Raw genomic sequence first — 144179 nt, forward strand, 5'->3', positions numbered from 1 at the left:
ACACTGCTCATCTATTATAACCTAACGTCCTACTGGCAAGCCACCGACGAGATCAGCGCATACATCAACCAAATTGACACCTTGTGCCAAAGGGTCTCACACGAGTATCCGGCCTGCGAAACAATCGTCAACCATTTGCGTCATGAACTGGAACACCTTGCAGAATACAATTCTATGCTATTGTCGCAACATTCCAGACAAAGACGTGGCTACTTTGATGGAATTGGCAAGTTATCAAGAGCACTATTTGATACTCTGAATGTGGACTTTGCAAACAAATACGAAAAGGATATACAAAATATGCAAATAAACGATAATATAATTATTTATTACAACTAATGGAGAATCAAATTTTGTTCATAGAAGCAGAAAACAATGTTGTTAAAAAGAACGCTGAGTTCATGGAAAAACAACTCCAAGCAATTAAAACATACATTGCAAATGTTGTTCACAATAAATGACATTAATTCGGCCGCGGTGACATCAACTTAAATATTTGAGGAGCTGAACAGGATTCTAGAAATGCTAATGAATGCCTTAAGTAACATCAACAAAGGTCATTTGGATACACATCTGTTTCCAGCATCCCAACTCATTGAACAACTTAATATTATATCGGGAAGATTACCCCAAGCACTGTCGTTGCCTGTGAAAGATATTCAAAGGGATTTCTAGACATTTACGATCTAATTCACGTCAAGGCTCGAATAACAAACAACTTTTTTCTATTTGAAATACATATTCCGTTATTGAGTGACGAAGATTACAAAATATATCGAGTCATTCCGATACCATTCTTACAACAAGGTCACTTAAGACTTCTACAACCTGGCTCCAACTTCATTGCTATCAACCTTGTGAAGAACTCCTACATAACCATGGAAGAGCAAGACATACGTCAATGCACTGCGTACGGAGAAGATGAATTTATCTGCATATCTCACCAACCAGTATACAGCTTGCACGATGAGGAGACGTCATTATCATGCATTATTAAGGACGTCACTTGCAAAGAAGCCTGGACAAAGTTGCATAAACCCAACTTGTGGCTGTTTACGTTGTGCGACAAACAGCTGATGCGCATAATATGTGACGATCAAGTTACGCCGGCGGTCATTGACGGAACGGGAATAATTTCATTGAAACCTAAGTGCATACTACAAAAAAGGGATGCCACGATAATTACCTACAATCACTTAGGTAGTAATGTTTTTATGAAACCGGATATTGAAGTACCAACGATAAACTCAACAATAAACCATATATTCGATTTCGGATGGAAGAATGCACAACTAAACATAATGGAACATGACACAGAGACAGCAAGTGAGGTGATAAGACTCAATCAACAGCTGGAAGACATAAAGCACCAGGAAGTATTACCGAAAGCATCTGACCTCTCGAGTCACGACATATATCACTATTCAATAATTTCTCTGCTGTTTGGAGGACTGATAGTACTTGGCCTATATTTTTTGTTGCGGAAACGATACCGTAAGGTAACTACGATCATAGAGAATACTGGAAAACCAAAAGGAAATGACAATATTGCCGTTGTAGAAGAAATCGAACTGAGATCGGCGACACAAGTGCGCAGCTGACAAGGACAGAAGAGGTTCAACTTCGAGGAATTTATTTAATAATTATACCTTTATTTACATTTTATTTTACTATGATTTGTTTGTATATTGCTTGATTTTGTGTTTAATTATTTTATATTTTGCTTTGTAAGGGGTGCTCATCGTACTCTTTTTCCCTCGGGAGCATGTACGGTTTAAGGTCTCAGCACACATATGGGATCGGAAAAGGATCGTCACCGTATCGCCTCGAGCCGTTCAGAATGGTTTGTATTAAAGTCCCTACTGCAACGCACACTAATCGGAATAATAACGTAATCGCCTCGCCTCGGAACAGGCTCCGAACTTGAAATCCCGCGCTTACGGCTCATCGTCCCCGCGCTTACGTTTCTCCGTCCCCGCGCTTACGTTTCTCCGTCCCCGCGCTTACGTCTCTCCGTACCCGAGCTCACATCTCTTCGTCCACCCTTTCCCCTTTCCTCTCCCGCGACGGGACGGCGAGGCGTAAGCGCGGTGTCGCCTAGCCGTAGCCGAGTTGACGTACAGGCGCTGCTGATACGCTTTCGTTACGTGCATACGGTAGGTTGACGCCTGGTTGACAGCGAGGCAAAAGGCGTTACGGTTACGATCCCTTTCCGATCCCATATGTGTGCTGAGACCTTTACGTACAGGCATTTATTTTGCTAACGTCGCGCGACTTACTTTCGCGAATCGATTTAATTAATATTGTATTTTGTGTGATCAGTTAATTACAACGATACCCACGATTAGCATCTCACTAACTAAACTAGTGTAACTTACACAATAAACTATTGAACGGGAAATCTGTGTGTCAACTCAAACTAAACTAACGGCGCCTGGGTCCATACAACAATAATATCGTAAAAATCTATGCACAACTTCCGATCTATTTTAAATTGTTTCAAAACTTTAGTATAATATTAAATTAGGACTTTTAAAAGAAGTACAATTAATTTTATGTCATTTTTTTAAAAAAAAACGTTGATAACGCGATCATTTCGTAGAATTATAAAAAAGATAATTATAGTCACATACTTATTACATACATACATACATAACCTCACGCCTGTCTCCCATGGGGGTAGGCAGAGACAATGGAACGTCAATTGCCACGGTTCTTACACACTTCTTTCGCTTCATCAACAGTCATCAGTCTTTTCAGGCATGCTCGTCGGAAACACCAGAGGCTTTACAAGTGCGTTACCGACTTTTTGGGACTTAGGAATTTAAGGGTTGTTGTTCGGGAATGGGGATGGGGAAGTTTGGGAAGGGGGGAATTGGGCCTCCGGTAACCTCACTCACACAACGAAACACAACGCAAGCGTTGTTTCACGTGGGTTTTCTGTGAGGCCGTGGTATCACTCCGGTCGAGCCGGCCCATTCGTGCCGAAGCATGGCTCTCCCACACTTGCTCACTTTTATTTCTTCCACTGCTTTAAAACATCCTTACTTTCACCAATCACACTCCCGTTTCTGTCTCTTATCATACCTACTTTCGAGTCTCCAACTTTATTCTGGCAGTTCTACCATACTTATTTGATTCTTAATTTTAAATTTAATCAGCAAAATAAATATAAAATCAGCAAAAGATACTGCAAATTCAATTTTCGCTTAAAAAAATTAGATATACGCACTTTCGGTATGAATTTAGCCTAGGGGCGAATTATTTCATCCGAATATCGTTAACACGACTGGTTGATATTTGTGAACCAGTGTCCAGTGCTCTGGACACTCGCTAAAAACATCCTCAAATGGAGCGTAAACAGACGTTCGCTAACTCGGTGTGGTAGCAGTGTTTGCAAATATTTATGTCCAACAAATACTATAAGTCCGCTTTTTGAAAATGTCAATTTTTTTTATATTTATTTTACCGTCTGGTAGCCAACATTTTTTTTTTATAAAAGGACGTATTGGTGCAGTTTATTTACATTTTAGGCAGTCTAAACAGTTTGCCTAGCACATAAACAAGCCGAGTTGTCGCAATATTTAAACAAGCTAGTGAATAATTGTGCAATATGTGAAACTGTAGATATTTGACAATGTCTATATTAGTGCAAAAAGAAAAGCTAGAACTACTGCAGCGATGGCCGCCTGGCTGGCAGTTTGGTAAACCGATTTCATATCCAACATTTTCGCCATGTTCCATATTACGTAGCGAATGGCGTTGAAATAATGATAGGCGAATGGAAAACCGAGTATCAATTTGATTACAACGGTGCTTATATAGCCAAGTCCAAGGCTTTGTATCATAGACACGTAAGATTCCACACCATTGGAGAAGAACAGAGCGCCGACAGCCAAACTGAATGCGTAAAATGTTAAGACGCAACCTGAAATAGAAACAAGATAAAAATTAATCAACACAATTCTATACTATCGATGGTAGTCTTATTTCTTACTAATATTATGAATGCGAAAGTTTGTGAGTTTATAATATTATGTTTGTTATGTGTTGTTTGTCATTTAATACGTCAAAACGGCTAAAGACATGGGAATAAAATTTGGAACATGGGTAGATTATGATCTGGAATAACACATAAGATACTTTTTCCCCATGGGAACACAGGCGAAGCTAGTCACATATCTATACATATAATAAATCTGTAGAAAAGTCATTTTTGTACATTGAAGAAATTGAAAAAAAAAATAGCCAGCGTGTGAAAAGATAAGTAACAGAACCCATATCCATCATTTTTTAAATATTTGTTTGTTTGTCGTGTTTGTCTGTTTGTCTGTTTGTCTGTTTGTCTGTTTGTTTGTGCGCACATCACGTAAAATCTACGAATTCAATGCTGAAAATGTTTATATTCAAAAATTATACGTAACTTGAGGTATAACTTAGTTTTTGTTTCATCGAAATCGGTTCACTCTATCAAAAGATATTATTAATTTTGTGAGTTCAAGAAGAAAAATATTACGTTACGCAATTCAGTATAGTACTTGCAACGACATCTTAAGTCTAAATATAGAACTAATGTTTATAGTTGGAATCCAAATCCGATAGATGGCGTTGTGCAAATGACGTTTTTTTGTTTTTTGTTTACAAGACAATTAAATTGGTTTCGTTAGGTGTCTTCAAAGTTCATGAGTGTGTCGTTAAAGTTCTTTGGTTGCTTGGAAAATTATTTTGGTTTCGTTTGGTAATTGGTTTGAAGTACGAAGTAAATATTGAATTTTATTTACTTCGTAGTTCGTAGTTGGTATCCAATAGTGCCAATCGTTTTACAGTAAGTTAGTGTTGTCAATTCGTTTCGTTGAATCACAACCACCAACAAACAATACGTTGTCGTACTAGACTTTTCGACGCACCGTTCTTTTAAGTGTGTAGGCTATTCAGTCATAAGTGTTGTTGGTTTTGTTTCTCTATCACGTGTTAGCAACCCAAACAACCTTTTTAGGGTTCCGTAACCAAATGGCAAAAAAGGGAACCCTTATAGATTCGTCATGTCTGTCTGTCTGTCCGTCCGTCCGTATGTCACAGCCGTGTATTTCCGAAACTGTTGGGTTTACATAGTTGAAACTTTGTAGGATGGTGTATTTCGATAACCGCTATTCGAATTTTGAATAAAAATGAATAAATTTAAAAATTAAAAGGGGGCACACCATACATGGAACTGATTCAAAAAATAATGTTTTTCGTCTAACATATCCGTGATGGGTGTATGGATAGGTCTTTAAAAAAGACATTCAGGTTCCTAAAACCATTTTTCGTCAAAATCAACCGTTTGAAAGTTAGATGCTTCCAAAAAAATGGAAACATGAGTGCCCCCACCCCCTCTAACTTTTAAAATAAGAGAGTGAGAAAACTTAAAAAAAATATATGCTGTAGATTTCAATAGAAACTAACAACGAAAATTGGTTTGAACCAGATATCATTATTGGTTTTTAAGAAATAAAACATTTTCAAAAACCGTAAATATAACTTTGTCGTTCATACAATCATACATTTTTGTTCTCGACAATCACGCGAGCGAAGTCGCGGGCACAGCTAGTACCTACATAAAAAAGATCGTCTTATCTGTTTCTAAGGCAAATATACAGGGTGACTTTGAATTCGACGTATTCCTCTCGGGAGGTGATAATACAACTATACCTTATGCGCTATAACAAGGTGCGGCTGACAGATTCAGCAACGTTTCGTATCACTCTTGAAAGTTGCTGCGATTTAAAAATTACGCCTTAATATTTTAGCTGCGGAATCATTCGGAAGTTAATTAAATTAAAACCAACCGGAATGTTCTAGTATTTAATTAAAATCTAATGAAATGAAAAATAAAGTAAAGTGTTATGCGTATAACGTAAAGCCATAGTCGTTTTTAGTGATGGGATGTACGGCTACGATGGAGAGGTAGTCGATGTTTTTTTTCAATAAAAAACGATAATTGTGCGTCGTTCAATTATCATTCTTAAAAAACCTTTAATTATGTGGGTAAATCTACTGTAGACGCGGTTCTCTCTGCCCAAACCACAGTGACATTATCTGAGCAGAAATATGTAGTAGGCATTTTTCTAGACATTTCCGGCGCCATTGATAATGCGTGGTGGTACTTAATCTAACATATACAAACTAATATACCCTTGTTTTCTTCACGGTTCTGTAAAACTGAAACTCTGAAACACCTCGGGGCTCGGTCATAAAATATTTATTTTAACAAGTATATACACGTAGTTAGACTGCGCAACTAAATAACACACACATTTAATAAAAAAATTAAAGAGAATTAAATGTATGCTGCGAGTATCGATAGCGATAAAAAAAGATTTTTCTAATGTCCATCCCTAAAGAGAGACGTCAACGTCATACTGGCATCTGTCAGCCGCACCTTGTTACAGCGCATTAGGTATAATTTCCTACAAAATTAGCCCTGAGGTCCTTGGGCGGAAAGTGGCTAGTTTCTGAGATATTCAACATTTTTGGTTTTGGTAAAAAAATCCCGAATTGATTACAAAAACATCAATAAATAAAAAAATACTGGATGGATTTTTGTAGTTTTAGTTTTAATCAGTTGCCAATACATCAGTTATCATTTGTAAATACTAATAATGGCAGAAATATCATTCGTTTTAAAATAGCAAGTAATTTCTTATCAAATTTTGTTTTGTGTCACTAATTTGGTCAATAGAAAATTGGATTTATTTCAAAAAAAATATATGACACTAAGCGTACAAACTATTAGAAAAACTTCCTTGGTTTATTAGCTACCCAGAAACGTAAAATTATTTACAAAATTCTCAAAAACAAATGAATTAATTGATGATAACTAGAGTGTAAAGAGAAAAGGGCAATTTCAAAAACATCTTAATTTGCAAAATTTTGACCAAAGTGACCTCCCCTATGCCGAATACATGCCCGAACACGCTTCCTTATGTCTATGACGGTCACTCTTGGACTGAATATGCGTCTTATTTCGTCATTATCTTCAAATATGTTTTGGAGAAGAATTTCGATGCACGGCCAATTCCCTCTGTATAAACAAGGAAATTCATGTAAAAATTAACAAGCGTTAGATTCTGGACACCGCGCTTGCCATGTAGTTGGACCGCCCTACTAATCTAATGCCTGAGAATCAATGTTTTCGACCATTGCCGCACAGTAGTTCGATAATGCACTTGACAATCGTCGTGTGGAATAAATTCGACAATCAAATTTATAAATTAATTCAATAAGTAAAATAAGTTAATTCATATTGTTTCTAAATTCAAATTTAAAACAATGACCCTAGCACATTCCTTAAAAATTCTTCATAATTCTCGCCATTTAAATTGTCGGATGAAAAGTAGGGTCCAATCAAATAATTATTTATGATACCCATGCAAACATTGAATTAAAACCGTATGCGCAAACGATGGTTTGCTTTTTTCGGATTTCGTTGACTTTTTTGGGGCTAATAATGGATATTGTGATAGTTTATCCAGCGCACTATCGAACTACTGTGGGGCACTGGCTGGATACATTGATTCTCAGGCATTAGATTAGTAGGGCGGTCCAACTACATGGCAAGCGCGGTGTCCAGAATCTAACGCTGGTTGATTTTTACATGAATTCCCTTGTTTATGCAGAGGGAATTGGCCGTGCATCGAAATTCTTCTCCAAAACATATTTGAAGATAATGACGAAATAAGACGCATATTCAGTCCAAGAGTGACCGTCATAGACATAAGGAAGCGTGTTCGGGCATGTATTCGGCATAGGGAGGTCACTTTGGTCAAAATTTTGCAAATTAAGATGTTTTTGAAATTGCCCTTTTCTCTTTACACTCTAGTTATCATCAATTAATTCATTTGTTTTTGAGAATTTTGTAAATAATTTTACGTTTCTGGGTAGCTAATAAACCAAGGAAGTTTTTCTAATAGTTTGTACGCTTAGTGTCATATATTTTTTTTGAAATAAATCCAGTTTTCTATTGACCAAATTAGTGACACAAAACAAAATTTGATAAGAAATTACTTGCTATTTTAAAACGAATGATATTTCTGCCATTATTAGTATTTACAAATGATAACTGATGTATTGGCAACTGATTAAAACTAAAACTACAAAAATCCAACCAGTATTTTTTTATTTATTGTTGTTTTTGTAATCAATTCGGGATTTTTTTACCAAAACCAAAAATGTTGAATATCTCAGAAACTAGCCACTTTCCGCCCAAGGACCTCAGGGCTAATTTTGTAGGAAGTTAGTTGTATTATCACCTCCCGAGAGGAATACGTCGAATTCAAAGTCACCCTGTATAACACAATATCCGTTCGTTTCTCATTTAAAACTACATTTAAAATTGTCCGTATAAGCCGACACAGCTGGTGTTTCAGTATCAACACATCAAGTAGTTGTCAGTATCAAGTAGGTGTTGCTACAAATACCACTAATGTTATTTTGTTGCAACACAGCGGCAGCACAACTTTGAGTACATTCTAATCAGCTTACGATTTCATTCTAATCAGATTTCGATCAGTAGACTAGTTCAATCCTCGTGTCTTTTTGTTGCATTTTTACTTAGTACCTGTCCTCTACAATGCAATGTGAAACGAATTGAAAATGTTGTCTGCAGTAAATGTAAAGGGGAAACTATGTTGTCTCATTACTAATGCTGTCCCGTAAGGAGATTGTTTTGTCATTGTGTTTACACATTTTCAACACCATATTATATTATGAATAAGTTTCTATTGTGAAGGTATTAACGTTCAGTTTTGTTGTGAAATTTGCACAGAGCAACAGGGTGGGTTTGATGTTTGAAAACTGTCGCATTCTAGTTCGGACAATTTTGCTTAAATTCGCTTTTAACAATAGTTTAAATGAGAAAGTGTGTGTGTGTCTATTTGCCCATCTTTTATGGCGAAACGGAGTGATGAATTGACATGATATTTTAAGTAGAGATAGTTGAAGCGATAAAGAGTGGCATAGGCTACTATTTGTCTCTTTCAAACACTTCCCTAAAATGGATGGTGGATGTTGTTGTATGAAGTATTCCACAATTATCTAGGTTCAAGAATACAAGTTGCATAAAACTCGGTGTATTAATTTTTATAATTTGGATTTTTAAGTTCTGGTGAAAAGCTACTCGTCGTAAGCGGCTTAATTTTACAATTTCTATAAATTAACCTCATCTCATCAAGTTCAAATAATATAACTTTCGTAAGACATACTAATTAATTATTATGTTATCGGCTTACTCACGTAACTGTTTGACGAGGAATTAGACAAGTTTCAGCAGACTGGTTGTAGCAGTTTGACCACGTCGTGTCGCGGAATGCTGTTCATGAATATGAGCCTCTAGCATGACCTGAAACTAGTCGACTTCCTCGTCAAACAGTTAAACGAATGAGCCGATAACATAATGATTAAGATTAAATATTTAAAAAAAGTATAGAATAATATACTTACATGTATACAGTCTTATGTTAGGAGTTTTATATTTTGTGTCGTTTGTTAGAAACTACTTCTTACGGGATTCCTCATCTGAGGGTAAAAAAAAAAACGAGTTATTGTATAAAACTCTTAACAAGATGACTTAAATAAATTAAACAACAGCCATAATTAGAGTCATTTAATAGTTACTTAACCTAATCCTTAGCAAAAGTTTTTGAAACAAAATCGTGACTAAGGAATAGTTTAGGTAATTATTAAATGTCTCCTATACGGGAGCAAAACGCAAAAACGTTCCGACAAGATTTTAGCACAAAAATAGCTTACATACTTTTAATATAAACTTTCGATAACACGATAGATCTCTAACGGTGAGGCGCGGCTCGAAAACAACAAATTGTCAAAATCTATTGACGTAGCCTATGGGATGCGGTGAGCGGTCAATTGGTTTGGTCACACAGTATCGCGTAGAATTCGCCTGTCACCGCACCGCTTCGCGTTCGCTTCTAGATCGCTCTTGCATTTTATTATGTGAAGCTGGTGAAAAATTTATTTTAGATATCTGTTACAACTAGTATCTTAACTATCTAACATAGTTAGGACTGGTAACTAATATAGTTACATCAATGTTCCGTCTCTTATTTCAATAAATATACCAACTCTTTGGTCACTTTCCGAGCCACCGAGTGTACTGCTATTTGCTACCATGTTATTTATATTACCATCTTATCTTTACATTGTGGATTTGCAATAAAGAATTATGAATTATGAATTACTTAATACAGAACGGTAGAAACAGAAACAAGAGAATGAGCGCGAATTCATTTACATGGAATTTTACCTTCAACAAACGAACGAACGTTTGTAAAGGAATATGAAAATTAACGTTTATACGAACAACATTATGAATGTTTGTTTTTAATCAAATCCCCTGAACGTAAGTAGGAACTGGCAAAATATTCTTTTTATGAAAAATTCTTACTGTAATCCTACGTTGGATATTTCAAAGGTAAAAATATATTCAAAGCATTAATTCATTTTACTTGGAAGCCAGTACAAATAGGTACTAAATTTTATCATACACCTCGCATATTTCCTTCAAAGTTAGAATTTGAACTCAATCCGCATCGTTTAGATGTTTGCCTAACTCTAACGTGGCTTTGAATATAATAATAATATAAGTGTGTCGTATGACGAAGCCAAGGCTCTTGCTTTGAGCTCAGAGAAGCAGAGAATGTGTACTTTCAGTCACAAATGGTCCCCAGTCTAGTAGTAGAATAACAAACTATTTATACAAGTTCCTAAAACCAGTCCCTCTGGGTGTATGACAGTTACCTAAACATTATTGCTAGAGATGTGTCGTCTATGAGTAAAGTTTGTTTTTACCTCATGATTATAATACTACACTATACTTTCTAAATATTCTAACAGAGGTTTAATACTCAAGTGAAAGAAGTTTCGGATCGAGTGTGAAACTATCCTTAATCCAACTTATTTAGAACTGATTTCCTTAGGCCACTGTGCTTGACCAAAGGAGTCCACATTCTCATCTTTTTACACAATGAACACCAATGATAGTTTTTACCCGCAAAATTGAATAATAGGCATATATGAGGGCGGTACTGAAAATTTCGGATATCAAGGAAGTGTCACATCATTACTATTGAAACAACCACTCCATTCGGGAGTTGTGGTCTCCATAATGACCGTTTTGTAGGAGTACAGCTTCTTCAGATGATAAAAATCTCTGACCACGCAATTTATTCTAATTATTATAATTAAATCGTATTCCAATCAACGGGCAACGTCTCAACTAAGTGTCAAATCTGATTGTAACATCCCAGATCCATTAACATGTCACCATCGCATCCCTTGGTATGAAAAAGTAAGGCACGTCCTTAATTTTTTTACACCTAATTACACATAATGAGGAAAAGTGTTTACCCTAGAAACCAGTGAGCCAGGTAAGGTTATTCTAGTCTTAAAAAGAAAAGTTGTTTTAACGATAATTTCATAATATAACGCATTAATCGCGTTCCGGGGTATTAGGGCGTACTAGAATTTTATTTTATGAGGAACATGGTTGATGCCCGCTCTATCTATCCTTCATAAATAAAATATTAAACAACAATCTTAAATTGTTAAGTCGGGAAGGCTAAACATCTCTCTCGCTTTTATTTTGGGTCAAACATTTATTCATTCACAAACTATCTTGAAAAATGGATCCGGAAAAGCGTAGCTTTTGACGTAAGTTCAGGACGCCATATGGATCGCGACAACCTTTTTCTTTATAAGCAAGTTACCGACTGTTTTTTGCCTGAGTTATTTATATTATTTAGATATTCGTACAATTTTTACTACCAAGTGAGTGATGAAGTGGGCGAATCACCCACTCACACAATCACTTTGCATGTAAAATATATCCGGAGCTACGGACTACCTAGAGCGGGTTTAGCGAAGCTCCGGCTCAAAAAGCAGGAGTTGGAACAGTTTTTACGGTGGTTTTTAGTCAGTAAGAGTCTATCACTTCATCTTGCTTCACAACAGGCGGGAAAAATCGTTGGATGATATTCCATCCTTAAAAAAAATGTCTCAAGATGTGACTTAACCCATAATGAAATAGGGGTCCTTAGAAAATAAAATCACTTTGTCTTAGTAGACGGCACGGCTTTTTTATGCAATAACAAGAAGTACAGTTGCAATTTGCAATCAATGTTACTTATTGCGGGATTTACTAGCGCTCTGCAGGCTTACAGTAATTATTGCAGTCACGTACTCTCAATTGACATAGCCAGTAAGAGTGAGTTACTTCTTTTTCTATTATTTTTATACAATTTATATAATAATATGAATTGTAAAGTAAGTATATATATTGTTTTGTGATAGGTATGTACGAATGTAACACACCATGTTAGATATTAAGCCGATTCCAACTAATTCCCCAACAACCCTTGAATTCTTAACCCGCAAAGGGTGATTGCTTACCATCAGGTGATTCGTACACTTATAGTTGACCGGCTTATACACTAAAAACTACAGCTTTTTATGGTATAGCTAGAAAAACCCTACATTTCCGATTTCCAATATAAGAACAATGTATTATGCAACTTCCAAAGGCAACAGTTAGGACCAAAATGTAAAATAACATAATACTTTTTATTCCTAATCGAGTAGAGATGCATTGGATAATATGAGAAAGCTAGACATCAAACGCTGTATAGTTACCTGTAGCCCTTTGGGCTATCGAAGTCATTGAGGGTACGGTGGGCGCGTACACCGTCAGGTGTGGTGACATCGGTCTCTTCACAGCCATATTTTTGTAATCATGATCCATTGGTGGTGGCCTCACGTAAGGCGTGAATTTGATCTGATTCCCTGTGTATCTGTAGCTGACGAAGTTTAGCAGACCAGGAGACATGCGGAGCAAACCGGACCTGAAACAAACATGCGTAACTTAGATTACTTATTTTTTTTATGTAAACTAACAAACGTATCACCTGATTGTAAGTAATCGCCGCCGCCCATGGAAACTTGAATAAGTCCGGGCTTTCATTAGTAGTGTGTATGGCGAGACCTGCCCGAATTGACAGAACTGAATCTCTACCGTGCAGTAGAGAGGTGAAGCAACCTCACAGAATATTGTGATAGTTTGCAACGCTAGTTTACTCCATGTTAGTAATTTAAAAGTAAAGTCCTCTCCACATATGTTTGAATTATCTTTTGCTGTGCCTGACAGGGTCCACTATTTTTACCTACCAAATGTTTACCACCTAAGCCTACCTTGTGGAATGCAATAAAGAATTGAGTAATGAGTATAATGATAGGCAATAATGGCTTCTACTTACCTATCAAGTTTAAATAACTGCCCCAATATACGATTTTGCCCGGCGCGAATCGTTTGAAAATACATAATTACACACAAAACTTCAAAATTCGTAAAGATTTACAAAAAATTCGGATTCCCAAATGACACCATAAAAATGTTACTGTCACTATGACACGGCAATAAAACGAAACTTGTAATTCGAATTGAAAAGTTAAGAATCTGCAAGGAGGTTAGGAATGATGAAATGTTAGCAATATCTACTTAGGCCCAGCACACACCGGCGGAGGCGCGGCTGAGCATAAATCAATTTAAAATTCACCTTAACTTCTAATAGCATACGGATGCAAACGGCATGCCAAGGAAGCCTTTTTTTTTGAGGGGGAAAATCATTCAATGACTTTTCTCGCCTTGGGCGAGGCGAGAGGGAGTGTCAGACTCTTACTGACTAAAAACCACCCCGTTCCTTCTCCTGCTTTTCGAGCCGGAGCCCCGGTAAACCCGCTAGGTAGTCCGCAGCTCCGGATCAGGCATCAGCCCTGCTGGGCCCCATCTGTGGTGGTCTGATGGCTCTTTGAGGCGCGCGCGGAACGCGACGCGCCGCACGCACGGGTCTGGTTCTGCTCGGGCGGTGAGCTACCCTTGCTCGCCGTCCGCAGGCCCGTACTTACGGTGGCCGGAGATCGTCCCGCGATCCCCGACGCCCGGAGTGTCTCTCGCGACGGCTGGGGCGTGAGGAGGTTTGTTCTCTCACGTGCCCCGCCTTAGCTAGCATGACTGCTTCGCAGAAAGAGGAGACAGCATCCCAGTCCCTCTCGCTCCGCATCATGGCCTGAACCAGTGCCGGGCGCGAGAGGTCGCCGTCGCCGACCACATCCCTGAGGACTTGGCGGTGCTCAGCCCATGCAGGGCACACCGCCACCGTATGTTCTACCGTGTCCTCCGGGCGGTCCTCACAGTGATGACACCCGGGCGTTTCCTCCCGCCCAATAAGGAACAGGAACCCACCGAAACTCCCATGTCCGGTAAGCACCTGCGTCAGGCGATAGGTGAGGACGCCGTGGCGCCTCTCTAGCCACTCTTCAAAGAGGGGACTTACCGCTGCGATGACAGCGAGCCCAGCCCTCGGTTGCGACAGTCGTTGCTGCCATTCCGCCATGAGATCGCGCTGGAACTCGTCCCGCCACGCACTAATCTGGCGCGGCAGTGGAGTTTCGCCCCGGCGACACGCGTCGTCGCGCAAACTGAAGACGCGCGCGAGCATCTTCGCCTCCAAATCCCACGGCGGTAATCCGGCAAGGAGGTTCGCCGCCTCCCCGGAGATCGTGCGATATCCACGGATCACCCGGATGGCCATGACCCTCTGAGACGTGAGCAGCGCCCGAGCTGGCCGCCGCATCAGGTTCGGCGCCCACACAGGGCGCTGTAGAGGGCCATGGACCGCATGATCCCCGCGTACAACCTCCGGCAGGGGAGGCATTTGGCCCCCCGAGGTTTGGCAGGAGCCGCTTAAGCGCAGCCCCCGTCCGTTCCAACTTAGGATAATTTCCGGGTGGGTCCCAAATAACGGCGGGAGGAGTTTCCATCGACTGTCGAGGACGAGTCCTAGATCCTTCATCGTCGTCTCGACGCCGATGGAAACTCCTCCCGCCGTTATTTGGGACCAACCCGGAGGAGGCGCGTTCCCGCGGCCATGAAAGCACATGGCCTCGGACTTGTGGAGCGCCACTTCGAGTCCCAATTGCCGGATCCGATCAACAACTGTCGCAACCGCTCTCGCCATTAAGTTGGCCGCCGCCTGGTGTGACCTCCCGTGCGCTAACACTAGCGTATCGTCGGCATAACAAATTACGCCGACGCCGTTCGGGATGTCGGTGCGCAGCACCCAGTCGTAACCGATATCCCACAGGAGCGGTCCCAAAACTGAACCCTGTGGAACACCGCGCGACATCTCTCGCCGTTTCCATTCGCCTACCTGTCTGTCAGGTAGGCCTCGATTATATGACGGAGGTAGGTAGGCACCCGGTGATACCGGAGTGCCTCCAGTATGCAGCTCCAGGGTAGGGAGTTGAAGGCGTTGGCGATGTCCAGAGACACCGCTACAACGACCTTACCCCTGGAGACTGCAGTCCCCGTCGTGAAGTCCCTTACGCGCATGATGGCGTCCACCGTGGAGCGCCCTCTGCGGAAGCCGTACTGGCCATCCGCGAGGTCCGGCCCAAATCCGGACAGGTGCGCGACGAGGCGGTTCGAAATTATCCTTTCGAAGACTTTTCCCACCTCGTCGAGCAGCACAATGGGCCGGTATGCGGATGGAGAGTCCGCAGGGCGCCCCGGCTTCTTCACGAGGACCAGTTTTCCCGTCTTCCACTGAAGTGGGAACTGGCCCCTCTCCAAGCATGCGCTGTAGAGACCTATTAATCGAGGCCCGAGAGCCTCCGACGCCAGGACCCACGCCTTGCCATGTAGGCCATCGGGTCCTGGGGCGGTGTTCTTGGCGCCCATCCGGCGCACCGCCGCTCTCAGTTCTGCCTCGGTCACCTCCGGAACGATGTCGTCGTCGTCGTCACTGTGGCTCGCATTGGGCACCGCAGGGAGCGGAGTCATGGACGGAGGGGTGAAACCCCTCCGTAGTCGGGGAAACAAGGTGCCGACTACTTCCTCTACGACCTCTGGCCGGAGACTCTGAGCCAGCGGGGGAGCCAGCGGGGGAGCCCACGTGCGGAGCTTATCACGCTTCGCTATCCAGGATGTCGACAAATTTGTGAGAACGATGAACCAATTAGGATAGAGCGTGGTATATTCCAGGGTGATAGTTTGAGTCCATTATGGTTTTGCTTAGCTCTGAATCCTCTAAGCACTTTGTTTGAGGATTCCGGGTTAGGTTACAGATTGAGAAGAGGGGGAGAAATTATATCCCACCTACTTTACATGGATGATTTAAAGCTATTTGCTCCAAACATCTAATGAAATTACTAAATGTCACTGAAACGTTCAGTAATGCCATTAGGATGGAATTTGGTGTGGACAAATGTGCAATCATGCATGTAAAGAGGGGGGAAATTGTGGAATCAGATGAAACACGAAACTCTGATACCACAAACTTTAGACTTCTCTCTTCAACCGAAACCTATAAATACTTGGGTATGTCAGAAGCGTTAGGCATTGATGTAGCTATCATGAAGCAATCGTTGCGGGAGCGCTTCTTTGGCCGCCTGAAGAAAGTTCTCAATAGTCTTTTATCAGGTGGTAACAAGGTGCGCGCTTACAACGGTTGGGTCATGCCAGTACTGATGTACTCTTTTGGCATACTCAAGTGGACTCAAATGGAACTGGACGCCCTGGACGGAAAAGTCCGTTTATTGTTGACTGAGCATCGGATGCATCACCCACGATCATCAGTAATGAGACTGTACATACCACGTAAATGTGGGAAGCGAGGCTTTTTAATGCCAAAACCCTACACAATAGTGAATTGTGCAGTCTCCGAAAATTTTTTTTCAAAATGGAGGTGGGGATACATCGAGATGTTGTCTCAGTGGACAAAGGACTTACTCCGCTCTCCTTGGCTAATAAGGACTGGAGAGAACCTATAATACTAAGCACTAAGGATCGCAAGAATGTATGGCAAAGTAAGGAGTTGCACGGACGCTACTATCGGGCCCTACATGGGCCAGATACAGATTTCTTAGCGTCCGTATCCTGGCTACGTTTTGGTAACTTATTTGGAGAAACGGAAGATTTTGTCTGTGCAATTATGGACGAAGTTACACAATTCTTAGATGACATTCTCCTAATTATTGAAGATTGTAAAAGTAGGATTACTAAAGGTGATATTGGTGATGACATTCCTGCCTTTCATAGCTAAACACCCTATGATAGTATTGTAATAATATAAAGCACTTAATTTAATTATTTCTACCATTACAACTGCAATTAACCTAAACTGGTACCTAACTTAAATGTAATATTTTGTTCTTAGATTTATATAGAAACCGCAAAGTCTAAAGGCTTTTAATCATGTTTTTAGTTATCACTAATAGAGCAGCAAGAGAATGCTACATTTGGCATGCCTGTACACTATATTTTTTGGTGGGGCAAAGCTCTATAGAGATTCTGGCATTGTCATTTGAGTCTGCGAACTGGTATAACTTCTACATACATCCTGGATCATCACTATACTATCGAAATAAACTATCGATACTATCGTATTAATTACTGAGCGGCAGTGGCTGTTACCTCGTTCTCAAGACATAGATAGAAGGATAGATAGAGCAGTCTAGTTCCATGGTTACACAGCGTCCAGACCTAATACCGCTTGATTTTTACGTGTGGTGCTACGTTGTTGCAACGCTAATTCTGTCTATAGGCAAGCGTCCACGGACCCGCATCGTACGCATCGCACGCATTCTGTATGACGTCTTGTCATTGTTGATGATGCGGTCCGTACGATGCGGATCAGTGAACGTGTTTCTAACTATATGTACAAGACAAATTAAAATCCGTTGCGTGCAATGCGGGCCTGTGGACGCGTACCTTAACGAAATCCTTTGCGCTAAAATTTTATTAAAGCGATTGAAGATATAATCACTTAAATGAGTTACTTTGGCATTAAAGACCTCAGGATTGATTCTTTAGGAAACTAGTTGTATTATCACATCCCAAGAAGAATACGTTGGGTTACTTGTCATTCTGTATACACATTAATTTATGTAGTTGATGCTACCAATGATGGATTGATGGAACCAATTTCATTTTTGCTACAAGGTCAGATTTTGACTTTGTAGCAAAAAAGGCTCTTTCAATATGATTATGTATGTATATAAAAAAATTAAGTACCTTCATGTTAAATATTAATATCTCAGCCTATACTCTTAGTGTATATGAGTATATTTTTGGAAGAAATTCTGGTAAATTAGTTGTAGTTTAGTTTTTATACGGTTTTAAAGTTGCTACGAAGATGAAAGCGAACCTGAAATTTGGCCATAGTTATCACAGTTTCTGTGGTGTAGTGGTTATCACATCTGCCTAACACGCAGAAGGTCCCCGGTTCAATCCCGGGCGGAAACATCCTATGTTTTTGCTATTTTGATATCTATTTTACAATTTTGCTAACATTTTGTTAATTTTTCACCACCTGTATACATCTTTAATGCATATTTTTTGAAAACTAAAACGTTACTTAGTGTTAACATAAAGAAAGAATATTTAATTTGATTAGCTTGGATACATATCAAAAATATTTCTGAAATAATGTATTAGAGCTTGGCTTCTAACTTTTACTGCTTATAAGGTAGATATAAAGTAGCTACTTATTGCAAAATTTAAAATGTAAAAATGCTTCATAGGTCATTTAGTATGAGAATTAATAACAGTTCCATCTATCAACAACAGTGGGTACTCACTACTGGAGTTAACAGAGGGTTGAAAGAGGGTGGAAATGTGAAGCTTTGAGAGGGTGGCAACGATTCCATTATTATGTTCCTAGATGGCTCTGTCAGTCATAGCTTCGCACTATAGTGTAATACACTTTATAAAATGTTAGGCTTGAAATATTATTTGCTACATATCCGTTTATTTCTGAAACCCATTTGGCACTTTTTAATGATAACCTTCAAAAGACGCTCAACTTTGTGTGATGAAAAACTTAATGGTTAGCATTCTTATCTCATTAAAACCACTCGGATGGCCACCTTTAACACCAATAAGGGAAACCGGGTCAGTGGACCTGTTTTAGAGCTCAGACTATGCAAAGGTTCTATAACCGTGCATGGGACCTACATGTGCGAATCCTTTGTAGTCTTTTACACCGACACGACAGTCCGATACCCGTGCGGGCTAAGGCGGGCTTATACAAAAGCGATCCGCGAATGTCATCCATCAGTTTTGAATCTGCATAATGATATTTTCAGTAGCAGTCATCGATATCTTGACTAGAGCAACTGTAGTTTTGATTTCATTGGCACTGGTTCCCATCGACGTTTGGTTTGGTTCGGTTTCTCAAACCGTTTTTACAGATATAGGAACCCCGCAGCGCGGGGCTTCATTTATCTGGTAATATCGACTTAATTTTAAGTGTCGGAAAGCCATGCTTCAGCACGACCGAAGTGGTATCACGGCTTCAAAAACCGACGAGAAACAACTTGCGTTGTGTTTCGTTGAATGACTGTGGTAACCAGAGGCTCAATTACCGATAACCGATAACAATGTTATTTCAAATTCTTAAAAATTTAGATAATATTATTTGTTTTGAACACGTCGTTTATTTATTCGAACTGGGGTTAAAATAGCGGTTGTGCCGTGAGGGAACAAAAATAAATCGAAACCTGTACGTTTCATTTGTTTATTCATTTTCAAATACAATAACATCTATACAATGGTCTTCTACGACTAAATGTTTTTCATTATTATTGACACATGCATTATAACGAAAAATATTTTAAAATTACCTTAAATATAAACAGAGCAAAATTTCAAAATATAAATAAATAAATAATATCAAAATCTAATGACTGAAATCCTTTTGCAAATCACTATAATACTTAGATAGGTAATTCTTATGATAACTAAAATTTATTAATCTAGACACATTTTAGTTTAAATAATTATGCTTGCTAATAAATATTTAGTTGCGGCTGCGACATTTAAATTGATTATTAAACATACATAATATAATACTAATTCTTATTTTCTCACTCAACGGGGTATCTCATGCTAGTTCGTACATTTTATCAAAATAAGCCCAAACATTTATAAATTGAGCTTAGTTTTTATTTTGATAAAGTATGTCCAGTCTTTGGAGACATGATGTGTTCGAAGGAACTTTAAAAAATTAATAATTAATGAATTACGGGTAATAAATTAAAGTTATTTGTGGAAACCTAGCATGAAGACACCCAATGCAAATCATGTTCAAATCGCAAAGACCAATTGAAACATCAAAACTAAAATTGAAAATAACTATGTATACATAATGTTTGGTGTATGAATAAACGAAATTATTTGAGGGATACAAAGGAGCTTTAGCTGCGTCTTAATTTTTGGTTAATGTAATTTTTAAACCATTATTTTAGTTCATAAAAAGTTATGTAGTTAATTATTATGTTATCGGCTAACGTAACTGTTTGACGAGAAACTCGGTTAGATTGCTGCTATTAATAGAATTAGTGGAATGTAGTTTGCTGCTCATGAAATATGAGCCTCTAGCATGGCTTGAAAATAGTCGAGTTCCTCGTCAAACAGTTACGTGAGTAAGTCGATAACATAATAATTAATTTAGTATGTCTCACGAAATTTATAAGTCAAGTTGTTTTGGCCTTCTACATCCTCAAACAATTGTGTCACACTCCAAACCAAACACTGTATAAAATAATAGAGTAGTTCTATTACAATAATATAAACAATAATTACACGAAGAGTTCCAATCTAAACTATTACTAATACGATTGCACTTTTTTAAAATAATCTAACATTATATACACGTCTATTACTTCACAGTATTTGGTATTATTAGGTACAGTAAACGGTAACATTGGTAACTAACAAATATTGTTATATTTTTGAAGATTATAATCAAAAATATAAGAAGGACTTTATAATAGTAGAACGAGTTTGGTTATTTTAAAGGGAAAATAAGAATTGGATTTGAATAGTACATAAAAACTACATTATTCGCAGTAGAAATAACGATAGATACTCAGTATATAGAATCACTTTCGATTAAACAGAAAAATCATTACATTTAAAAAAATATTTCCAGGTAATAATTTAATGATCATTTTAAAACTAATCTTTTATTTTATCAAGATGAATGTTTCTTGAGATAAAAGTAATAGTTATTTAAAATAGTTATCCCATTTGAATTTTCAGAAATTATCTGTAAAATAGGAATTTAAATGTGTATTCCTTCGACAAGCCATAGTACGTAATGATTCTTTGTCTGGCTTAAAATATCGAAATATAATAAATTATTGCTTCTAATATAATACTGATAATAATTATGTACAAAAGAGAATAGTCACTGTACTTATGTATTTAAACCGCGGCAATTCGATAAAATCAAGATGGACGATTTTTGTCCATGCATTAAATGGCACAGAAAATTTGAGCTTAGTTTTTGATTTTTCAAAACAAATTTTTGGATTTTAATAAAAATACTTACTTTAGGTACTTATACCTCATTATATCTTGGCTTAAAAGTTAATTATTTTACATGTTAATTAATACTGGTTACATTACCGCCAATCGTTTGACTATACGTGGCGAATGTGCTTAATTTTTTTGAGTACCGAATACTTTTCTGAGCTCATTTTGCAATAACTTCGGCAAATAATTCCAACACTTCTGATTATAGCTACCCGTCCACAGGCCCGCATCACACGCAACGCACGGATTTTAGTTTATCTTGTATAGAAACTCATACAACTGCTTACAATGTTCCGCATCGTACGGACCGCATCATCGGTAATGCTTACATGCGATGCGTACTGATGGCCTCATACGGAATGCGTGCGATGCGTACGATATTTTAAGTCACCTAACAGTGATGCAGTCGAATATAAAACGAGGTTTGAGTTTATACATATAATATTATGTAGATATATAAAACGAATGGAATGTTACATTAGACAAATCGTTAAACAGACATCTCAGAATGACTTGGCATTATAATAATGAATGTTTGTTATTGCAAAACATTGATCAGCTTATCAGCAAGAAGTATTGGTTGTTTTTACAATAATTTTCATACGACCAATAATTTTTTTCATTATTTTTTTTATTCTATATAAATAATTCTACTTAATAGTAAAGAGTATCTATTATTTACATAATTTTTTGATAAAAGACTAGTGTTGCGGTCCGCCTGACTCGTGTTATGAAAACAATATTGCATCGTATAACATAAATACAAAGGTCAGCGCCAAACTACCATAAACTGATCGATTGAGATCTTTTTAATAGTTTCTCGATAGTATTATTTATAGAAAGCAATAATAGGTATTATCATTACTCAAAAGTTGCCAGTTTACGGTAACTTGATGCTCATGAGGAATATGTCCATACCTTCGTTACATCATTCATAAAATATATTCTCTAAAAAACTTTGTCACAGGAATGTTAGGAAAATAAATAAATAAATAACTATCAGACAAAGTCGAAATAAATTATAGAGATATAGAACTTACAAAAAAATATCAAACAACTTATTTAAAAAATTACATAAAAAAAATTAACATAAACAAAAAATGTTCCAAAAATTAAAATTGCAAATCATTGTCGATTGTCGTAGTGTTGCTTTATCTTGGTCATGCGTAGTGCGGGTAGGAGCCGAGGTGTGACGTCACATGAGGTGGAGCCATAGAGTGTGGTGAGTACAGATTACTGCCCCCGCCGCCCCAGTTACCCCATGACGCAGATGGGAATATCGACGCTGAAACAAAAGTTTTCTTACCTCAGTTATTAAGTGCTGGAGGACGCGCACAAGAACGTACTAACCATGAGAAAATGGCGTTTGTTTCGCGATTCAGTTCAAGTCTTAGTATACTATGGAAAATTTGATAAAGAAAATACTTTATGAAAACTCTACTTAATGTATTCATATGGCTAAATACTTTCTTTTCTCACCAAATAACCGATTTTAACAAGTTTAGTACGTTCTCGAGAAATTTAACAAACTTAATAAAATACACAATTTTGCATAGATCGCATAAACATAATTTAGTATAGCATTAAAAATGGATTGTATCATGGTACTATTACATAAAAAAAACCAATCAACCCTAATTATTAGAACAAAGTAAAAAAAAAAATCTGCTGCTCCATTAAAATTTTATATTGGTGACGTCTTTTCGGTCGGTGACAAAACCTAATATGTATTAAGATATTAAATTAATAATTCGGGTCTAAGCAAATTAAGAACAGAATACAATTAATATACAATAATTTAATAATAACTTAAGTAGAATTTCTGAAATCTGTAATACTTTCAAGTTAGAAGATTTACGGGAAAAAATCTAGTCAAAAACAAAGTTGTAACACGTACGGTAAAGGAAAGTGTTATCAAAAATTCCAATACGTTACACTGCCGAGTTTAAATAGTATGTTGCATTAAGTCAAGTGTGCTCAGTCCGTGCCAATGACAACCCCTTTCGAGCGGTGTGCAAATATTTGTGCACGCGAGTGTACCCAAGCATTAGCAGAGAAATGTAGATTACCAGCACAACGGTGTCGGTTTGTTGGGGTCGTGAATTCTGTATACTTTTTAATATAGTCCCAGATTAAAAACTTCGTTGTAGGAAACAACTGGGATAAAGTGTAAGATATGAAAGTATTTAGTAGTTACAATAGATGGGGAACAGAGCTTAGCTACAATAGTATTCAATCACAATAAAACAAATCGCCAGAGCACATCGCTTGGAAACAAATATTACCTGTGGATGTAGGCATAGCCGCGTGCGGGGCCATGAAAGACGAGAGCTTAGCCGAGTGGTGGTATGAGCTCATGAACAGATCACTCTGGTACTTATAAGCTGGATCACTCGCCGCCGGCTGCGTGGCCGCCGCCAAGCCTTGGAAATCGAATTTGTAGGCGTACCTCTTGCCATGAACCTTTGTCATTATGTTTTTGTCGTAGTAATATCTGTGTAATTGAAAAACAATTATCAAATAAATGCGTCTGTTTCGAAGTCAACATAAAGTTGACTGTCGCAGGTCTGAGTAAAAATATACCATGATTAAATTAAACAAAATCGCATAGCATTGAAACATCGCCTTCGAGAATAAGGGTACCCTGTAAGTCGCTAGGGCTCGCTGCTTGTTGCTACCGGTGGTTTACCTCAGAGCTCGGCTCAGCTTGTCGTAATTCATATTTGGCTTGGACTTCCTCTCTCCCCACCGACGCGCCACCTCGTCAGGGTCCGTGAGCTTGAACTCTCCATTAGTCCCCTCCCATGTGATGCAGCCAGCATTACTCGAGTCACTCAGTAGCTCCAGAAGAAACTGCCAGAGCTGAATTTGTCCTGAGCCTAGAATAAGAGGTAATCTATTAATTAATTTACAAAGTAAGTGGTTATATGGAGACTAGCGATACCTAACAGACATGAAGTAAAAAGAAACAGATTTTGAATAAATAATCTGAAAAACACACAAAAAATCGTTGATAGGTTTGAAGTCGTTTGCCAATCCCATAACTATAAAAGTAAAAGAACTTTGAAACAGTTTGTGGCTATCGACGCCGTAACCAAGTTGTGGCTCCAAACCCACTAACTATTGTTAACAGATCTACCATGTGACGGTTTGTCCTAGTGAATACACCAAATTCAGACTCCGATGCTAGTCGTTTGATCGATAGTCGCAATTTTAGATACGCAGCCTAAACGAGAATACACAATTTTAACACATTATTAGTAATTAACTGAAAACATTTGAACGAGCTTAATTTTCCGCCACCCATGTATATTGTATGTGTATGACTTTCTTTGAGTTTAAGAATGAATAGAGTACAGGTTTATGTTGTCGTGGTCGTGTTACGTGATTACTGCGTACCGTCGTCTTGCACCGCAGCGTCCGCAGCGCATTCCACTGCAACCACAGTTCTCTAGCTTTCTTTCAGTAAGTAAGTGTCAGTGTTATAGTAACAGCCTGGTACAGTCCCTTGCACAGAATTTTTATTTTTTAATATCTGAACTATATTATATTTTAGTGACAATTTATAACTTTCATTCCGAAAGCAAACCACGTCTATAAGTTCCTTAGCAGTTCATAGAAATGTCAAAAATCAAAAAGACGCATACAATAAAATCGGCGCGTCCTACACCGGCGGATAGTTGGAGCTAATGGGCAGGGTCGGAGCTACTATATTGGGTGGTGTGTTACATCCGCGCACGACTGCCGCCGAGTGCACCCGTGTGGAACCGCCCTTGTAAGGGAAGCACAAATGATTTAGATACGGTTATTTTTGAAAGGCGCCTTAGGGGAGACTAGCGACCCTTAACCATTTTGTGGGATCACCGAGACTCTAGTATTAGTAATAAATTCGTATGAAATCAAACATTAGAAAATATGTTTTATGAAATCAATTACTATTAATCAAACTTTTAAATAAAAAAGGACACAAAACTTTAATATAAAACATTTTCAAACTCCTTCGTTTTACAACTCAGTCCTTATTGTCTCTAACTGATAACTTGAGAAGAAACATCCAGATATTTTCAGATTACCCCCTAAAAGCACATTTGTTATACGGACTGTACACTAAGGGTGGGTGCACACGAGCGTGGCTTCATGTGATTTATACGCGGATCGACTCTTACGTCACAACGTTTGTAGCGGCGCATCTCGCCTCGCTTGATCCATTGTTGGATGTATGGCTCATCGATTTTATGACTCGCAATTAATGCCTCGATCGGCAAAATATTGTGCTCCTAGCCTTACGATGGCTATAGGAGGTGGTCGCGTGGTGGGTAACATACGCTTTTTGTAATTTATATTTATGTATCTCTTTGCATTAAGGGTGGAGAACTTGCAATATTTAATTCATCAGTCATTTGGCAGTTTGGTCATGCCTGGAAGCTAAGTAAAAGTAATAATAATAAAAAGTACCTATGTATTTGTTAAGAAATGAAATGTACCTTAAAATATGTACGTTCTGTATACTCGAAGTAGCCTCAAAGCTTTCATTAGGCCATCTAATGGTAAACGATCACAATATACCTTTTTAAAGGCAGAAAATCATCAGGGGAGGCAAGAAAGAGTGTACTACTACTACCTACTCCTGCTTTTCAAGCCGGAGCCCCGGTAACCAGTGAAGTCTTAAGTGGTTCCTTGTAAACTACACTACGGTACAAACACTGTACCAAAAAAGATCAGTCAATAGTCAGTCAGCACCAAGCTAGGGTTACCACAATCGCGTGCACAGGTGAGGTGCGGTAGTAATTACGAGTCAGGGTTGGCACGTGGCTCTAATTGTTTTTCGTTCGACGGCGTGTGCGCATAGGGTAAGATTTACTGTCAGTAAATTATACGGGTTGATTTTTAAGGTGCGACCGTGTCGGGACCCTGTGTAATGTGTAATCGTTTTCTTGATCAATACGTTAACGTGTTTTCATTACGTTGGGTAAAGAAAATCATAGTAATTATCGTGGGTTAAGAACTAGAGTAGCGTAAGGGCAAAAACTCAAAAAATTTTTTTTTTCACCTTTCGCTTTTTCAATCCCCATATTTGTATGTGCCGAAAAACTGGAACGATGTAGTGTGTAGATTGCTTAGTACAATAATAACGCATAAAAATTAAACAAGTTTGTTTATTGCTAAAAGGAAGTATTTCTACTTACAATAATCTTGACATTATTTTGTCAATAAAGTTATGAGCACAACGATTGTAACTCGACTTACGAGCGAATAGGACACCGAATTATGATTTTGTAGCCTTAAATGTTTCGTGCCAAATAAACGTAAGGAGCCGTTACTGCTTATGGGTCCTTGTTTTGTACGCTTCTGTAATTTTTCTCCGTGCCAAAAAAACGTAAGGGTGGGTTACGCTACTATGGCACTAAATAATTAAAGTAATGCAGTCCGTTATTATGACGTATGTCAACCAGTTTTAGAAAAATATATGTATATATATTTTTTTAATTTAATTTTTTACCATAAATTTACAGTAATCTGTAGCCAATAAATAAAGCTTTATTTTAAGTAAAAACCAGATATACAGATACTATAGATTTTGCCACAAAAGACCTACAAGTTGACGGTAGGTAAATTTGAGTTGTTTTTCCGCTCTCCTGAAAAGTTGTCATTTTGCCCTTACGCTACTCTAGTTCTTAACCCACGTTATATACTACTAGTTTGCTAACCGCGTACCGAGGTATTGTTATTAAATTGAATACATTAACTTGATGTAATCCGTGATGTGAACATTGAATGTAGAGTAAAGGTAACTAAGTTTGACTCCTACCGGTGGGTACCTCCTATACTTGTGGATATTTGACTGTCACCATTTTTAACTCCTTTGAATGTCATGGTGGTCCGAAGGTTTAAGACGCCTCTCATGCATGAGGATTTGAAACCAACTAACGGTGTCTTGTATATAAACTCATATAACTGCGTCCACTAATCCGCATCGTACGGATCGCATCATCGGCAATGCCTACCGATGACGTCATACGGAATGCGTGTGATGCGTACGATGCCGGTCTGTGGACGCTTATCTTTATTCATTACTATCTTCTCTTATAAACATAAAATAAACAATAAAAGCAGCTGATACAAAAATAAAACAAATTAGATTAAATCAAAAACCGGCTGGAAATTATAAACCATGAGAAAAAACCACCCTAACCCCCCAACGATTTAATTCTACTTAACATTGATATCTAACATGTAGGGTTACCCTACATAAATAATTTCCCTTTCGATATTGCCATAATAACGTGTGATTTACATATATCTAAGTGTTGCAAGTTATGGGTCACGCATTTCATATTTCAACTCGTGGAGGGTTAATCGTGGAGATAATCGATGGTAATTTTTGTGAGAATTTTTCTTTATTTTAGTTCAATAATTGGGTAGTTTCTTAGCTCATAAATAAATTATTATGACAATATAATAAAATATCTCAAAATAATCGTACTTTCATTCATAAATTTGACAATATACTTATTTATTAAATTTTTCTAGCTAATTTTAGAAGTAAGTATGCTATTTGACGCAAAAAAAATATGACGTCATAAGTTGCGATTTCCTACAAAATTCATAGAAAAGTAACTTTTAGACATTTTTTGACTATATAGTAGGAAACTACCGTATTAAAAGGTCGATTTAAAGGTCTTTGGAGAAGAGGGCGTTCAATATTGTAGTGGCTGATACTATGAGATGAGGATAATGATGTCCACCATGAGGAGAAAAGCCAAAAAGAGGCCGAAAAAGTTGCCTATAATATTGGTAATCATACTTTTGTTCAGGACCTGGGTGTGATGTGCAGTGATTAACCTGAATGTGCAATGATATGTTTGTAAACGCACCCGTGATATAGGAACCCATTCAAGAGTGTAGCAATGTATAAGAAACTTTTTTTATGTTTTAATGAAGACTTCTTTAAGGGGGAAAAATCATCCAATGACTTCTCTCGCCTTGGGTGAGACAAGAGGAGTGTCAGACTCTTACTGACTAAAAAGCACCCCGTTTCTACTCCTGCTTTTTGAGCCAGAGCCCCGGTAAACTCGCTAGTCTGCAACTCCGAATCGTATTTTAACTTTAAAGGCATCGGCAATTCGTCACATTAATGATTCCCATGAATGGTATGAACACGAGCATGCTAATGTCGTGTATATCGTGACGTTGCCAGTGTTGCCACGCTTCACGGCGTTGTCAATCGCTTTGCGTGTCACATTCACAACTCTGAAGACTTGTACGGTATGGAAAATACATTGAGTTGACACACTAGCATAGGGACTTTTTGAAGTATTTTTGTTTGGGAGCCACTGGATGGAATTTGCTCGTAATAAGACCATTTTAAAGTCGTTAAGGGAGGCCTATATAGGCCTGTATAGCAGTAGATATTTTTTGGCTAGTGTGATGATTATGATTATGACGGATCACCTGATGTAAGCAATCGCTGTCGCCTATGGACACTCGAAACTGCAGAGGTATTATAAGTGCGTTGCCGGCCTTTTGGGGGTTAGGAATTTAAGGGTTGTTGGGCAGTCGGGATTGGGAAGATAAGGAAGGCAATGGGGCCTCCTATACCCTCACCCACATAACGAAACACATCGCAAACGTTGTCTCAGGTCGGTTGTCTGTGAGGCCGTATCACTCCGGTTGAGCTGGCCGAAGTAAGGCTCTCTCACACTTGAACTATATATGATACTTAGGAATGACAGTTTTTGTAAACGACGTTGTACTCTGTACGGGAGAAGATCACAATGATTACCAAAACTGCAACTACATTCAAGTGAGGTCGTGTCATTAGGACTACGCATTTAACTGAGACCTCTGATAATATTAAACTTAATTATTATGTTATCGGCTTACTCATGTAATGTTTTGACGAGGAGCTCGACTAGTTTCAAGCCATGCTAGAGGCTCATATTCATGAGCAGCATTACGCGACACACGACGCGGCGATTGTCGCACTGCTTGAAACTAGTCGAGTTCCTTGTCAAAACTATACGTGAGTAAGCCGATAACATAATAATTAATTTAGTATGTCTCACGAAAGTTACAATAAAATCATAATATTAAACTTGTTAAACTGCAGTATCAAACCCGGCTGCATGAACGTGAACACTTTTATGTATAGGTCAACAATCCAGCAATGAGGGGTGAAGGAGGGGAGGGGTAGGGAGCCACTGGTTATTCTGCTGATGATGATGATTTTTAGACATCGAATATTTATGATACCTACAAACCTTTTTATGCTAATAAATATAGTTTTATTTTTACTTAAGTTTACCTAACCCCTATGGTAACCGACGGTAATAAGTAACAGTTAATGACTCTTTGACCCCTACCAAAGTATTGGGGGCCCGTTATCGAGATCTCGCGTGATTTTCTTGCGAGTATTGGTCACCCCATTTTCTCACAGGTCACCTGACCCCTTTAACCACTGAAATCAAAGTTAATTTGCTACTAATATAGTATCAATCAGATTTTTATAATAGTGTTTTGATTGGTCATTTTATTGTTTACTACTGTAATGTAAAACTTATTAAAATGTAATAAAATATCACATATATTACATGAATGTACCTAGTACGCTTGTTCTAGTATCCTAAGGGACCCCCTGAAGACACTGCTACGTTTTCTGTGTACATGACATTATTTTCGGGGAGGCTTCCTCACTTCAAATGATGGTATAAAAAAACATACCGGCCGAATTGAGAACCTCCTCCTTTTTGAGAAGTCAGTTAATAAAATAATTTCGACGGAGACAGACCACGACACACTCGTGATACCTCTGGTCATGTTCATAAAGAGACCGGTTTTTTAAAGGCGGTAAATCATCCAATGACTTCTCTCGCCTTGTTCGAGGCGAGAAGGACTGTCAGACTCTTACTGACTAAAAACCACCCCGTTCCTACTCCTGCTTTTCGAGCCCGAGCCCCGGTAAACCCGCTAGGTAGTCCGCAGCTCCGGACACCTCCAGAGACCGTACACCGTTTTACCAATAGGCGCCTGTAATTCTGATGGTATCGAGAGTAAAAACATCAAGTTGTTCTAAACGTTCTCCCTCATAATTTAAGCCTCACCTGAGTTTGCTAGCCGACTGCTTGTAGGTCCAAACATTTGATATGGATCTGTAACAATCAAAATTAATCATTGTAATAAAATAATTAGGCCATAAAAATGCGTCAAATGACATCGGTCTACCAAACAGGATATATGCCTACAATTAACCCCAGCCTTTTACATGGGCACGTGCATTTTATTCAGAGAATTTACATAATAACGCGCGTTTCGTCGCATTAATATCCGAACATCTAAGCGCGTAAGCGCGCGTTGTCATAACGCTTCCCATGTGAACATAAGCTAACTCGTGAAAAGATAGGCACAGGTACCTACACATTTTCCCTGAACGGAGTTTTTTCTGTTATGGTATATCCCTGTTGCCCTAGGTATTAAAGGGTAGATCATAATCGATAAGACCCGGTAACTGACCATGATGATCACGAGTTTCTTTCGGTATTGATCCCTTAGGCTAAATGACTATAATATTTGTCACGAAGCGACGGCAACTTCACCCCCACCACTGAAGGTGACACCTAATCCTTATACAGCCAAACTTAATTCGAATTATAACGCAAAATAAGTGCGGTTATCTACACGCCATCGCGTCGTCCAAGGGACAACAATCTCAGCAATTCAGACAAGTCACGACAACGATAGTCACAATCGCGGCTCGATGTAGATCACCAAGCATCGTAAAAGATAACCGTTGCCCTGACAACTTAGGCGCCAACAATGCCGACCGAAAAAACCCAGATACATTGCATAGATTGCATTACAAGTAGGCATAATGAGTGGAGTGTGCAACTATCTCAATTTGCATAGATAGTCGGCCGTCCGCGTCGAGTAGACGTCGGCGTCGACAGTGTGTCGGTGGCCTTACACGCTTTGAATAATTTCGTGATATATCTTTGTTATATTTTACGTTATTGTTGTAGTTTGCTTGTTAGAGGATTACGAATATTATTATGTAGTACAAAGCATGGATTGGTGGTTAAATACTTAAGTTATTACTCTTAAAGATTTATTAAAACCCAACCAATTTAATACTTTTCCCAACTCAGATAAAGTGAATGTATCACCAGACTTTATTAATGCATGAAGAAAAATAACGTATAGATGATTTGTAGATATATAAAGTATAGATGATTTATAGATACATAATATTTAGATGATTTTCTTTTTTATTCTGTTTAACTGATTTAAATAAATAGACCCAACAAAGCAAAAATCATCAAAATCTGGCCAGTCGTTCTCGAGGTCTAATACAATTAGCGCCTTGTGCTTATGAAGCGTTGCATGAATAATGTTCCATGTATGTATACTAAACTTGACTAAAACTTCAGAGATCTACTGATTAATATCTAATAAAACTTTTATTTTTAACACACAACACGTCTACCATAACAACCATCCATTCAAATCAAAACCTAAACCAAAGTCAATACGCTTCCATTCTCCTTGCACTATATCGCCCTCAGTTCAGAATCGACCATAAAAAATCGCCCTCATAATTTCATATATACGAGCGTCGACTATGCAAATTATAGTAATAATTCGAATGGCACATTCAAATTGAAACAATGGCGCCCCCTAACGACAGTTTTCGCCTTTTGTTAATGCTTTAATGAAGTGGCGATAGTAATGACACTCGATCTGGACCGACTATAAAGCAACCTCGACGTAACGAATCGACCCTCGACGAACTATTTAAAACGCAATTAATAATGGAGACGCATTTCTGAGCTATTGTTTTCCACTAATATGGCTGTGGCTTTTGTTTTAGAGACAAGTCTGTGGTTTTTCATTCAATAATAATGTGTAGATTATAGTGACACACTTTAGTACATTGTTACATGTGCACATAAAAATACATTTATATGTCACATTCGGAAGTCCAAAGTTAAATAAAATTTAAGATATTAAAACAATAATAAAACTCCTTATAAATTTCGATCTTGGTAGCCAGTCTGTCTAACTAGACTAGTCTACTTCACAGGAGATGTTATAGTGCACAAGTGTGTACGCAAAATAGGTGCACTCTCTTTTATCTCACTCTCTGTCAGTCATGCACGCATGAAAAGACTGATGACTGTTGATGAAGCGAATGAGGTATGGAAGATTTGTAACAATTGGCGTTCCATAGAGATACTATGTATGTATGTATCATGATTCAATGATGATTGACTGAGAAGGGAAATCCAGTCTTAAAAGTTATTAAAAATCGGCAAATCCCAGTTAAAACCTGAATAAGCAATATCTCTTACAACATCAATTAGTTCAACTAATTATGTTATATTAAAATGTGTTTAAACAATAAGTAGTCAGTTTACGTGACATAACATAACAATGCTTTTTTATTTACACAAGTAGTCGTGTTACTAAATAAAGGTAGGAGTAAAGTAAAACATTTTAAACTGTACTAACATTTCCTGTACATTACGTTTTTTTTTAACCGAACGATTTGCATAATGCACTGAAAATAATTTCGTTCCATGTTAAAAGCTTGTAGTTGCATTAAACTAACAATAATTGTTTGGTTTGACAACTTCATAGAGCTGTTATAAAATTATTATAATGCATCGCAAACTATTTTGAGCTGTTAAACCTTGTCCTTACTAATAATAGGTTAGGGGACTAATTTATATTTTAATGTCCGTCTTGTAGATTATTTTAAAATATTAGACATGAGTTTTATATTCTCTTACAAATATTTTCAACGGTATATTGATTTGAAATATCACGTAACGTCACTTTTAGATACGTTTTATACGTAGAAATGACATTTTACTCCCACTCTTACACACAGATAAACTGTAGACAACATACGAATCTACTAAAATAAAATTAACTATTGAAACACATAAGAACAAAAGGAGCCGTCGCCGTCGGGCGGAATAACAATCTGTAGAACATTTGGATTTGGTGTAATCCCTACACAGCCAGGCAGCCTGGCGTAGGGACTAAGGAGTTGGTATATTTAGATGACACCATGTCTCCATAGAGGTATTCATAGTCATTTTAGGTAAGTCCCATATTTATTAGCCCTTTCCCCAAAAAAATCCATCCGTCATGAAAAACGTAGCCTTGCAATCCCAGGCACAACACAAGTTTTAATTTTTTTCCAACGTGTCACTATGCATTTAAATATGTTAGACTAAGTACCTAATATTTATCATAAAATAATAATCATTCACAAAGATTAAATGGATATGACTGAAACCATTCATGAGTCTGTTCATCATTATTATCATGCTAAGCACAAAACGTCTAATGCTGAACTTAGGATTCCCTTACTGGCTTTAGTAGTCGGAAGCAACTTGTATCCAGCGATCTCTAATAGGCCGTCCGTGGCCATAATCCACCTTGTGAATCATTCTCACCCACCAATAGATTGATGCTTGAAAGACCAGATAAACAAAATAGATATCCCCAGTTCTTAGCCGTTAATAATGAAATGTGAACAAGGGCATCTGCGGTAATTTGTCAACACATATTTCATTTAAATACTAACTAAGTACCTAATACTAATAAGAAGTCTAGTTTATTGTATTGCGATCATTTTCCCTAAATAACATTATCTAACACGCTCACGATACATAAAATGACACGAGTAAATAAAAGTGAGCCTAAATACAAGGTGATTTGCAATATGAATGCAGCGGAAGAAGAGCCTATTAAAGTCTGTCAAAGCACTATTAACGAAGATGAAAGACGTCGAATGTTGCAACTCACTGTTGCTGTCAAAAGGCAAGTTGAGCATAAAAAAATGTTCACAATAATAGTTAAATCGAGGGTGGGTAAATAGCCGCTCGCAGGGGCGAGGCGCGATCCAATCGAGATGATTATGATAAATGATCGGGGAACGGTTTCAAGCGTTTCGTTGCGTTCCGAAGCGTTGCGAACCGAAGCCCAAAGTGATGCGCATGGATGAGCTCAATGGTTATTGTTAGAAGTGCTGTAAGTAGGTACGTGTTTTTGATTTTGGGAGTTAAAGTTGTAATTTGCGTAGGATTTATAGTTGTTGGCATATTATACAGTTGTATCGATGGAATACTTAATTTAATATTACGTAACAAAGCGACGACGATAGCCAGTAAGCACGATGAGAATGATAAGCAGAAACCTTTTGTATAAGATTTCGTGGGCGTCAGCTTTACGCAGTATCGAACCTTAGCGTTAAGACATAGTAGTCTATACCTTGTCTTATGGGACAGGGTGTAACCATCCTTAGACACTTCTGGAAGAGTTCCAGTTCGAGGAGGCAATGCCTAACATTACTAATGCAGCTTTAAATAAAGACAGCGTAGACCTTCTAAGATTCGAATTCATTATTAAAACAAGACCCTTCCTACAATGGGATAAAAAGCAGCGAGGTTAGTGCGAAATGTCGATGCACTGGATCTGCTAAACTGTCTACTAACTACTTGTCTCGGTAGCTTCGCAGACTGTGAGTGGTATAGGCTTTTAAGCTGTATAGAAAAGATAATTTGGAACATTATTATTAATGATCATCAGTCTTTACGTAATCAAGTTATAATTCTCCCATCAAACTAATTTTCAAAGTTTTGTACCTCCCAACAATATTATTTGTTAGCAAATAAAAAACAAATCATAGCCGTATTAAAATTAAATCATTTTATTATGAACTCTAAAACGCCCCATAATTTCTGAATCACAATTTATATCTCGACACAAGTTAATAATCGCTACCCCTTCAAAATGCTTACCAATTTTTATTCGTTCGACGTTACGCCCGTTTTGATTCGCTTTTAGATGAGTGAGTGAAATGATTATATTTATAGAATGGAAATATCGTTGGTAAGTGAATAAGTGAGTGTTAATTTACTCATTATTAAAATTACGTTACCTAAAAACGATGATCAGAATCATCAAAACCGACCAGTAAGGTCAAAATAATCTTTATTTGTATACCAATAAAACATATTTTACACAACTTGAAGTCATAATGACAAGAAAAAGATGACTGATATAAAAAAGGGCCTGTTAATACAATCTAAATACAAAAAAACACGTCAATTACTTTTTCAAAAGTACATTCAATTCATTCCAGAGAACTTAATCTCAAGATACCTTTACAGATCAGAAATGAGAATACACAAAAACAATCAATGTACCAATAAGTGAAGATAGAAGTAGCTGTGGGGTGCACATCCATCAATTTTCATCCCAATTGGAAACCGTTATCTTCACAATTCTATTTCGCCCGTTCCAAATACACAAACTTCGTTTCTGCAGGTGATTTCAAATACTTGATTATTCCATAATTTAATATTGACGTCTTTTGGATTTCCCTATGATGAGTTCCAAAAAAAGATTGAACTAAGATTCATTTGTTTTTTTTTTGACAAAATACGTTTATTCTTGTCAGAAACTACTGTTTCTATAGGTAAATACCTACTACTGTATTATGATGATCTTATATTTCTAATAGATTCTGATGTAGATTATACTCGACTGCACGGTTGGTGCGGTGGCTGAGTTGCCGCGGGTAGCAGGTTCGACTCCCGCACGCAACAACTCTTTGTGTGATCGGCAAAGTGTGTCATGTGTATGTAAAATTATTTGTAATTCTTTTATAAGCGAGATATAACTTGTACGTGTTACAAACCCAAAATACTAGTATTCGTTTCTTTACTCTATATCTGATTTTCTTTTGCTTTCCATCCAGAACCATGTCCAAAACGATCAGCCTCTACAAAGACATTTATCCCATCTTTATTATCTTCTAAATGATAAACTAAGGCGAACATATTTCTGGTTTTTATTTTCGCCAGTGGACAATATGCCCCCTGCTGTTTACCGGGACGGTCTGTCGCTTCCCCCTCGACGCTCTGTCAACAATACATTCTTAGCAAACATGGCGAACTCCATATAAAATTTATTGTGCCAATGCCGAGAAAATTCTTGACAGAGATGTAGAATATTTGTTGAGGCTCCTTCGTCACTTAGGGGGTTATCTAGGTTTCGTGGAACCTCTGCTTTCTACCGATTTCGTAAGAAGATTTGTCATAATAGTCTAACCAGAAGATTATTCGTGTCCCGTCATTTCAATTACTATAATAGCAAGTAGATCTTTAAAATGTTTAGCATGATTAACATATACACTGAAAGTATCAAGTCTGGGAGAATGGAAAACAAAAATACGAAGTTTCTTCAACAACATCTTGATTTTATTTGTGGAACTCATTTGCCAATACCCAGGTCTGGTTGAAAAAACTAATAAGTGGTCGGAACAAGTGCCCTAAAGTGTTTGCTGTTAAGTGAATCAGTTGGTGCCCAGAACGGCACTCAAACCGAAACCCCTTCACATTACAACTGATTGGTGCTCACCAAATGAACCTTACGGTGTTAGTCTTTTCTACTGTAATTACGCGCCATTACCACTAATCTCTAGCAGTATTCATACTTGCATAAGCTAAATCAAACTCTATTTACAAGTTATAAGGTACCATATCCTTCCACAGGAAGCTTTGAGAGCCAATGATGTGCGTCATATGACAAAAGAGAAATAGTTCTTACTGCCTTAGCAGAAAATCGTAAATCGGTAAAATTGGGTTGTGTTTGAGCATTTTGTGCCTTGGTGCTTTAAGTTAAAGTTGTTTTTCGATTATAGAATGATAAAGTGTGGGGTGTAGCTCGAGGCCTGAAGGAGTTAATGCGTGCGGCACAAAGGGCCAAATCACTGCCCGACGTGCGGCCGTGGCGTCAAAGAGCGAATTTGTATTCCAATTATGACGCCAGCATAGACATCCGACGATCAATAAAAGCTGGTCATTTTAAGGCAGTTTTTCGATATTCGTTATGATTTTAATAGACTGGATAGTCATAGTTATATTACAGTTGTATACAAGCTTAATATTGCTGATTTATGTAAGTATCTATTTTTTTTTATTACTAATTATTTGAGAGCTATTATTAGCGGTTGTATCAGCGTCTTTATCTGAGAGCTACGCAAAAATATACTTGAATAACAACAGAATAGCAACAGATACTTGAGTCACATTACCAGAGTAACTTTAAATCCATACTAGACAACTAAACATCTAGACACCTATAAAGCATATCACATCACCAAGAAATAAAGAACTAAGATAGCAGTTAAGAAGTAACGAAAGGCCCATAAAATAATAATAAAAGGATAATTAATCGATTTGAGTACATTACTAGTCCCCCAGTGGGTCGTTAGTGCACGGCCCCTGTGTGTAGCATTAGCCGTTTGATTGCGATTTTGTACCCCCCATTCCGAGATTCAATAAATGCGCACCCCGACAGATTTATTTTGACGTTCCTATTTGCTAAGACGTATGATTATTGGTTGGTAATTGTTTTGTGAGATCAATCGCGAGATTTTATTTCAGACGTTTTTGGGCTATTGTCTTCGCTTCTTTTTGTTTCTTCTATCTTCGAAAGGTGTAGAAAGTTGCTGGTTGTCGACGTTTTATTCTGATTTCTTTTATTTTTCTTTGGTTTATTATGGATTTAAATTTTGTATCGTCTTCTCTACAATTTATAATGTAATAATATATATAAAAACTCAATTGCTGTTCGTTAGTCTCGCTAAAACTCGCTAAAACTCAAATTATTTGTGAAATTTCAGGGCAAGTCTAAAAAGTGAGAAAATAATGTTTGAGGTAATGTTGCTGGGTCAGCTAGTGTAATATAAAGAAATCCAATCCAATATTTGAGAAGACAATATCAAAACTAAAGTAGACATAAATACTATCGCTAATTATTTTGTTTATATTTTATTACAAAGCTCTTTTATAGTAAATAAGAAATTTTTAGATTCCTTAAATACACGTTTTATTAGGTCCGGTACCCGGCACTATCGTTGTATAGAATATAATGACTCAATTCAGACTGCGTTCAATCCGCACAATGCAACAATTGAATCTGAATCACCACTATAAGACTTGCTGCAACAATTCTATTTTTCTTTTGTATTATACTTATTTTGAAACGTGTTCGGTATTGTTAGAGTAAAAACCAGAATCAAAGGTAAATCACACTATAATATTTATTATCAAAATGAAAGTTTATTTGTTTTGATGTTTCGTTAATCAAGTTAAAACTACTGAACGGATTTTAATAAAATTTGGAGAGCAGACAGGGTTTTTTTTTGAGGGGGGAAAATCATCCTATGACTTCTCCCGCCTTGGGCGAGGCGAGAGGGAGTAATTAGACTCTTACTGACTAAAAACCACCCCGTTCCTTCTCCTGCTTTTCGAGCCGGAGCCCCGGTAAACCCGCTAGGTAGTCCGCAGCTCCGGGGTAGTCCGCAGCTCCGGATACAGACAGGGTATGAGCTGATTTGGATTAATACTTTTTTGGATACTTTTTATCCTACGGAGAAGAGGCTGGTATGTTTATGCTAGTATGACTTTTTGTGAATAAGAATTTTGGTAAATTAGAGAGGAAGATGAATGTTCAAATGTTTTGAAAAGATAAACAAACATAATTGTGATTTACCATTGACTCACTACAATACCCTTTTCAAAATCAAAAGGTTCTAGCTTATTTACGTTATATCAGTAGCTTCACATATCTACAAAAAACTTACACATAGCCAAATTCAGTTGAATAGCTTCAAAGGCGATAAGTTACGCATGAGATGGGCCCCTCACTTCAATCGACATAAAGACAATGTCGATCGTCACCACACGCACGACTGTGGAAACAACGTTTTGATTTCTTTGCCATTTTTACTTACCCCTGTTTGCGTGGCACTGGGTGCGACCGATCAAACGGTTGGTAAACATGTTATTTTAGCCAGGGCCAGTGATTTTATTGTAAAGATATAATGTTAGTTCAGTGGTGAGGTTAGTGTCAATATTCATTGCTTTGTTTTGTCCTAAAGGACGGGGCATAAACTAAAGCTTTTTTAGTTTATAAAGCTTAGGTTACGAGAGAAATTAAATGCACATGATTAACTTCTTTGCTTCAAATCGTAGACCTACTGTTCACATTGTGTTATTTGATAGAATTGAATGTGGATTCGATAAGAATGATCGGCGGATTTAACGTTGCCTCTTCGTAGACAGTTTTCATTGTTTCTGAACAAGATACAAGTATATGTCATTGGTAAGCATGGAATACGGAAACTAGTTTGTAAGCCGCTTATTATTTGTGAAGGATGCATGCATTCGTCAAATGACGCAACGTGCAACCCATAATGTAGTGGAATTACTAACCCAAATACGTATAACATCTGCCCTAATTTCCAAACACCTACTTTTATTACACCTTGAATCATTTCAAAACACGTACCTTGCATATTAATGAAAGAAAAATACGAGCACGATAAGGAGTCGCATGTTTAGAAGCAGTTGGTACAGTTGTTCCGATCATAAGAATGTAGGAAAGTGGCTGGGAACCGTTAGACAAGAAATTCCTAAGTGCTTTGGCTGCTTTACGAAAATATTTTGGACTAGCTTTTGCCCGCGACTTCGTTCGCATGGAATAGTGACTTCCGGCAAATTTTTGGTTTTAACCACATAGTTCCCGATCTCGCGGGATCTCTTCAAAAATGAGATGTGGAAGATATTCCAGGGAACTCTTCAAAAATCAACATAATGAGCTCTGCGTTTGAATTTAATAGATGTATACTCACTTAGGGCATTGAAAAAATAGTTTAAAAACGGACTTAAACTAACTTAAAACTAAAGAAAGCTACGAATTACGAATTTATAACAATTAAAAAAGAAACTACATTACAACCTATCCTCTATGCTATAATAACCAAGCTTAAACTAAATAATTTAAAAGAAACGACTTAAATCTAATCTAATTAAAAAAAATTAGACTTACAATTTTATTAAAAAAACTAACTACAGTAACTACTAATAATCGATATCAAACTAAACCTACGTTAAATAGTTTAACCAAAAAACCAGGAAAACCCAACAAATCAACTTATTAATTGACAAATACAACGAAACCAATTTAGAATATACGAAACAGCAGGACCACTACAGACAAATAATCATACGACTGATAATACACTTTTTCTACGATAGTACCGAAGCGCTCGGCCGATACCCAACCAAATGAATGTAACGAAACCATAGCGCGATCTATTTCGATCCGAAATCGAAAGACAACTTGGATTATTTATTTATACTCCGTTCGGGCATTTTCTTTGTACTAAAAGTTTAATTATATTGATATTATTTTTTTCATACCTTTTTACTATTTATTTACTTTTTTCGATGAATTAAAACAATAACATGAACCGAAGTCGTGTAACGATCGACATAGAATTATCTATACTCCGTTAGAGCATTTTCTTTGTACTAAATGTTTTATTATATTGATATTATTTTTTTCATACCTTTTTACTATTTATTTACTTTTTTCGATAAATTAAAACAATAACATGAACCGAAGTCGTGTAACGATCGACATAGAATTATTTATAAATAATTTATTTCTTATTTTTATTTTTTGATTTTTGAAATAAAAATATATCTATGTTCTTTCTAAGGTTCTAAAGTATATCTGTACCAAATTTCAACCAAATCCGTCAAATAGTTGCGGAGATTAATGGTATAAGCATAGAATGTTCGACGTGATTCTTTAATTTGACATAACTTTTTTATTTATGAACCGATTGACATGAAACAAACACTAAATGTAAATTTAAGCATCCCACAATATATTCGTGAAAACCACATCCAACTCGGATCAGCCGTTTCTGAGATTAGCGCGCACAGACGAACAGACAAACAGACAAACAGACAAACAGACAAACAGACAAAAAAAAAGTTAATTACATTTTTGGGTTCGACATCGACATAACAATAACCCCTGCTATTTTTTTTATTTTTATTTTCAATGTACAGACAGCACTTTTCTACGATTTTATTATATGTATAGATATATCAGCGCCATATTTGAACTGAAGCGGTTCAAATTCTGAACGTAGTTGACGATTAGTGTCGAGTTACGAATTCTTCTTTGTTTAGTTTTTGTTACTTTTTGTTGTTTGTTCCGTTTTTTGTTAAGATATTTGCAACTAGTTTGACTTCAGTATTAAATCGCTGATAACTATAATTTAACAACAAAATATAACTACGAAAGTTCATTAAATTACCCGTGGGAATGTTCTATAAGGTAAGGAACGGCAAACATTAGTCCGGGCAGGCCAAAATGAGTGACAGCACACGGGCGTGTCACTTCTCGATTTCATTAGAAAACATTGGGACCAATGTTTGCTGTTGGCGCGTGCTTACCGGTCTAGGGTCGTGTTACGGTGTTCGCTTGATCCACCAATATTGTGGTTTGAACAAACTTTGCTCTCAGACTTTTCTTTTCCATTCCTTCTTTATTATTATGTGGGAATAATGGTAGTGTGCCTATTTTTTGTTGAACAGTTATTACTTTGTCCGTAATAGCGTTAACGCTTTCATATTGAGATTAGTTTTATGTTTCGTTAAGACAATGCTTGTCCATGGTTACTTGATTTTAAATTGTTTTTTATTAATCTAACCATAGTAATACTTTGTTACAGTATACTGAAGCAAATTTAAATTCAAATTCTTTATTGCTGAAGTATCATCAAGCAACAAATATCGTGGGTAGATTCTGAATGATAAACCCTCGATCTTAATGATTCGAGGGTACATATTGTACAGTGAACAGCTTTAGTTTTAAAAGATTGTCTCACAAATGTTTAACAAAAATATCGTTCTTGTTACTATAATAGAATTTCCTTAAGGTCAAACATCACTATTAAATCACAAATCAAACTAACTAAACCAATCTCTATTAACGTATTTATAGCACATATTTAATCCGAATAAACCCGAATTTCGCAAATGGAGAATCGTGAATGGGACAAGATGGCGTTTGCTCACTGAAAGCTCGTATGTACCTTAGGTAACTGACCGTTCTATACAAACATTGACGCTTCTACTCAGAGGCGTTCGGTCGAAAACGGTATAGTTCGTTTAACTTCAATATTGGGTTTGATTTTTCAAAATATAGCAAGTATTTGAGAAGAAGTATGATGATGTAGCTTTGAAGTGTAACGAGATGTTAAAAATAGACAATCGTGTTGGTTTGGTTAGGTAGACGAGGCTTTGAACGTTGTATTTTAGGTTTTTTCTAGGTTTAGGTTATCTCTTTCCAAATATATACTGCATTAATTTCTTCAGATTAAAAAAAAAAACAACATCACGCCTTTTATCCCCGAAGGGGTAGGCAGAAGAGCACATTACGGCACGTAATGCTGCTGTGCAATGTATTAGTCCCATGTAATAGGGGGTGAGCCTAATGCCATACTAGGCAGAATTCCAGACTCCGTGCTACTACTGAGAAATTATTCGAAAGTCGAAAAAAGCCCGTAAGTACTTTGCTCAACCCTAGAATTGAACCCGAGATCCCTTCCGACGAGACAGTCTTCAGACTTAGTTATACCAAAAGTAGATTTCCATAGATAAAATATTAATGTTTCTACTGACCTGGTTGACGTAAATGTGTGTGCGCGTCAAGCGTCGACTTCGACATAGCCGATAACGAGTTGGTGCCATAGCCTGCAACAAAACATATCATTCATTAACAATACATACAATTTATGTTTTACAACCTAAAAAGTGTAGTATGGATTTCAAGTCCCCCTTCAGTTGAATCTCAGTATTTTATAGAAGCAACCGTGCTGCAACCACTATGGGTAACATAGTTAGTCATCTATATTTATGAGAGCCTCTAACCCAATGCCACTTTAGCATTTGTCTACAAAGAGAGTAGAAAACTCAATGGATGAGGATGACACTGACAAGTGTCAAAAATGTATGTCATTCCCATATAACTTAGTTTTCTTCTCTACAACAGGCTCTATCTAGTCAGTACTAGAGGAACCAACTGGCTTAAGGTATTCTCTGACTTCGATGAGACCATTAAAGAGAAAAACATCTATAATACTTTTTGCAACTGCGCGGGTTCGTTATGCGCTCAAAATTATTACATTAACCAAAAACTAATCAATACGATGAAAATGTCTAAAAATTTCGATACATAAGTAAAAATAGAATAGTAAATCAATAGTTTTGTTGTCTGTTTTCGATATGAAGCTAAACGATAATCCCTCAAATGGTGACAAGGATCATATTACAAGTGATCGATGTACCCCCGATTATGACCGGAGTCGTTTGGACGCTTCGGTGGATAACTTTCATGGATGTGAGGTTGGAACTGATGGCAAACTATAGTGTTACGTATTACTATAGACGTAAACTTAAATTATTATAGGATACGACTGAATTTTTATGTAAAAACTAGCTGACAGGGCAAACGTTTTTTTGCCTTTTAAAATATTTATAGAAAATAGATCGTAGCTATTCTCAGACCTACTGAATACGTATAAAAATTTGGTAAAAGTCGGTAAAACCGTTTCGATGGAGTACGGTAAATAACATTGTGACATGGAAATTTTAGAGGATAGAAGACTGTACTTTACATAATGACTTACACTTGAATTCTAACTTAATTCTTTTAGGTCATCATCATTAATATCATATCAGTCAAATACATCTACAGTTGAACATTTGGCCTCTCCCTCAATGACTTCCAGATAGGCTGGTTGAAAGAACCTGCATTCAGCGGCTGTCAGTGACCTCCGGTGGTTTGGAATTTTAGGTTTATTTAATTTTTATGGAATAGGTGGCAAACAAGCAGACAAATCACCAGACATGGTAAGCAATCAGCGCTGCCCACGGATACCCGCAACACCAGAGGAGTCACAGGTAATTAATCCCAATTTATGAGCCATGTTACAATAGTTCTATTTTTTTTAATATGAGCCTCATACCTGACATAAGAGTTGTTTTTGTCAAACAAAAACATTTTGTCAAAAAAACACAAAAACAAAGACACCGAAATCGTCTTTGTCCCGTTTAACTTTAACCCGAACCATTCCCCTAGAGGTGTTCAAATGCCGTGAAACATGGAATCAAAAATACACTCAGAATCAAAGAGCTTTCCACAATATAGCTCTAACACTAACTAACTATGCGTGAAATCCTATTGATATCATTATCATCAAAGAGAACCTAATACTTCAAAACTTTGCACTATAAAAACAACTCTATCTTGAGTAAACAGGGTTGAAAATAGAAAACTTGGTGATGCAGAAACGCCTCGGGCACTTTTCGCCCCTAAGAAACAAATGACTAACATTGTCATTGAAAATATCGTCGCGTTGCGTTGCGTCGCTTCGTCCGATCACAGACGAGTTAGTTATGAATCCGTTTAGTACAAAAAGAGTTTAATTATAACCTGTTGGATATATTTACTATAATAGTTTTTGTATTTTTGATTTCTTCTGATTAAAAGCAGTTGTTAGTGTTCTTTTAAGTCTTTGACTGCAAATAGAAAACTGTTGAAGGCAAATCCTCCGCTAACGTCGGTCACCGTTGACCACTGTAGCATTTATAGTGTTAATTACGATTGGTAAAATACGGGTATTTTTTCCCTAAAACAAACAAATATACTTTCAATCCATGCCACAATATGATACAAGTCATTGAGTTCATAAACGCTCATAAACGCTATTACTGTGTTAATAAGGTTCAAAATCGCATCGAATGTTTGGTTCATTGTTTTGCTGTACAATAATGTCGTTATGGCTCCGACTGGGTACGAAGATTGAAAAAAAAAAAACGGTAATTTGTCGTTCTTTTGTTGTTCATTTTGTATTGATTGGCGTTTTGTTTCTGCTGTGAAGCTTTTTTAAGATGTGATTTGAGAGTAATGGATGTTTAAGTACCATTGTTACCGAAAACGGACTTGTTTAGTTAATGTGTTTACAAAAGGCATCGATGGCGGAAAGTCCAGTTGGTAATTTGAAAATACTTAATACTTACGTTTTAAGTATTTTCATTTTCGCGGTGATAATAATATTGTATGTAAAATTTTTACTCTTGTGCTAATTATTTACTAAACCTTATATAATTCAATTTTGGTTATCTGATAACTAATAATGTGTGCCAATTAAACATAATCTAAGTAAAGTTATATACATAGTTTAGGTTTAGTTCACAATGTCAGATAGCCGCAATGGATCAGATTACTTTAAATTAAGAGCGTAATATGTATGCATTATTAATCACTTAATTTTATCGGCCACATATATGAAGGTGAGAAAACCGTCGCTTAGTCTACAAAAAAAAAACCACATCAACATTCTTTCCCAGACAACTCTATAAAAAACCACCCTGTAATCCTCGGCTCACCATACAAGTGAACCCAATAGAATCTAAATCAGACACTTTCGTCCCCTAATTTCGCACCAACGGATTACAAACACAGAGCTCCCTTTTGTCAAAGTTTACACCTAAAAACAATTTAAATAGCCCGATAGTACCCGACCGCAAATCAGATATCTATTTACACTACATCAAAGGCTCTTGTCAAAACTATTTTGTTTGAGAGGGTGTCTACGGAGTCTGGTACTGTCATTTTGGTATTATAGTCCGGGAGATTTAGTTGAAAACGTTTTGGGGGTTGCATAAATTAAATAGAGAAAAATTTTGAAGAGTTTGAAGTGATTTTTAAATGTTAAAATGTATGTTATTCCAACTTTGCGGACACTTTTTTTAATTTTTCGCTATTATGGTAAATTTTCGAACTTAACGAAATATTACTTTTAGCCTAGCATAGGTTAGGGATCGTTTTTACTGCCGAGAACAATTGAGCATAGATAAGTTTTTCCGAGAGTAACTATTTCTAAGGCGCACTACACAAAAAGTAGTAGACGGATATTAAAAAAATAGTCATCTACCCTTTTTTTATTTTTTTTCCATCTACCCTATTATATCTAAATCGGTAGAATGGTTTAGAAAAAACAAGGTCATAAAGAATATAACACTCATACACACACACACACATTCATACACGATACGCGCTAAAAACAATACCTCCCCCGGTGTACTAATGTCTCAAATGATTTCGATTAGGCACCAACAATACGAGTAGTGTCAATATCAACACAGACTAGACAACAATACGGGAGATTACAGCGCTCAATGCAGGTGCTCTGAGCACTCACTGGAATAATCTGACGAAACAGCAATTAAGCACTACCAACCAATCTAATATGTTTGTCTGTTTGCATGTATCCAAGACTATTTCCTGTTTCACTGTGGCCGTGTGTAGGCTGTGATGTGTTCATTTGAAACGAACTGAATTTCACCGGATATTAACAACAGAATTTTGTTAGCTTTATAGCATACAAACAAGCGTTTATTAAAAACATGGAATACAGAGATTAGAGTAGTGCATACAAACAAGCTTTTATTAAAAATGTAGTATACAGAGATTAGAGTAGTGCATACAAACAAAAGTTTATTAAAAACGTGGAATACAGAGATTGAAATAGAATCGTCAGCATCACTATATTACATCAGCCACTAAACGTCCACTGCTGAATATAGGCCTCCCCCAATGACTTCCAGATAGAAGTGACCTGCATCCAGCGGCTCCCTGTGACTTTAATCGGGTCATCTGTCCACCTTGTGGGTGGACGTCTTACACTGCGCTTGTCGGTACGCGGTCTACATTCAAGAGCCTTTTTGCTCCAGTGGCCGTCGGTTTTCCGCCGCTATGTGCCCTACTCATTGTCACTTCAGCTTGCGCTGGGCTATGTAGGCTACTTTTGTTCCTTTGCGGATCTCCTCGTTTTTTATTCAGCCTCGTAAGGAAACGCCGAGCAAAACCCTTTCCGTAAATAAGTTTAAAATAGTATAGGATGGTTTAAAAACTGGTACACACACAGATAGACATCGTGCAAAACAACGGAGATTTAGCTTTACTGACTATTCTGCAAGACGGTACAGTAGCTAAGCCATACATAGTACACATGCATAGCACGCACCTTTACATATAAAAACATAGTTTAGCTGAGTCCGTTTTTACAAGTGTCAACCTATGTGAACCAATGAATATGATTGGTAAAAGCCAAACGCATCCACAGCAACGTAGCATAGCACATCTCTGAAAAAGCACCCATAAAATGTATTCAGTTGACAGATTTTCCAACATTACCTCGTTCGTGTATTTAATAAGTTACATTAAAATTTAAAATGAATTGAAGTATGAAAGAAATGGTGTTGCTGCAGATGGTTCCAGAACGATGCACATTTCAATTTGCGAAGTTAATGAAATAAGATGAATACTTCATTAAAACCGTACAGTTGAAGGCTTCTTTAGTTTGAATAATATTCATTTAGCAAACAAGAAAATTGTGTACAAATGCGACGGTGTCTCTTAAATATATTTTTTGAAGAAGATTTTTGTATTCAGATAATGTATTTATTCAGATAGTAACATCTAGTTTGTGTCATTGTCATACTATAAATGTTTAACATTAAGATGAAGAAATATAAAACGTTTGCTAGAAATTCTCCTATATACATAAAATGACGTGTCGGTTATTCTAGATAAATTAAGAAGGAGGTCATATTTTAATAAACTGAGTTACCTGCATAAGAAGTATGTTCTGTAGATAATAGTCGATGATGGTCCTGACGTAATAACTCCATATATAAATCCAACAAGAAAACCAATTATAATCCTATTTATCAACGTTGACCGGGCTATATATTTATGCCAAAGTTCCTCAATATATAGACGCAAAATTTTCGTTCTAAATTACAATTCTCATACAACCGTATAACTACAAACGATCCGCGCTTCAGGGAGAACAAAACAATAGGGTGCTTACCGCTTCCCTTCTGATGCCTGAAGCGGTTTTTCCTACTTCACCCATCTCACTCACACCCATTGTTCGTTCGGTAAGTGCGACGAGTATGGATGACGGTGACGAAAGCCACTTTTAGCTAATTTTCGCCGGCGCTCCTCGTTTCTCGTTGACGTGCAAACTCCCGACTTAAAACATTGGTTCGTTTTTTGAACGGATTTTCTCTGCTTAGGACGGGATCGTTTGCGATTTTTATTCTGATTTTAAAATGTAGATTAGACTAATGAGAATTTCAAACTTGGACACTTTCTAAAGGGACGTTTTTATAGATGCGTACCGCGCTGATAAAAATTGGGTGCTGCTAACGTCCATAATGCAAATTTTGGTAGGTAATTAGTAAAAGATGAAGGTTGAAAGCAAAATATGGTTAAAGCGTAGACTGATGGTAATAGTTTATCTACTTAGTTCTCAATACCTAACAATACATGAAAAGTTCTTGAAAACATGGCTACTCGTGTTGATTTCGGTAAGTGATAGAGGTATAATTTACTGTTGATATTAACCCACCGCCTATTGTTACCAATTAGACGAAAAGTGATTAGATAGAGGAAGATAAAGAGGAAATTACATTGATTTGTGTACCTCTGTACAACAACTATTCCAACTGCACTTGCAACACCTGAGCTAGAATGCATAACTGAATATAGGAAAAGGAACCGAAAGTCTCTTAGCCACAATTATTTAGTTCAAATCTTTTCAACGAACGTCAACGTGCCAACAGCTTATGATAAATCTTCTTCGACATACAATGATAAGCTAGTAGCAGCAGTGCAGCATATCTGGTATTATTTACCTTCATGACATTTGTACGCATGACCATTACAGAAGCATTTCAATTCTTTAATGTTATGTTTGTTATTTACGTTATAAATATCAAGATAAATAAAAAGAAAGTGAGCCTATTAACACCCCATGTCAGCTCATATCGGATGCCTCTACAAAACTACATAAGCTTTTACTTAAGACAGACATCACGCTTGCCACGCGAATTGAAGACCATAATTCTAAAAGGACAGTCAGAGACCACGAGATATCAGAGAGAGCTGCTGCCCTTTTTCTGTTTAAATCTGTACTCATAGAAGATTATGGGGTAGAGTAATGACCAAAGTTCTTCTATTCTAGCGTTACCACACAGTACGCACACATTGTCAAACTCTGTACACAATACAAGACAATATTTTTCATAATTTTATTTGAGTTCCTACACTTTAAAACATACTTCCACCGAACCATAAAAATTAAATGTTAGCGAAACAAATCGAAAGCGTTGGTGATTAAATCCGGGGTCAGGGCAGGGCGTTAATTAATAACATTTAGGTAGTGACTGCTGGGTTAAAGTTTAGTCGTAGGGCAGCCCTGCAGACCGAGGGGGACCGAGGTAATAGTTAAATAATCGGCAATGTGCTAACGATGATGTTACAATTAGGGAACGTTACAGAATATGAATATATTTTTGTATTATTGATTCTGTTTTGTATTGTATTGTGTGTGTGTGTGTGTGTAGGTTATCGTTAGATTAATTTGGCTGTAATTTGTTTGAGTTAGAAAATTAAACCATACACATTTTTTTTGTGCCAAAATGCCAAAGTTGTAACTTACATAAATCTCTCTACGTCTATGCTTTTATGAGGGGGAAAAATCTTTCCATGACTTCTCCCGCCTTGGGTGAGGCGAGAAGGACTGTCAGACTCTTAGTGACTAAAAACCACCCCGTTCCTAGTCCAGGTTTTCAAGACGAAGCCCCGGTTATTAATAATTGTTATCAGCGTCAGCCGAAATATATCCATTGCTAACCAAAAGTTTCCCTATTAAAAGGGGGAATTGACAATAACCTCACGCTTGGACCTAAAAGTTTAGAATTTAGTATAAGTTTACTTATCCACAGTGGCTGGTCGTAGTTTTAGGACATTGTCCGTAGTTAGTTGTATATTTGTTTGTTATTTTACATAGGAAAAGTTTTTGTGGCGAGCACAGCGTGCAGGGTGCGAACAAATATTTTGTTCACGGCACGGCGGCTTGCAGCGGCACGGGTGGGGGAGCCTGGTGTTATAGCAGCGTGAAGGTATTTAGTTTGGTGTTTTGAATTTTGTAAACTGTATATGTATAATGTCGTAGTGGTAACTATGTCGTGGTGACGTGAAGGTTTAAGACTTCTAATACATGTGGGTACGGATTCGAAACCTACCAACGGTGTGTACCAATGTGACTTTTTCCAAGTTATATGTCATGTATACTTTCTAAAATTATTTAGAAACTACTGACAAACGGTGAAGGAAAGAATAGTACCGTATATAAATCTGGGCTTATAATTTCTAATTATTATAAGTCTGAAATCGCCAACCCGCATTGAGCAAGCGTGGTGGTTCTCTGAGTGAGAAGAGGCCTTTGGTCAGCAGTGGCCACTAATAGGCTGTTGATGTTGATATGAATTACTATTTAACTATTTTTGCTGTTATTATATTCGGTAGTACGAGGTACGAGATCGAGAGAGATATTTCTGAATTACTACTAAACAATCTGTTTAAATTAATGTAAGAGCGACCATCTTGATGATTGATTTTTATATAACTGTGTAATTTTTTGTAATAAATTTTGCGCGTTCAACTTCAGCTCAAAATTCAGACTAAGTACTTTACATTCAAAGAATTAAGCATTATATCAAAAGACGTGTTTTATAATCGATTACACAATAATAAACCGTCGCCGTTAAAATGGCGCCACACTATTTCCACTGAACATGTAAACAATACATTAAATTTTGCATTGAAAAGTCAATCAACGGGAACGAACCGTGCACGCGATAATACGGCGGGAGTGCTAAAGTGATAATCATCAAAATATTGCATCAGTTATCGAAATATTGTAAGTGTCAATCAAAGAATTAAGTCAGTATTGTTGAGGCACGTGCCAGTCACGCGCGGTTTCGCTCCGCTGAGCGCTCGCATGCAACATTTTAGGGGCCCTTTGTTTTGATTTTGCGCGTGAAATGACACGGATACGTCATATTGGCTAGATTCGCTGGCTAGGATGGCGGAAATAGCCACATGGACGTTTTGTGGTCAATTGGCCATCGCGTAATAAATTTTATTTGTAAAATCTGCTTAGATAGAATAAAATACGGTCTGATTTCAAACAAAATAATATAAATATATCAGGTCATCGTCAAGAAGGTACGGAAATGAAGATAGACAATTTCTCTTATACCTAGTCTTGTACGTGTTTTAGTAAAATGAAGATTATACAATAAAATATATTCTATTCTATATGAAGAGCTCCAAAGCTCTTTTTTGACGGCGAAACATCATCCAATGACTTCTCCCGCTTTGGGCGAGGCGAGAGGCAGTGTCAGATTCTTATTGATTAATAACCACCTCATTCCTACTCCTGCTTTTCGAGACGGCGCTCCGGTAACCCGCTAGGCAGTCCGCAGCTCTGGAATCTCCAAAGCCATATTGATAAGAAAAACCATGTCATGCTTATTAATAGGACAAAGTTATGTTTTATTATTTTCTGTTTGTAAATTATCATTATCATACTAATAAAATACTAGAAATGGACTACTGAAAACGATATTATCCCCCTTCCCATTCTTCCCAATCCATGATTCCACAACAATCTTACAATACCTAACCCTCAAAAGGCCGGCAACGCATTTTAAACGCCTCTGATGTTTCGGGTGTCCGGCGTTTGGTTATCCCGTGATTCGTCTGCTCATTTACAGGCTTAAAAAAAGATACGATTTCGTCAGATAGTCAAATGTAAAACACACAATCATACACAACTCTATAGTTCCATCGATGGGGTTCTAATTGTAATTGCATGTCAGGTAATGTCATTAAGGTCCCGTCAGTGCTGTACAGGTATGCCCTTGATGTGATTTCCTAATCAATTTTAATTAAGCAATATTAACAGTTGTTTTGAAGCAAATGTAGTCTAAACCACAGAACAGAACGATAGTAGACGATAACTCATTGTATGAGATTTGCATTGACGTAAATAGGCTGAAGGGAATTATATCTTGCAAATGCAAAAATTACATACATTTCTCTTTTTAGGTTTTTTTATGTTTAATGGGCCGACGTTTGGCCGCTATCTCGCCTGATGGTAAGTGATGATGCGGCCTACGATGGAGTACGTTTTCCCTTTTTAAGGGGGATTTTATCGAATGAGCCTGGGTAAGACTCTTACTGACCAAACAACCACCAGGTTCCAAGTCCTGCTCTTTACCGTGTCGCGGTATGTCATTACGCTTGACCTCCAACCTCGACCCGGCATCAGCCCCACAGCCCTAGTGGACTACGTCTTTGAAGCGTGGAACGCGATGTGCACCAATTTGGATATAGTTCTGTGCCTCTAGCCAAATGTCTCTTTAACGTTGGTCGACATCGAGAGTAGAAAACTCAATGTATGGGGATGACACTGACAAGTGTCAAAATTTATGTCAATCCTGTACAATTTAGTTTTCTATTCTACAAGTACACATGCGCTAAATGCCATTTGGCTAAAGGCTCTGGTCAGGCGGCGAGATGAGTCTATAAGAAGGGTTGAGCCCACTGCAAGTTATATAGAGTCAATTCGGAATACACGTGTGTGTTTGGGTACAATAAAATTATAACTGTGATATTTTCAAAAAAAGAAACCATAGAAGCTCTGCCACCGACTACACCATCAAGCCTAAAAATAAACAAAAAAATACTTAGTCTCTATTCACATTTTCAACAGACCGAGTTCTGGCGAATGATAGTGTTAAAAAAGTTAGGACGGTGTTCGTTACTCACAATAATATACTTAGGTACAGGCATTGGTATTGTGAGCAAAGCCGCGGGCGAAAGCCTGTATGTAGTATGGAAAAGTTTGATGGCATGTGACGTCCGTTGTCGACTAATTAGTTCCACAAGTTGCGAGTTGCGGCAATGTGTGGGCTATAGACAAGTTATTGGTCTCAAACTGTGAGTATTGTTTATAACTTGATGCCAGTACGTAATTGTGAAGGATAGAGGAGTTCCTATAATAGACAGAAGGACTTAATGACGTCACTCTTCCCACGAGTGACGTAAGAGGTCACCTCTTACGTCACTCATTACGTCAAGTACACATCTGACAAAAACTTTGGAACAAAGTTCCTGGTGAATAGAACCTTTAAAACTGCGACCTTCAGACTTGCCAGTCAAATGAGGAAATGGTAGAAAATCATAAAGCGTCCAGTAGTCCATTGTCATGACCTGGCTTATTCGTACATAGGTCAAATGTAAGCTTAATTTTCTCCACGATGCTATACATAGGTGTATAGAACACTGGGAATAGGGCGACATGGAGAGTTATTAAATACTTCATGGAGGTTATGAAGAACCTCAGTTATAAAGAACACGGCGCAAGGCGGAGTATAACAAGCTGTAAATTCTTCACGAACGATCCGGAACCGCGGATTGCCTAGCGGGTTTACCGGGGCTTCGGCTCCAAAATCAGGAGTAGGAACGGTGTGGTTTTTAGTTAGTAAGAGTCCGACATTCGCTCTCGCATCACCCAGGGCGGGAAAGAAGTCATTGGATGATATTCCCTCCTCAACAAAATCCTATGTACTTATAGTTTATTAATTTTACAGAAATAAATTAATGTAGAATAACTTACCTTGTGAACCCTGTGATGTGGCATGTGTAGACCAAGTACTCTTGTAGGAGGCATCTGAAAAGATAACGAAAAATAACATATTAATTACATTGATTAAAATATACAGAAACATTTTTAAACCCAAAAATACACAAGAGAGACACAGATATGGACTGATATATATAATAATTACATTGACATTTACATATTCAAGTAATAAACTTAAGTATAGATATTTTTTAACTATCATTGTAAAATATCATTCAACTACAAATAAATAAGACCTAAGCATAACTTTCCTAACCTCATGACCTAATTTCAGGTACTATGATTGCCAATCGATGACGTATTAGGCCTAAAGGATTACAATAACCGCATCGGAAGGTCATCAACATGGCTGCCAAGCGCAATCAGAACATAGTGAGGTGCTTCATATATTATATACGTACAAACGAGTAATCTACATGTAAGTACTAGGTAATATATATAAAGCTAAAGAGTTAGTTTTTGTTTGAACTAAATGTGTACTAATATTGGGAACTACTGAATCGATTTGTTTTTTTTTTGTATGTTGGATAGTCCTTTTATTGAAGTTTGTTGTAAGTTATAAAATGTCACGCTACGATAAAAAATATTTTAACTACTTCAAAAATAGAAAATATGTATCTTCTTGCGAGTGTGACAAGAATACATACATTAAAAATACGGTACACGTTTTGAAAGTGATCAGACAGCATCATTCCTTAATTACCTTATGTTATTCAACAGATTTGCATAAAAATCATATCATACTACAATTATATGGAAGTAACCAGTTCTTTTGAAATGTTTCATTGTGTTACTGTATGATTTGTAAAAAAAAACTATAATAAACATTAAAAAACAAAATAAACCACTGTTCGCTATAATTTCCAAAATATTTACAACTAAAAAAATATACTAAACTCTGTATCGACAGCATACAGCATATATTACATCATCATCACTTCACTGTAAAACAAAACGACATCTCCTCTCACCGAACTAAGCTACGTTTACCTTCTTAAAACTAGTAAATCCCAACAACTCGAGAGACAGTAGATACTGGCCATCTCCCTCTTCACTGGAAAGCTTTCAACCCCTTGAAACCGGGGAAACTACCCCTAAGAGCTTTCAATCCCTAAAAGGTGCCAAAATACCCTAAGTAGGCATTAAGTACCCAGGTGATGAGCCTCGTGGGTGTTATTATCGCGGAGACCGACGAACGAAAGAATAAACTGAATGGAACTATCTAGAGCTGATTGCGGAAGGTGTGTGGAAAATATAAGAAGGATAATACCTATGTATACTTTTTTGTTTGGATAGCTTCAGTATACGTTTATGTGTAAATTTGGACTACATACATCACATCAACAACCTATATGTGGCTACTGCTGATTAAAGGTATCTTCTAACAGAGAAGGTTTGAGCATTAATCGCCACGCTTGCTCAATGTGGATTTTGATTGTGATTTGATTGGGATTTTGAATGTGGATGGTGATTTAATTATATTTTTTTGCGTTGTTTTTTTTTCTATGATTCAAAGTATAAGTAGGTAAATGTGAGTGTACAGACAAGATGGAAATAATGGTATGTTGATTGATGTATTTGGTCTTAAAATATGGCTTTGGAGAAAACCCAGGTCAGGTCGCTTTTTCACCAGAGATGTACTTTGCAGCTATGCTACGAAGTTAAGAAGCTATTCTATAAAACTATGTCACCGTTTCCACTGATACTAAGCTATGTAGCTGTATGCGTAAGATGGGGTTTGAGGATGCGCCGCCGCAAAGTAACAGTACGAGGAAGATATGCAGCTCGAGTATGCGATGTGTCGATAGTAGAAGAGTTTCTTTATAAAAACATAGCTTAATGAGTCCGTCTTAACCAGTGCCAAGACATGTTTACTAATGAATATGATTTGTGGATGTCAAATGCATCCACAGCAACGTAGCACCTTTAGGGCGTCATTAAAATCTATGTTTTTCGAGGGTCTGCACATCGTCAGTCTTTTTGGAAGACACCTCAGTTTTATAACTAGACAAATCAGTCGCACCATAAAACATTGAGATTATTAAATACATTTATGCAACAATAGCTATTTATCTTAAGTGACCGACATTTCACATAATAGTACTCAATCGATATCAGAAGATGATCTGAATAGGAAAAATCTATACAGACGCGACCACCCGACGACGCAACAAAGACAACACAATTTAAAAAGAAAGCAGTTTTTGCATTAAATTGAACATTGAACATTGTAAAGTTAATTAATTCGTATAATAAAACTATAGTGAGATCGTGAGAAATACTAAATGTTCTACTAGTTTCAAGTCACAGCGTGCAGCGGGACTATCACCTCATAAGCGGCGTGCGCAGACGCGGCAACGCGGACGCGGTGTGTAAACATTTTTTTTATTATTGTTAATAATGGTGAACTTGTTTGACAAAGAAGAAACACAGTGATATTGTCTTGAAAATTATTATATATAGGTGTATTGAAACCCAAAAAAGCGTAACAGAGAGAGAGAGAAAGTTAAAGTTTAATGTTTTAACTAACAAGAAAAAATCCTTTTGTTCCAGACCCTGACAATACTAGCTATATCTGTTAACATTGCAGTTTTGTAAAGTCAAGTTAAAGGAAGTTATTAAATAAAAAAAAAAACATGAGCAAGTCAGGCTACACATGCTTGCTGACACTGCTACCGTTTCATACCAACATGCGTGTCAGTGTCAGTACTAATGACGTTTGTGGATTTGTCAAAACTTCTACGCTTGGCAGGTAGTGAGGTGCGTTTCCATTAGAAATGTGCTATATAGCTATGCTGCGATGGTATAATAGCTGTGAAACTATGTGATTGAGTAAAATGTGCAGGAAGATGCGCCGCCGCAAAGTAGCGGTGCGAGAAAGATCATATTGATAGTAACACATATGAAAGCCACACATAGCACGCATTGATAGCGTGCATCTTTCCAGATAAAAACATATCTTAGTTGAATCCGTTTCCACTAGTGCTAAGCTATGTCTACCAATGAATATTATTGGTGGAAACCAACAGCATCCACAGCAACGTAGTATAACGTAGTGGAAAAGCATCCTAAAATTTTAGTAATATTAGACTATTGTGTCTAGTTGATAAATTAAGAGTTTGGAAAAGAATTCCCTAAAAATCAAAATAGGAATCAAAAGGCATTTAGTACTCGAATATTTTTAGCTTTTGAATAAACGCGGTAAGTGAAAATGCTTTTAATCTAGATCGTATGTCCCTATAGTCTGTTCTTTCACAAAACATTTCAGAAAATACAGCCACAAAGTTCTATAGGCTCAATCTAGTGTTATACGCAACCGACAGCTGTCTCTCGCGAGAGCCCTATTTCCGTTTAAGCCCAAAACGTGTTTCACGGATTTTTAGTGTAGGCACGAGCTGTGGGGACGAGAATGTCAGAACTTTCGGACATTTCTCGTTTTATCCCATTTTCAACTGGACACAGGCTCAAATATTTTGTAACAGTATGATGATGGATTGTTACTCAAAAATATTGGTAAACTAATACCTAATAGGTACCAAATTAGAAGATCTATAATTTAAAATCTTGCAACCTAATATATCCACAATATCGGGCTCAGTAAACAACGTTTTTGTAATTTATTATAACACTTTGTATCTAGCAATTAAAATGAATACTATGGCTTTGAAAATAATTATTATAGGGTATAATTAGAACTTATCATATTACATTCAAAGAAAGAAAGAAGGTTGAAAGCTAAACTAGGTAAACAATGGCAGTCTTCTGCCATTGCTTCACAAACTATATTTTACGATTAAAATATAATAAGTTGTGGAATAAGTATGTTGCAATCGGGAATTTCTAAAAAGAGGGATTTCCAAAATATACCTCCACAAACTAAATAATTTAGGTTATTCTGTTCATGTTGAGTTAATTAGTCCATTTGCAAAACCTAGACATACGACTATAGCTGGAGTAATTGCTAACGGCTGATTTCAATAATCTATTTATCTGTAGACAGAGAGATATTTTTTTAAAGGTAAGCTCCATACAATAATTTGTTAAAGTTGTATCTCTAGTGAGCAAATCTACAGATAGTTAGAAATCGGTCGTAAGGCTACAAAATGATGTTGACAATCTTCTTTTTAGGTTTTTTGTTTCGTCACTCTTTAATATTTACTGGTTTTATTATTTATTATTAGGCCGTAAATTGAACATAGTTTTATTAATAATATTTAAGAATGGTAGGTTTTATTTAGTATATTAATTAGGTTATGTACAGTTGTAATTGGACGACACAGGTTCACTCACTTTTTATAATTTAGATTGTTGTATACGATTTCAATCTGTCGTCTGTATCTGTACTTATGAAAATACATGAGCTTAATCAAGATACATATTTAAAAATATATTCTGCATAACGTGAAAGAAAATTATGTATGTGATTCGCAAATTTTATTAGGTCTGGGTGTAATTATATATTGTTTGTTAGTGAAATTACTCATAATAATGAAGAATAACATAAATTGAGGTCACGTCAAAAGTTATGTTTTTATAATGTGCCGACTATGTATTTACTCATAATTCATTGAAGACGTGTAAATGGAGAGGAAATAAAATAACTTATTATGTAACTTATATAAGAATTGAGGGCAGCATGTACGGACACCACGAACCACTAGCACATTTTCTCTTAGTGTCACAAATTTTTAGAACAAGAATGCAATTGGTTATATATAATTTTAACCTATCCAAAGAAACACGCACGTAAAATTTGGTTCCAAAATTATTTATGACGTACGATGTGCTCGAAATTAATGATAAAAAATTAAGCGTCATAACAGCTGAAATTATTCCACAGCCAGAACACGTTCCTTAGTACTTACGACCTTTTACCAATTAGTGGCAATTAAAAAAACACAACACACTTCACGTGTCACTGCACAACACACAAGACAATAAAACTAAATACATTATATAATAATACAAGGTAATATTCACCCGCAAATAACATAGAGAAGTTGGTGAATGTGCCCGACCGACTCAGATAGTCGGCGGAGCTTTTAATATCGAGCATGATTCACGAGCAGGCCCACATCACGGTGCGTACGGCGCGCCCTACGACAAACTTTGTGACTCTTTTCGGTCGTTCAAAGGGGCGGCGACGTACCCTAACCACGCCTTAACACGCCCCCTCTCACCTCAACACACCACCCCGCCAATAGCAAAACACTCCGGCTAATCTTTATCTGAGAAAAATAAACACGGTGGGCGGTAGATAATGACGTGCAGAGCGGCGATAATCAGGCTTTGTGGTACCCGACGCCCCGCGCCGCCGTCACACAGTTTGGCGAAAATTGAACCGTTCGATCCTTTTTTACAAAGAGCATAGAACGTTTTTATTAAAATCCTATTGCCTATCGAAGTTGGCACTCGTTTCGGCTTGTTTGTCACTCGCATATTGTACTTTTTTTATTAATTCGGCCGCTCGAATTTCAGGCTCGAACAATGGCCGCCTTTCTACCCGCTTTTGTATTATTTTTATAAATTGCCTGCCTTTCCCTATCTCGATAATTGTCCATATAATTGGCTGGGTTTAGGCATATTTTGTTTTGAATTTGGTACAATGCAATTCAGGTGTTTTTGCGTACAAATGTTTGTTTTATCATTGTCCCTGATTTGGACAACAATATGTCATTTTAAACAAAGGCAGAATAATATGATTTATTGTAACACGAATACTGTAAATCTAATACAATACAATGACGTATGTTTTTAAATAAAGACCCAGTTAAGAATTATGTTAGTAGGTTTATATTTATGGCTTTATAGCTCTGACAAGCTTACAAAATGAGAAATTACAAGATATGCGTCCAGCAGACTTCATTCATTCTAGATTAAAAAAATATGAAACACTTGAATAATAACATGATTAATTACCCAAGTTATTTATCAAAACAATATTTATTCAATCAATATTCATACTCTGTACGGACGAAGCTCAGTGTTGGTATAGCGATGTCGTCTTCGTGGTCGATTTATTATAATTTATGTTCCACGCCGGGGTTACGGTCGCGACCCGTGGTCGACAAGCCGCGCCGCGAAACACCATAAAAACAACCTCCTATCACAAAAATCGAAACTGTTCCACGATAAAATATGATTAGAAATAATTTATCGTTTTTTCTTTGTAATATGGTGTATGTTGAAGGACAACATTAAGCAATTTATCAATATTTAAGTAAAATACAGTAGTCAAAAAACCATGCTTTCAAAATGATACTGTAAATAAAATATAGCTTTTACAGAATCACTGAAGCGTCTAGACGCTGCAGTACCGTATCGTCTCAGTGTCTGACAATGGAATGGTAACGTAGGCTCGCTACGTCGGTGCTACGAAGCGTAGCGAGATAGCTACGAAAAAGGTTACGCTTGCTACGACGTAGTGAACCTACTTTTCATATATTTCGCAGCTTATTTATATTGTTTGGTTATCATATTAATGTAAGGTGTATTTTCTGTCGATACCTAAAACCGGTATAAGATATGAAGTATGCATTGTTAAATTCATTTCTAACTAGAATGACAAAATCATGATTTGATCCCAACGTGACCACTAAAATATCGGGAATCAATCGAAATCCACAAACAGGTATATATAAGTCACATTTAAAAGATTTATTTATGTAGGATAGCAGGTTAATCAATTGGCTAAACTGATTAATTATTGCGAAAAGTTCCATTCTTCTCGTTAGAAAACCAGTACAATAGTTATGACCTACCTACTAGTCTTAATGACGTCACAGAAGCTCTATTGTATGTCCGTATTGTCCGTCCATCCAGTTGTTACAGCTAAATGGGGGCAGCACAGAAAATAAGAGAAAGGTTGACCGCATGCGCAGAATTCAAAACAGAAGCAATTGTGTTCTGTTCCAACCTTTGTAGAATGTGTTAATGTACCGTACGGTACTATTGTAAGCTTTATAAAATGAATCTTTTATTTTGGCTTAATCACACTAATATTGAAACTGTAAAAGTTTGTTCGTTTAGCTATTTGTCCAACAATCATGCTGAAACTACTGAAAGGATTTTGATGAAATTTTGAATACAGACGGGGTGTGAGCTGACTTGGGTGATAGGATACTTATTATCACACGAGAACGCAGGCGAAGTCGCTGGCAGAAGCCAGTTTTAAAGAAATTAAGACAGAAATAAGCGAGTAAAACGTTGGATGGTTGCACCACGGAAGTAGTAATTTACTCTGAAAGTGATTAGAAACCAGTTAACCCTTACATGTAGATATAAGGGTTCATAGGGATAGGGATATAAGGGTTAATCGTAGGATTAATCATTCATAAACAACTCTACAGTAAAACTATCCAATACATTATTCTACAAACATAATTAAAATACAAAAAAAAAAATCTAAAGAAGTTCAAGCTAAGACATTCTCTTCAACTATTCGAGTTTTTAATTACCATACTTTTGTTTTACTTTTTTTCTACGACAACCGTGAAGTTATGAAACTAATTGAGTGGGGTAATGTATTCGAGTGGCATTAATGAATGTTGCTCTCTACAAAGTACTATTATCTTCACCATAGATCACCCCTAGTTCCCTGCTCCCCTACTCCCCTACAACGCGTGCTGACTGACACCTATGACTGTACCTATTTTGTATTAAGTGTTGTTATATAAGCTTAAGTTGTATGTTAAGTTTGATTTAATTCAAAGATTAAAACTAATAGTAGCTGTATTTCTTTTTTGGAACCATGAGTACATTGTTCGTTAACCAACATGCTTCTCCTAATAATGGGACTAATATATTGGTAAAAATAATGATAAGACTAGTCTTAAGTGAACAAGTTTGCTTTTTGTTTTTATAAATTATTATGTTATCGGCTTACTGATGTAACTACGTAACTGTTTGACGAGGAACTCGACTAATTGCAAGCCATGCTAGAGGCTGAATTTCATTCATGAACAGCGTTCCGCGACACACGAACTATAAACCTGGTATGTTATATACGTATCCGTCAAAAAAAAACTAAGAAGAACAGTATTTTATATTTGTACATGACAAAGAAAATAAACATTTTAATTAAAAGCTAAATTCACACTATAACAGATTATATATTTGGCACTGAAAGTCAACGTTTACCTACCATCTGCCTAGTATTACCTAGTATCAACATTATGACTAAACCAATACATAATTACATAAACAATATAAGTCGGCATATTACTATGTATAACTGAATAAAAAAATTAAATAAGAATTCGAAGATAATAAGATTATTCGCTCACGCCTTGTTTCCATATCTGTTACACCCCATACCAGAATGAGGGTAAAAATATAATAATTTTAACAACAACCAAACACCTCAAGGCTCTGAGAGGATACGTCGTAGTGTGCGCACCCTGTATATGTGTGAGTGTGTGTGTGTGTGAGCAACAGCCATGATCGATGCCGGTGCGGCGTTGCCGCTCCGCGCACTTCCGGTTGCGACGCCGCCAGCCCTCACTAGGCTGCGTAAAACTGAAATTGTGGATTAAAGCCTACTTTTTTATTTATATGTATTTTGATTTTCATATTTCATTTTTATAGATAGATTAATAATGGTTTTGTGTTAGTTTTATGTGTAATTTATTGGAAAATGTGCTCATTTTCTTTAGTTACACCGTTTATTTACATTATTTAGAAATCAGTATATAATTGAATAGCACCATCTTCAACACACGATATTTAAAAAACCTCAGTAAGACGAGAAATACTTAACGTATCAAGAAATCACAAAAATCTTTGTTAATAGAAGACAAATAATTGTTAAACATAATCTAGTGCCTGGTTTAATAGAGAACTAAACTGATTAGTGTCTGAGTTGAGCTGGTAGCAATAATAAGTCATTAATTACATAAACACGACCTCCCAAGGGTAACGGCAATTCGATTATACATAAGCATATATAGACAAACGTACCTACATATATATAACGCTGTGTTTAAGGGTGCTTTTCCACCAGTGATGAGCTATGCTAAGTTGCTGTGGATGTGTTTGATTTCCACCAATTAATTGGTACACTTAGCTTAGCACTGGTGGAAACGGAGTCAGTTAAGCTATATTTTACATGGAAAGATACGTGCTTTGGATGTATTCTATGGATGGCTTATCTGCTATCAATACAAGGCATATTCGACCTACGCATCTTTCTCGCACAGCTACAAAGCTTACTATCACTGGAAACTGTCACATAGTTTCTCAGCTTAGCCTTTACATCTTCGTAGCATAGCTACATAGTACATATCCGCAGCTCGAACAATATAGCAAACATCCATAACACGGATCTAACCGAATCTTTCCATATAAAAACATACATTAGCTGAGTCTGTTTTTACCAGTGTTAAGTTATGTGTACCAATGGATATGATTGGTGAAAGCCAAACGCATCTATAGCAACATAGCATAGCACATCTCTGGTGGAAAAGCACTCTAATGGTTGTACATAATAATATCATTATCTAAACTCGCGTTAGTGTGCGTCTAATATAATCTAGACTAGTAATTACGCAATGAGATCTAAGACGTGTTTAACAATATATGATTAGGATACGGTTAGATTAAGTGAGCTTAAGTGAAACACAATTTAACATAATATTTCGAATCTTACTTATCTCATTATTATAAAATGAAACAGTTAATGAGTTTGTGTGTTTGAGTGTAGGTTTGTTACTCAATTACGTCAAAATGGCTGAAAGGATCGGGATGATATTTAAAGCAAGGATAGATTATAGTCTGGAGTAACATATCGGCTAGTATTTCGAGGAATGCGAGTGAACCTGCGGTCAGAAGCTAGAGTAAAATAAAATAAATAAATGAATGTTTTTAAATGTACTGAATTCTTTTGAAATACACATATGAAAAGGAGCTCAAAGGGGGTTTTGTCACTGTGAGTGAACTATTCAAATTGTCTACGATAGTTAAACATTAAATTATGCGATTTTCGCTCTTAGTGATTAGAATTGAAGGAAAATAATTACTTACCTTCAATCCGATACGGCAATCGATTAGCTATTCTTAAGTTTGCTTTGCTAAAAATGATTTAGCACAAATAATTGACTCCCAGTATATTACACAAACATACAAATATTTTTTTCAGTGCAACTTGTGCAATGTGCATCCACAGGAAATGGAATCTCCCGTGACTGATGAAACGTGAATCCTGTGAACGACTTTTCACAATGCTGTATTCAATTAAAACATAATATTAACCAACTTTTTAAAAATAAATCTGGACACGTGATGGATTTTGATATAGGTTTTAACCTATGTGATTGTTTAACATAGAGTATATTGACAAAATCTCGGTTACGACAGGCCTTAGTATGAGTTGACATTACGATTAAAGTAATCGAAACTAGAGCGTGAACGGCGCTCTGATTGGTTAGTTTATTCGAGCTGGCCAATCAGAGCGCTGAACGCGCTCTCGTATCGCTGCAAACAGTTCACGTAAATGTTTACAATAAAATAAGTTCCTTTTAGTGTTAAAATTCTATCTACTCGTTCATCGTACTGTACTAACTCAGCCAATCTTCGAAAAGTTTTGGCATACATATACTTTTCGCGTATACACAGGCGAAGTCACTGTTAAAAACGATATAGTTTAAAATATAAAGGAAATATAAGAGGAGGCACGGAAACAAAACTGTAACTTAAATAATCATCTTCACTTGACTTCACTTCCTATTACTTATTTGGGTCGATACTAAGGCTAAGACTGGACGATAGTTTTTGTTCTTTATTATTTAAACAATGCACTAATGCTGATAAATATTTCATTAAAAGTATATTAAAAGTAATCACAACAAATTTTGTTCGCAAGTTGTACGTAGTTGCAAGAAGGTTGCAGTTTGCAATTCAAAATTGCTGTCGCCTAATCTGTCTCAAACGTGTAACCCCTTAGTCGGCTCTTGTAACACCTAGTTTGCCCTACACACCTTACGATTTAATTGTACAGTCCAACTGTACAGGTATAATTGCACAGTTGAATTGTAAGGTGTGGCAGAGTGCATTACAGAGGTCTCTAGGTCACCACTCAGCATAAATACATCATTTGCTGTACATGTGGAGTAAGAAACATGATAGACTTGAGTTTCAGAAGAATATTTTTTTCTTTTTACGCCTACGTTGGCATATTTTGTACAGTGAACATGCAAACGAGTATTATTATAATTGATAAATACTTGTTCAGTGCTGTTTACTTAGTTGACTTGTGTACGTTTTTTAATATTCGTCTCACTAATAAAAAAGGTCGAAAAAACATCGATAGTCACATTTGTGCCGATCGTACTCAAAACCAATTAAAATCGCAAATATGCAATCTAAATCCAACGAGTTTCAGCTGTCTATAGCCACAGTGCATTTCGAAATTCTATTTTAATGCCTATTAGGCTGGTATTTGACGTGATATACGAAAGTAGATCAGACATAAATATATTTTGCGTTGATTGAAAAATTGAATGAAAAGGTTCTGTACGCATTGAACATTACTATAAGAATGGACTATCATTCTAAAATTAGCTAGCTATTTACAAATGATTCAGATTCCGATTAATCTATTTTTATTTTTGGGTTATAATAATGATATGCAATTAAACAACTTTGTCAATCAATGTGTCATTAGAAAGTTCAAAGTGTTTTTAGCTTCGCCCGGGCGTAGGCGGTAAAGGAAAATTCGATCAAATGCTACTTAATTTGGAAGCTTACATAATACCTATATAATATATGCAATTTAAGAATTTGTCAAAAAATGTGTCATTGGAGAGTTCTAAATGTTCAGGTCCCCTCGAACCGTAAAAAAGGAAAATGTCGATCAAACGGTACGGTAGTTAATTAAGAAATTGAAGCAGGATCAAACCTCCTCATTATCTCAAGCCATACTATCCCTCCATTATAACCCAAAAGAAAGACAAACAGACAAAAACACCTAAAATACCGGTAAACATAACATCACACAGTAATTTGATTTTCATATTCACCCCACCTGTTACATAGGTACATAGATTTTTGTTTACATCACCGGCACCGGATCGAAACGACGACTCGTAGCTCTATCTGAACTTAATTTAAAATTAATACAACCAGCCGGCACACAGGAAATGAGCTTAGAGTTGAAGGGGGACGTAGGGGGATAGAAGCGATGTGAAGGGGCGGGGGAGGGGTAGCCCGACCTCCAAATTAGACGGAGCCAACGCTATAATTTGATAACCATTGCTGCGTCGCACAGAATACACATGTTGAGTTGATTTTTTGAATATTGTGTGAATAATATGTCTATGTTTTTATGGTCGTAGCTTAATTTACTTAAGTACCTAATAGGTTTGGCAATTCTGATTTTAGAGACTACGATATAAGAATGATAACACCATAAATATGAAGTACCCAATATGAAAAAAAAAAAATAAGCCAATCTTCTAAGCATTCGTCTAGTGTCTAATCTAATTATACAGGACTTTAGTCACCACAAAGTGTTCGCTGCTGAACATAAGCCTCCTTGACGAGTCTCGGTTGAGGCGAGGCCGATTAGAAGCGACCTACATCTAGCGGCTCCGGTCTACTTGTGGTGATCCTTTTTTTTGAGGATAAAAATTATGCAATGACTTCTCTCGGCACTGACTGACTAAAAACCACCCCATTCCTACTTTTGCTTTTCGAGCCGGAGATCCGGTTACCTGCTAGGCAATCTGCAATTTCGGGTTGGCATCACACTACTGAGCTCCATATGTGGTGGTCTGATGACTTTTTGAAGCACGTGCGGTACATGACGCGCCGTACGCTCGGGTCTGGTTCTGGTCGGACGGCAAGCTACCCTTGCTCGCCGTCTACAGACCCACACTTACGAAAATCGAAGTGTCTCTCGCGACGGCTGTAACGTGAGGAGGTTCGTGAAGGATCACGTGCTCCGCCTCCTACTTAGCTAGTATGACTACTTCGCAGAAGGAGGAAACGGCATTCCATTCCTCAACATTTGAAAGTTGCGTGAACTCAAAATCTCCTTACGATTGTCATCCGAGTAGTTAAGTAGAGCCCTTGTACACTTCGATCACATTGCAAGAAAATATGACTGAACCGAGGTAATCCACACCACCCTAGATTCTACTTTCCACAATGCCCTCCATACAACCAGAAATAGAAATAGTTGCAGAAAGATAATGTGTGAGAAGTTAATGTAGAAGGACGGCATGACCCTCAACAATGAGGAAACCGAATCAAGAAAAACTAACACAATGATGAATGACGTCACCAAATATACGAATTCCTGCTATGTCCAGTTGTATGGTTATACATAATATTTACTTGTCTTATTCGTTAATTTCGATGAATTAATGGAGAGAAGCTATACTGTTAGTTACCTCTAGCCAACTGGAGTAGCCTGCACGACGTCACCGCATCTGCGCACGCTGCTCATGTTTCAAGAGTTTCTGTGACTCGAAACTAGTAGAGTTTTTCTCCATTAATTTACATGAGTAAAACGTGTTAATTAGTTGTTAGTTACTTTAGGATGTCTCACGATAGTTATTATTAAAAAACGATGAAGTTTTAATCTGTGCTAACTAAAAATTTTTTGAGAGTTTTTATCTTTCTAACATATTATGAAAAGAATAACATTTAGAGATTAGGTTTAGGTATTGTAATTTTTTCCTTAGAAGATTTAGTAGGAATCAATTTCCAATCAGGTGGCATTGGAAGACCCTTCATGAAACATATTGTCACTAAGCCAAAGCAGATAAAAATCATAACCAACGCGAATCTAATGGGGAAAAGATTAAAGTGCAAACCAAATGTGTGTCGGTGGTAACAAAGCAAGCATTCTGTTGTATAATGTGGCCAATGAGCTATGTCCAAACTGCGACATAATGAGCCTCCAGCGGACACAATAATTCCCAACATTAAGCTTTCACAACGAGAACTAAACCATATTTTATACCTTATTAACGATGACTCTAGCAGTACATTATGCTTCAAATAGTAATTTTAGGTAAGTTACACTACATAAGTAGGTTAGTTGATCTTAAGATCGTGTTTTGTGGAAAATGGACAAATTGGTACCGTATCGTGAAAAAAGAAAACTTTATCTACTCGTTGCTGAGTGTTGTAGCATCGTGATTAATTATAAAATATAATCATAATATGTGAGCTGTCAACAACTATGTAATTGTCAAGGAGCGTAAAAAGTGCATGGGATGGAGCAGCTGTGAGGGCATACCACCATTTACTAGCTATCACGTGCTAAGCTAGTGGTAAAAAACCCAATAGCCCCACTTCGAATATATCCCAACAATCCAAATCAACATACAATTTCCTGACTATTGATAGCATTTTATCGGAGAAATGTCATCGTCAGCCACTTGAAAGAAGCGAGACCTACATTTTACTAGAGCATTCCTTGACTTCTATTTAATAAAATCTGTGCCGTTCTTCCAATGAAGTTATGGACTTGCAATCTAAATAGATTGAAAACTTTTTATATTTAGATGCGGCGGCCCTCAATTTGTAAAACTTGAAACTAGGTTTTGAAATAAACTGTTTTTATGAAACAGGTTAAAATACGGACTATTTTTAAATGGACTGATTTTATTTGGTGTTAGTATCAAATACCAACACGATTTTATTTCAAGTAAAAATCACGAACCATTCAATACTGCCTAACTTTCTCACTATCCGATTATGTATCAGATAAGATATTATATTATATTATAATATATTATATTATCGGATTTGACACTGAAACGTTTAGGCGCTGGAGCCATGCTTCGGCACGAATGGGCTGGCTCGACCGCAGTGATACCCCGGCCTCACGGAAAAACGACGTGGAACAACGCTTGTGTTGTATGAGTGAGGTTACCGGAAGCCCAGTTACCCAGATTCCCAAACGACCCTTAGATTTTTAATCCCCAAAAGGCTGGCAACGCACTTGTAACACCTCTAATGTTTCGGGTGTAGAGGGGCGGCGGCGATAGCTTACCATCAGGTGACCCGTCAGCTCATTTACCGGCTTATACCATAAAACAACGTTAATAGCATTATCGAATGCGACGACACGAAACGAACTCGCCACAGACTGCGATTAAATGGTTCCTCTTTTAAATTCTTCAATCTTGCTACTTCTCAGGATGTGAGGTGGCGTTTGATTCTTGGGCGGACATCCCTATTAGCTATTGTATCCGAACAGTGCTCCATACTTCATCGTTTCCATAACTGCACCTTGCGATCCAATTTACGTGTCCATTATGATGATTCAACGAGACTTGTGGCTGAGCAGCATTTCAAGTCTGTTATTGTTAAAGAGTGGAAAGAATTGATTGTTTGTATCATATAGTATTCATGTAAATGGACAAAAGTAAATGATGTTATTTTACTGGAAGAATTAATTTTTAGATTTTTAGAGACCAATACAAGACAATTTTTATTTCAATTTTGATACAAGTTTAAGGTAAACCAGTTCTAATTGAGATTTTTTTTTCATTTCACGCGGGATAGTTGCTTCAAACTGCTAGATCATAATATATTCAAAGTACTATGTACGAGTATGTTTCCTTAAAACATAAAATATTATATGCGATGGGTATAATTAATATAAATTTAATCTGACTACCAAATCAACCGTTTTTACACAATGACAGACGAAAGACATCAACGATTCAAGGGACATTATTCGCTCTTCAAATATTGCCTTAATTAATGAAATACTTATTCATTTTTCAGGTGTAAACACAGACACAAGCAAAACGCCAGAGGGTTGCGAAAAGAACATGCCTATATTATAACAGTCTGCTGAATTTCAGACAAAGGCGAGTTTTCATTGAAAAAGTTTCAGCAGCGACAACTTAAATTAGTTTATACAGCGTTGAACCGGCTTCAGATGGGACAACTTGGTCCAATGCACCCCGCTCCAGGGCTACAAACTTTTATCAAAGCCATCTCAGATCAAACCTAAATTGCTTTCAGTTCGCCTTGAATTAAAGGTCCTAGAGTAAATACGAATGAAGTATGCAAGCTGTTTTGTATCTTAAAATGATATGGCAAAAATAAATGTAACATTCGTGCTAAATTAATTATTATGTTATCGGCTTACTCACGTAACTGTTTGACGAGTAACTCGACTAAGCTCATATTCATGAGCAGCATTCTACATTAAAAATAAACACTACATTCTTTTCATACACAGAAGACAAGTCGAGTTCCTCTTCAAACAGTTATGTGAGTAAGCCGATTACATAATAACTAAAAATAAATGTGTTTAAAAACACCTTATTTTGTTCTTAATTTGCAATGGTATAGAGGACTTCATGATCAGTGTACCCTACCATGATCTTGACCCAAGTAATTTGTATCTGTCAGTTTGTCTGGCTTAGGTCTAGCATTGTTCATTTGTAACCCACATTTGCGGTGAACATACCCCACAAATTCCGACAAACGGGATAATTGTGTCCGAATGGCCTTTGGACAATTTTTAACGGTTGTTGCTGTGTTTAAGTTACTGGTGGGATGATGGTCTACCCTTCATCATCAGCAGTAGCCTGTTTCCAATCGCTGTCTATATTTGTATGTACCTGTGAGCGTCTTTCACTACATTTGCCTGTGGTTAAGACTCCAAACCACATCTACTCGGACGGGCAACAGCGTATGGTTTTATTACGTAGAGATAGTAATATGTACTTTAGCTGGTGGTTGAACTAGCTAAAGTGCACTGCAGACTAGTTTCAATAGTTTACTTTACCTACGTTTACCCTACATAATTATTGTCTTTGAATACAATTCGATATACTTGAGTAAGTAGTGTAGTTTCCATGATATATTAAAAAAAATAAGCATTACATAGTACGTACATTAATTGTCGACCACAAAAAGAACGTTCCGAAACGGCCCGCGGAACTGCTCAAACATCCAAGCGATTAACATATGAACGGAGTACAAAGAGGCTAATCATATTATCAGCTCCTAGATTAGCGGTAGGAAGATATAAAGGGTCCATTGTAGTGCGGCAGCATCGGAACCTCCTCGCCTCTCCTCGCCCCGCTGCACGGAAATGGCGGCGGAGAACGGAGACAGCGACATCCGGAGAGGTGAAGCCAGCGGTGCCCGGCTCAGTGTAAACCCGGGTATTGTCGGACGAACACCCACCTACGACCCACTTTTTGAAATACCCGTTATTATCCGCCACTCCGACGGATTGTTATCTTAAGAACGCAGCTTCGATTGGTCTAATCCAATTTATGGGCAACTTTGAGTTTAAAGGCGATCTCTATTTGGCTAGATATAACATTGACATCAATCATAAAATCATGTTGAAAATACTTACTACTAAGTAATTATTATTCGTAAAAATAATATAACTCATATTTTTTAATTAAGTATAACGCAATTTATACTAACATTCTCTTTCGTGTTAAATTCTGATGCAAATATTCAAAACTAACCAACAAGTTTCAGTTTCCAACATTCATTATTTTATGGTAATCAAGATCGTGATATTTAAAATAAACCACTTCACAATAATATTAAGTCCAGCGCCATCTTGCGAAGCAAGCCGATTTTACTTGCAGCCGCGCTTGCTACTCGTAAGCAACTAGCGCTCTCTATCTTAGCGATAGTGAACTAACGGTAAACAGGGGTTGCGAAGCCAATAGCGTCGCCCTTCGCCATAAGTCATTGTGAGATTGCGTCTTTCTTTTTTGGGGTAGATGGGGTGCTCTTTAGATAAACACGGCCATACTTTCTCATAAAAATATTTTTCGAAGCCATAATTTAAACATTGCGTTAGTAAAGACAGTATTATGTTAAGAAAATGTTTAATAATGGTTATATGCCTGCTTGGGTTGATTATGTGATAAAGACAATCAAGAACGCCAATTTAAAAGAAAACTTGAAAATCGTGTAATTAAGAAAATGAGTAATCCCCGACACGAACCATAGCCAGAATTTTAGAGGTGGACGGTAAGTTCGCGCATTGTGTATTTTCTTAATATTTTAGTGGTTGCTGAATTTATATAGTATTAATCATGTTTTGTTAGAAAAAGGAAAGTAATTTATATTGAAAGTTAAAGTGAAAAAGGAAGTTGATTATTAAAGTAAAAATATTCTATACGCGAACTTATCATTCACCGCGAAAATTCTAGCTAAGATTCGTACCATGTTAACACCAAAAGAAAATGTATTACAGCTCATTGATTTTTCTTCTTTTTCTTATCATTTTTCAATTTCATAATATATTGACTCTCGAGAATAAGCATGTAATCCAAAAACTTCTGTCCCCATGGCGAATATGACAAGTACCATGCCTTGTACATTTCGCTGTCCCCCGTATCCATAATCTGGACTCTTTCTGAATTCAATACCGCTGATAATATTTCCATAGGGTGAAGAGGTTTGTAATAGAGCTCAGTCAAACGTTTACCAGACATCAATTTATCAACAACTGTACGAATAGTGCCAATGTCGTAGCCTTTCAGAGCTTGCGATAAAGAAGATACATTAAAGTCACGGTTGACTCCATGAAACTTCATCAGCATTTGTGTCAATATTAAAGAAATACTCCCATAGTCTGTTTTTGGTATCATTATAGTTGATGGAAACACTTTAAACATTGTACTATTTTTGGCCAGCCAAGGTTCTGTGGCTGTACCAATAACTAATATCTTATCGTTTGTTCCAATCGGTTTCACGATTTCTTTAAAGAAATCCTTTGATAGACGCGTCGGATCAAACATTTTTTCTTCTTTTGGCACCCTTTTGTAAAACAACTTATCCGCTTGATCTACCAGTATAACTGTAGGTTGCATCATCCTACTAATTTTGTTTACGTAACTGAGCATAATTTTAGTTTTCTTTCCTCCTACAAATTTATCAAAAACATTGAAAGGTGATAGATCAATCAATAGAGAGTTAGTCTCGGTTGCGATTGCATACGCTAATGTTTTTTTGCCGACACCTTTAGGGCCTACGAGCAACTGTGTTCTCTGTAGACCAGCACATGTGGCCCCAAGAGTAAGGAGACATCGAATTCTTACTTGTTCTTTGACGTCACCCATACAAGGCGGTGGGAACGTCGGGGTCCAAAGAACAGCTCTGCAGTCTGCAGCAGCATAATTTCTGTCACCCCAGTAGTCATCTAGAGTCATACGAGGATATTTCCTTACAATACCACTATCAGCCAATCGCTGGAATATAACCTCTGGAGGCAATTTTTCAGGTTTCGGTACCTTAGGTTTTCTTGGTTTTTTCCTTTTTTGTGTCATAGGCATCTTGCGGCCTAAAGTTGCATAATCCGTCTTGAGAGCGTTTTTTAATATTTCTAACTCCAGTCTCATAATTTCATCAGCAATCGGACGCATTTCTATTTTTAGGTCCTTGTAAGCATTTTCTGTTATTAATCGCATAATATATCCTTTCATTGCATCTAAACCCGCTGTTGGAATATCGATATCACCCCACGTAGCTTCATAATCACACCAATTAAATTTTAAACCCTTGTGTTGTTGACCAATCATAATATGGATACCAGGGTCATTGTCGGGATTCATACGCGATTTGTTATAATCATGGATTCTTTTTCTCTCTCTATCTTTAGCTTCTTGTGCTAATCGTTTCTTTTCTTCTCTTGCTGCTAGTTTTTCAGCTTTGATTTGTTCCTTGCTTTTAGGTGTTGCCGATTTCATTTTTTTTTCTTCAGCTGTACGCCACTCTACGTATTCTTCGACTGTGAATGTTTCTCCTCGTACAACTAATATAGTTCCGCCTTCTTCAGCCCAAGGAAATTCATCAAATACATGTTCTGCTCTAAACCACTCAACAAACCACTGTCTAGTTTCATCAGTTATGTCATCCAATACATCTCCTTCTCTGAGTTTTAAAACTCGTGCTTTTTCTTTTACGTTTTCATTTACCCATTGTTCATAATACATTCGTCTATATTTACGTCTTGCTTCCCTTACCTTTTCTAATTGAATTTTTTCTGAAGGCGGTTTCCACGAAGAAATAGTCATACCTAGCTTTTCTTTTAATTTTTTTTCTCGAGCATGAATGCGCTTAAGTTCCATATATTTTCTACACACTTTTTGAATAATTAACGCACCTGCATTTCTTATATCTTCTCGTTCTTTAGGCTTTTTTAACCCTGCTAATTCCAAATATAAATTTTCATCTTGAAACCTTTTATGCACTCTTTCTGTAATACACAGTCGAGATCTTTCCATTCTCTGAATATTGATAGCATTGACGAATTTGGGATCTGACAGTCTGGGATCAACTTCTTTTATTTCTTCTTCTTTAAAATAAAAGGATCTTTTAGCTTCTTGTTCTTCTAGTTGTTCTAATCTTTCTTGCTCCTCAAGATCAAGTACTTCTTGTGTTTTTGGCGGGTCTCCTATACGATTACCCGCAAATATTTCATCTATAATGTATTGCATCTCCGCTTGTCGTATTTCGAATGGATAGAAAAAGGGACAAAGTATCTCAATATCTTGAGGTTGTATTAATAATTGTTGCAACGCGTTGTCAGGATAAGTGAATTCAAAGACTTCAACTTCTTCTAATGTTCTTTTTAACTCGATAATACGACATGTTAAGCCGTCTATGATTTTCTTTATGTATGGTCTTCGCTGCGCTTGTTCCATCTGATCGTAGCAGTCACAGAGTTGGTTGTATAGCTCACAGTACTTGCAGTATACTCTACCGACTACTTCCACTGCCGTACCCTGAGGTTTGACGCCGACATAATTTATTGCTAACTCTTGGATGCGCTCATCTTCCAATAATGCAAGTTTAAACTGTTCTTTGATTTGCAGCCATCGTGCGTAGTAGTCTTTGTTCGACATTTTCAATACTTTGTAATTTTATTTATAGTGACTAAAAAAAACATAAAAAATATTATAAAAAAATATGTTTAGCATTGCTCAATAAATAATGGCAAGTAAAACTATCACATCATTTTACACTTTGCGTAGTGACATTTTCAAATTGACAAACCCTGTAAAATAGTTTTTGTATTCCGTTTGTCCTTGAATAAGAATGAAAGCTGACAGCAAAAGCCATCCTAAAAAAGGATTTAATCTTATATAAATGTCGTAATGAAAAAATCCAACAAAAAGAATTAAGTTCAACTGTATCAATTGAAGAGGTTTTTGCACATATGTAGTTTTTTATTTCTAAAGTAAAGCACTGAAATCTGAAAACGCAGAAATATATTTTCTGATCTCAAAATATTATGCAGAATAAAAAAATATCAAAGACGAAATCTAAATAAAGTGTCAATGTATCGCTCGTTTTGGAAAAGCCCTATCTTCTAAGTTATAAGGGATCTTTAACAATGGAGGGCAACAATAAAAATGTTTTAAGTGTGCCTCCGTACGTTCCATTGAACATTTGAATCGTGTGCGCACGCGCTCCCGCTCGTCATCTACGTCCGGTGCATGACGCGTGCCTGGTGCGTGGCGTAATCCATAAGTGACAGCGATTAGAACTGCCAATTAAAAGAAATAGGTACATTTGTAGATATAAAGATTGTTGTATTTTATTTGTTTATAGTATGGGTGTACTTCTAGTGTGCTGCTTCACAAAGCTTACATAGTGTTATTTTTCGTTTGACTCCCATTCAATTACATAGGTAACTAAAAAATACAACTTTAACAGATTTTTGAAGTGTTTCCGACATTTCGACAAAACTGGTCGAGTGAGTGATAATTTATGCAGTAAAATAATAAATATATTCCACCAATAAAAAAAAATTAAGTAGGTAATGACAAATAAAAAATCCTAGACTTTTTGAAAAAATATAATTCTTTGATTTTGTTATCAAGCTTCCTATATTTTAGATCATACATGACAGAGCTCGCGACATCCCTTATCTTGGGCCCGTAAACATCCCCGAAATGCAACGTAACAATGATTTATGCCACAACCCTCGCTTGTATTCATTACTGGTGTAGAAATTTAAGCCATTTATTTTGTTAACTCTGTCCCGGGCAATAAAGTAGCTAGAGGGTGCGATTATAGGGATCTGTGGAACCGTAGTTTGTAATCTTAATAGGTATTCATAGTTTATATCTTTTGAATAATTTATATTGTTACCGATCACAGTGTTTGAAAGGCAACATTTGAAAACAACCCTTAAATTCCTAACTCTCAAGAAGCCGGCAACGCACTTGTAACGCTTTTGGTATTTCAGGTGTCCGTGGGCGGTGGAGATAGCTTACCATCAGGTGATCCGTCTGCTCGTTTACCGGCTTATACTATAAAAAACATTTTCGAGAATTTATTCAATATTCAAAGTTCGTTTTACGTGTGTGAATGAATAAAAATCTTAATAGAATTATACATTTTTTCTGTTTTGTTATGAATTTCAACAAGATCCGTGAACGCTTAAAAACAAAATCACGTTCAATAAAATCTGACAAAATCCCAACAGCACTATTAACCCTGTAAACGCAACGCTGGGTCCCGAATACCGAGACCATTAATTCCCCATCCCGATTCGTTACCCCCACCCCCACCGTGATTCTCACGGGTTACCATCTTTATTACAAAAGTAACGATAGTCCAAAAATTAGTCTCGGCTTATAGTCGCTCCTCCCATACAGTTACGATGCGCCACCGGAACTCGAAGGCACAATGATTGACTGGGATATGGACTGGTAAGGGGCGATCCTTTATTTGTCTTTTCCATGTAAATCCGTAATGGTGAATCGGTGAGTGTTTGTTTATGTTGTGGGGTATTATTTATAGTTTTAGTGGTGTTCGTATTGATGAGTAATGTGGAAGGGAATGTGATTAAAATGTCAATACTAACTGTATAAAGAGATAGTAGATACCTACTGTATAAAAAACCGTAAAAAAATTTTTTTCGTTATTAAATCCTGACCAATATTTATAATTTTATAACGGTACGGTTGAGGTCTACTCAAACTTATAAACAATTATAAGGTTATGGACCTTCTTGCTCGTTCTTCTCCATTCGTAGCTAAACTTTGGAACGAACACTTAGCTTCACTGACAGACAATTCAATTTGACGTTTCAAAAGTGCCTAATTTAGGATTAAATTAAATAAATGCTTTGACTTTGTTAATAAATAAATAAATAAAAATAAACATTGATGTTCAAATTAAAATTCAAACTGTAAAAAAGTATATTATAATAGATGATTCACTCAAATAACGAGTGTAACAATTACTGTGTTTATTCAACCCTAGTACGCAGTACGGTATCTTTTGTAGTGTATGAGAAAAAATCAGTGTAATTCATGGTTGTCACCGCATATTTCTAATCGTTCTGCGTACGCAGGGATGGCACGCGTGTCTATTCGATTCGCTTTGTGGGGTCCATCAGACCCTTTTATTTAGATACTCGACAGATCTCAGAACTTTATTTTTATGTAATAGTGTACTTGGCGGAATTGGATACATTAACTTAACTTTAAGTGATTGTTAAGTTAGCAGCCAATAATAATTTTGTTGTAGCTATATTTTTATCTAAGAATGCATTTTCCGTAGAAAAAAAACAAAACTCGGACGCGTAAATATGATTAAAAGATTATGGAAGAAGCATTTGGCAATAGGAAAGATGACTAATTTTTATTTCCGTGTTCGTCGTGTAGATTACTTATTTTAAAATATTAGTTAGCACATGTTTTTTTTTTGTTATATAAAATATCGCGTGACGTTACTTACGTTTGCTACGTTTGCTCCTACTCCTAAACTTTGATTCGTTTTATCTAAGTATTGTTTTCTTACATGCCAAATAAAAAATAACGTGTCTAATCACTTTTCATTACCTAATTGACAGACTAAATAGATTTTAAATTTTCACACCCCGTCATCATCCCTGTTATCGAAAGCGTGTGCATGACGTGTGTCGTGGTCAGTAGGCCCAAATAAATGCAAGAAATATACGCCATATAGGGTATCTGTTACACAGAAACATTCTACATATAAAATTATTATCTATCGACGCTATCGACACATCTGATCGGACGTTCCGACATCTCTGTTTGCAGCGCATTGTTGAAACAATATCGGCAAATGAACACAAGCTTTATCGATTTTAATCGACAACCGCGTATCGGTGAATAGAAATGCAGGGATCCGATCCGAAACTGTATCGAATCGAGTCGTATAGAGTGGTTGATATAGACCCGAAGAGCTCTTAATTAACAGTGGAACATGGTGCGGCGCGTGGCAGGTTTAGCCACGGTACTAGTACATTGTATTCAGAGTACTCTAACTTATATCATTAATGCCGTTTACTGAGACTGGAAACTACACGCGTTTCATGAGTCGTCTTTATGCATTGTTGTCCAAAATGAGTCGTGTGGCCATGGGTTGGAAGTATGCTTGTGTTTTTTTGCGAAATCACATGACGTCATTAACACTTAGGTGATATGGGTTTTATTTTAAGATTAAATATTATGTAGTTCGATATTTAGTTTGCTCAATTTCAATGTCTAATATAATGTAAAGGTATTGGTGTAATTTAGGGAAAGAGATAGACTATAAAGAACATAGTTTATCTATCTATACATATAATAAAATCGTAGAAAAGTGCTGTCTGTACATTGAAAATAAAAATAAAAAAAATAGCAGGGGTTATTGTTATGTCGATGTCGAACCCAAAAATGTAATAAACTTTTTTTTTGTCTGTTTGTCTGTTTGTCTGTTCGTCTGTGCGCGCTAATCTCAGAAACGGCTGATCCGAGTTGGATGCGGTTTTCACGAATATATTGTGGGATTCTTAAATTTACATTTAGTGGTTCATAAATAAAAAAGTTATGTCAAATTAAAGAATCACGTCGAACATTCTATGCATTAATCTCCGCAACTATGACGGATTTGGTTGAAATTTGGTACAGTAGTTTAGAACCTTAGAAAGGATTATAGATATATTTTTATTTCAAAAATCAAAAAATAAAAATGAAATAAATTATTTATAAATAATTCTATGTCGATCTACACGACTTCGGTTCATGTTATTGTTTTAATTTATCGAAAAAAAGTAAATAAATAGTAAAAAGGTATGAAAAAAATAATATCAATATAATAAAACATTTAGTACAAAGAAAATGCTCTAACGGAGTATAGATAATTCTATTCGATCGTTACACACTTCGGTGTTATTGTTTTAATTCATCGAAAAAAGTAAATAAATAGTAAAAAGGTATGAAAAAAATAAATCAATATAATTAAACTTTTAGTACAAAGAAAATGCCCGAACGGAGTATAAATATAATCCAAGTTTCTTTATCCTATAGATAGCGTTGGGATCGAAATAGATCGCGCTACGTTTCGTTACATTCATTTGGTTGGGTATCGGCCGAGCGCTTCGGTATTCGTAGAAAAAGTGTATTATCAGTCGTATGATTATTTGTCTGTAGTGGTCCTGCTGTTTCGTATATATTCTAAATTGGTTTCGTTGTATTTGTCAATTATAAATGTTGGGATCCTGGTTTTTTGGTTAAACTATTTAACGTAGGTTTAGTTTGATATCGATTATTAGTACCTGTAGTTAGTTTTTTTAATAAAATTGTAAGTCTAATTTATAAATTAATTAGATTAGATTTAAGTCGTTTCTTTTAAATTATTTAGTTTAAGCTTGGTTATTATAGCATAGAGGATAGGTTGTAATATAGTTTCTTTTTTAATTGTTTCTTTAGTTTTAAGTTAGTTTAAGTCCGTTTTTAAACTATTTTTTCAATGCCCTAAGTGAGTATACATCTATTAAATTCAAACGCAGAGCTCATTATGTTGATTTTTGAAGAGTTCCCTGGAATTTCTTCCACATCTCATTTTTGAAGAGATCCCGCGAGATCGGGAACTATGTGGTTAAAACCAAAAATTTGCCGGAAGTCACTATTCCACGCGAACGAAGTCGCGGGCAAAAGTTAGTATAGAATAAATTGATGAGTTAGGTAGGAATTAATAGTTAAGGGTGCTTTTACACCAGTAATGTGCTATGCTACAATGCTGTGGATGTATTTGGCATCCACCAATCATATTCATTGGTACACATATGTAGCTTAGCACTGGTGGAAACGAACTCACCTAAACTATGTTTTTATATGGAAAGATGCGTACTATGGATGGCTTCTCTACTATCGATACATTGCATAGTCGAACTGCGCATCTTCGTAGCATAGCTACAGAGCATATCTCTGGTGGGTACGAACATCAATTTAATCCAAGAAAGTAGATCTAAACGTGTGTCAGTCTCTTTAGGTACAAACGACGTTCACTAACAATTGTTATAATGTATGTGTAAGGGAACCTAGGAGTATCTAGGATTTAAATTGGAAAATTGCAGCTGTGCCGTACCTCGGCAGCTGAGCATACAATCATACAATAAGATAATACATCGAAGAACTCGTGCTTGTCATACTTTTCCTAGTAATTTGTCTCTATTACTTAAATATACCGTCTGTAACTTTGTGAAGGTTTGTTTGAACAAGTTTTTTTTTTATTTTCATGCAACTAGTTCATATGTAGGTACATTTTTTTAAACAGTTCGTATGTTCACCAATTTACGTGGATCAATAAATCGTTTCTCCATGGGTACTCCAAAGTAGTAAAGCTTTAAATATTTCTATATTTAAAGCTTTACTATAGCTCTTAACAACCAGTACATTTGTGTAGCAATGCAAGGAGAACTATTATATTATGATTGCCAGTCAACACTAAAGTAATTTTCAATCATATTTTCGAGTAGGAAACTTAAGATATAGACACAGAAATCTAGGTAACTTTAAGTCTAGAATCAAAGTAATGGAAAGTGATACAATGCCTTCATTATCCGCTTTCCCTATTCTATCAACGAAATCCACAGTTTTATCAGAACACAGCAGTTACCGCTCATTACCGATGGAAAAAGATATCGCCCTCCACAATCCGCCACAGTCATTTTAACGTTTTGCCAAGCGTAATGAATATCTCTTTGACGGTAACTTTTAATTGCAGCACTTCAGCGCCCTCTACGCATCCTTTGAACTTATGGCTCAGCTGTCAGTACTGTCATCATGAGTTTAATTGTACAGAATATTTGAAGGATCCAAGAAGACGGTGGTAGATAAAATGGATTGAGAATTTTGATGAATACTTTCGTTCAAAGTGAATGGGTTTATGTGAATTGTTTGAAGTTTTTAAGTTTCGATTCTTATGTGTAAGTAATTTCTTGTTTAATTTAATGCTTAATTTCATAAGCGGAAAGTTGTGAAGTGGGTTATACGAAATATCTTAGTCAAAAGATATTGTTGAAGATAAAATTATGAATGACCTCTACTATGTACGCGACATAAATCTATTATGAAATGTTACGCAGCTCTTAATTATGATTCTTGTTTATAGCAAGGAAACTATCACTACCTAACCTATAAAAACAATCAATAACAAAATCATAATAGCTATTTTAATATAGCAACCTATTACTAGCTCGTCTGGCCCCAATTATTTAACACTTTCACTGCCGACATGAAACTGTTCAAGTACTCTGCTAAGAGCATTGATGACCCTTGTGGCGGTTAACATGTTAGTATCAATTAAATTTGCTTTTGTTTTTTTCCTGTTAGCATGCCACTGAGCTCGTTTATTAACTCTACATATGCTATTTCCAGCCAGTGTATGGACATCGTTGCTAACTAGCCGGTGGGCCCTAATGCTACATTTGTTTTAGAATAATCTCCATTTCTTATACTGATGTTCTTGTATTATAAAAAGACATACCTGAACATTTTGTAGCCCGTAGCGTGTCGGACAGGGTTGGTGTTGAGTAGGCTTTACCCATCCCTCCAGATAGCTTGTCTGGACCTGTCGCGTCCAAAATGATATAACTATTATCAAATAATAAAATGATATAGCATAAAATAAATATTACTAGGGTAATAAAGCATTGTATGAGAAAAACTTTGATTCTATGAACTCAAATGTATTGGTTTAATTAATTGAGATTATCTAAGTCTACTATAACCTATGTCTACTATTAGATATTTTCTATGCTACTGCAGTATCTAGCGGTGGTGTTAAATAGCGGTCTGAGATAAGATAAAGAAGGTTCTCTATCTTCACTACTCTATCCTAAAATATATAAAATTATCCGATTGTTTCCCTCTAAGTGGATCTAAGATCTTGGAAACATGTTTTGAAGACAAACTACTTTTAAATGGTAGTCGGACAAATGAATAGAATAGACAACGTATTAGACAATTTTGAGATATTTTCTCAAATGTCATATCAAACCCTACGTTTATTTTTATTTTTTATAATCACTGTATTCTTACGACCCTGTGTAGGTCAAAAGTAGACACTTTTAACCCGTAATCTATAAATGTAAAAGAGTTTATATTGTTATAAATTAGAAACTTTATATCAATGAAAGTTATCTCGCTGATCGAATACTTGTTAATACAATTTTAAGTAATAACTTCACCCCTATTTCAACATGAATAATAAAATAATTGGTGAAAATGTAATTCCGTGCAACTCTGTTCATATTGGCCGTAACATGCAATAGTGTATTCAGTGATAAATTTTGTCGTTATTCAGTATTCACGTATTCCAAATATGGTTTAGATTATGAATAATGTTTATAATTTTTTGTTAAGTATATTAATCCCATATTAATCCCCACAGGAATGGACAAAGGTGCATATAATAATAGTGTGTATGTCCGTCTAAGGCGCCCTCTACAGACGGTTCCATTCATATCCGCTCTGTATATTTATTTCGTACATCCAATCTTTCTGCTTTCATCCATCTTTACCACTGGTTTGAACAACTTCAACAATACTTTGCCTGGCCCTAGAACCAGTCCTAACCTTACAAACGAGTACTTTATAATAATTTTTAAGATAGTTAGACTAGCCTTAAATACAGACACATTGAAATCTCAAATGCAAAAAAAGTGATAAACAAACACGACTCGAGTACCATCGAAATAATATAGACATAACAAATAAAAATCTCTTCTATCCCACGCTAAAAGTCAAACGTATCAAATTGCCTCACACAATATGTTTTGAACAATTTATTTGTTGAAAATAACGATGGGGTGAGGTCGCGTGGTCACGGTATATCCATAAATCCAAAAAAAAAAAATGGGGTGGCATCATCATTACTGGTATCTATCGCACAATTAAGTTCGCATTGTCTCGGCTTCGGTTCCCATGAAATGATAAGCAACATTGACGGGGCTGCGAAAACAGCGGATTACAATTTGGCTGTGCGTAAAATATTTTGTATTGAATTGTAAGTTGAGGGGCATCTACAGCTTTGGTTAATTTCTTATAAAATTCTTGCAAAATTTGAAACAAGGCTTGTAATAAAATAGCTTGAAATGTCTGGAACGAAGCTTTGTTGTATTTTTATGACACGTGTCAGGAATATCTTCAACTACAATACTGTATCTGTCATCTTGACTAACTTATTTAGAGAAAGAAATAAGTTAATAATAATAACTTGATTTTAAATACAAAGCGTATATCTTAACCATTACAAAATATGTAACCGCTCCGCTATCCGCTATTGTTCGCATAACAATCGACATTACTAGGATCCCATAACCCGCTGGTTTCAAGCCCGCGCCATGTTTAGGAGATGCGCGGGCGCGCGTCGGCCGCACGCCACCTATTGTCAGGAGCGGCAAACTAAAAGCGATGTCACTCTACATAACGCGCGCCATTATCGCTGATTTATAATATTTGCGCTAGAATGGGCATTGATTGTGCAATAATTGTTTGTTTGCTCCTACAGACCACCCCATGGGATCGAGGACCTGGTTTATTGGCTTAATGTGAAGTGTTTGGGACCCTCGAGAGGGTTAGCGGATTAAACAATTTGATATTTCGGATTACAATATGTTGAAGTGTTTATTAGGTGTCATTTAACTTTTGAGAGAATCAATTTGGTGATCTCTTTAATCTATTGTTTTTATTTTAAGTGCTACGCAATGTGATTGCTGAAAGAGTTGGTAGAAGAAAGTATCTTGTTCTACAAAAACAGGATGAAGTTTTATTTTCGTTAAAACTCAAAAACGTCCCGTCCAGGGAATGTTTAAAAAGTGAGAAAAATCTATTTAAGGCGGTACGAAGTTTGCCAGATCCGCTAGCAATTTATAAATATTTTTATTTGTTAATTTATATTATCTGTATCACAGTCCATTTAATATTAACATCAAAACGCATTCGTAATCACAACAGTTATATTCCAAAAAAATAAACGATCTAACCACAAGGTGTTAACATTAAAATATGTAAAATCCAAACGATAAAACATAGTTCGAACAAAAGTCACGTCAGATTATAATAATACAATAAACGTGTACTAATTAAAAAGCAAACTGTTTGGGGCAAGGGACTATTAAACATAATAAAGTCCGTGTAGACAGCAGGGAGCCCCATGATGAGTCACTTTTTACACTCGTTACACCGTTTTACGATACTTACTTTGTAGATTATCTGTTTCGGGTTAAAAGGGGCTTAGTGTGCATGCTTTTTAAGGTTCAGAAATAGGTTTATTATGACCATATTATAGCAGAATTGTTTTGTAAATGCATTTGAAAACATGAGAAAGAAAGATGCAGTTATTGCTTGAATAGAAATATGAAAATCTTTTTAAGTCTTTGACTGTCAATAGAAAACTGTTGAAAGCAAATGCTCCGCTAACGTCAGTCACCGGTGGTAACCATGGCGTTCAATGATGGGACACAATGGAGATAAACACAACTAATTGATGCTCAAAAGACAGAGGTACAAAACAAAAACTTTTAAACCCAAAATCTATGCAAACAGTTCATAATCTATATTTTACATTGTAATCTAACACCGACCCTCGTCCGTAATGAATATAAATCGAGAAACAACCGCCCTAGCCCTTTGGCAATATACATTAAAAAAATCAATAAACTCATATCAGAGCAGTTGGCGCATGATTTATTGATATATATTTTATCGCGATACCATCTAAAGTGTGGCCTCATAATTGATGACATTTGTACCGAACTGATCCCAGGGCCCGATAGCCATGTAAAATACTACAACTGGAATTTGGGGCGGTCTGCAATCATTTTCATGTTAACAACTCTTTACGCGATCGCCGAGGGGTTACGTTTAATACATTTCTCTTAGGCCTCGGCCTCGAATTTTGCGGGCAGCGGGGCGGCAGCGGCGGCGGCGCGGCAGCGGCAGGATCTTTTGCGTATAATCAAATGGACCGGTTTTCGAAAACAGCGGCGCGGGAGCGGCGCGGGAGCGGGCAACGAGCGGTGCACTCCAGTCAAGCGGTGACCGCCCGCGTTGCGCGTCTGCATTGTAGTATAGTGTTGTGTACCTACATTTTTTTTTGTGACGTATCAAAATGTCCTCGGACGTGCAAGAGCAAATGATTTCGGCAATCTTTGAGAGGACACCCATACGGAACAGCAAAGATGTGAACCATAAAAATAGAAGAAAAATTAACCAATTATGGGAAGAAATAAAAAACGAACTGAATATTGAAGACTAAAGCAAAAACTGAAATCACTCTTGATAGTTTCAAGAATATAGTCAAAAGTTTCTACACTCATTCTAGTGTAGTCGTAGAATTTGTCGGAATTTTGTCTTTGTTCTTCATAATTTCGATAAAACTCGCCATTTATTTTCCTTGCCCTATAGTAGGTCTTCTTCTTTTGCCCACAGTAAATCGAGCGTTAGGAATAAATTTGAATCAAAAAGATTTCGTTCGCTAATAAAAACAAATATCTCGACAACACAACGACGAACACAACACTACACCGCTGTAGTGCCGCGCGATCTGCCCGCTAGTTTCGAGAACGGGTCCGCCGCCGCCGCCCCGCTCCCGCTCCCGCGCCGCCGCCGCCCCGCTGCCCGCAAAATTCGAGGCTGAGGCCTAAATGACTAAGATTAAGCGGCAGTGGCACGTGGATTTTTGCACTCATTTGAATATTATGTAAATATCCCGCCCATTGCTTAGTATTTTTGGCTCGCGTCGTGTGTTTATCAAAGCCGGCTCGTAATGGATGTTGTTGCAAGTCGTTTAACACGTTAAACTTTGTCTTGAATGTGAAATTTCATCAAAAAGTAATTTGTTCTGTAAATAGTTAGTTGTTTTGGAATTTCATTTTTTGTTATCGCTCTTGGCAGTTAGCCATGCAACGCTTATGGATTTGTTTGGCCTGTGTTGTACGTGTTTGTGATTTTTGCTTTTTTAATTAGTTCTTAATAGGGTAGATGACTAATATTTTTTAATGTCCCTCTTGTAGATTATTTTAAAACATTAGATACGTTTTTTTATTTCATATATTACGGAAAGATGCATACCTTACTATCGATACATCGGATACTCGACCTGCGCATCTTCCTCGCACTGCTACATAGTTTAGTATCAGTGGACACGGTAACATAGTTTCACAGCTCAGCAACTGGTAAATAGCACATCTCCGTTGGAGAAGCACCCTAACTCTTAATAAAGTTCAAATTCGAACAATTTCATTGATATTAAAATTAAAAAGTCTTCCAACGAAAACGCTTGGGTCGAAATTGCAAGAGTTTCCATCTAGTTAAGGAAAACGGAAAAGCTCGATCTCGTCTGTGCGGCACTGCCAAGACAATGGCTGCCTCGCTTCGAATTTACATTTTTTATGAATTGCGGTACTTTTTTTTAATGGCAAAAAACTTCATTGTCTTTTTTGAGAGGAGGTCTTTGTGAGCTCGCTTTTGTGGCGACCTCTGGCGGAGACAGGATTTTCGTAACAATTGAAATATGTTTGGTCTATAGATCTGGTGGTTACGCTTTATGATTTTCAGTCTTTACTTTAGTTTTATAATTAAACTAATGGAGAATTTAGATACACTCTGATAGTAATGTATGATGTTAGACGAAGATTTTGATAATAAAGGTAATATCTAGCAATGAACGAAATGAAAATAAAATATTTGTCCTGAATTAAATTAGAATTATTTCTAATTTAATTTATCGTTGAATTGAATTAATAAGTTATCAATACAACAGTAGCTATAACTCCAATCGTTTAGAAGCAAAAAAAAAAACAGTCCATTGGATGAGAGAAATACTTTTAACGAACGATGAATGCACGAAAAATGCAACAGAATTATCATAGGGCCCTCGTTAAGCGAGAAAAACGTCGGCTAACTTCAACAATAATGAACGGTGGGATAATAAAAATTTATTTTTGCTACTATTTACCCGAGCGCGATCATCGCGGGGCGTTAAGGGGCGGGGGCGTCTCTATAGCAACCATGGGGATGAAATCCCGTACGCCCCACTCCCTTGATTGTTATCTGAAGATGCCCCCCCGCCAAGCCTCTTCTACCTACATCAAAATAATCTAAAAGGGTTTAGTTTACACGCGAAATGTGATCCTGCTTTGTTATCTTAAGGGCGAGTTTACGCTGACACAGCGGGCAATCGATATTCAGCCGTTTCTCCCGTTTGCCTTATCGTCGTGAGGTTAAGGCATATGACAATAGACCTTAAATTCTGATACGAATGTAAAATGGCTGGTGTAAAAGTGTTCGTTTTGCTAGTGAATTTTATCGCCGTGGCGTAGTGCAGTTTATCATGAGACATAATAGTGACGCAGCCGGTTGTTAAGGTAGGGAGGGTGACATTGACTCGTTGCCGCCAGTTAGTAAACATGTACAGGGACTTGACTGATTTGTTGCAGATGTGTCATTGGTAGAATATATATAGAGATTAAAAAGGTAATGCTTATAGCACAAAACTAACCATCACCTTCACCATGTTTCTATTAATAAAAAATAGTGAATGTTATCGACTTACCGATAGTTTTGCTTTTATCCATAGTGCCAAGCATCGAGTCCTCAGTCCTTGCCGTCCGTCCGAAGCCCAGCGTGGAGCTGGTGGCGTCCTGCCCCAGCTGTCCTCCATAGAAGTCACCGAAGGCTGTAGCAGTCCCTAACAGACCTGATCTGTCTTGTAACGCCGCTTTGGCCTTCTCCACACTCTGTTTCAGTTGCTCGAAAGTAGACTGATGTAAACGGTAGGGAGGCCATTCTGTGGCCGGCCATGGTTCCTCCTTCAGAGCGCTTCTCTTCAATTCCAATGCTCCTGCGTAGGAGCAACTGCTCTCGTACATGGCCGCTTTGAGGCCAGCACGCAGTGCAGTTGCACACTTAATACTACGTAGATCAACCCTGAGAACAAATACACAGAGATTTAGAAAACTTGTAACGAACTACAAACGATTCTAGACTTTAGGCAGCGACTAATGTGAAGAAAATGTAAAATTGCTATGATTTTGTAAATTAGTTTATTATTTTTCCCTACTATTTATAATATTATAATTTAAGACAAAAGTACTGCTCGTCTATATCCATGTTCTAAATTGAGCTTGATTTGTTGTATATCTTTAAGTCCGTGTTAGCTTTTAACTCTTAATAAGGGTCAATCTCTCCAATGTCAGATCGGCCATGATCGTCCCACTGCGGGGCAAAACCTTCCCTACCCTTCTTTTTCTCCTTTCTGTGTAAGAAAAACGTTGTTATTTACTTTTGAATAGCCAAATTTGTATTTCACCAATTACTCATCTTATGAATAAGAGAGTATATAACAGTTAAGATAAACACGAACGCTTTTGAAAGTAAGCGTCTTTTTAAATGAACTACAACAAATGCATCTCAGTACAAACATACACATCTACCTTTGAACATAATCAGAGCAATGAGTTAAAAATCAGGAGGTTGCCAATGCGCATGTCCGTGCAATCATTAAGAACAATAAACAACCAGAAGTCACTCGTTATCGTCATCAAGGAAGGAGATGCAGCTATTATTTAATCTGTGCATCTGTTTATACAAATAGATTAAATAATTACTTCGTGATTGACGGCTGAACTTGCAGTTGGGGCTGCGTATACATCATGCCTTTTATGCCCAGGTAGCTAAACATAGACGTTCAATATGTTCATCTGTTCTGTAAAACATAATTTTTGGAGCTGCGGACTACGTAGGCACGGGTTTTTAGTCAATAAGAGTCTGAAACTCACTCTTGCCTCACCCTTAGGGAGAAGTCATCGGATGATTTTCCTCATCAAAACAAGTCGTTAATAATGATTTAGTAATACTATTTGTTGATAATCACACTTATCTTCAAACACCATATTACTTCTGACTATTTTGAAATTAAATCGAAAATGATTTAACCAGACCTAAGAGTAAAACCTAAACTTCCTATATTTAAGGGATTTTCCACCCTCAAAAAAAAAAACTTCCTATATTTAATATTTTGAATCCAGTATAACATCGAACATTTCTCTCATAATACAATACCAGTGAAAAATTAATGTACCAATCAAATAGGTATGGTACTTATAATTATTTCAGCAATCACTTTTTAGGTTTTGTTTTTTTCACTGCGGTAGGCGCCTTAGTGACGTCGTCAGGGTTTTTTGCAGCATCCTTCAAACGCTTGGCACGATTACCAACTGATTTACCAATTGACCTGGCCACCAACGTCACTGTTTCTGTTTTTTATCATAATTATAGGAAGCTAACAAACAGACAGTACATCTAATGGTAAGCATACAGCAACAGCAGCTGAATTACTATAGCGTTGCCGGTTTTTTTAAAAAAGGAAATGGCCTTTCCTTTTGTCAATAAAATCGATAAACACAACCTCAGTCAGGAAACGCACTGACAAGTCTTATGTAGCACTCAATTTAAGCAAGAAGTTGTTCAGATATTTGATACTTTATAATTTCATTAATAAGATTGAATAACTGCTCCTTGATACGATTAGGTTCTCTAGAGGACTAACCGACAGACAAACATTTTTTTATATTATAATATTTGTTTTGACGTCCATAATTGTCTTCCCGATCTATTTGTAATAAATAACATTGAGTTTGACTTTGGCAATAAATATATACTGGAAAAAAAACACAAATTCATCAATATGTACCATAGAGTTAATCTATGTATACTCGTATTGATTATTGTACACAATTTATATCTCAAAAACGACTAAGCCGATTTGGCTGAAATATGCAGAAAGAGATAGGATACTTTTTAACCAAAATTTTCCCGAAAATCGTACCATAAGTATCGTGGGCTGAAGCTGTTAAGTATAAAATTCAAATACATGGAAAAATAAATTTACTATAAATATTCGCAAAGCCAGTTAATTTTACTATAGTATTATTTCGCATGGCGCCTACTGTTTAGCCTCAAAACATTAACTAATGTTAATGTTGCAATTTAAATCATCTCCGAGCCATCGAGTCAACAGCTCCTGAAGATGCTCCGTGGAGAAGCGAAACGTATGTGGAGTGTGCTTCGAGTATTTTGTTGCAAGTCATGTGTGTGTTTTTGTGTTGCACCTCTGCTGCATGAGCATCTATTTGCAGGCGAGTGGGTGGTGCTACACACCGCATGCAGAAAATACATCTAAAGCGAAATAAAACCTAAAAATGTATCTGATTGTCAGTTTAGCATGAATTTCCGCAAAGTAACGCCTGATTCTTGTCTATTATATTCAGTCAAAAGTAATGAAAGTATTAGTTTTTTTTTCATTCCACGACGTTGGCAAGAAAGCATGCGGCCCACCTGATGATTATTGGTTACCGTGGCCTATGAACGCTTGCAACACTTGAGGCGTTACATGCGCTTTGTCGAGCCTAGTAAACTATGGCTATAGTAAACTAATGATCGACATTTTAACATTGGAATTAACTTTGATGGTTCAAAGTCAAAACACTTCAATCAATAATATCACAAAATAAAACTGAATAAACCCTATGCGGGTCCACCTGCCTTTTGTTCAGTGTTTTTCATTTATTTCTCTCATTACCTTAAACATGGCTTAAATCTTCTGCCAGCGACTTCACGGATGTGTTATGCTAAAGTATTTTAAAAAGTATACCTATTTACCTATGTACTTTTCATTCAGATTAGTCTAGTTATATCGCTAGTTATAGACATCCAAAATTTGTAGTATTCCTATTCGCCCAAAATTTTAAACAAACACATTCTAAGCATCTTTTTAATGACCATTTACGTCACAATAATTAAATGTTTACGGTATCTGTTCTATCTCTTGTCTTGAATAAATTTTTAGATGTCCAAGTAAATATTGTTTTTTTAATTGATTTTTATTTCGTATCTCACCTCATGTCGGAAATTCTTTTTCTTTTCGGTCGCTTTTTGTATTTGCCGTCTTTTTCCGTCTTGGTAGCTGTATTGTGGTATCACATGTCAGTGATACCACGCACGAGAAACGAATCCAGTCCCTACTAGCACTAGTAACAACTACAATGAAATAATTTCACTGTCCCACAAAACGAATTCTATCTCCAGGGTACATTGTAACAATTTGCACAGTCCACGAAAAATTCACAGAAATTAACAACGGTTATAGTATTTTTATACAAGTACTACAAACGATTCCCCGATTAATCGCCGATGTCACATCAACACATCGATATCTCGATTCCGGTTTATCGATATCGCGGTGAGAGTGAGAGGACGGTCGATCGCGAACTGTTCGTCGCCTGCGCACTCCACTGATGCCAATTGAACGCATCCGGCTTCAAGGAAATATGTCCTACAATCAATTTAAATGTACCACTCGATTTGACCACGGTCGTGAAATTGTGGTGTAAACGCGTTTCAGTTAGCTGTCCTAATTTATTTAGTTTAGCGTAGTATTTATTTACGTTTTTTTATTATGGTCTGTTGTGTCTTGCCGGCTAATCACATGCATGGCTAAAAATCGTGTAATTTATTTAGTACGTTAATATTATCATTTTTGCTAAATAAGTATTAGTATCATCAAAATTATATTAAATGTACATAATTAATTAATCACAAAAATAGCTTGAATACTATCCTTTACTTCAGGTGTTTTACAAATTAAATGCGTGGAAAACCCTCCTCACATAACCATAACCGCACACGGGCATAAAAAGAGCAAACAGAAATAAAGACAGGCCCCACTTTCTGGCTAACCCCACCAACTGACAAATGAACATATAAAATTGACGCGAGTAAGTGGGCGCGAGTAGCGGCGCGCGCGCCACTTAGTCGCAGGAAGTCTATACATTACCTTATTATATCCCGTAAAAGTGTCATCCGCTTGTCGGCCAAACAGGTGATGGCCTTCACGGGAGACAATTGATCCGTATTAATGTTGCATGTTCAGTTTAAACTATGGTTTTGTGTTACTATAAATTATATGTATATATTTTTCCAATGAGGAAAAAGTTTTTTTTGGTAAAGTACGCCTTAGGCAGACTTATAGTGTCCAGTTTGGCGATATACTATTTAAGGAGGCCCAAATTAAAAGGTACCTTTAACCGACGAGTATATATGAAAAGACTGACGACTGTCTATCAAGAAAGAAGAGGTTCGTAGAAAAAATTAATTTACGTTCCGTTGTATGTATGAAAATGTTTTTTCTGACGAAGAAAATTCTTTCCTGATAAAGAGAACACATAGTATAATAATAATTACCTATTGCATAAAAAATACTTACTTTAACGAAATGTTTAGTTGTATTTCAATTAATATTATCTCCTTTTCTAGTAAAACTGGGGATTAGCATCATTTTCAAGTATACTGTAATACGATATTGTGTTACTATTTTGACATCTTTATTTTATAATATGGATGTTTATTTAATGTAGAATGTAGTTCTTGTGACAAAATGAAGTTCATTTTTTAAGAGGACCTAATCTAAATTTGAGTGTGGCTACAAAACTTTGTACAAATCAATAAATTAATTTATTTTTCTCACTTAAAACTGTTTTTATTGATTTACAGCTTATTTAATCATCTACACACAGACAGCAGAAAAACAAAAAAAAAAACATTTTTGTGGATTCTGCAGCATTTGTAATGAAAGATAGCAATAAAAAAAACAAATACTAAAAATTGTGTATTTCTCTGGCACCCCTGGGTATAGCAGAATATAAATAGAATAATATTTTAGTATGCTAAGGACGAGAACCTATTTCAACCCCTTTAGTTTAAACCACTATTAATGATACACCCATACACATATCATATTATATGTTTATGTCTGCGGCAATGTACGACGCAAACCCAAAGCGCCACGCAAAGTACCATGTCTTTAAATGAGGAGTTAGGTTCCAAGTTTCGCTTCTCCATTTGATAAAGCAGCTTCTAATTGAAAAATGCATCAAAAAGTTCTATGAAAATATTATAATAATATTGTCAAGTGGGTGGATGACTAAGGGGAGGCCTTAGTTCAGCAGTGGACGTCTCTCGGTTGATGACTTTTTTTTTACATTTAATAGGTCGACGTTTGGCCGCTATATGATGATGATGATAAAGAAGTGTGTGTGAATGTGTGTGTAGATATCGCAATTGTTCTCAAAAAAGTGAACTCAGTTAATAAGTTACCATATGTCGGTGCAGATCTTGGTAATTGGTGGTAGTAGCAAATACTCCAGTGCGGTGCTGGAGGACTGGCGTGGCGAAAGGTTTCGCGTGGACGATAGTTGCACGCGAGTCAGTGGTATTTTATTTTGGTAACTTCTCTACGGGATTGGTAATAGCCAGTGACTTCGGAGAACCTCAACTGGCTGCCGCGCAACGGGTAGCGGGTTCGATTCCCGCACGGAGCAACTCTTTGTGTGATCCACAAATTGTTGTTTCGTATCTGGGTGTCATGTGAATGTGAACTTGTATGTTTGTAAACGCACCCACGACACAGGAGATGTGGGGCAACGTTTTTAAATAAAAAAAAAATAAATAAAAATAAAAAACCTGAATGGGTTTCACATAGTTTCCACGCGCACCTGACGGGCTAGAGATTGCAGTTTAAAAGGTTCAAGTTTGCGTTGCGTTCATTGATACAGCAATCTACTCTACCATTCAACCACAAATAATCATGTAAGCTTTAAACCTTCAGAAAATTGTTAGTTACATTTGTAGATCAATCAGACTTACTTATTCACCCGTTTCTAAGATACACAACACAAATAACAAATACAGATATCCCCTTATTCTGCAAGAAATGTTGACCAAACGGCTACTTATCACACGACTAATCGACCGAAAAATCGGCCAAACATTTTGTACTTACACACATACAGTATATCGAGATATCGAGTTTTCAGAGAAGATCACCCTTTTTTTTTTTTTTTTTTTTTTTTTTTTTTTATGAGGGGGGAAAATCATCCAATGACTTCTCCCGCCTTGGGTGAGGCGGGAGGGAGTGTCAGACTCTTACTGACTAAAAACCACCCCGTTCCTTCTCCTGCTTTGAGCCGGAGCCCCGGTAACCTTTTACGTTGTCCGCAGCTCCGGATCAGGCATCAGCCCTACTGGGCCCCATCTGTGGTGGTCTGGCTCTTTGAGGCGCGCGCGGAACGCGACGCGCCGTACGCACGGGTCTGGTTCTGGTCGGGCGGCGAGCTACCCTTGCTCGCCGCACTTACGGTGGCCGGAGATCGTCACGCGATCCCCGACGCCCGGAGTGTCTTCTGCGGTGGCTGGGGCGTGAGGAGGATCGTTCCCTCTCGCGCTCCGCCTCCTCCTTAGCTAGCATGACTGCTTCGCAGAAGGAGGAGACGGCGTCCCATTCCCTCTCGCTCCGCATCATGGCCTGAACCAAAGCCGGACGCGAGAGGTCACCGTCGCCGATCACATCCCTAAGGACACGGCGGTGCTCAGCCCACCCTGTATGAATGTGTTTGTAGTAAAAAACAAGTCACGTATTGATTTGAGGAGGGCTGACTTCTTAGGGCGTTTACAGACGACGTTTTTACACGCGCCAATGACGTGTTTTATGAACTGCGATTTTTTACTGTTCAAACGTTTATTGAGAGTGTAGATACTTATGAGAAAAGCGTTTAACATAATTAAAAGGACCAAAAGTACGTAGGCAGATACAGTAGGATTGTAATATATATACAGTAGGGTATATTTTGTCATCCAGAGCTGCGGTCAAGCTAACGGGTTACCGGGGTATCAGCGCAAAGTAGGAGTAGGGACGATGTGTTTTAGTCAGTAAGACTCTGACACTCTCTCTTGCCTCACTCAAGGTGAAAGGCGTATTTTTCTTTTAAATATCTGTTTATTACCATTTTTAGTGTGTTACTGCTAAGCAAAGGCTGCTCTTCGTTGCTCTTACGGAGAAGGAATGAGTATTAATGGTGATTAATATGCTCGCTCCACGATGCGTCAATAAATAGTGCGTTTTCTTAAGAAAGACAGTAAGGCGATTAAAATATGTATCTAGTGCTCAAGTAATATTACGGTTAAGATGATCATAACACAATAACCTAACCGAATCTTCATCACCCCAAATACGTAGCAAGTACAGTCAGTAGCAATAATTAATTCCACAAGTGATTTACGCGAATATTATGCGGGCATATACCTATACATGTACAGTCGGCCCCAACTCCAAGTGTCTACTGCTCGCTAGATTTATGCATCTATGGTAATACATGTTGATGTAACAAGGAATACATTTGCGTTTATAAATAAAAACGGCGAAACGTTATCTAGCTGACTGTACTTTTAAATTCTCTTCGCATACCTACATGTGGAGTTTTATTTTTGTGATTTATTATACCTTCGTGGTTTATTACAGTTGTTATAAGCAGTTTGTGTTATGTTAAAGTATGTGGAATAAAGTAATTTTACTCTATTTAGTTTTCGCACAGTCGGTTAAAATTCTTTTAAACGTACAGTCAAGAAAATGATGACTGAATTAGGAGAGAAAGTTAGGTACCATTGATTGGCCATTGAACCATCAGTACAGGATGTTTAAGTATCAGATAAAATTTGCTGTTAAAATGTAAAGAAATCAATAATGGCATCATATGACAGTAGCTATTAAAAAAGCAAGAGTAGGAAGGGGGTAGTTTTTAGTCAGTAAGAATCTTTAATCTGTCACTCCCTCTCACCTAACCAAAGGCGGAAAAAGTCAATCCATGATTTCTCCGTTCAAAAAACAAGCTATTAGATAAAACTCCTCAGCGGACTCAAAATAACTTTTGAGTCTGTGATTTCTAAGCTGGCATGAACTGTACGTCAGGCGTCTGACTAGTTTCAAGCCACCAAGAACCACAACCACCTGGCTAGTTCTACCTCCCCTAATATGTTTTTTTTGGCAAGATATAAAAGATGATAAACAGAAGTAACAGTAGTATTATTTGTAAAACGTTCACTTATTTTTAACAAAGATTGACTAGTAAAGTAACTGAAATTCACAAACCGTATAATTATAAAGCATGTAAATCATACTAATTTCTTTTTTAAAACTCCCTAATTACTGCGTTTCTCAACCATTTCACTGCGAGACATTAAAGCCATGGCGTTGGTATCGCGTGCCATCCATTCGCCTCCATAGGAGTGTGCCAAACCGAGTGCATTACTGGCAGAAACATAGTTTCTGGCATTCTAATAACACGTTTAACTTATTTGTTGCACACAACCGTTTAGCGCATGTTTTCGTTTTTAAACGCGTTATTTATTGATGTAGTTATTTGTGTTGATGTTAAATTAAATTCAGGTTATGTACCCGTCAGAAAGGTGGATTATTATGTGGTATTTCTTAATGTGGTATTATACTACGTAACATTATAAATGTGAAAGTTTGTTTGTTTGGATGTTTGTCCGTCAATCACACTGAAATTACGGAACGGATTTCGATGAAATTTGGTTTACAGACAGGGTATGGGCTAATTTGGGTGATAGAATACTTTTTATTTAACTGGAACACGGGTGAAGCTGCTGGTTGAAGTTCGTGCTTAATTTGGTGTAGTAGTTCAAAATATAATGTAATGGAAGCGTAAGGCTTAGTTTACAATATATTTCCACACATAAACGGGTTTTGGGAACTGAACTGATTTACAAGTTTATATAATATTAAATTATGTAATATTTACATTTATTTATTTAGATGAATCCATACAATCTACAAATGCAATGGGTTCAAGCCTAATTCTAATCAAGGTACTAGCATTTGTCATTTGTAGGTTCATTCGTCAAATGACGCGACGTGGACAGACAGTAGGCCCTAATACTCCAGAGATGAACATAGCATAGCATAGCACTGGTGAAAACGGACTCAGCTCACCTATGTTTTTTATAAGGAAAGACGCGTGCTATGGATGTCTTCTCTACATCGCATACTCGAGCTGCGTATCTGCATACCTTCCTCGCACAGTTAAATAGCTTAGTACCAGTGGAAACGGTCACATAGTTTCACAATTTAGCATAGCCGCATTTCTGGTGAAAATGCACCCTAAGAATTGTGACAAATGTATTCTACTCTGATGTCACTACACCGTTCTAACAATGAATTAACCTAACAATAACCTAACAATGAATTTATTTTTCTCACAAAATATCTAATCTTCTACTAACACCACAATAGACTTGCATTCTAATCAAATGATTTGAAGCAATTGCACAGTTCACCTTGTTTCGGTAACCGAGTTATCTAGACGTTGACTCCACTTCACTCCGACGGGAAGAGGTAGGTACCATGAATTGGTTTGGTCGCAACAGTTTAAGATTTGCCTCTCAAATGACACATGGAGACAGTTAGGAGGTTACTGACAGCGATATATTGATTTGGAATAATAATATTAAGTTAACTAAAATTAACGATTAAATACGGTAAAATAAATGTACTGAGAAAAACTCAACTAGGACGGACCAGCTTCTCATGAGGAGAAATTCCTCTGTGACTCGAAATTAGTTAAGCTTTCCTCAGTATAATTACGTGAGCAAAACCATTAGTTTTAATTCATTTAGTATATTTCACGATAGGTATTACGAAATAATATTGTTTAGCGTGATATTCGGATGCATTTTTTATTGAAATCGATTTTTTATATTAAATATCTATAGAGTTTCTGTTAAAAAACCAGATTGGTCTGTTAATAAGATCAGTAAATTGGACTTTATAACGGTTTTAGATAACTTTTAGTATTAGTTACATATATTAAACTTGGTAATTTTTTTATCGGTTAGCATTATATAAATGATACATTGTTCAACAACTGCGCACAATGCACCTTGCAAGACAAGCGTGGCGATTGCAAGGATGAGATACATAACGTGATCTCTTAAATTTATTTCAAATGCATCTTGTCAGAGGATCATTAGGATTATTAGGGCCACTTACAGGGAAAGATTATGTTGTCATTGTATGGCGTCTACCTTTTTACTAATAATCTCAAACATCGGGATTCTATACATTATTAGACTCTTTTTATTTATTTAATATCTGGTTGTAAGTGGCTAGTAGGCTGCAAAATAGCACTTACTAGTTTGGCACGGATTTGCGGACGGCAAGCACGGGTAGCTCGCCACCCGACCAGAACCAGAGTCGAGTGTTCAGAACGTGGCTTTCTACACGCGCTTCAAAGAACTATTAGATTACAGCATTAGACCACTATAGACAGGGCGAATAAGTAGGTTTCGATTCTAACCAGGAGTATGAATAGTTATTAAGTAGCAAGAGTCTGTCATTCTCTCTCGCCTCAAATAAGGTGGGAAAAATCAATTGATGATTCGCTCAAATTACTATAAAAAGAGCTGCATATCTTAAGCTGACTTGATGGATTACCGTTTGCATATTTTCTTTCCTGAGATCTACATATTTCTCATTAGTTTGGTGTTGGTACTGTTGAGGCTGATTCAATGGCAATAATTTGATATTGCTAATACATCATGCATTCTAATAGATTTTTTTTAATAGATGTTAATGTCAACAATATTTGATGTTCTGATATATTTAATAATATTGTTTAGTAGTTACTGTAAGTAGTTTACTTAGCTATCAGTAATTATTATAATGATACAATTTAACAATAATTAGTGAGTGTATTTGAGTGTGCTTTCATTTAATCTCACGGCATGTCACATACAAAAAACTTGCAATGGAATAATTTACTTTTTGAGTATAGTCAACACGATGTGATTGAGAGACAATCGGATTTAAATAAATTATACATTGTTGCATAAATATTTTTAGTACTTAAACGTTTTTTGGGATCAGTCTTGATGAAACTGATTTGAACTATTAGAAAAATTGCTCGTTTAGCTTGATTAATTTTGAGATGATTTCACTGATTTTCAGCTCTGTATAAAATTAACGATCTTATGAAAAAAGTAATATAGTCAGTTTAGGATGTTTTGACACAGACTTTTGAAATTATGAATTATTGTTGTCAGCATCAAGGCATTGGCAACCTCCAAAAAATAATCACTATATAATTAATTATTTCAAGAAGTAAATTTCCAAGTTTATCGTTTCAGAAACAGAACATGTGTGTTACAATGTGTTTACAATTTAATACACAATAATGTTCTCGACGAAACTACGCCAAAATTGGAAATGCAAGATGCAGTCCCCGGCACCGGTAGACGACTCACCTTTATTCAACAGCCTCCATCTCCGGCACAAGACACTGAGCAGAGGTTGCAACACCTACACCGGACACTGTTCATCGCGGTCACTCCGACGGCACCGGGGACGCGCCGGACGCAGCACGGACACAACACGGTACTCGGAAGGAACGCGTCTGACCTATTTGTCTTGTTAAAAAAATAAACAAATCGATAGACCGGAGCAAAGCGAGCGTCCACCGACAGGAAACCGGGATAAAAGCGAGGTGCCTCGTCCGGTCGTAGGAGACGAAGGGAGGGTTGCGGGGGTGGCATCCGGAAGGTAGCGCCACGCCCCGGGGCGGGGCCTAGCATGCGCGGGTTATCCCGGCCAGGCTCAATGGGAGTTCAGCAGACACGTTCCGCTTACGGCTGCTACCAACATTTTGGATTCTTTGTGCTCTTAGATAGCCATCGTGCCCTCTATCTTTTGAAGGTGACGTTGAACACTCTTCAAAGTTAGACGACATTCATATCTTTGTCGCTGACTGTACTTGTTATAATAATGTAAATAACTTTTGAATTTATACATAAAATTTGTCTAAAGTATACAAAGTACTATATTTTAGATACTTGTTTGCGTAATATTAAAATATGATCAATAAATTACCAAACCTCATAAAAAATGGGTCTTACTAAAAACATGTCCTTCAGATACTTTGGCTATTATATTTTGGATGTTAGCGGTGTTTCATGAGTCTATATAAGTAAGTCTGTGTATGTACGTAAGAGCGTTTATAGCGTGGCTAGCCCTAATCTGGGAGCTCTCGCCCGTTTAACGTCTGTGTTTATACGTATAGCGTTATTTTTATGTCTTGTGTGCATTCCCAGAGATCTATGTACAAACCTTTAGTAAATCCGTCAAAGCATTTATTTACTAATTAATCTTGAATTAGACCTTTTTGAAATATCAAATTGAATTGTTCGTCAGTCTGTTTGTCACTGTAGCTAGGTATTTATCACATTAGTTACGTAATGATAAAATAGAACGTGATCAAAGAATGATTAAGAATTTTCGTAATAGTAAAAACCATTTTCCTATTTTAAGTAAGTATCATTTTTTTTTTATAGACGTTACCTCACACTATGATTTTCTCTTTTGTCGTGGGTGCGTCTACAAACATACAAGTTCACATACACATGACATTTTACTCGAAATAATAATTTGTGGATCACATCCAGAGTTGCACCGCACCCACCGTGTTGTCATTAATGTGGTAGAAGTTAAAATTGCATCTTAGAATCTATATGAATAGATAAGGATCTCCGGCTCGAAAAGCAGGAGTAGGAACGCAGTGGTTTTTAATCAGTAAGAGTCTGTTACTCCCTCTTGTCTTGCCCAAGGCGAGAGAAGTCATTGGATTATTTTCGCCCTCAAAAAGCATTGCAAAATGGAGCAGTGCTCTCAATACGGGCAAATCAAAGTCTCAAGTGTGATTGCGTTGAGAGGGCAATTTTTCAAAAGAGGTCACGTCAAGCCGTCCTAGAATGTGAGGTGAGGTTATCCGATACTTGTACCAAGTAGACACTGGATGGACTAGCAAGGACAATCAAATTGCTGTTGCGTTTGACGATGCGACGATATATGATCAATTCTGGCTACATTCGCCTACTGTTTAACTCACGTCTTGGACTCTAGACCAGATTACATTAGCGTGGAAATTAATATTGGTTTTGTAAAAAGTCAGTTTTATTTATTGTTCACTAGCTTTTGCTAGCTGGCGCCTTTGCTCGCGTTCACGTGGGATAAAAAGTATCCTATTACCTAAGTCAGCTCATACCTTGTCTGTATACCAAACTTAATCTAAATTCATTCAGTAATTTCTGTGTGATCTACGCATTCTAACAAGCTTTTAAATTTATAATATTAGTGTGATTTAAATTGTATCTATTGTTCCAATTGAAGCCAAATCTTTTGTAACCGTTGCTCAGCTCAGTCCCATTATATTTTTTAATCCTATTTTATTTTCTAAGTACAAATATCTTGGTTAACTGAGTAACTGTAAATACAATGTATCCATTGTTAGAAAAAACAGTTATTTTATATTTTCGATAGAATAATGGGGCCTGACCACTGGCCGCAGAATTTGAGCTTTATGTCGTGCACGTCTTTTGTTCGGCTACATATTCAAATAATTTCTATCTTTAATTAATATCTTATTTTGATATTAATTTAAATCTGTTTGGTTTTCGGGTCGACGCGACGAGTAGCCCGCAATAGGTCCTTCTATACAAACCCACAACTACATTGAACTCATTGTCGGTGGAAAGTAAGTACCTAACATACGTCGTTTGTAGAATGATACTGTTTATGGGCCAAGATTAGATTCTGACTAGAACATCAAGAAAGCCCGAGAATTAAACAAATATAACAATATTTACTTCGTGAATTTCTCTGGAAATGGAATGAAATTCTCTCGTGGAATGCCTGTGGTATGGGAGACACAGTTGCGAATATGCGCACTAAAAGTTGCATCTGGCTAACCTTTATAGAGCCGTCCTGGCTTATATTCAGTGCAGAGCAAACTAGAGGCCACTCTACTGCACTGGAGATCATCCAACCGATGGACCAACTAAAGAAAGGCAGTTGGTGCAATACCTTAAGCAGGAACACGGCTCACCGTGTGCGACGGCTCACCGTGTGCGACGGCTCACCGTGTGCGACGGCTCACCGTGTGCGACGCATACTGGGGGCCTCCCTCCACCACTTCATGACAACCACGAACACTCAGTCAAGAGTTGAGCGACTGAGAAGAAAACACTACTGGTGATAAGTTAATAGTCTTATAACCGTGTTTGTGTATGTTTGTTACTTAATTACGTCAACATGGCTGAAGGGGTCGAGATGAAATATGAAACAAATATTTTTTTATCCTACAGAAATGCGTCCAAAGCCGCTAGCTAGTTAGTTAATATTATACTATTCTATACTATACTTCTGCCTACTAATACGAGGCTAAAAAGGTGTGACGTCACGTTGTTATGATATCTGTTTACGATGCTCACTCCAGTCTTTGGGTATGTTTACCAATACAGTAAAAACAATACAACAACTGGAACCAGAAATATTTGGATTTCCCTACTGTCTGCATCGACAGTCGAGTGGTTGCTAGTGTGACTCTTGAACCTGGGGTATCGGGTTCAATTATAAAAATTAAATCTTATGGAATAGAGATGCCCAATCTTTTACCCTAGATCCAAAGTATTAAAGAGGTTCATCACATAAATTAAATTGACAATTGATATTGAAAATTTAATCCTTTATTTTTACAAACGAACAAAGTAGTTGGATTGTAAAATTGGTAAAATACAGTAATGTAAGGCTGTGAAGGACATTAGAACTTACAGTTTTTATATAAAGCTTATCTATATAGAAGTTTAGAGATTGAATAAGATTATCTATACTATGTCATCTTATACTATTTACTACAATAAAAGTTTGTCTGTTTGAACGCACTGTTCTTCGGAATTGCTGGTTTGAATTTCATAATTATTTTTGCGTTGGCTTGTCAATATTTATCAAGGACGGCTATAGGCTATGAAACATCACGCTACTATCAATAGAAGACAAGTAGCAAGTGAACCTGCGTTGGAGTAAGTATATATAAATAATATTTTAATAGTATACGCATACTAAACAACAATACGTGCGTTGACATACGATCATGACGTAGAAATCGTATTACAGAATGTTGAATCACTGTAATGTTGCAGCTTACCCAAATATGACGACATAGCAACAATACTATGTTGTCTAATCTAACGTATCATAAGACTGCCTCATTGGTCGAGTAGTCGCAAGTGTGACTGCCGGGCAACAGGTTTTGGGTTCGATTCCCGGGTCAAACAAACTATTTTTGGACTTTGTTTGGTTAGTAGCACAGAGACTGGAATTGTGCCCAGTAAATAGAATAAGGTTTACCCTCTATAACATGGGACTCTAATGTTGAAAAGTGGGTGTACATTGTACACTGGCATCACGTGCCATAATATGCACGTCTGCCTACCCCTTTGGGGATGAAAGGTATGACGATACTTTTATACATTTCCTAAGATAAGTTACTAAAAAGAAAAACAACAGATCCTCTATTAGATACAACTTATAGCTACACTAAAAAAATATTCAACGTACGCACCTCTCTGCCTACCTCTTAAGGACTACAAGGTCATGACGTCATCTTATGTTTTGAAAAAGAAAAAAACAATGAAATCACTTACCGATTTCGAAATCCTTCCTTGCCTAAACAAATGACGTCACCATTGCGTGCTGTCCCGACTGTAAACGCGTTTGGTCTCCATGAAATGAGAAATAACACTATTGTGTTTGGAGTTTTAGCACCTAAGGTTATTGACACATGGGCTTAGGTATCCTAGAGTGCCCGTGCGTGCGACGCATCGCGTTCTACGCGCGCCTCAAATTGCTATCAGACCACCACAGATGGGGCCCAGGAAGGCTGATACCTGATCAGGAGGTGCGGACTACTTAGCAGGAGCTCCCGCTCGAAGGGTAGGAGTAGGAACAGGGCGCTTTTTAGTCAGTAAAAGTCTGATACTTCCATTGGCCTCGACCAAAGCTGAAGAAATCATTGGAAAATTTTCCCCCTTAAAAATGGTATCCTAGAGTCATTATCTAAGACTCCAATCAGCGCTGCGGACTAGCGAGTTGCCGGGCCTCCGGCTCGGAGAGCTAAAGTAGGAACGGGGTGGTTTTATTTAGTAAAAGTCTGACACTCGGCAGAAGGCACTTAATGATTGTCCCCCCTCAAAAGAAAAAAGCGGTCGAGTCCACTGGATGCAGGTCGTAGACTACGTGGCGTGACGACCTTGGTTCCTACTTCTGCGTTTCGAGCCGGAGCCCCGGTAACCCGCTAGGCAGTCCGCAGCTCTGGGTGTATCGTACTGCTTGCCGGGCAAATTACGCCGGTACGTGGGAAATATAAAGTACATAGTCCTTCACTGCGCCGCTGGCAACCGGTGCATGTTAAAAGACACTTATGGTATTAGGTGGAGAAAGTATTAAAGGTTTAATTGGTTTGAAAGAATCTGTTTGATCAACGATTTGAATCACTCACATCTCATCTAACTTTAATCTGCGAGGTTATAAATAAGGTTACAAAATATTTACTTTAATACCTAAACAAAATACAGTTCTACAGACAGTAAGAACGTCTACTAGGTAATTAGTGAAGCTCAATGAAGGGCCATAATCGGAGGGTGCGTGAGGCGGGCCCTCCCACCCTCCTTAACGCCTACAGGCGATAACGACTAATGCTCACCGTTTTTAAATACTTATTATTCATGTGGTGACATTTCTTTTCTACCCACTCTATTACCAACGGTTATGTAGTACTGTTTGTATATATTTTATGTTCTACTATCTGACTTGCTCCTTAGATAAATTGGTATTTAATCACAATTGTAAACCGCGATGAAGTCAACGGATTGATATATGTTTTGATGTAATATTTGTTTAATACCAGTTAAGTGTCAGCAATAAATCCCCCGACCCTGCAGTTGTAATGACATTGCAAGTCCTACAATCTGGTTATAACTTCTTTAGTATTGTCGGTTTCCATGGTCGAGGCGCCGCCGCTGTTTGCTTACCATTAAATGATCGTATTACGTTTTTCATTTTTCTATTGAACTCGATTTGCATCTACATTTGACAAACCAAGAGACTGGTTAAATTTCAAACCGTCTTCTGATTAGCTGATGAGTTATAGTTAATTAGACTACGGATCATTGTTATCAAAAACCCAGAATCGATTAAAATAATTTATGTGTGGCAAGGCACAAGGTAACACATAGCATATCCCAAATAATAGTTTTCGACTAAACCATCCCTAAGTAATAAAAAACAAAGTCAGTTTATAATTGTTTTAGAGTTGGCCTGTAATTCTCGTAATTATAATTGTATATCTGTATTCTTCATGTCTTTCTCTTGTAACAACCACAGAAGCAAAAGAATAAATCTGTTAATCACGTGCCCTGTTATACAAAATTATAATAATTATGTTGCTGCCAACATCCAAAACTAACACCGTAATGTTTATTATATTGTTCATAAATGATTTTAATCGATGTTTGTTTTTTGGCACTGTCCTTCCTTACAGTGCTGGAAAAGACTCGTTTGGTATGATCCAGTAACTTGTATGTACAGAGTAGGTACAGCCGCTGGATAATGTTATCTACAGGACGTTTGTGGTGTCTGTGCCCAAATTTTTGCCGTCCTTGGTGAGAGCCTCTGGCCTGACTTTAGTGCCAATCGAATGCACAAAGAAGCAGTGCTCAAAAAGTACAATTTTCATGTGTTTTAACATTGTTGTAATATAACGTAGTAAGGTGCTCTAGGGTAAGCATTGGCCACTTGGAGGCTGTTATTGATACTGCAAATGTCCCCACATTTGAACCATTGAAAGGAGAAATACTAAATTCATCTAACTATAGGTTAATGGTGCTTTTCCACCAGAGTCTGTTGTGATCTGTAGCTATACTACGAAGATGTATTAGCTAAGCTGTGTAACTATGTGACTGTTGCCACTGATACTAATTAACTATGCAAGGAAAATGCGCAGCTCCAGTATACGATGTATCAATAGTATATTGTATCAATAGTAGGGAAGCACGCGTTCATAGCACGGGTACATAGCACGCGTCCATAGTAGGCATCCATAACACGCATCTTTCCTTATAAAATAACATAGCTTTTTTAGCTGAGTCCGTTTGCCCCAGTGCTATGCTATGTGTACCAATGAATATGATTGGTAGAAGCCAAACGCATTCACAGCAACGTCAGATCTAAATCATAGATCATCTCTCGAGCAAAAACACCCTAACTTCACCACAAAAAACCAGCTGCCGCTGCATGTCAAACATAAACAAAAGCAGGATGACCAGCTACTATAATTAATTGACGTTTAACACATCAAACAAATTGTTATTTAACCACACACGCCACCTGCAGCTCAAACTAAGGTGTGGCTACACATTGGTAACGTCCACCATTACAAGACCCCTTTCACTCTACAGATCCTTAAAAAACAGGGGTCTTTTGAAATTGGTTGTCCCGAACTACCCAGTCTTAGGGCTGGACCTCTGCCCTTCGTAATAGAATCAAAGAGTTTAATATTACGAGGGGGGTCTCAGTAAACTGGTGATGGTTTGCAATCGATTTCTTATAGATAAACATGGGTTGCGTAAGTAACATGCGTTAGTCAATATTAGTTGCTGTCAAAATATTTGTCTTCCACATTACTCATATTATGTGTCTCTTTCTATTAGAGCTCCACAGACGAGTCCATACGTCCGTCTATTATAGTCTTTTTTAATCAGCTCCTTTCAGCAGCAACGTACAGGTAATCCATCAAATAGTATCTAGATTATACCTAAACAAGTTATATTTATATTACAATCCAAGAATGGCACAAACTCAATAAAAAAAAACACTTATTAGAAATGTATATGTATTTTGAAGATTTTACAAAAAAATTACACACTCTGGGAATTGTAATATCTAATCTTTGTTATAAATGTGATCTAAAGAGGATGTCCCTAAAAAGAAAATCGGTATCGATTAAAATTATTTATGAGCTATTACATTAAAGAAGGGCTAAATTGATAGTACCCTTAACCAAAGAGCATGCATGAAAAGACTGATGACTGTTGATGAAGCGAAGGAGATTTGTACGATTCGTAGCAATTGGCGTTCCATCCAGCAGTAGGCAAACTATTACAATTCAATTTAATAGAGCACATGAATACTGACTACTTACTAATGAAAAGAAAATGCAAGCAAACCCCAAGCCCACAAGATCTGAAAATCTGAAGCAATTTTGTTCATAAACCAGTATAAACTAATCGTTAAATCTTCAGAAAGATCATGCAATGTGAGATCATGATAAACTGGACTTTTTCTTGGTGATTTGGTTTAATCTGAAACAGTTATTGAATATGGCATATACCATTCATACATTATTTTAATCGATCCTGGGTTTTTACTCCATACATTTTTGGACATTCTACTTGGACTATATTTTGTTGTTTATGTTGTTTTGAGTTCAACGCCATCTGTTGGTATCCCTTGGTATCACTTACTTTTTAAAGACAAGACTACGTAGAGCTTACAGCAAACCGAACTAGGTGGCGCCTTCGTGCCCATATTATTATTTTTATTGCCCTGTATAGTCATTGTCAAATAGTTAGGGATACTCAAGATAATCAAATAACTGATGCAACAAACTTACTTCTAGTTTTGATATAACTAAACATATAATACGTGGCTGAGTTCTCAAATATATTTGGCAAGTTTAAAATGTCATCTCAAAGAGCCTGAAGAGGATAAAGACATCTTTTGCTATCCGAGATTTTTATGCAAGCCTCTTTTGGCTAAGCAGTTAAGTGTTTTTACTTTATTGGTATTTGTTCCTAGTTATCTCCTAGTTCTGATACTTTTTAACTTATTATGTTTGACAGTTTAACCGTATTTGTAAACTGAATAATATATCGATTCTAAACGACTCGAACTTTACGCAACTGATAGTGTTCTTGACAGTGACATGGTAAAACTTTCTTTGTACAAGATTAGCAGTATTTTGATTGCATCTAATGTTATAGTATCCATTTGATTATCTTGAGTGTTCCTAACTTATTTGAAACTGACTATTATTATGTAACAGTTAAAGGTCAGTTTAAGTACCACAGCGCCACCTAGTTTGTCTAGTTTGAAACGCTGTTTTGTACCTAAGTAGTACCAAAAGGTAACAGCAGATGGCGCTAAACTCAATTATCACTACCAGAAGCTAAAAATTATAAAATTTATGATTTTATCCAATATTTTGTACTACATCACAGGTTTTTTTAATCTATTCTATTCCTGAATGTTACTATTATTGGTGGAAACAGTCACTAAATTTCACAGCTTAGCTATTACGACTTCGAAGCATAGCTACATAGTACATCTCTGGTTAAAAAGCACCCGGCGTCGGGGATCGCGTGACGATCTCCGGCCACCGTAAGTGCGAGTCTGCGGACGGCGAGCAAGGGTAGCTCGCCGCCCGACCAGAACCAAACCCGTGCGTGATGGGGCCCAGTAGGGCTGATGCTTAATCCGGAGCTGCGGACTACCTAGCGGGTTTACCGGGGCTCCGGCTCGACAAGCAAGAGAAGGAACGGGGTGGTTTTTAGTCAGTAAGAGTCTGACACTCCCTCTCGCTTTGCCCTAGCGAGAGAAGTCATTGGATGATTTTCCCCCCTGAAAAAAAATAAAAAAAAATAAAAATCGATGTAACAACGGCTTTTAGGTACTCGTGGTGCAATACCACGAATAAAATATCGAGTATATAAGAACTACGAGAATATATCGACGAGAACTATGAGAATATATGAACTACGAGTGGTCCTCTCAAAAACACCCTAACAGTGTCTTAGTTACTATCTCTCTCTCTTAGTATCGCATGAATAAAATGTCGTTGTGTGACTATTACATTACGCATCCAGTCTGTTGGCTCGGAAATTAAACAATACTTGAGGAGCAATGTATTTGCTGGCAAAATATTACAGTCGCGGACGACTTTCAGCGGCCGTACCATGAAATACATTACTCGACTATTGATAGCGTTGTGTGACTAGTACATTGTTGGTCCAGTTAGTTAAGTTCTATATTTTGCAGTGGTTAAGAGGCAATGTATTTTCTGCAATATCATATTTACAGTTGCTTTGATTTTTGGAAATGACATATTAAAGGCAAACATTGTGAAAAATCGGACAGTCTACTGCCGAACTGATTTTTTTCTGGTTAGAAGGTATTTTCGCGTTGTTGATATTGTGGTACACCTTAAAAGATACCTGTGTTAAGCAGTGGACCTTTATTAGGACCTGAGATGATAACTAAGGCATTTAATTTATTCCGAAAATGCCTTAGTTGAATGTGAATCACATAGTTGAAATTTTGGATTTACACAAAGTACAGACAGCTGTTCATTGGATAATTTTCCCCCCTTAAAAAGGGTGATTTTCCACCAAAAATGTGGTATGTAGCTATGCTACGAAGATTTAATAGCTAAGCAGTGAAACTATGTGACTATTTTCACTGATACTATAATTATTATGTAGCAATGCGAGGAAGATGCGCACCTCAAGTATGCAATGTAACGATAGTAGAGCAGCCATCTACTAGTATAGCACGCATCTTTCCATAGAAACAAAACATAAATTAGTTGAGTCTGATTCCACCAGTGCTATGCTATATGTACCAATGAATATTATCATGATTGGTGGAAGCTAAATGCATCCACAGCAACGTAGCATAGTACATTTTTGGTGGAAAAGCACCCTGACAATGTACGATGGCTCTTAGGTACTAGTAACGCAATACACCGCAAGAATAAAATATCGTTGTGTTACTATTACATTACGCATTCAGTTTGTTGACTCGTAAGTTAAACAATACTTAAAGAGCAATGTATTTGCTGGTAAAATATTACAGTCGAGAACGACTTTCAGCGGCTGTACTATGAAACACATTACTCAACTATTGGTAGCGTTGTGGGACTAATACATTGTTGGTCCAGTCAGTTAACTTCTAAATTTTGCAGTGGTTAAGAGGCAATGTATTTGCTGCAAAATAACATTTACAAAAGATTTGGAGTTTGAAAATGACATATTAAAGGCAAACATTGTGAAAAATCGGACAGTCTTCTGCCGAACTGATACTTTTCTGGTTAAAAGGTTTGTTCGCGTTGTTGTAATCGTGGTACGCCTTAAAAGATGCCTGTGTTTAGCAGTTGACCTTTATTAGGACCTGAGATGATAACTAAGGCATTTAATTGATTCCGAAAAACTTTTCGAAAGTTGTACGTTTACAGTTAAGTAGTTGCGAATATTCTAAAGTAGAGGTTTGTGTTACTGTATATTTGTGTGGCTAGTCGGATTGTGAGAAAAGGTCTAAAGTTATTTCGAATTTTATTCAGAAACACAATTCCTTGGAAGTCTATGCTTATATTTCGACTGCATGGTTGGCGCGGTGGCTGGGCAACTGGCTGCCGTGCAACGTGTAGCGGGTTCGATTCCCGCACGGAGCAACTCTTTGTGTGATCCACAAAATTGTTGTTTCTGGTCTGGGTGTCATGTGCATGTGAAATTGTATGTTTGTAAACGCACCCACGACACAGGAGAAAATCCTAATGTGGGGCAACGATAAAAAAAAGAAAATTGCATAATTTCTATTACATTGCAGGCTTGCTTAGATTTTACTACTCATCAATGTTAAATAACCACACAATGAATCGTTTTACTTGCATCAAGTTCAGTTATTACCAACAGAAGCTAATAGTAATAAAAGCTTAGCACTGGTGGAAACGGACTCAGCTAAGCAATGTTTTTATTTGGAAAAATGCGTGCTATGAATTTGTGCTATGGATGACTTCCCTACTATCAATACCGCGCATTTTCCTCGCATATAGCTAACAAACAGTCACAAATCAGCTTAGCTATTACGTCTTCGAAGCATAGCTACATAGCACATCTCTGGTAGAAAAGCACCTAAGCATGTACGACGACTCTTAGATACTAGTAGCGCAATACATCGCAAGAATAAAATATCGTTGTGTTACTATTACATTACGCACTCAGTTTGTTAGCTCGGAAATTAAACAACACTTGAAGAGCAATGTATTTGCTGGCAAAATATTACAGTCGCGGACGACTTTCAGCGGCCGTACTATGAAATACACTACTCGATTATTGGTACCGTTGTGTGACTAATATATTGTTGGTCCAGTCAGTTAACTTCTATATTTTGCTGTGGTTAAGAGGCAATGCATTTGATAAAAAATAAATTTAACAGTCGCTTTATTGTTTGGAAATGACATATTAAAGGCAAACACTGTGTAAAATGGGACAGTCTACTGTCGGCCTGACAGTTTTCTGATTAAAACGTTTATTTGCGTTGTTGTTAATGTGGTACACCTCAAAAGATACTTGTGTTTAGTAGTGGACTTTTATTAGGACCTCAGATGATAACATCTTTCCACATAAAAAACATAGCTTAGCCGAGTCAGTTTCCATAGTGCTATGCTATGTGTACCAATGAATATGATTGGTGGAAGCAAAATGCATCCACAACAAACACATAGTGGAAAAACACCCTAACATCTATCACAAAACATCGTACGAATAAAATATCGTTGTGTTACTATTACATTACGCATTCAGTTTGTTGGCTCGGAAATTAAACAATAGTAAAAGAGCAATGTATTTGCTGGCAAAATATTGCAGTCACGGACAACTTTCAGCGGCCGTACTATGAAATACATTACTCGACTATTGGTAGCGTTGTGTGACTAGTACATTGTTGGTCCAGTGATTCCACTTCTAAAATTTGTAGTGGTTAATAGGCAATGTATTTGTGCAAAATAACATTTACAGTCGCTTTGGTGTTTGGGAATGACATATTAAAGGCATACACTGTGTAAAATCGGACAGTCTACTGCCCACAACCTTGACAATGTACGATGGCTCTTAGGTACTAGTAGCGCAATACATCCCACGAATAGAATATCGTTTTGTGACTATTAGATTACGCACCCAGTCTATGGCTCGGAAATTAAACAATACTTAGCAATGTATTTGCTGGTAAAATATTGCAGTCACGGACAACTTTCAGCGGCCGTACTATGAAATACATTACTCGACTATTGGTAGCGTTGTGTGACTAGTACATCGTTGGTTCAGTCAGTTAACTTCTATATTTTGCAGTGGTTAAGAGGCAATGTATTTGATTCAAAATAACATCAACAGTTGTTTTGACGTTTGAAAATGACATATTAAAAGCATACACTAAAGTCAGACGTCTACAAAATTTTCTAGTTAAAAGGTTTTTTCATGTTGTTATTAATTGTACCAAGTGGCCTTAGAAGAGTCCTATGTTTAGCAATGGGACTATTAGGACCTCTGATGATAATTGTGACACTTTAATGATGCTGAAAAATTTTTACTGATATTGTAAAGAGGTAACAGTTGTATTTCTGTATGTAAACCTTTGTCATGTTAAGACACAAAACTATAGAAACAATTTCAGAAATTATTTCACTATTAATAAGCTGCATCTTTACTGAGCAACATAGGCTTTTGTTACATTTAAAACAATTAACTTTTAACTTTTCCATGCGAACGAAGTAGCAGGTTCTAGAGTTGAATAAATAGGTTGTTTTACTAGAAATAATTTCTGTCAATCGTTTCAATTTTGCGTGCACGCCATCTGTGTGATATTGTATGAAGTTTTTTAAATATGCGAGTGTTATCTGTCTTTTTTCGTTACTAAGTTTTGGTCTGGAATTGTAGATGGCGCTTAACTTAAATGTTGTACCCACGATATCCAATCACACTTTTATTTTTTTTAGTCCCTAACAGATGGCGTATGGTGTACAATACTTTTTTCTATTGTTGCTTACTTCTATCTATACTTATAATAAATCTGTAGAGAGGTCATCTATACTTATAATAAATCTGTAGAGAGGTCAATTCTGTACATGAAATATATTTACAAAATAAGTATCAGCGGGTGATTAGTGATCGATACTGACGCCAAAAATACAATCAGAAAAATTTTTGTCTGTCTGTCTGTCTGTCTGTCTGTCTGTCTGTCTGTATGTTCTTTATAGAAATAAAAACTACTCGACAGATTTCAACGAAACTTGGTACAATGGTTCTTCATACTCCTGGGCAGGTTATAGTATACTTTTCATCACGCTACGATCAATAGGAGCAGAGCAGTGAAAGGAAATGTTGGGAAAACAGGAGAACTTACTCCATTTTTTAAGCTTCCGTCGCGTGTGCAGCCTTAATGGTTAAAGCTACACAGAAATAATGTATGCCAGAAATGTTCTCCTTAAAATTGTTTAAAAAATATTCCACGACAGCAAATGTCTATCTCTTATAGTTGACTTACAATAACACGTATAACTCCCGATAGCTTAGCAGTTCGGAGCTTTCTGATTATATTTGTCTACTCTTACGTTTATAACACATTCATTCATTCATTCATTCATATTATAATAAATCTGTAGAACGGTCAATTCTGTTCATTGAAAATATAGACAAAATAAATAGCAGGGGTTGTTACTGGATCGATACCAAGCCCAAATATGTGATTAACTTTTTTTGTCTGTCTGTCTATTTATGTTCAAGCATCACGTGAATAGTAACGGTTCGATATCGATGAAACTTGGTATAATTATATCTTATTATCTTGCGCATAAAATAGGTTACCTTTTATCCTGGAAAAATACGTAGAAAAAAATCTTTATTTTTCAGTTTTATTCTGCTCAACAGCAGTAGCTTAATAGAGGAATCTCCTTAATTATTATGGGCCTCGCCGTATTTGGGTCCAATAGATATTTATAAGATGTCATTGCCAGAGTTACTCAAAATTGAGAAATAAAACTTCCACGCGAAGACTGACATCCGCGCGGACGGAGTCGCGGGCGGAAGCTAGTTTATAATAATCGGGGAGTGGAAAACTTTCTTGGAAGATTTAGAGATTAAAATTAATGAGATTAGTCCAATTATTTTTGCAAAAATCTGTATTTTTTTTTGTAGATAACATTAATCCGTGTCTAAGTAATTTTAATAGGCATAAATCTGTAATTTTCCTATGATTTCCTACTAAAATCAGTATCCACGATATTACTTAATTATTTTTCTTTACGTGCGGTGTGGTGAGGGTCTGCCCGCACATGGAGAATACTTTTTGATTTTTTCATCACTTACACGCTTCCCGCCTACAGAAACCGGGTAGCGGCGCTTGCTGAGACTCTTAATAATAACTGTAATATCCAAACAACTTGCCAAACGATAACATTTGTTTAAACATAGTCTCTTTACTCTGTTTGTGCTGTCAATATATTTTTTTATGGTAGCAAGGTAAGCAGCCGTCGCCGCTTATGGACATCCGAAACACCAAAGACGTTACAAGTGCGTTGCCGGCCTTTTAGAGTTTAGGATTTGAAGGTTGTTGGGGAATCGGGGATTAGGAAGATTGGGCATCCGATAACGTCACCCACACACCGCAAGCTTTATTTCACGTCATTTTAATATTGTTGTTGTTGTACCATGTTCAATAAAATTGTTCAGCTTTTCTTGTCGCGTTCGGATATTAGTAATGTATTTTCACGTCAATAATCGCCTCTAGCAAATGTAATGGAAAAAAGCAAGTAACATTTTTTTTATGAGACATGCCGATAATCGAGCAGACGTACAGACCTGATGGTAAGTAATCGCCGCCGCCCATTAACACTTGAAACACCAGAGGCTTTACAAGTGCGTTACCGGCTTTTTGGGAGTTAGGAATTTAAGGGTTGTTGTTCGGGAATGGGGATGGGGAAGATTGGGAAGGGGGGAATTGGGCCTCCGGTAACCTCACTCCCACAACGAAACACAACGTAAGCGTTGTTTCACGTCGGTTTTCTGTGAGGCCGTGGTATCACTCCGGTCGAGCCGGCCCATTCGTGCCGACATTTCGGAGTGCTTTGTATGATTTTTTGATTAAAAAGATATTGTACCAAGGACTTAAATAGGTATAGCATTACACTGATATGTTAGGCATTGAAATATTATTATACATCTCCACAAATATTTATTTATTAGACTGCTTCATTCATTGTTCTTTCGATAGCAAATCGCATTTCCGAGGAGTTCCTGTTTGATTTACAAGTTGGGTAAGTTATAATATCTTTCGTTCGCAATCTTTAGTTTTTTTTTTTTTTTTTATAAGATCTGGTCAAGTTTTCAACACACAAGCAAACATGCAGCATTCAAATGTAACATGAATTAGGCACTTTTTGTTTTTGTTACGACTCCGGTGCCACGAAGCTTACGGCGTGCGGCATCCCCACGCGTCTACGCGGTTTTTAATTATAATAGAACTGATTAAAGATTGCGGATTAAGAATTGTGAACTGGGGATTAAGGGCAGATGGTGGAAGATTGAGAATTGAGGTTGTGGAAAATGGATCGAACGATTATGCCTCTGGTAACGTCATTCTTAATGATAAACACAACACAGTCGTTGGTTCACGCCAGTTTTTTGAGGCGGTGGCCGTACCATTCCTTTTGGGCACACTGATTCGTGCTAAAGCATCGTTCTCTTTTTCTTAGTAACTGGAGCGAAATTACTGGTAAAAATCAGTCAATATTAATACAAGTACCCTTTAAAAAATATAAATATTATTTTTAGTAAACAATCCTAAGTTGAAGCATGAATACAAAAAAAATCTCGCAAACAGTCTTAAGTAGGTACTTAGACTACATTTTTCAAATATATCTGGGAAATTTCCTTCCATCTATTAAAATGTTCTAGGAATATTTATTATTTTGTAATTCCTTTGCTTCGTTCGTCGCCAACCACATCAATATAATGTTAGAGCTCTTATTAATGATAGAAAATCTTTTATAAATATACAACGCCACGCTTTTTATCTTCGCAGGGGTAGACAGAGGTACACATTACGAACTTTTATGTATTTAATAATTAATATTAAGAACTTTACACGATATCAATAACTTTTATATACATACAATAAAAATTAAATAAATAATACCTAATTTTACAAATCATACAGCCTATATTAATTCTATGTTGGAATTAAATATATTAAATAGGAAAAACTAACATCTAATAACTACGGAGGGTTTCAATACTACAAGCTTTAATGCAAGTATTTGGGATTTTCTTGTCTTTTGTAACGATGTAAGAAAGACCAGCATAGGATAAGCACTGCAGGTACAAGTTAAGTGAACAGCAGAACTTTTCCTTTTTCAAAAAAAAGCGAAAAGCAAATATCACTCATACAACAGAATTGAACTGTAAACATTTATTTTTTCAATCACCAAATTAAAAACAAATATAAAGAAAAATATACATGCCCTCTATAAATAAAAACAAACCAATATTAATGAATTTCAGTTTATTTATTTATTTGGAATAACATACAAATAAAATTTATGAACTAAAATTATGTAACTGAAATATATATGAAGGTATACTTAATGAATTATTATAGCCGGAGAATTCCTCCGGAGCCTTCCCCGTCTTAATCGCTGTAGTGGTAGAAACCATTAAACAGTAATAATATTTAAACGGATTTTTTCATATTTTAGAACAGATGTACACAACAAGATCTTTTGATAAGAATTTCAGGGATTTTTAAGTTTCTCTTCGTAATAATTTACTCACTAGTTTGATTTAAGTTTAATTTAAGGTGAAGTTATTTATTTACTTTCTTTTATTGCTATTTAAGGTTGTCTTGTTTTTTAAGTAGTTAAAATTTTTAAAAGAAAAAGAAATTGAAAAATTTAATTAAAAAAAATACTTGAAAATTAGAAAAAATACTTACGATTTTACCACTCCGATCGGTGAACGGACACAACTGGCTGTTACTCGTTTCAAGTAACTTTTAAATCGGTTCAAGAGGAAGAGTCTCTCAGAACTTCAGTTTTCAGAATTAGTCCTGTGGTTGGTTCGCTGCGAGAGCGAGACAGAACGAAAGTAAACCATTTTGGCATAATGTAACCCCGCACTTACAATTCAGGAGTCCCTGCAGTGCACTCGTCCACTGCGTTTCGCGATCGAAGCCAGAAAAAAAAATTAAATCGCAACAATGCTTTTAATTTTGATAATTATCTTAATATTAGTGTTGATGCATTTTTTAAAGGAACAATAAAGTTTTTTTGTGGGTAATCATGAAGACTGTGTGAAGTTTTAGTGACTTTTGTGAAGTTTAACAACTTTTACGTAGTTTCTGTTTGGATTATAAACTTCAGTGCATTGTGCGGGGCTTTATTTTTATGTTTCCTAAGGTAAGTTTCTTTATTCTAGTATCTGATATATAATTTGGTGTTCTTACAAGTTTGCAGCGAAAAATTTTAGCAATTTACTAAATATTAATGCAAGTTGCGAGTTGAGAGTTACTGCGGAAGTGTATTAAATATTTGTACGTATTTTAAGTTATTTAATTATAATTATTTATATATTATATATTATATATTTTTTTTATAATTTAATTGTAGGTTGCGTGTTTTCCGTCGGCTTAGTTTTGTGAATACTAGGAATTTCCTGTTTGCTGCAAATTAGGTCTATTTTTTAGCCCATGAGAAGGGTAGACAGACAAGTTTTTTTCCTAATTTACACGCCGTTTTAGAATTTATTTTTTATTATGTTCTAAGTCCAGTATAACAGCGGGTGGATGTGATAAAAGTAATAATTTATATCTTACATTAGGTTTTCTTTAAGTTTGTTGTTAATTTAATTTTCAATGCGAAGTCTTAGTAATATAGCTTTACTAAAACTATGCTGCCTGTCTTTGTCTGCCTTTTATAAACAGGCTATATCTCATAAATCGTTAGGTATATCTAAATGGGTAAAATTTTCACTGACTTTTAATTTTGTATGCCTCTGCTAGAATTAATAATTAAAGTACAGCGTAAACGCTACATTATTACTGATAATGGTAAGCGAAATGCAACTTGCACTTGACCGGTCTTATTTTTAAAAAGCGATCGAATATTTACTTTATAATAATATGGAAGTACTCAAGCCATTTTGTTACTAAAAAAAAAAAACGATAGCGAATTTCTTATATATATTTTTTAATAGAATTTTACTGTTATTCTTAAAAAAGCGAAAGTCGTCTTTTATTCTTAAAATATTATCTATTTTATACTAACTGGCCCTGCAATTTAATTTTAACTGTTACCTTTATTTAATCTCCTATTTACTTTGAACTCGGCCCTGGACTAGTAAATAATTAAATATTTTAAAGTAAATAAAACGTCCTGCTTACAGAAACTAAAAGTTACATAGGAAAAGTTATAGATTTTGTAGAACTATGCTTTGTTCTGCAAATATATCTTTTAATTAGGTATAAAAAATGATACGAGATTTTTATATTACTAATGTTCTTTACTTAGAGTTGTCCAATAAATATTAAAAATGTTTCTTTTAGATACACAAAAATTCAATGTTCCTTTTACACCCGTGACTGGGCGTGGGCTCATTTCTAACACTTTGGCCCTTAAGGGGATCGACAGAGTTGCAAATAAATTATGTACAATATAATTTAACGTAACGTGAGTTAGCCGATAGCATATATAATAATTAATTTTGGTATGTTTCACGAAAGTTATAATCATTTATTCATATTTATATTTTGTATTTTCTATATTACACAAACTATTTGGCCCATGGGTTCTTAAAAAACATAAAATTATTTGAGATATAGAAATAAAAATCTTAATTTAATCAACTAATCAAAGTATCGTAAAACGGGGGGTGTATAGAATTCAAAGGGAAAATAGATACAGAAATGGGGTGAATAGATGTTAGAACATTTTCCCAACATTTATTCACCCCTCGAATTCTATTCACCCTGTTTTACCGTTATTTAATAAAACATAATGCACTGAAAGCAGCTCTCTGTAGATACGTTGCGCAATGATTAGGCAGAGGAATCACACCAGTGATGGCAAGGCATATCCTTCAGGCTCCAGTAGTAGCATACTGCTGAAAATTCAAAATAGCATTTATAATCTTTTTAAATATTTGAACTTCAAATGCTTCCTTTAGCCATCGCGATTGATTATAATATTACAGTCTTTGGTGCGAGCGATTTTCGTGTCTAACTGCCGCACTAACAGACATTTAATAATTGCTTAAATTTCCTTAGTAACTAATTTCTATGGAAAATAATGGCTAAGGACTGGGTTTTTCTTTTATATAAATAAATAAATAAAAAAAAAAAAAAAAAAGTAACTATTAAATGACTCTGAGTACGGCAGTAAGACTTTCTCCTGTGTAAGGGGTGCGTTTAGAGACAAACTTATTTTTGTGTACAGGATGTTAGGCGCATGGACCGACGCAATTTATTCAGAGGTTTGGGAGGCCATTCGCTAGCTTAGGCGTTTAAAATGTCAGGTATGGTTAGACTATGATTAGTTTTATTGTATCGCCACGCCTTGTATCGATGAAAAGGTGGAAATAGGTGCACATTACGGCATTTAATGCCCCTGTATAACGTGCACCTAATTTTCACTATTTGTGTTATAAGTACCATGGGGTGAGCCCATTGCACTATGCTAGGCATAATTACAGACTCCGTGCTAATGAGAATTTTTTGAAATATTTTTGTATTAAAGTGAAAAATTTACCCAAAAACAAAATTTATTATAGAGGTCTATTAAATTCTCATTAAATCAAAAGTCTATTAAATCTAAATACATTTTTGTTTGACCCAAATAGTTTGGAAAAAGTTCTTATGAGCTTACTTTATATAATTTTTATTTAAACGTCTGAAATTTCTCTACTTCTAAATTAATTTTAAAAGAAACTAAATGCTTAGTTTTATTTACAAAGTATCTGAGGTAATACCTTTTCGAATAGTGTGCTACACATGTAGCCTTAAGATATCTTAAAAAATAATCATTGTGTTGTATAAATACTACTTATTTGCTGTATTTATTTTTTTATTATTTTAGTAACCGTATTTTCACGGTGACAACATACAACAATAGTTTATTACAAAATCCGTACTTCAATAACTAAGAATAGCAAATTAAAGGTAAACTCAAAAAGTAAAAAGTAACTATTCAAATTAGTCATATGTACCATCATAGGTTACCGATCACGGGGTAAAACCTTTTTTATGAGGAGGGGGGAGGAACCTTCAAATGGCGCTATATATCAGCTTTTTGGTGATAAAGGATTAGGGAGTGTGGGAGTTTTACCTCACTTAAACCACCCCGGTGGCCACTCTCAACACTTCGGTGAGAGGCACCAAGTTCTCTTAGTAGACCTACTCCCCTACGCTGCAACGCCTGTTCAGCAACGCGGGACAATAATTACACCTACGTATCACACCTAGAACCGCGACAATAATTTGTAGATTCCATATTATTTCAAAATGTGGGAAATGTTTGAAACATCCGCTATTCTTTACAAATTGATTTTATTGTCCCATTAGTTTTGACGCTGTATTGTCGTTACATTGTTCCTACATACATAAATGTATATAAATAATACAATAGGTAAATGATCATATAATGTATCAGAGGTATTATAAAAAACATTTTTTAAAATAGAGTGACGGTGGCGTTTCTTGCTCGTTCTTTTCCATTCGAAGCTACTCTTTGGAACGAGCGCCTAGCTTCACTGACGGACGGACTGACGGACGATTTTATTTGACTTGTCAAAAGTGCCTAATTTAGGATTAATTGAAATAAATGCTTTGACTTTGACTTTGACATATAGATATTTCCATGCGCCAATCAAAACCGAGCGTAGCAGCTGGTCACGTAGCCACTGCACCAACCGTGCATTTTGTAACAAAATGATAAACTGTTTTTTCCTTTCCAGTTGCAGTAAACACGGTTCTCGATTACTTCATAGTGAAGAGTCTCCTCTTACGTCATCGCTTTGAGTGAGTATTTACACAAGATTATTTACAAGTTATTAAACCACATTTATTTGCTTTGAGCTAGGACGGTATAATATTAATATATGCTCGCCAGCCCTCGCGAGCGACGCATTTCTTTTTCTTTATAAGGCGACTTTTTGTCTGTAAGCATTCAGCTCAATCGATGGACAGCCTCAACACCAAAGGACTACAAACCGGGGATTCAGGATAAGAGATTGGGCGGATGTGACTTTATTATCCGTGACGGTTTCACACTAGCGCTTTTTGACGCGCGTTAAATATGGGTTCAAATAGAACAAACACAACTGCGCTTCTTTTTTTTGAGGAAGAATCCTCAAATGAGAAGTCATTTGGATAAGAAGGAGGGAGTATTATTATTATCGATAGTAGTTAACGATGATCACTGAACACTTAGTACCAAGTTACTAAACTTGATCTAACAATCGATGCCCACTTAAGTCTACTAACAGTTTATGTTTGAATAAAAAATCTGCACCGATAATTGGCTGCTAACGTCCACTGCGATAAAATTCCGATTAATGGACGTCTTAAAATTAAATTTAACACTAAATATTTTATCCACACTGATCCATTTGCCGCATATAAATGATAATTACATTTCTCGCTATTAGCTCTACGCAAAACATGTTTACTAACAGGAACACTATACACACACTTATCGCATAAAGTTAGGCGGTTATGGGTTGCACAGGTTCTCGCCAACTGCTGCGCGACACCTAGTTTTACTCCGGTTGTGCCTGCCTGGCCGTCGCTCCAGTTATATACATAGTTTTACACAATTAGCCGCTTTTTCTCTGTAACGGAAATGGTAAAAACATAACCAATGAATTTTTCATATTCTGAAACATAACTCCGACAAACGTTTCTCCGCTGAATGAGCCGCCGATAGAACCTTTTAACTACGAACGTTTCGCCGACGACAGAGTAAATGTATGAGCTGTATCATACATTTATTCGTCGAAAGATTCAGTCGTCGAATCACTCGTGACTTAATCGTTCTGTGGCTCATTCAGTGCAGAAATGTTTGTCGGAGTTATGTTTCTTCGCCTTTTTTCGTCGGACTTGCTTCGCATTTTTGATTCTGATCTAAAATGCTGTCGGTTAATGTGATGCTGTGTAGACCAGCCGCTCTCCAATCTGTTTAGCTTTAAAATCCCCACTGATATAGGCAAAGATGGGTATCACAAGGTGCACATTGCACAACACATGTATTATTATGTAAACCTAATTTTCGATATACACCTTACACCATCACTTTGCCCGAAACCTTAACTTAATATATGCATTCACGTTTTAGTTGTATATGCTTCCAACTTTAATGATGTGAATTAATTATAGTTTCTCTTACAGGTGTCCCCATCTTACCATAAAGGATGATCGATATCGTCGAAGTTCTTGCTGAATTCCTTCTGCAGCATCGTGGAAAGGAGATGAGACCCTATAAGTGAATTACAAAACTTAGAAACTTATATTTATTTTATTATATAGTGAAATGGATTATAACTTTTTACTACTATGCGTTAAAACTAGTATACGAATTTTGTACTTAAAAACTATATATTATATGAGTTTACTTTTACTTCAGTGTATAAAAACAACGATTGATCCTAGTTACGAAAAAAAGTTGATAATCAGCCACCTTAACAATTGCTTTCGGCTAACTTTTTTGTTTTTGATATATTTATTTTTGTATTATATTTTACCACGCCCTACGCGACGTAACCCAAGACTTAATACCAAGGTTATAATTCTAGTTATACTAATTTTGTACTGTGTTATGGAATATATTAGGGATCTAGCTTTTAGTTTTAATTCGAAAAGTTTCATTATGGAAAAGGAAGAAAAAATAATTGTAATAAATATTACTAAATTAATCTAATTATAAAAAATATAGAATCATTACGGTTACGGCCTACTATTACATGTATACTATTTCGAGCAATTAGATAAAAAGTAAAGTGTATTTCATTTCAGTTGCTCTAAGGCCTATACTGCTGTATATGAGAAATTTGTTAACATAGGCACAATAAAATTATATAAAGCCAGGTCCTACTTATACCAAAGGGCATACAATTTTGGTAAAATTTTGAAAGTGCTGGCCGAGATGAAAACCATATAATAATCTGTTAGTATTTGACCCTTTAAGCATTTTTATTATGGCACCAAAACTGTAGAACTAATAACTTCAGTTTTATTCAAGGTTTAAATATACTTACATTTTCGGGAACATTATTGTAATAATAAAGGATTATACCTATATATTGAAAAAGAACATCCAGGTAGCTGCCGTTTACCGCCACACATTGTACCTACCGGTTAAACGACCCTTCCCGTTTCTTTTTTTGATTTAGGGAATTGTCAGAATTCATCCTTTGGCTTCTCCCGCCTTGAGAAAGGAAGTGTCATACTCACTTTATTTAAACCCTAATTAAAACTGAAGTTATTGGTTTCACAGTTTTGGTAGCATAATAATAAATGCCTAATGGGTCAAGTACGTAAGTAGATTATTATATTTATTCATCTTAGCCGTCACTTTCGAAATTGGATCAAAATGATTGATGTCCTTTGTCATCAATATGATTTGTCATCATCGTTGTTATGAAATAAATCTCCATACGATGCATTTTACAACTGAAACTGGCCACACAACTATTATGCTGGTGAATTCGGTGACGGTGGTCGATTTGCATTGAAATCAGTCATCTGCTCGGGACTTGTATGTAGGGCCCATGTAGCCCAAATACACTCAATGCATTCTCTGTACTCTCATTACCAGATGGGACGGCAGACCGAGATGACCGGTGAGAGGTCAGGCGCAGGACCGACCTTTGACGTGCCCCAACAGCACAGATCATCTTTCTTGTCAAACTAGGTGATCATCCTATATTGTCCTACATACTAGACTGGAAATATTAATACAAAGTGCATTTTGTACTACTATGGGATTGAAACCCGTGTCCTCTTGATTGAGAAGCTAATGCTCCTACCACTAGACCATAGAGGCATCTAAGAAAGTTTGGAATAGTAGTATCACTTCGAATAGATGATTTTGAAAAGATCAGATCATGTATGATCTAAAAGTCTCATTTTTCACCTACTCTTAGGCGTGGGACCTAGCTATGTGGCTGTAAACTGTACCTAGAAGTCGTTACTTCGTGGTGTTACGCTAGCGTAGCGTTACGCTATTTCTAAATTCAATATACAACCTAACTCACGTAGCTATACCACGTAGCTATAACGTAACGGACCGATACCAAGGACATACAGAAAATTGACGTGAAACAACGTTTGCGTTTTGAGTGACGTTGCTGGAGGCCCAATTCCTCCCCTCTCCTCTCTTTTGTTACCCCATATGACATCTGATCCGTTTGGTAGGTTGCTGGCCTAACCCAGAGAAAAGACTTTGTTTTGTCATCATATGTACGGTAATAATATAAAAATAAATGTTTTTTGTAAATTTTGAGAACCGTTGTATTAATTTTGTTAATTATTTTTTTGTTAAGTTTTTTTTTTATATTAGGATAAGAAATAGTGTAAGGAATATAATAAAAAAAAATTGATGTGTGTCCAATGTTTGTTACTTTTAAAATAATAAATGTTGTCCTTTCCGCTCTCTATGTATAATAAGTTTTTAAATAAAAATTAATCATACCTATAATGTGGTTTTATTCATTATTGTATTACTATAATTACATAAGTATATTTATTTAAAATTCTCTAAAATTACCTTTTTAAATATTATTTATAAAATACAAAATAAAATAATATTTAAAAATATAAAAATAGGAGCCGACCAGTAGCGGGAGCATGGTCCAAGCTACCGGTGGTTAAGGCTCCAGAGACAGAAACCTCCTCACAATACAAATAAAGTCTCGTTTCGAGGAACACTGCCTTCTGCATCAGGCCATTGAACCATCCGCCCAACGCCAGCCTGGATGTCGAAGCTGTTGGGTATTAATTCATTGGCCGACACAACCAGAAATAATATGGATTCACCAGGACTATGACGTGTGCGACATATCTCCACAGTAACATCCTTAATAATATATTTCCGGCAGTTATTCGTAAGGATAACCTCATCCATAATTGCACACTATAATTATTCACACACTCTCACACACACAAACATAACGTCACGCCTTTCATCCCCGAAGGGATAGGCAGAGGTGTACATTACAACACGTAATGCCGCCATACAATGTACACCCACTTTTCACCATTTGTGTTATAAGTCCCATGTTATAGGGGTGAGCCTATTGCCATATACTGGACACAATTCCAGACTCCGTGCTACTTCAGAGTTTTTTTTTGAAAATCCGAATATAGCCTAGTAATACTTTGCCCGACCCGGGAATCGAACCCCAGACCCCTTGTTCGGCAGTCGTACTTGCTACCACTCGACTAACGAGGCAGTCACTATAATTATTGTTTCATTGTAATTTGGGGTAGTTTGTATTTATACTAAAAGCAATTGAGTTAAGGATTTATCTCCTTGTTTTAATATCTTTATTGGGTTTCATTAGGCTTTTTTTTTACTTTTAATGGGTCGACGTTTGGCCGCTATCTCACTTGATGGTAAGTGATGATGCGGCCTACGGTGGAGCACGTCTGCCCATAAGCTACCTATTCACTCGAGCCTTGAAGACACCCAGGTTACACCCATCAGGAAATCGGACTCCGGCAAGGAGTTCCACTCCCTAGCAGTTCGCACAAGGAAGCTTGAAGCGAAGCGCTTCGTGCGAGTGGTGGGATATCTACCATGAAGCGGTGACGCCTCGCCGATTGTTTTGTGGTTCGATGATGAAAAGGACTAGGGGGAATCAAGTTGTGCAATTCCCCCGCACACTCTCCGAAATGTATCCGGTAAAAACGGAAAGGCTTGCGACCATGCGCCTGTGTTCAAGGCTTTGAAGCCTGGCCTCCACAACCGCATCATCAATGATGAGCTTCTTGGCACGCCTTTCAATGTGTTCGAGCGCATCCAGCTGGTATTTGGCCGAGCCGTCCCAAAGGTGAGAACAGTACTCCATACATGACCGAACCTGCGCTTGGTACAGGCTCAGCAGTTGTTTCGGTATGAAGTACCGTCTCACCTTCGAGAGGATACCCAACTTCCTACCAGCCAGATGCGCCTTCGACTCTATATAAGAGCCGAAGTTAGGCGTTGGCGATAGAGTTACGCCCAGAAGCTCAAGATGATCCGCTACCAGAACGGATACATTTCGGAAAGTCGGAGCCAGCGGAAATTGACTCTGTTTGGCAGAGAATAGACACGCCTGGGTTTTGGCAGCGTTGAACTTGACCAAGTTGGCGTCACCCCAATCGGAGACCGCCTTCAAGGACGAGTTCAACCGTTCGACCATGGATTCTCTTAGAGACTGGATATGTGTTCCGCTAGTCCGCGCATCGGACACATACCTTTCAACAACTGTGCTGTCATCTGCATACCCAAAGATACCGGGCTTAAGCAGGTCGTTGATGTGCAGCAAAAAGAGCGTTGCTGAAAGTACTGACCCCTGAGGAACTCCGGCGTTGATTCCAAATTGGTCAGACGAGCAGCCATCGATGACTACTCGAATTGACTGATCCCTCAGGAAGTCTGCAATCCATCTGCACAGATCAGCGGGAAGTCCATATGGAGGAAGCTTGCCGATAAGGCTGTCGTCACCCTGTCAAAGGTCTTCGATATATCGAGTGAGACCGCTATTGCCTCCCCGTGCTTCTCGATGGCCTCGCTCCAAATGTGGGTGGCATACGCAAGAAAGTCCCCAGTGGATCGGTTGCGGCGAAACCCATACTGCTGATCGCTGAGGAGGTCGTTACCTTCAAGGTATGCCAGCAGCCTGTTGTACACGTTCCATACTCTTGCAGAGTAAGGACGTGACTGAGATTGGTCGGTAATTATTAGGGTCGGCACGATTACCTTTTTGGGCACAGGCTGCACGTTGGCCAGCTTCCATGCAACTGGCGCTTGACCAGTCTCCAAGGAAAGTCGAAACAGGCGTGTCAGGATTGGAGACAACTCAGGCGCACAGATTTTTAAAACCACGGCTGGGATTCCGTCGGGTCCACTGGCCTTGTTCACGTCGAGATTACGCAAAGTCTTATACACCTCCTTCTGTCGGATGCGAATTTTTGACATATTCGTCTCGCAAACTCTATGGAGAGAAGGAGGCAAAGCGCCACCAGTATCAAGACGTGAAGATTCCGCAAATAGAGAAGCAAACAGGTTTGCTTTCTCTACCGCGGTGTGTGCCAGCGTCCCGTTAGGCCCCAGGGGAGGTGGGAGTGAAGGGCGGCAGAAATTCGATTCAACCGCCTTGGCCAGGGACCAGAATGCTTTACTACCCGCTGGGTAAGAAGCCAGTTTTGTTCCCTATTCGGCCAATGTGGTTGAACCGAGCCATCCGTAATGCCTTTTTGCATGACTTGGCAGCCCGGTTATAGGCTCTCTTCCTCTGAAGAGTATCGTCAGCCCTACGACGCCTGGCATCCCCCATGCCAAGTATGCCGCATGCTTTTGCGCTTCAGCACGTCTGCAGTCGGCATCGAACCATGGACGAGTCCCACCGAAAGATGTCGCGTCCGAGAGTAAAATGTAGTATTCCATGCCCTGGCGCAACACCCCTGTTATGGCATCCGCACAAACTGACGGGTCACTAGTAGAGAAGCAGACAGGCCGCCAAGGATAGGATGCAAAAAAGATCGCATCCCATCCCAATCTGCTGACTTGTACCGCCACATCCGCCGAGATCCTCTGGGACAAGGATCCGGCAGGAAGTACGTGGATATGAATTTCACCAGACAGTGGTCAGAGCTATACCCAAGGGTGAAGAAACTGACACCGAGTAGCTGTCTGGATCTGTTGTCAGCAGAAGGTCTAAGCAGTTGGCAGTGTGCGAGTCGACATCGGGCACCCTTGTGGCCTCCTGGACCAGCTGGGTCAGGCCAAGCGTTAGCGCAAGCTTACGCATTTCCCTCCCAGCATGGTCAGTGCACTGGTATGGGAACAGCCACTCCTGGTGATGGACGTTAAAGTCCCCCAGAAACACCAACTAGGCCGAAGGGTACCTCTGCCGAGCCGCATCCGCCGTCTCCACAAGGTGTTGTGCTAATCTTGTCATCTCCAAATCTGCGCTGTGCGACCTGTAGACACAGGCATAGAGAAATTTCTTCATGCCTGTGTCCACCAGTATCCACAAGGTTGAAAAACTGGGGTCCTCAAAGTTTCGGAAACGCCAGTAACAGACGCCGTCTTGGACGTATAGGCATACGCCTGCACGGGGAACGATTTTTGTACCACCCCTCGTGCTAGTCTCCATCCGACCACAGCTGCACAGATGTGGAAATGCACTAGCTAAAATGTTTATCAACTGTACAGTTGATTACCAACTTACCAATTTTTAGAAGCACAAATTTATCAAATTCGCACTAAAACTCGAGCTGCACAAAAGTTACTGAGAGACTAGATTTACAAGAACCAAACATAACTAAATAAATGATACTAACAAGTAAACACACGGCAAATGACAAATACTTCGGTAAGCATGACACTTTTACTTTTTACAAAAGGTAGCGAAATACCATTAACGGATCTGCCCAGTTGCCTACCACGTTGGCAACGCACGAGTAAGGGTGCTTTTCCACCAAAAATGTGTTACGTAGCTATGCTACGAAGTTATAATAGCGATGCTGTGAAACTATGTGACCGTTTCTCCTGATACTAAGCTATGTAGCTGTGCGAGGAAGTAGCTGTATATCGATTGTAGGAGAGAAATCCATAGCACGCATCTGTAGCACGCACTTTTCGATACAAAAGCTTGGTTGAGTCCATTTCCACCAGTGCTAAGCTATATGTAGGTATTGAAGGATTTTTGGAGGCAAATGAGACTCGCGATTTAAATATAATGTGATAAGAAAACTTGCAATTGAACGTTATTACAAAAATGGACGAAATATAAAAGCGAACAGAGACAAGATGTGGCGAGCAAGGACACAAACAACATAAAGGTAAAATTACACTATTGGGGTTGTTTTCACACATCAATAACATGTATCAAAGAATATAATTTGTCGAAACAAAATTCATCTACAGTAACGTAGCATAGCGCATCTCGTGTGGAAAAGCGCCCTAATGCCTTTAGGCCCCATCAGTACGACAGCTTTTTAAAAGTTGTTAAAACTCTACGTTGGCTAGCATGCAACTCAATTTTGGTTTTAGCACCCACCACCCACAGCTGCCCACTGCCCAGCCACCGCGTCGCATTTTAAAACCGCAGATGTGTCATCAAATATTCAATATTATTCTTATAGTTATATTTGTGTTCTATTGCAAATGGTGATTCAGTATTGTAGGTTTGCTTACTGCCAAAATAAAATAAAATGCATCGTCGTCTGGAGCAAATGGTGATTCAGTATTGTAGGTTTGCTTACTGCCAAAATAAAATAAAATGCATCGTCGTCTGGAGCTATAATTACTGATTGAATGACTGACTAAGTTACACATTTAGCTATTAAATGAATTACTCGCTACTTGACTTTTAATATATAGTAAGTGTGGTGAGAGTCATACTTAGGTACAAAATGGGCCGTCTCCGGAGTGATACTACGGCCTCACAAAAACCCGACGTGAAACAATGCTTGCATTGTGTATGTGAGGTTACCGGAGGCCCAATTACCACTCACACCGTCTCCAATCTTCCCAACCCCCTAAATTCTTGACCCCTAAAAGGCCGGCAACGCATTTCAATGGGCGACGGCGATGGCTTACCATCAGGTGATCCGTCTGCTCCTTTACCGGCTTATACCATAAAAAAGTAATAGTCTATAAGCTTAGCTGGTATTATCTAACAGTATGAAAGCCATTTTCATGGCAGCGTATTAGTATCCGATGGTTTCCTTTATTGAACTAGACGAGGTCGGCTTTGTCCTTTGTTAGGTAGACACTGTAATGCACCCTTTGTGTTCCCTTAGCATGTAATGTCACAATTTAATCATTGTATTATAATGTTGTACAAGGTAAATATATGTTTACGTTACTATATAGAGTACTTAATAAAGTCAAAGACACAAGACTCATATTCCTTTGTTCCTTCCTTTGTTTTTAAAATCGCAAGGAATTAAAGTATATTGCATTTTAGAAAGAAAAGAAAGAAAGATAAAATATTTACTTTGCACCGAGCACGATGCACAAAAAAAGTCTTTTAGTCTGTCCCCATTTTCTGAGAAAAAGAAATATTTCATTTTACATTTGTCTTGTTCATTGAAAACGTGACATAAAGCGGAACATTGCGCGAACTTGGTGCACAAACAAATGAAGAAAATAAAACGTATAGAAGTTTTGTCAATTACACAAACAAACGTGGACTTCTCTATATTTTATTGGAACTGAAAAATATGCAGTCAAAAGATTGTAAAGAGATTGTGCTCTTTGTAAAGACAAACAGAATTTTATTATGTTACGTGTAATTTCACAACGGGCTTCATACAATAGAGTAGATGACTAATTTTTATTTTAGTGTCCGTCTTGTAGACTGTTTTAAAATATTAGACACGTATTCTTTATTTTCTTACGGAAACAAATACTTTCTCTGGAATTCTATTAACTAAGCCCTTTTAAAACATGTAACTTTAATTCAACGACACAACTTTAATTGAACAACATATTCTCATATATACGACACAAGACAAGCTTCAAATTCCAACGTACCATGAACAGTACACACAAACGAATGTTCCCAGTATAAACGAAAACGGTAATCATGATAACGTTTACTCGTTGTAATCAGGCTGTATTTCTATTGGTGGGTTACAGGGGCCCCCTTCACAAGGGATTCGGTTTACAGCCGGCTGTGGCTCACGATTGGTTCAACAAAAGACATTAATATTTATGACAAAGCCCGCAATCGTACATGTATATAAATTTATATGTATAGAACTGTTGACCCAATTTTAGAAGGCGGAGCTTCGTTGTGACATTTTGCCAAGTTACAAAGATGACAGTCAAACCTTTTCCAGCATCTGGGGTTGTGGGAGGTAAGCAGAGGTGAACGTAATATCGCTTACTCAGTACTCGACGGACGGAAAAGTTAAAGAAAATGATTTTCATTATAATTTTCCACTTGACGACCATAGCTGGTTTACACAGAATACGTCCAGTTAGCTACAAGCGATCTGCACCCGTAATCAAAGATAAAGTAAAATAAATAACAAAAAAAAAAACGACGCTTGCGTTGTGTGAGTGAGATCAGTGGAGGCCCAATTAAACCCTTCCCAATTTTCTCAATCTCCGATTCCCCAACAAACCTTAAATTCCTAACCTCCAAAAGGCTGACAACACACTTGTAACGCCTCTGGTGTTTCGTGTTCATAGGTGGCGTTGATTGCTTATCATCAGGTGACCCGTCTGCCCGTTTACCGGCTTATACCATAAAAAAAATTTAATGTTATTAACATTTGATACACGACCAAGTTTCAAATATTTTTCCACTAATTGGCTTGGATCCACCATTTTACCTCATAAAAGCGAGAGAAGATTACTTACCAATTATTTTTATCACAATGTGTATAAATAAACTCCAAAGACATAATCTTTGGAGGTAATTAAAACTTTCAATTAACCTTTTTTGTTCTTAAGAAAATGCATCATTCATTTCCAAAAGTCCTTTCACAGTAGATACAGTAACAGTAACAGTACCAGTAATTTTATCCAGCAGTAGCTCACTCAGAAACAAAAGCATTATATACGTCATATACCTAACTGTAAAACCTATTGATTTTCCACGCACGCCGTTTGTGACAAATACTTATCACAAACGGCGGTTTTTTTTGCTTTTGTTGGTACATAAGGGGATCGCCATGCGCTCTCTAATGCTGGTAGAACTGGTATGTTTTTTATAATAAACTACGTATGTTCATACGTTTAGCGAGAGAGAAATACTTCGTGCCGCGGAAAGTACGAGAGGCGATGGAAATTAGCCAGCGTCCGTCCGTGCTTCAACAGGGATGGTGGCTGGGCATTGCTATCTGTGTGGAAACTGAGTTTATAGTCTACGTCGATTTTCAAAGTTTCTAGTCTGGAGTGTAACACAGTAAGCGTTGCGTATAATACTGACTTTGAGCAGACCCGGGAATCGAACCCACTATCTACGCCGCTGGTGAACCGACCAAGCGTCATAACATCACAGATCCACATTATGGCATTTAATGCCGCTATACAATGTATACCCACTAACCATTTGTTTTATAAGTCCCATGTAATAGGGGGTGAGCCTATTGCTATACATTGGGCACAATTCCAGACTCCGTGCTATAACAATAGCAATAGCAATACTTTGTCCGATCCGGGAATCGAACCCGAGACCCCTTGTCTGGCAGTCATATTTACGACCACTCGACCAACGAAGCATTCAGTTTTATGTTTTACTTTTTGTTTAATAGGTTCATCATCATCATCAACATTATCATACTTACCCTGCTCAGACCTTACAGCCTGCATAATTGCCATGTTATGAGGTCTTCGTGGAGCGACAGTGTGGTTTCCATAACCCGTACGTGACAAGATGAGACTTGAGCGAATACGTCACAGTAGAATATTCACGAAATAAATAATAATAATGGTGGTTTGTCTATATGTAAGTAATATTCAGTTGTCAATTAATATGAATTACCGACATTGTTAATATTATTAATTAATAATGCATAACATTTCCTTTGTTACAAATTCCACACAGGTCTCAACTTGTCCCGAACGGGTAATAATGCACGCTATACACCTTCACTTTTAACTATACAGTCGAACTGTATAGTTAAATCGTAGGTATATACAGCCTACACACCTTACGATTTAACTGTACAGTTTGACTGTACTTAAAGGCGTGTTTACGAGGCTTCGTATGAAGTTGGGAACAACATTTTCCTCGCAGTGAGCCGAGGTGACACATGTATGACCTAATTCCCGGTGCAACAAGTTGGGTACCTCAAATTTCGTAACACAAGCAAATAAAACAATATTCAGTATAAGTAGGAGTATTTATTAAAAATTTTAATTATGTACATTTCCATTTTAAATGAAATTAATAATTACGAAAGATATGTAGGCTTTGTCTTAAAATAAAAGTAATACATTTTTAAACGTTGTCCTACACTAAGATTTTCTCCCGTATCGACGGTGCGTTTACAAACATACATGTTCACATTAACATGAAACCCAGCCTCGAAACAATAATTTATAGATCACACAAAGAGTTGCTCCGTGCGAGAATCGAACCCGCTACACTTTGCATGGTAGCCAGCCACGGCACTTATAGTGCAATCCAAAAATTCAATAAGAAATTTTGAAAAACATTATTAAAAACAAATTCAAATCTCGAAAAGATTTATAATTATAAATGTCAAATAACGATAATTTTATTATCCATAAATACCTATACCTGTAATCAAAATTATAGGGTCTCATTCACAATGTGACATTTTACGTCTTATGCTACAAACTAATACAATTGTTTCGCTTATGTAATACGAGGACATATTAGATATTATAGTACTTTGATAATATTAAACGAGTAGTACGCTGTTATAGGCTAAGTTTAACTTATAGTCACACAAAATTAGAGAAATATCTTACATTAAAATTTATTAAAATGTCTAATCTTAGTTTACTTTAGTATAATTAATATTTTAAATAAAATTTCTTCCCAAAATATTTTTTAAATTCTATCTTATTGTACATGAACACACAAACTTACAAATTAATTATTATAACATACATTGAACATTTGTAAAAACACTGTACTAAGTAAAATACACACTTACATGATTAGAGTGAATTTTTTTACAGTAAAATTTATTAAAATGCCTAATCAATTTCAACATAGAACTTTTAAAGCGACGAGTATAAAATGTTTACAAACTAAAAATTTAAAACCTATATACTGTTTCAATGAAGTATTAATTAGTATAATTTGGCTGCGTGAGGTGCGTCCACAACTGGCGAACGTACGCCGTTGCTGCGTGCATTCATGGCAATGATTTGGTGCGTCTCATGCGCAACTCATGCAAGCCTCGTAAAAGGAACGCGCGTGACGTGCGATCTCCGCGCACTCAATTATCACACTTACTGCCATACTCAGAGTCACTTAATGATTACTTAAACTATTGCTTAGTAACGATTTTGTATGAAAAACAATAGCTAAGGACTGTCTTAGGTTACAGTTCCATTTACTGTTGTGGACGCACCCATATAAGAAGTGTACAATCATAAACGACATTGACTTACGACATCTATATTTATTGAAGTAGGTAAATACGGAATTATTGTAATAAATGCTTTGAAAATTATGTATGCAATTATAATAATACATCAATAGACATAATCATTATAATAGTACCATTCATAAAATACTACATTCGTTGCTCTCAAGCAGCTCGTGTCCCAGTGCCTCCGGAGTGAAGCATTGGTTAGATTTGTTCGTACCTAGAAATAAATGGAAGTATTTAATATATAAAATAAAAATAGCCTTTACTCTACGACTAAATCTTCATGTATGTGGGATAGGATTTTTTAATAAAATAATAATAACTCTTCTTCTATTTAATTTTCCGTCTTAACGTCTTCGTGCCAATAATCATGTGACGTCTTTCTTCCATTCACTTCCTTTCATCGTCTATATCCCTCTCTTTCACACATAATACTCTCTCTTATACTTCCTCATGCGTTCCGTTTCCCACATTCGGCCATCCGACACTCATGTCTGTCCTCAGACATGCTAAGCGGACATCCATTCCTCATAATATCATTCTTACATCATCATCATCATTCTTCATCAACAGCCATACTCATTCATCAAACAACATGAACAAAATAAATTCATTATACATATTAAACATAATTATCTTAATTCTAACTAAAAACAAAGTCTACTTTTTTTTTATTCGTTTTAAATCTACCGCTCTATATTTTCTTTTACGCCGTCTTCTAGCTTGCTGGTATATTTTTTGATTATTACCATCTATTTCTTTTTGTCGTTGCTTTATTTCGCTTTGTATTCTTTCTTTCTCCTTCTGCCTAGCATAATTTTTCTCTTTCCCAATATAATACTCTTCAATCTGCGAATCACCATCCAACGCTTGCTTCTCCTCTTTTTTTTCTTTCTTCTTCTTAGATCTCTTATCTTCTGTCTTCTTAGATCTCTTATGGTCTGTCTTCTGTCTCTTACTATCTCCGACTGGAGCCTTCCCTCGCTTCTTGGAATTGAGTTTATCTCTTATGTCGCTTACTGTAGCTGCTGTTTCTTTTTCTTCTTTGTCTTCTTCTGTGAGCTTCAGTAAGGGTTTTTGTTCTTCTAACTCTAGTTCGGCAGTAGTCTTACTGCTCAACTTAGGGTCTTCCAGCAGGTCGGGCGTAGACTTGGGTTTTCCTCTGTATTCCGCAGCCTCACCCTCGTCCTCTTCAGTAACTTTCACTGGATTTGGCTTGTAGTCCTCTACAAGTTGTAAAACTTCCTTCTTGACAGCTGGGCTAAATGTAGAACGTATAACCACACTCATTCCTACAGTAAAACCATTAATTCGTCTCATCCACTCATCCCCAGAGGGTAACAACAATACACTCCCTTCATTCATAATCATTGTTACTCTAGTGAGAAACTCGTGACCTAGTACAATACTATAGGGCATACAGTCTTTAGGCACAACATAGAACGTGATTCCTTCATAACATCGTTGATCAATAATAGCACAAGTTGTAAATTTCCCAAATGAATGTACTTGAGTAAGTCCGAGACCTGACAACACAACACCATCTTCAGTCGTCTTTGGTTGACCGATCACGTCGTAGAACTCTTCTGACATCAAGTTGACATCGCTCCCAGAGTCGACAAGCGCCTTTCCTTCGATATTTTTAATGAAAATATCCAAAATCGGCTTGCTCAGCTTCTTATCAGGTTTGTTTACAATCTGCGTAATCTCTTTGTTTTGATTGCATTGACAGCCGTCATTCTCGTCATCGCCGTCAGTAGTGCCAACCGGAGAAATAGAATCCATAGTGAACATTGCGCTCTTTGAAGTGATAGGATTGGCCGGTTTCCGCACCGAACGTCCTCCGTCATGTTGGCAGCGCTGTCGGTCAATCTCGCTGCTGATTGGTCGACTCGAACGGCTGCCGAAGTTTTCCGAATGCTTCGTCGTAGCACTCGTGGCCGTGCATTTCGTAGAAAGATGGCCGAAACCATTACATTTGAAACACTTTATGCCATTTTCACAAGAATTCGATAAATGACCGTGTGCACCACAGTTGTAGCACCGTTGCCTTGTCGATGTTGAATGTTTTTCAGCCTTTTCGGGGACCTTCACCTTCATCTTTTTCTTCATATTTTCGTAAAGAACGAGTTTTTCTTTCAATGTCGGGTACGTCGTGACACCGTACAAAATAGCTTTATTCGCTTCGTAGTCCGAAATGCCATCGATAATGTACTGAATTGCAACATAATCAGGAAATTTCGCCCGTTTTCCCATTTCTTTCATTGTCAACATATACTGGTAATAGGTTTCGTCTTTACGTTTCCGGCGCGCCGCCATGAGCTCGTGCATTTCTTTGCTATTTATTGTATCTGGGAATTCTTTTAGAAGCGCCGCCTTCAATTCTTCGTAGCTTCGGTGCACCTTCTCTGTTTTGAGCCACAATTGCGCTGTCCCTGTTAATGATCTGCGGGCGATTATTAATTTTTGTTGCGGCGTCCATCCAAATATTTCGGCATTATCTTCGATGTCTTGAGCCCATTTTGTGGAGGAATATGTGTCGTCTTCGTCGCCACTGAACTTTGATATATCCATGAAGAAACCGTCTTTGCAAAAAATACTTTCATTTGTTCTGCTTTCCGCCATGTTCCGTGTCGTCTTGCCGTCGTATTTGCGTCCTCGAATATTCTCTTCGTCTTCCGTCTTGTTTTTCTTTTTATTTATTTCAATCCCGGACGAGCCCCCAAAATTGTGGGATAGGATTTTTTAATAAAATAATAATAACTCTTCTTCTATTTAATTTTCCGTCTTAACGTCTTCGTGCCAATAATCATGTGACGTCTTTCTTCCATTCACTTCCTTTCATCGTCTATATCCCTCTCTTTCACACATAATACTCTCTCTTATACTTCCTCATGCGTTCCGTTTCCCACATGTATTTAAATCAACCATTATGACGTCAATTAAAATTTTTGGTTAGCGATTATGTCTCAACTACTAGTGCTATATAAAAATGAAATTAAGATCAATTAAGGCCAATATTTCATAGGCACTATCTGCGATGCAACTTGTTAGTTTCATCACGAGCCTTTGTGTCGTCATAGCAGTGACTTTTTTTTTTTTTTTTTTTTTTTTTAGGGTGGAAAATCATCCAATGACTTCTCCCGCCTTGGGCGAGGCGAGAGGAAGTGTCAGACTCTTACTGACTAAAAACCACCCCGTTCCTACTCCTGCCCGTCGAGCCGGAGCCCCGGTAAACCCGCTAGGTTGTCCGCAGCTCCGGATTAGGCATCAGCCCTACTGGGCCCCATCTGTGGTGGTCTGATGGCTCTTTGAGGCGCGCGCAGAATGCGACGCGCCGCACGCACGGGTCTGGTTCTGGTCGGGCGGCGAGCTACCCTTGCTCGTCGTCCGCAGGCCCGCACTTACGGTGGCCGGAGATCGTCGCGCGATCCCCGACGCCCGGAGTGTCTCTCGCGACGGCTGGGGCGTGAAGAGGTTCTTTCTCTCACGCGCCCCGCCTCCTCCTTAGCTAGCATGACTGCTTCGCAGAAGGAGGAGACGGCATCCCAGTCCCCCTCGCTCCGCACCATGGCTTGTATCAGTGCCGGACGCGAGAGGGCGCCGTCGCCGACCACATCCCTGAGGACACGGCGGTGCTCAGCCCACGCAGGGCAGACCGCAAGCGTATGTTCCACCGTGTCCTCCGGGCGGTCTTCGCAGTGATGACACCCGGGCGTTTCCTCCCGCCCAATCAGAAACAGGAACCTACCGAAGCTTCCATGTCCGGTAAGCACCTGCGTCAGGCGGTAGGTGAGGACGCCGTGGCGCCTCTCTAGCCACTCCTCAAAGAGGGGACTTACCGCTGCAATGACAGCGAGCCCAGCCCTCGGTTGCGACAGTCGCTGTTGCCATTCCGCCATGAGATCGCGCCGGAGCTCGTCCCGCCACGCACTAATCTGGCGCGGCAGTGGAGTTTCGCCCCGGCGACGCGCGTCGACGCGCAAACTAAAGACGCGCGCGAGCACCTTCGCCTCCAAATCCCACGGCGGGAGTCCGGCAAGGAGGTTAGCCGCCTCTCCGGAGATCGTGCGATATCCGCGGATCACTCGAATGGCCATGACCCTCTGGGACGTGAGCAGCGCCCGGGCTGGCCGCCGCATCAGGTTCGGCGCCCACACAGGGGCTCCGTAGAGGGCCATGGACCGCACGATCCCCGCGTACAACCTCCGGCAGGAGGCATTTGGCCCCCGAGGTTGGGCAGGAGCCGCTTAAGTGCAGCCCCCGTCCGTTCCAACTTAGGAGCCAAACGTCGAAAATGCTCCACGAAGTTCCATCGACTGTCGAGGACGAGTCCTAGGTACTTCATCGTCGTCTCGACGCCGATGGTAACCCCTCCTGCCGTTATTTGGGACCCATCCGGAGGTGGCGGTCATAGCAGTGACTAGGACAATAGTAACAGTGAAAATATCTTTGAATTTGATTTTGATGCTTACTGCTAGCGAAAATATAGTAAATACTTTTCGTAGCCTAGTAAAAAAAAACTAGGCTACGAAGGGTGGGTTATAATAATATAAGAGGTTTTATTCAATCACGTCAAAACAGAAATACTTTGATTATTATGTTATCGGCTTACTCACGTAACGTTTTGACGAGGAACTCGACTAGTTTCAAGCATGCTAGAGGCTCATACTTATGAGCATCGTTCCGCGACACACGACGCGGCGATTGTCGCACTGCTACTGGCTAACGTTACGTGAGTAAACCGATAACATAATAATTAATTTAGTATGTCTCACGAAAGTTATAATAAAATTATATAAAAATAAATAAATTAAAAAGCCCGACTGCATAAAAAACACTTTAAATAAAAACTGAAAAGTAAAAAACAAGCTTAGTCTAAAAGTGTAGATAGCAATGCTATTACCACAAAATTAAATAATTTCATAGTCAATACACAAAAGATAATAATCTTATGCGAAACATAATTGAGTGCAACAGTCGGGACCCATATTGAATGATTTTAGTCTAGTTTATTTAATGGGTCCCGTTTCGTTCGTCCAAGCCGTTTCGAAGAAATGAGGTAATAAAAAATATTATGCTCATACATACAAGATACGAGCGAAAAACATAACCCTTCCTTGGCAGTCGGGTAAAAACAGAAATACGTTTCTACTTACTTCTATTTTAGGCCTTAGGATTGGGAGTCTGATGACCATGACCGGGACCGCGATCGGGACCGTGAGCGATCATAAGACGTCCTGCGGCGTCGGTGCCTGCGGTGTCTTCTACGGTATCTTGCTGTGGACCTGGCACCACTTGTACCTGGTACCGCTTGAGGAACTGGTCTTGTGTCCTGAACGTTTGGTTCCGTATTTGTCGCCATTGTTGTCATCGTCGGCGCTGTTGTTGTTGTCGTTGTTGTTGTTGTTGTTAGACACGGACCGGGGGCCGGAGGACTGTGCAGATACATTTGTGGTTGTGAGCAAGGAAATTATAAAACATATCAAACTCCATCTTTATTATGAAGGTTTCTGAAGAAAAATATTTCAGAATATAAGTGCTGATAAAATAAAAACGTATTCGAGTACTTTTTTTTTTGAACGTGAACTACGTGGTTACTTTGCCTGCACTGCGCGTTCGGCGCTCTCATTGGCTGGTGCCAATGAACTAACCAATCAGAGCGTCCAACGCGCTCTCGTTTCGATTACTTTAAACGTAAAGTGAACTCGTACTAAGGGTACTGGTTCGTAGTTCATTGTCTCTGCCTACCCTCCATGGGAGACAGGCGTGAATGTTATTTATGTATGTGATCCTCCTTCTTTCGAATTAGTTTTATGTGAGGAAATGTAAATACTTACGGAGGCTGGAACATCGGGTTTTGGAAAGGTGTAGTCGGCTGATAAGGTCTGAACAGGTGACTTAACGCGAATGATACACCTGAGTAAAAGTGGTTCAGGTGACCATAGGCAGTTGTATCTTCGGGTTGTGTTTCTGTTACTGATGGCTGTGGAGGTCGCGAAGCTGTGAACAAATTATAAATTATCATAAATGTCTTCATTATTCGTAACGGTAAAACGGGGTGAATATAATTCGGGGGGTGAATAAATGTTGGGGAAATGTTCTAACATCTATTCACCTCGTTTTACGGCACTAGTGTTCTAACTGTCACTAGTCTAAGGTACAATTTGCCTTGGACTTAAAATTCCTTATTATAATTTGAAATTGCCAATTCACCTTGTACAAACAAGTGGACACAAATTGTGACGAAGAGATATTTTTTGGAACAAATCCATTAAATTGAATTGTTTGGATTTGAAATTCACCGTGTCTGGTTATGTCAAAGTCGAATCATTTATTTCAATAAAACCAAAACGGTTGAATTTAACAGAATTTTAACTTAATAACCAATCTTAAACAGAAATACGTCGATTAAAAAAGATCACGAGAAGGGTATTCAACCCAGTATAATTATTTATTTATTCATTTCCACAGAACTAAATCACGGAAATACATTAAATTCGATGGATTCTAATCTCATTTGTTACAGCCGTAGAATATACTTTGGAAAAGACTAATTTAAAAACCCAAATTCTGCCCAGAATTCACTATTCACTATTCAACTGCTTAATTCTATCTAAATGTGTTAACAAAAAGAATCTGCGATCCAGGCGGTAAATAATGTGTTGTTGTAAATACATACCAATCTCGATTAGGTTCTCTGCCATTCCCCTAAGTGTACTATGGATGCCTTGACACGTCCCCAGTAGCAGTCATAACGCCTGTCTGTCTTCTGCACAGTAACTGTAAAGACGAAGTTATTATTAAAAAACTTGTTGAATATTATTTTAACCATTTATCTATTTTATTCTTGCGGTAGATTTATACTTACTGATTAGGTTGAGTTACCTCCACGGATAGTGTTGTAGACCTTGAACCTGTACATAAGATAATGAATACATTTTTTTTTTCAAATTATTTGATTTATTGGTATTTGTAGAAAATTTAAAGAAACTCTTTAAATTTTCTGGGATATATGAAATTTGATTCACGATTTTGCAATAAATTATTAATTGAAACTGAATAGAAGCACAAAAGTCCTGGTATATTGGACAGATGCCGCGAATGTCCGATCGACCGCCAGATCAAACGCCGTAAGGGGGGATGTAGTGGCCAGACGCTCCGATGGAATCATGACCACATACCCAAGTAAGCCTTGAAATTGAATCCCCAAGGGAGAAAAAATCGTGGCCGCGCACGCCAGACTTGCGTCGCACCATATTAGCAGAAGCGGCGGGGCACTGGTATGACGTAGAGCGAGGTGAAGCGTGAAACTCAAGACAGGCCGCAATGGAGAACTTCTGTCCCACCCTTTGCCCCATTTAGGGGACACAGGACCCAAAGTCAAGTAAATCAAGACTATGGTTAAATAATTATTTATTACTATCACTTATAGTACATACCTGTTCCCCCAGCATCCGTCCTATTAACGGGACTGGTAGCACGGTTGTTTTCCTCTCGGGGACTGTACAGAAAAAAAAAATTGGAAAATAATATTGATACTGGGAAATAATTTATCAAATGTTATCTTAGGGTATATAAAAGTTCTTAAAAAATATATAAATTATTTGCAGTATTGCAATATGTTAGTGCAGCTTAAAATGGATTTTTTAAATTCCATTAATCGTAATATAGCAAGTTTACATAGATTTAGACGTACAAGAAACTTTGATTTTCTGTGAACAATAAGGGTTTGGTCTTCCAAACTAGGGTTTAGTTAGATAATAGTGTCATGAGAGGAGACGTGTAAATTTTTAAGCGTTCACTAGTTTTTCTTCATCGTGTTTACTTGTTTTAATGTCGACCAAAGCTAGTGGAGACTATCGATTCAAAGGTAACTCAAAATTAAACCCCTCAAAATATTCTGAGTAATCATTAATCATATTACAACTTATCGATAAATATTAAATTAAATGAATGTCATCATCACATTAACAGAATCTTCAGTTAAAATTTTTGAAGTAGGTAGTTACTCATTTCATGAATTTAATTGTTTTGTTTTGTTTTGTTACAGAATGTACGATATTGTAACTGATTTGTATTTCAAATTAAATTAGTAAACAAAATAACAGAACTACAGTTATATTACATTAGGAGTGGATTTGGCACTTCCAGGTTGGGAGTGTCGATGATCTCAGGTTGTGACGAATCGCTCCCATCAGATGCTGCATTTTCATCTGTGAACAAATTAACGTTATTTAATCCATAGAATATATACAACATTATGTTGTAACAAGGCTTAAATGTAATCCCCAGCTTTGATAAAATCATTCATTGTTTTTATTAAAACTTTTAGAAAAATCTAGCTTAGCATAGTTATAGCATAGTATCGGTAATATAAAGGTTTACACTCAGTAACGGCACGGCCACAGTAAAGCTAACGGCAGTTTGTCAGCCTTTAATTTGCTAATACAAAAGGGTGTAAACACATTGTCAGTACATTATAATTAATTATATTCAATCCGGACTATCCGTAATCCGAAAAATCCGGATATCCGTACATTTTTACTCGAGTTGTCAATCCGGATTCGAAAATCAAATCCGCGGATTTTCTGAATAATAAGAAATCGTAATTTGCAATGACATTATCACGCGTATGTACAGCTCGCGTCCTCCAGAGGTAGTGTTGGTTATTCCGCTTAATATAATTTGGCTAATAAATCGATTAAAATCAGTTAATAGTCATTAATAGCCAACTATGGATGATACTGTTAATGTTATTTTAGTGATTGGAAACTTCCCTTCATGGTTTTCAGGCTTAGTAATGTCAGATTAGACTTAATTTTCATCATCTTTATTTATTTTTATTTTTTTTTTGAGGGGAAAATCATCCAATGATTTCTCCCGCCCTAGGTGAGGCGAGAGGGAGTGTCTTCTTCTGCTTTGAGCCGGAGCCCCGGTAACCTTTTACGTTGTCCGCAGCTCCGGGTCGGGCATCAGCCCTGCTGGGCCCCATCTGTGGTGGTCTGGCTCTTTGAGGCGCGCGCGGAACGCGACGCGCCGCACGCCTTGGTCTGGTTCTGGTCGGGCGGCGAGCTACCCTTGCTCGCCGTCCGCAGACCCGCACTTACGGTGGCCGGAGATCGTCACGCGATCCCCGACGCCCGGAGTGTCTACTGCGGCGGCTAGGACGTGAGGAGGATCGTTCTCTCACGCGCTCCGTCTCCTCCTTAGCTAGCATGACTGCTTCGCAAAAGGAGGAGACGGCGTCCCATCCCCTCTCGCTCCGCACCATGGCCTGAACCAGAGCCGGACGCGAGAGGTCACCGTCGCCGATCACATCCCTAAGGACACGGCGGTGCTCAGCCCATGCAGGGCACACCGCTACTGTATGCTCCACCGTGTCCTCTGGGTGGTCCTCGCAATGCCGACACCCGGGCGTTTCCTCCCGCCGAATCCGAAACAGGTACCTACCGAAACTTCCGTGTCCAGTAAGCACCTGCGTCAGGTGGTAGGTGAGGACGCCATGACGGCTCTCTAGCCACTCCTCAAAGAGGGGACTTACCGCTGTTATAACAGCGAGCCCAATCATCTTTCTTTATCTAGTTATCTATACATATAATAAAATCGTAGAAAAGTGCTGTCTGTACATTGAAAATAAAAATAAAAAAAATAGCAGGGGTTATTGTTATGTCGATGTCGAACCCAAAAATGTAATTAACTTTTTTTTTGTCTGTTTGTCTGTTTGTCTGTTTGTCTGTTTGTCTGTTTGTCTGTTTGTCTGTTCGTCTGTGCGCGCTAATCTCAGAAACGGCTGATCCGAGTTGGATGCGGTTTTCACGAATATATTGTGGGATGCTTAAATTTACATTTAGTGTTTGTTTCATGTCAATCGGTTCATAAATAAAAAAGTTATGTCAAATTAAAGAATCACGTCGAACATTCTATACTTATACCATTAATCTCCGCAACTATTTGACGGATTTGGTTGAAATTTGGTACAGATATAGTTTAGAACCTTAGAAAGGACATAGATATATTTTTATTTCAAAAATCAAAAAATAAAAATAAGGAATAAATTATTTATAAATAATT

General features: G+C 37.3%; 3 protein-coding genes and 1 non-coding gene across 8 annotated transcripts; 1 reads left to right on the forward strand and 3 right to left on the reverse strand.

The window, feature by feature from the left end:
* Positions 1 to 2434: 2434 nt before the first annotated feature.
* LOC118264662 (succinate dehydrogenase cytochrome b560 subunit, mitochondrial-like) lies at positions 2435 to 13455 on the reverse strand. Of its 3 annotated transcripts, none has more exons than XR_007706992.1 (4): positions 13308 to 13455; positions 12688 to 12896; positions 9481 to 9555; positions 3784 to 3928 (listed from the first exon to the last, which is right to left on the reverse strand). XR_007706992.1 is itself a non-coding variant. In XM_035577252.2 (3 exons), the coding sequence occupies exons 1-3, from the start codon at positions 13370 to 13372 to the stop codon at positions 3642 to 3644; spliced, it is 561 nt and encodes a 186-aa protein (XP_035433145.1). In that variant the 5' UTR covers positions 13373 to 13455; the 3' UTR covers positions 2435 to 3641. The 3 variants fall into 3 exon arrangements, 1 of the variants encoding a protein (XP_035433145.1); XR_007706991.1 differs by lacking the exon at positions 3784 to 3928 and adding an exon at positions 9274 to 9385; XM_035577252.2 differs by lacking the exon at positions 9481 to 9555 and having other exon boundaries at positions 2435 to 3928.
* A 4827-nt stretch (positions 13456 to 18282) lies between these two features.
* On the forward strand, positions 18283 to 18355 carry Trnav-aac (transfer RNA valine (anticodon AAC)). Its single transcript has one exon. It is a non-coding gene; the product is annotated as a tRNA-Val (tRNA).
* A 1259-nt stretch (positions 18356 to 19614) lies between these two features.
* LOC118263264 (DNA-binding protein D-ETS-3) lies at positions 19615 to 99562 on the reverse strand. Of its 3 annotated transcripts, none has more exons than XM_035575143.2 (9): positions 99353 to 99562; positions 87753 to 88126; positions 81681 to 81764; positions 53916 to 53969; positions 42994 to 43065; positions 30532 to 30579; positions 24120 to 24309; positions 23716 to 23924; positions 19615 to 22715 (listed from the first exon to the last, which is right to left on the reverse strand). In XM_035575143.2, exons 2-9 carry the CDS (start codon positions 88066 to 88068, stop codon positions 22591 to 22593), a joined length of 1098 nt encoding a protein of 365 aa, XP_035431036.2. In that variant the 5' UTR covers positions 88069 to 88126; positions 99353 to 99562; the 3' UTR covers positions 19615 to 22590. The 3 variants fall into 3 exon arrangements, with proteins under 3 accessions (XP_035431036.2, XP_035431028.2, XP_035431046.2); XM_035575135.2 differs by lacking the exon at positions 99353 to 99562 and adding an exon at positions 91097 to 91490; XM_035575153.2 differs by lacking the exons at positions 81681 to 81764; positions 99353 to 99562 and adding an exon at positions 91097 to 91491.
* On the reverse strand, positions 71754 to 74946 carry LOC118263262 (dynein regulatory complex protein 11-like). The gene has a single exon (XM_035575119.2). The coding sequence runs from the start codon at positions 74792 to 74794 to the stop codon at positions 72143 to 72145; it is 2652 nt and encodes an 883-aa protein (XP_035431012.2). The 5' UTR covers positions 74795 to 74946; the 3' UTR covers positions 71754 to 72142.
* Positions 99563 to 144179: the final 44617 nt, after the last annotated feature.

Source organism: Spodoptera frugiperda, chromosome 25 (genome assembly GCF_023101765.2).
Source record: "Spodoptera frugiperda isolate SF20-4 chromosome 25, AGI-APGP_CSIRO_Sfru_2.0, whole genome shotgun sequence".
Classification (NCBI taxonomy): Eukaryota; Metazoa; Arthropoda; class Insecta; order Lepidoptera; family Noctuidae; genus Spodoptera; species Spodoptera frugiperda.

Bases quoted from the DNA above. Each gene is read 5' to 3' on its own strand.
- LOC118263262 (XM_035575119.2), bottom strand. From the start codon at position 74,794: ATGTCGAACAAAGACTACTACGCACGATGGCTGCAAATCAAAGAACAG.
- LOC118263264 (XM_035575135.2), bottom strand. The intron at 53,970-81,680 runs GTATGTCTTTTT...TTATCTTTTCAG, and splicing joins ACGGGCTACAAAATGTTCAG to ATGCCTCCTACAAGAGTACT. The intron at 24,310-30,531 runs GTGAGGCTTAAA...CTCTTATTCTAG, and splicing joins CAGTCGGCTAGCAAACTCAG to GCTCAGGACAAATTCAGCTC.
- LOC118264662 (XM_035577252.2), bottom strand. From the start codon at position 13,372: ATGTATTTTCAAACGATTCGCGCCGGGCAAAATCGTATATTGGGGCAG. The intron at 12,897-13,307 runs GTAAGTAGAAGC...TGTTTGTTTCAG, and splicing joins CAGTTATTTAAACTTGATAG to GTCCGGTTTGCTCCGCATGT. The intron at 3,929-12,687 runs GTAACTATACAG...TTTCTATTTCAG, and splicing joins GATAGCCCAAAGGGCTACAG to GTTGCGTCTTAACATTTTAC.